General features: G+C 32.0%; 1 protein-coding gene across 6 annotated transcripts; it reads right to left on the minus strand.

The window, feature by feature from the left end:
* Nucleotides 1–5,967: 5,967 nt before the first annotated feature.
* On the minus strand, nucleotides 5,968–96,469 carry LOC118191421 (uncharacterized). 6 transcript variants are annotated; one of them, XM_035362220.2, is made up of 9 exons: nucleotides 96,177–96,469; nucleotides 78,625–78,867; nucleotides 67,091–67,253; nucleotides 51,099–52,818; nucleotides 45,107–45,319; nucleotides 36,374–36,474; nucleotides 28,150–28,462; nucleotides 20,145–20,245; nucleotides 5,968–15,165 (listed from the first exon to the last, which is right to left on the minus strand). In XM_035362220.2, the coding sequence occupies exons 1-9, from the start codon at nucleotides 96,337–96,339 to the stop codon at nucleotides 15,042–15,044; spliced, it is 3,141 nt and encodes a 1,046-aa protein (XP_035218111.1). In that variant the 5' UTR covers nucleotides 96,340–96,469; the 3' UTR covers nucleotides 5,968–15,041. The 6 variants fall into 6 exon arrangements, with proteins under 6 accessions (XP_035218111.1, XP_035218110.1, XP_035218109.1 ...); XM_035362219.2 differs by having other exon boundaries at nucleotides 28,150–28,465; XM_035362218.2 differs by having other exon boundaries at nucleotides 28,150–28,507.
* Between the last annotated feature and the right edge of the window lie 30,642 nt (nucleotides 96,470–127,111).

Raw genomic sequence — 127,111 nt, forward strand, 5'->3', positions numbered from 1 at the left:
TTCATTGCAATAATTTTTTTGTGTAACATTAAGTTCTTGTTTTATGTTTCCTAATAAATTTTTTAGTTACTACTTAATTGAGATTTACTAATGTAAGTACAGTTTTCTTTTTTCTATTTGTATGAATTGTTATTTTTTTAATATCAAAGCATGATATTAATTCTTCGTGTTCTTCTGAATTTTGGAGAAATCTTCTGAATTTTTATCTTTAGAGGTTGGCAGGTATGTGTTAATAAAAGTTTTATTTTTCCTTTTTTTTTTTTTTTTTTAATTTTTATTTTACTGTGCTTAACTTTTGGAAGGCAGTGTATATAAAGTTCTTGATCCTTGTGCAAGCACTTTAGGGTTGCAATCAGTAATAACTTTCTGCTTTACATATCTGTCAGGGTTGACAATGCATCTTTACGTTTCCATATGCATCTCCAAAAAGTTGTAATTCAGTTTTTTATTAGCTTCAAAATTATTTTAAAACTAAACTCGGTGACACAAACAGCCCTTAGAGAGCCATCGCCAGTAGTGCCCCAATATCTGCTTTCTAGTCTATGGGCTCCGGGGTGCTTGTGTATCTTAAGCCTAAACAAGTGGTCAGTTTGTCGGAGAGTCTGGTGTTTAGTCCCCAAGCGTACTTGCTACTTATTTTATCGACTCATTCAAAGGATGAAAGGCTGAGTCAACCTTGCCCAGCTCAAGGATCGAATCACGGACCTGTAGTGCTGCTGCACGACACAATAACCACTGCACTTCCGGGCTCAAAATTATTCAAGTTACATTAAGTTTTTATAGTTACTCCTTTAATTTTCTCCCACTAGCGTATTTCAGCTAAGCAGAAAATGACTGAAATATGTACATGGAATTCAAGAACTGTCCATTAATAGGGAAATGGAGGTTCGTTTGTATATAAAATAATACATTAATCCTGATATACTTTTAAATTCATATGAACACTTTCAGTTTATTGACTTGAATTCTATACTTTACTAATATTATAGCGATCAATATTTTTATAACTAAATCCTAACAATCCATGAAAATTTAGAACTAGACCCCCACCGCAAAAAAATAAACACCCTTACATTAACAGATATTTTTTAATACAAATTTCGAGGGTGATCACACCTAATTCACTTTTCTTGAGAAGCAAAATATTTTCCTACTTGCTATCCTCTGCTTGAGAAATTATATCACTCTATAAGTAAAGAGTGACATCAGTTGCCCTTGATACACAGTTTTCTTCCATAGTTATCAATAAAGCTTTCATAAAAGACATTCCATTACTAGAAATAATCATAACAATCTCATAGTCACCTCATTTCATCCTTCTGTCAGTTACAAAATTGCTCAGATTCTCCACAAGCAGATTTCAGGTTAATTTTCTCAACTATCAGCAAAATTCACTGTATGATTTTTAAAGATTCCAGATGATTTTAATTATTGGAGAACTAACAGCATAACATGTGGCTAGACAAATATCGAATTAAAATAGCATCACCTGCAAATGCTAACTAGTCACTTAACCTCAATTTCACCTTCAGTTTTGAGGAAATTATCCACACAGTTTCTTCAGATGGTGAACTGGATTTCACATTCACAAAAAGTTGTCATCAAATCCAATTCAATTCTTCAAATTTCTAATATCTTAGCTTTTCATGTTTCATTAAGGCTCGTTTCCACTACTGCGTACGAACGCGTTGCGTCAATTGAAGACACGCCTACGGCATCCGTACAAGCGTTTCCACTGCTGCGTATCCGTAAAATATTTTCATTTTCCGCCGCTAGGTGTCACTGTAATATTTTGGCGCCAAACAAGCAGTTTGCAAGTTACGATGCTGAACATCCGAATTTTTCCCGCTTAAGCGAGTATTGTTTGTTTTGGATTTGATATGGATCCTGACGTAAAACGCAGAAAAGTTTTGTTTACTAAATTCCATGTTATTGGAAATTTTTATTTCTGCTTATGAATTGTGAAAGTAAAGTACTCTAGCAATTTTTACATAAGTAAGGTTATAATGCATATTATGAACATCACTAATTCCATAGAAGCTTAAGTAAATTAAAAAAAAAAAAATGTGTTTGTAGAAGCCTTAAATATTATGAAATAATATATATATTATTAAAACTAAAATGTACTGTTAGTGAAAAAGTAAACAAATAAAAAAATAAAATAAAAAAGTTAAAGGAAAAGTACAGAGCAACCGTAAAGAAAGGTTCACAATATTTACGCAAAATTTGCTATGCTTGTATACCGCTGACTTCAGGGTCATAGCTGGATAATTTATTAGAAATCTCATTTGTTTTAAAATGCACTATGGGCAGTTATATTTTATGCATAATCCATAAAATATTATTTTTAATTTAAACATTTTTAATTCATATCTCTTTTTACAGAAGTTATAAAAATAAGATTTTTCTCTTTATATATACACACATTAGGTAAAGAAAATGGAAATATTTAATTAATTAATTCCTGCGCTTCTGCTGGAGAGGACTGAATTTAAAAGCAATTATTATAGTAATTTTTTGTTAAAAAAATGTTTAGGGCATTAATACTGTCTCATGTTAATTGGAATGAAAGTTTAGAGTCGTAAACATCCCAAAATCTGAGCACATGTATATACATTCACATAAAAGTGAAACGAATATATATATATATATCTGCAGGGTTTCAAAATAAATTAAATTTAAATAATTCTCTTGTGCCATTGCTGCAAGGAATGAAATTTGAATTTAACAAAAATTTTCTATTCGTAAAAAGCAAATTAAAAGTTAATTAAATTTTAATGAAATTTAATGCAAACAAATAAAGGATTAATTATTGCTGCGAACTAATATACAATATCATTTAAATTCTGAGAGCATATGTAAATCAAGTGCAAGTATCGAAATCCATAAATAAATATATAATTCCAAAAATTTATTTATCCTATTATTCACTTATGCATTTTTATTTAGGATTAAATCTATCCTATTATTCATCTATGCATTTTTATAAATTTTTTAGGATTAATAATCTATCCCATTATTTACTTACGCATTTTTATAAATTTTTGGAATTATATATTTATTCATGGATTTTGATACTTGCATTTAATTTACATATGCTCTCAGAATTTAAATGATATTGTAGATTAGTTCTCAGCAATAATTAATCATTTATTTCATCTATATTTAATTAACTTTAAATTTGCTTTTTGCGAATAGAGAATGTTTGTTAAATTCAAATATATATATACAGGGTATGCTTTAAATTAGTATTATATAATTTTCAAACTTTTTTGCTGGGGTGAAATTTAAATAAATAAGAGCATAAATAAAACAATATATTTAACGCATATAATAATAGAAATAAATTATAAAACACGAATATAGATCAAATTGGAACAAAAAGCTGAGAAAGTTGCAAACAGGGTGCAAAAAGCGTATGGGATTCAAACTCACGACCCCCCAAAAGTAAACATTATTACTGTCAGCTTTACCACTAAGCTAGCAGCACACAGGAGTTGCATGCATATTTTGGCTTATATACATCATCAAGTAAATCAATTCTTAAAACTAAATTTTTTGGTCCTATTTTAGTGTGATATGGCCTGAAAAATTCACCAGAGTTTGTTCTTCAGCTTCTAGTACATTTTTTACAAAAAACATTATCTTTTAAAGTGGCATTCCGATTGAAGTTACACGGGCTGTTAAAAATATATTTCATGTGCTTACAAATATATGTTAGCCAAAAAGATATACAGTCAAAAGTCGTTAATCCGGACTCGTCGGGACTTCGGCGATTCCGGATTATCGATTTTTCCGAATTATAGATCATCAGTTTAAATCTCGTAAGATGGCATGCAGAAATTCTAAAATTAAAAATATGAAACCGTAATTTATGAAATAAAGAACAATTATAATCTAAAGGGTATCAAAATTTACAAAAAAAAAAAAAAAAAAAAAGGAGCTTAATATTTATTTGTTTACTTTATTAAACATTTCTTTCAATGTAAGTTGTTTAAGTTGCTTCGTTTTATGCGATAATACTTTCTCTTTAATTCTATAAACATACATAATTTCTTGTTCAGTTACGAAGTTCCGCTGTTCAAGTCCCGTTAATTGCTGTGCCAAGAATACCGAATAACTTTTCAATCGAAATTTTTTCGTTTTCATTAACCTCTCTGTCACATTCTTCATGTCTTTATCCATTTTTTGCAACAATTCCACTTTTTGTTTGATGGACATCGAAACATACTTTCGTTTTGCACAATCCTTTGGGAGCTCCAGAATCGGAAATTCTATTTGACATAATCGAAAGTTCAAGTTTACTTTTATAATATTGCTCTTACAGTCTGCAAAAAATAATAAGCCGAATCCAATTCGAAAATTAATGAACAACGCAATCATCAACATTAACTGAAATAGATAATTAGATAATTTTAGCTTATACCGTCCGTTATACATAAAACGCGCACGTGAAAACGTATTCTGTGCTTGTGCACACGCATATGCGCAGTCGTAAAAGGTCATACGCGCACGCGTAAACACCTATGCGCATGTGTCAACGCGAAAGTTTTTAGCTTTGAGGTCCGGATTATGGGTGTCCGAATTAACGACTTTTGACTGTATTTATAAAGGGAAATACAAATTTAACATACTCTTTAATGCAGTGGAATATTTAAAAGGCTATCAAATTTAATTTATAATTAACTTTTTAGTTTTTACCTATTTCAAAAGAAAAAAATAACAAATCTTTTAATCATATCTAATTTGCTATAGCAGTTTGATATAGTCAGACATTCATTTTCATTAAAGGTAAATGAATATGCAGAACTAGGAAATAATTGTCAGGACAAATTTTGCTATTTCATGGACTTGGAATTATAATTTTTGCTGCTGATTTTCTTGAACGCCTGATTTTATCTGCGAACAAGTACTGTAGTTGCAGCTATCTTATTTTTCTTATCTTTTTTTAACTAAATTCAGCTGATTGCTGTCTTTTTCAGCACGCAGATTTCTCGCTATAATGTTAATTCAGAAATAAGTATTTTTTAGCAAAACATTCTTTCCCTATTAGCGAGCGTTCATCGCTACTTCTGCTGCCATTAATTTTTAGTGACTGCACCTGATTGCTCCTTTTTTACCACGTGACCCCAACGCATCCGCAGACATACGGATAGAAGTTGAACATTGTTGAACTCCATCCGTATGTCATCCGTCACCGCACACCGACCGGATTGCAGATGTCAAGTGAATTTGCTCGCTGATTGGAGAAATGCATAGGCAGCAGTGGAAACGGGCATTTATACTTTTTATTGACAAATGAAGCTATGTTCAGTTTTGCTTTACTCATCCATTGATTTTCTCATAAAATGTTTTTCACTCCTCCCACCCCTTTAAGAAATGTTTGGTCTCAACAAAGTGGCATGTGTGCCTTCAAAATCAATAGAATTGTATTCAAACTCTACATAGGGTAGCTTTTGATCATTTTAAAATTTTATATTAGAATATTTCTCCTTCAAATAGCCTATGAAAATTTAATTTAACAGTGAGATTGAAAATATTTATTTTATGAATCTTTGTATATTTAAGTGTTATTTTCGAAGTCACCACTTAATATGCATTTGGGTAATTTGTGCAACAAAGAGAAGCAAAATAAAAATTGATGAGGGAGATCAAGAAAATATACTTAACCCTCCCATTCAATGATTTAAATTGCACTATTGTGTCAACTTTATGATTTTTCGTAAATACTAAAAATAATTCTTCAGAAAGGTAGCAAATATGAATTTAAAGTATTGGCTTTAATACTGTTTGGATTTAAAATCATTAGAAGTTCTCTTAATTTTCTCTCCCTTTCAAATGATGTTCAGATACTAAGCATTTATTAAGACTATTAAAAATGTGAAATTATAAAAAGAAAAAACTATAACTGAAAGTAACAGAGGCAAGCAATGAATATACAATAACAAAGGAATAGTGCTACAGATGCAAATTTAGAAATCAACAAGCATTTTATTACTGTTTTATTGCCAGGCAATGACACACAAAATGGCTTCTGATCCTACACACTAATGTAAAAAAAATGTACAATGACAGGATAAAAAAATTTATACATTAAAATTTATGATACATAATTTCTTTCTAGTTACTTTCAACATATTTTTATTCATCAAACCTAGCACACTTTCTAGATCAATATATTACTATCAGAATAATGTTAAAATATATATCGATAAAAAATGAGTTGCACACAGTTATTTCCAATATATTACATTGCATCCGTTTTTCAAAGAACCAGAATACAGACCTTTACAACAATCTTTGATAAAGAAAAGAACAAACATTTTTGGTCCTATAATTTGCATAGAAATTGAGATATTTCAGTATAGATGTGACAATGAGATGTGTTTTTGTCAACTCACTGTATCGTGCATTTTGACCATTACTGCACACTTTTTTCACTGAATGAAGCAATAATATAAGCTTATATAATTATACACAATTTTCATCATATTTCCATTTCCTTCAAGTAACTTTTAGGGTATCAGCTTAATAATATTAAAAGAAACACACTAAAATAATTATACATAATACAATTCACAAATATGATTAATATATTAAACACAAAATGTTAAACTATTAGTTTAACAAGCAAAAGAAAAACAATATATTAATTATATACATTTAAATAAAATGAATGAAACATTTAATGGAAAATATGATTAAAAAGATGCTCATTAATTTCAATAAAGCTTCAATTATAGAAAACATATAGACATGTGTAGAACGCTAGACTACAAATCCTCTATACAGGCCAGGTACTCGAACAAGCATATTATCAAATTAGTCTGCTTTTAACCAATTTAAATCAATTAAAACCTCAATGGAAATACCTTGAAATTACTAAAATTTTTACCAAAATTTATGCAAAGGACAGTATGATGATAAAGTAATTATGAGGTTGTTTTAGTAATAATTTCTCAAATATAAATTAATATGTAGATAGTGCCATTTGTAAATATGTTTTAAAATTTTAAATATGAGCATATAAGTATTTTTGATAAAAACAGTTATCAATTAAGTCATCTTTTATCAACTGAGTGCCCATCAAAATAGATGGAAAATTAACTAATACATAATAAAATTTAAGATTAAGCTAGATAATAAGAAATGTATGATCATGAGATAGCACCCAAATATTTCTGCACATAAATAAAAACATTATGTTAAATCATTTTCATTCAAAACAATAATTTTATTTAAAATACATGCACACCTTCTAAATTATATATTATTATGCCTATATTCAATCCTCTCTGTTCATCAATGAAGCTTTTCATTGCTGTCATTCATGGTAAAAATTATAATGCAACAAAAATAGGTTTAACATAGTGCAAAAACATTGGAGCAGTTTGACAATATTTTACAGAAGGAAAAGAATAATGACTTGTAAATGCAAAAAGTGTTTATTATGCACATATTATTATATACATATTTTACATTTTAATGAGCATTTATTCTGAAAATTAATCAATTAAGCCTACTTTATTAGCCAGCTTTTTTTTTTTTTTTTTCTGGTCAAAATTTCATAGCAATTACTTAATTGAATTAATGAACTGAATGGATTTTAAAGTAAATTTTATGACAAAATACTGTATTCCTGAAAAATTATTGCAGTTTCTTCCATTACAGGCAAATCCTGAAGACACATAATTTAAAATTGAATTAACAACAAAAAATACCCCATTTTGTCTACAAATATATTTGGAGCTCGAATACAACAAAAAGAATGCATATGAAAATGCTGATATTGCTTGTTTAAAATGATGAATTATTATTGTGCCTGAGGATCTTTGAACTTAATTAAATGAATAATTTCTTTTGTAACTGTACAAACCACAAAATAAACATTTTTACCTGAAGTAATGCTCTAAATTTAAATTTGCTTTTTGAATGGAAAATAATAATTTAAAAGAAAAAAAAAATATAGACAAAAAAGAACTGGGTTTTAAAAATTTACTCATTTAACAAATATTTATGTTGTTTAAATCATGATAATCATGCAAGTGAATTTAGATTATTAATTTATGTCTTGAATACAAATATATAACTTAGAATAGTCTATTTCATGACTTCAATCCTTATAAAAAAATAAATAAACAGTTTCTTAATATATGCTTATGAAATTTTTCTTTAAAATAGGCTAGGCAAAGTGGGGAGGGAAAAAAAAAAAAAAAAAAAACACCACTATAAAAGTTTATGACATAATGAGACTACTTGCAAAGCACTGCAGAAAGAAGATAGATATAGCAGAATATAGAAATAATGTTTAAACACCATCTATAAAGTCCACTAATGTTATGAAACAAGCAATAATAAGAACCTTTTTGAAAAATAACAAGATTACACATTTCTACAGGAAAGTAAGTACCTTTACCAACTTCAAAATCTGAGGAACATTTCTGCTATATCACACAGCAGCATCAATTTTTTCTACCTTTCTTAAAAAACTTTGCGTTAATCTCTACTATAACTTTTGCTTTCATTATCTAACATCCCCACAAATATTCTTTATTAATTACACATTGACTGCAGCTTCATAATGCTTTAAAAAACATATGACTTAAGGAACATCTGAGTGCAGAACGGACATAAAAAAATAAAAAACTACTATTAATTGCATATTATGGCTTAATTATAAACACTTTTATTTTTTTACACAAAAAATATAAATATTAAATATACTGATACAAAGAACTGCTTATTGTAAGAAATTAGATATTTATCTATACAGTGTTTCAACAAAATAAAAAATTATACTTCAACAGTAAATTCCTAAGAAATACATTAAAAATACAATCTTTTGCATCCTGTTCAGTGACGATGCTGATTATATTTTGAACACTGACCTTGGCTGTAAAAGCCAAGTGTCCCAAATGTACAATTTACAGAATATCAATAATAAGTCCAATATTATCAATAAACTGTTTATATTTTTCACAAAGAATATCAAAAATATTCCCTTAATCAAAAGAGCTCAAAATTATGTAAAATATATTTTATGGAGCACATATACATCAAATACACTTATTGAAACTTATTCATTCCATTGTATTGCAGGGAAAATAACATTATTAAGAATAAAAATTCACTGAACTATTGAAATACAAGAAAAATATTTCATGTTAAATATGTACATCTGAGTAATATTTTGCATATATATGTAAAGCGGAAAATTAGGTTTTTCAACCTAAGGCAATCAGTGTATATTGTAAATACCTCTTTCTGATATTCATATATTCATCTGAATGAAATAATTAAGCTATTGAAACCTTACATTATTATTAACTAAGCCTTTAAAACAGAGACAAAAACATAATCAAACAATTTTAGTGCATCTTTAGAAATAATTATGCACTTTTTAGAACATTATATATGAAAATAAAACTTTACAGCTTCCAACCTTTAGGGTAAAATATGGAAACACCAAATTTTTCATATCCTTTATCAGGCTCCTGATAAAATCCGAAACTTTCAGGTTTTTAATTTATGTGAATTCAAATCAACTTTTTCAAATGTAGTTTTAAAAGAAATATTTTATCATTAAATATCAAAAGAAATGCTACAAAGAAAACTTTGATGACAAGTTCACACACAAAACAAAGGCCGTGCATGATCTTGCTATATCTCTCATTGCAGCTTAAAGCTGAACAAGTTTCCCCCTTTTTTTAAAGAAAATGTTATTTAAAGAATATTTTCTATTTAATCTGATGTTTTAACCCATTTTAGAGAACAACCTTTTATAAAAATTTAACTAATATTTGATGAATAAGTATTAATATTTTCTTTTTGCTTTAAATCTTTATATAGTATATTAGTACATTTATTCACAGAATTAAATTCACATTAATTGAACATTTCAAGTAAAGTACAAAATGATATAAAGTTAAGCAAAAATTATACAATTAGAACAATGAATAAAATAGTAAGTTAAAATTTTTTGCCTCACAGCCATGTTTTAAAAGCCTTTTATTCTGAGTAATATATTATAAAGAGATCTTAATACAAAGTTGTAAATTTGAAGTCCTTAAATTTGAAGTTGTAAATTTGAAGTTATAATACCACATAACAGCCTTTTGTTTTCATATTTCAAAGTTGGCAAAAATATGCATACCTTAAATGCAAAAGCAACAAATTCCACATATTTCTCATTTAAAATACTAATTATTCATAATCTGTCAAACACAGTAGCAAACTTCCAAATTATACACAATCATTTCAAGGTCTTACAAATGCATATTTCCTTAAGCACAGAATAGAAAGAAATCAACAGAATATAATTCAGAAGTATACAGATAGGCTTCACACTGCACAGGAAATTCTTGTGGTGGCCATCTCCCTAAGACACATACCCCTGAAAGCAGCCAATATTTCCAAGAACACAAATTAATAACAACACTGAATATGAACACCACTTCTTTAAAACGGCCATCCCCAATATATATATATAAACTGGAATTGTGAGAATCACTTCAAAAAGATTCACTATATTCCATATTTAACACGCAACCATATAAAAGCCAATCAATTTTATAACTTTGAAATCATCTTAGAGAGATGAAATTCTACATATGGGAGAGGAAATATATTCAGAGGTCTTTTATTACAATGAGTCACATTTTTAATGATATGCAGTAAAAGTGACTGAATAAAAAGTTATTTGGGTATTAATCATTCAATCTTAAAAATCACAGTAAATGGCAATTTAAATTCACATATTATGCAGAAAATGTTAAATAGAATTTGAACTAAATATGCTCATTTTTATTTAATGATTCATTTTGAAAGGTAATCTAACATATCAAACATCATCACAATGCAAAACATTATGTATTTCTACTCCACAAGATTTCATTATGATTTGCTTTAATAACATCTCTCACATAGCTTCCATACTTCAATTTATGCCATATTATTAATGAAATTTTTTATGCGAATTAGAATGGTCTTAATACTTTTATTATAATATAAGGGGAAATATTTTAGTAAAACTAATAGCAATTGCTCTGAATATAATTTATAAAATTTTATAATAACTTATATCTACCATTACAGTTTATTATAAAACCAATAATTAATTATTCCGCAGAAAACAGAGATTTGAATGAACTCTTGTAAGTGAGAGTTTGAGAATTAAAAATATTCAAATATGGGGGGGGGGAATATTTTTTACCTGATATCCTGTTGTATCTTACATCTTTCAATAAGGCTTTAAGAAACAGCACAAAAATAATTTCATTTCTGAGTCTTTCTACTATAATGAGGGAAATTTTGGAACAGGTAATGGTTACTGGGGCATTAAAAATGATAAATATACCATCAATATGCTACAGTGATGATGCATCTAAATGTAGGAAATTTCACTGAAAGGTAGCATACTTTGTTAGCTTACACTAAAATGTAATATGTAACTTGCACTGGGAAAAAAGTAAACATAAATGATGATCAAATTCTCACCAAACAAATTGATTCAAGGATTTACGCATAGGTTAGACCTCCAGATGTTGATTCTCACATTATATAAGAGAGAAAAACTGAACTATTATTATGTAAAAACCCTGTTTGGTAATTGGTAATTTATTTTAAAATAAATAAATTCTCCATCTCTGATCTATACATTATATGCTATTCTGTCTCATTTATTTTGTTCTTTCCAAAACAGAGTATATCAATTAATAGGGGGGATTCTAATTCTATTTTATTAACCAGGGTAATGCTGGGAACAAAGGCTATACAACAGTATGCTGGGAACAGCCGACAACAATTCACAAATAAACCACATTATACTTAACATGAAAATATTATTAACCATTTACCTGCATTTTTAAGCAATTTAAAGAGGAGATTAGATTTGATTATGTGAACTAAATCAGCATTCAAAAGTAGAATACAGTTCAAAACAGAAAGAACAATGTTTTTATTTAAACCGCCTTTATTTTGATAGGAGTCAATGGGAAACACAAATTTATTAGTCGTACATTTTAATTTTTTTTTTTTTTTATTTGCAATTTATATTTAACAGAACATTTAACAATGTTTACATATTACCTAGAATTAATTAAATTATGTACTGTTGTTGATAAAAACAATTCTAAAATACTGCTACCATTGTCATCCTATTATCCCACGTACTTTCTTCTCTTTTTTGTATTTTCCCACAGAAATTTTGTCTTATTCTGATGGTATGTCATACGATTTTTTTCCCATCATTAAGCAATTAAAAAATTTACCTCTTTTATATGAGGCCTGGCTAACTGTACTGAAATATTCTTCACTCAAATGAAAAGGTTTTTATAACATAAAACAAATACTTCTTTCTTTTCAGTTTCTAAGTACTCATATTATAATCAGTTGTTAATTATCACCAGAGAGAAATATTTTTAAAAACTAGAAGAAAATGTTCTACCTGAAAAAGGACTAATCAGCACTTTTTATAAAAATTTAAAATCTGTATATCATGAATGGATTGGTCAATGGCAAGAGTATACAAAGGTTGTCTACCTAAGGGATGCTTCGATGAAGGTCTTAACCTCCCCCCCAAAAAAGACTGGTTTGCATTAATATTATACACCTGAAAATGGCTGTGTAGTCAGCCCATTTGCCAGGATTTTGACCCAGGAAACTATCATGTATTTGGTGATACCACTTGGCCATTAGTGGGACATTGTATATTGCAGGAACATATTTTTCTGAATACACAGTGAGAGGAACAAGAATTTTTTAATCTTAATACATAAACACACTGATTAAAAATGCAAAATATTTGCCAAATTCCTTAAATATTTTTTTCAATTCAAATACAACTTCGCTAATTTTAAAACAGCATAAATACATAATTGTGATTCTTGGAAAATTAAGCACACGCTCTTGAATATTTCTGAATTCTAACATGTGGCTCCCATTGACATAAGTTTGGCCAACCCTATCATACATGTAAACAACATGAAGACAGACAAAGAAATAAAGCAGTAATTCAAGAATAACTACAAATTTTGAGCTGTTATGAAAGCAATTTATCTACAAATAAAACACAGATGTATATAAAATAGAAAATAAAAGTATAATTTAGCAATGCACTCGGACAGATTATTTTAAATTTTGCTTTTCTGGGTTTTCACATCTCACTTTTTCACTTGATTATTTTATCATTTGCTTCGCATTTCAAAATTGATTTTAATGTTTTTTTTAACTCTAATGCCACCAATATTAAAAATAAACACATGATAACAATTAAAGAAGTTTAAAACTTCCCCAAATTTAGATTAATAAATAATTTATAAATATTGCAGTTAAAAGAATAATTATGTTTTACACATATTAATCGGCAGTGTGATTTACGTATAATATAATTTCATTATAACAACCAAGAAAAAAAATTTACTAAAATAGCTATTAGAATTTTCATACATTTCAGACCTGCATAAAATATCTTAAATTATAAGCTTATTTCTGCCAAGTGACAAAAATCTCATGATGAGGTATATCCAGTTATGCTGCTCAGAAGGTTAAAAAGCTATACTGCATTCAAAACAGAACAAAAATAAAAAGATTTTTATGACAATTCTTTAAAATGCTAACATTATCTCACAGTAAGAATTTGGTAATAAGGGGAAAAAATCACACTTAATGAGGAAAAACATTTATTTATTTATTTTTTATAAATGATCGACTACTATAGTACATCTTAATTAAAATTCATACAGAATTAATTAACTACATTTCGCCTTTATTTTGCATTACTATACATTACAATCACACAATTTCTATTTCTATACACTGCAAATAGCATCTCTACTAAGAAGAGAATAACATGAAAAGCAAATTTAGATGCTAAAAAGTTTTATTATACCTTTCAAATATCAATTAAGAACTCATTAGTGACATGACCTCTAGTGCATGATAATAAACTTACGATGCACAGCCGAATTTTACTGCATTATAAAATTAAATTGTTCTGAAAATTTCACTAAGTATTTTTGGAATAATGAAGTTAGAATTTTAAAACACATAAATTTTCATTACCAAAGTAATTATTTGTATATTAAAAATAAATGAATTAAAATAAGCACTTTGTTAAAATTGATTAATTTACAGAATTTTTAATGTATCCTTTTTGTGCTATACATATTTTAATCCCCAAAAATGTCTAAATATGGAAAAAAGATGAAATAATGGTATTTCCTATTTTTTTCTTCCTTTAAGAGAATGGTAACTAATCGGATGTTTTCATCTACATAAGGTAATATTTCTTCTTTCTTTGATTTTGATTTCAGCAAGCAAAACATTTTGCTACAAACCAGGAAGTTTACCTTTTATTGATTTTAATTATAGCAAATTTATACCTATCTTATTTACAAATGAATCATGTCAGTGTCATATGTGATAATTTTAAATATATCTGTAAATGCTGATTGTCTTAGACCCATTTGCAAGATGAAATTGTTTTAAAAAGTAAACAAGAATGTATAAGTTGAACAAATGCAGGCATGTATTCATTTTTTGTTATATAGAAAAGTATTATACTCATTTTTAACTTAAGATCCCTTAAAAAGATGCATATTTATTAAAAAAAACGTGGTATCTGAAAAGATGCCAATTATTATGTTTACAGAATCATGACATTTTAGGGTACAAATACAACTCCTCCAAAATATGTTTCAGGTTGAGATGGAAAAAAGCCTTCTATATATTTTTTGAAAGTCATCTTCCTTATTGCTATTCTAAACAGCTTTGTTTCTGGTCCCACTTTTCTGCATCTTGTAAATATCCAATACCCACTGTTTACATTTTGAAGCAAGCTTCAAGTATTCCTTTCAACTTATGGTCAAAGAATGGGCTTACCACCTACTATTCTAAAGCGCCAATTGATAGTATAAATTAATTTTACACTAGTAAACAAAATCAGTAGATGGCAAACGATGAAGATGAATATCTCATTTCTAAAAGTCTGTCATTTGACTTTTATACGATAGCTGAAACACATGAAATAAATTCACATAATTTCATTTTTCTTTCTTGTATTTCTTTTTGCGGCGCTTGGCATTAGGCCCTTGACGTTTGGCAATGCAACGGACACAAAACCAGTTCTCTTCTTCCTTAGGAGGAACCACAATTCCAACACATACCCTATGAGGATACAATAGACTTAATTATTTACAAATATTTATGATGTGGTTGCTGAAAATATTCTTTAAAAACTTTAGTTAGTAATTATTAGCAAATCTTTTAATCAGATTTTTTAAAATTAAAATGTAAATCAAAAACAAATACAATCAAAAGAAGAAATGTCAAAGTTTTTAATAAGACAGTGTCAAAATGTAGAGAATTTTCAATAAACTGAAATTTTGATTATTGCAAACTTTGTTTATGCTCTCTTCCATTTTGCTCATCAAACTGAGAGTAATTTATTTTTCAAATAAGAAAAATATTATGCAAAGAATGACAAAGTTTTTTTTTAATACCTCAGTACAAATTTAAGATATTTATTTTTTTGTTTTTATTATAATTATTAATCATTAATCAACGTTTTTGTATTCATTGCATAAATTTACAAATGTGCTTATAAATGTAATAAAAGTAACACAATTTAACATCAGTTTCATTTTGCTAAATTTGTGACTAATTTATACATAATATTAACCCTCTGTTTAATTAAATAATCACTTAATTATCTATTTATGTACATTTCAAAATTTAACATTTTAATACCAGAGATGTCATTCTTTGAAGATGGCTATCAGTAATCATATTTATGATTATGACAAGCTTCCCCAAATTGGAAGGAATCAACAACATAAATTGGATGTTTCACCGCATAAAAGAAATACAGTCAAAAGTCGTTAATTCGGACACCCATAATCCGGACCTCAAAGCTACAAACTTTCTGCACATGCGTCGCGTTGACAGATGCGCATAGGCATTTACGTGCGCGCGTAAGACCTTTATGGCTGCGAATATGCTTGTGCGCATGCTCATAAAACGTTTACGCATGCACGTTTAATGTATAACGGACGATGTAAGCTAAGCTAAAATTATCTAATTCAGTTAATGTTGCAGATTGCGTTGTTCCTTAATCTTCGAATTGGATCCGGATTATTATTTTTCGCAGACTGTTAGAGCAATTTTATAAAAGTAAGCTTACACTTTCGATTATATCAAATAGAATTTCCGATATATACTTGTTAATATGTAAAGGATCTAAAGCAAAAGTATGTTTCGAAATCCGAAATCTGTTTATCAATTTCACGCTGCTCGGCGGGAGGGGGGGGGGCGCCGCGGCGCGCAATGAATTGGAAGTTGATCTGTCAGCACTATCCTTATCTTCAGGGCAGATGTTTTTATTTTATTTGGCTTATAATTCCTTACCAAATGTAGTATTTCATTTCGATGTAGTCTGTCTTTGATATAATTTAAAACAAGTTCCTCGTCATTATAATTCGCTTCCGCTAGTGAAGAAAGTGACAGAGGTTATTGAAAACGAAAAAATTTCGATTGACAAATTAGTCGGTATTCTCGACACAGCAATTATAGGACTTGAACATAAATTGGATGTTTCACCGCATAAAAGGAATACAGTCAAAAGTCGTTAATTCGGACACCCATAATCCGGAAGGAACAGAGCAGCGGAACTTTGTAACTAAACAAGAAATTATGTAGTATTATCATATGAAAAAAGCAACTTAAAAAGAAATGTTTAATAAAGTAAACAAATAAATATTAAGCCTTTTCTTTTTGTAAATTTTGATACCCTTTAGATCATAACTGTTCTTTATTTCATAAATTATGATTTCATATTTTTAATTTTGTAATTTCTGCATGCCATCTTACCAGATTTAAACTGATGATCTATAATCCGGAAAAATCGATAATCCGGAATCGGCGAAGTCCGGACGAGTCCGGATTAACGACTTTTGACTGTATTACTTACAATGCTGCAGAAGAAATAAGAGATTTAAGCAAAAATGAAGACATCATTTCCTAATGTTACTGTCCTGGACTCTATAAAGTCAACTTTGTTGTACATTTTGTTGCAGCCAACTCCTTATTTTAACTTATTGTAACTATATAAACTTTGTATGAGTGTGCAATGTCTTTCTGGTACAAGAAGTGCATTCAGTTTGTCAGTCAATAAATTGGGTCCAAATGCACTTGTATTGCAATCAGGATTAGCATCATTAGTTAATGCAAATAGCATATTTTGTAATACTCAAAATCGGGAAACATTGAACAAATGAACCAAAAAAAAAGGGGGGGAGAAGAAGAAGAAATCCTATGACCAGTACAAGTAACACGAATAATGAGTTCCACCAGAAATGATATGAATAAAAGCTTAGCATCCATAACATAATTGTTGTCATTTTTTACAAAAACAGATTATCCTGCCTTCAAAGACGATTTTATTTTCACGCAGTTCTGGTGTTTATTAGATTTTACATGCCATTTGCAATCATCATGACTTTCAAGAGCAACTGAAAAGTCCCAATTACACATAGAACATAACCCATGCTTTTCTGAAAAATATGAAGCAATTAAAGATCTCCAGTTTTCACTTTGGTTTTGTACTTTTGAAGGACTTTTTGCCTCTGTGAAAATGACATGATAAATAAATATAAATACTTACACATTATACCAACAACCAGCGGCGGCTCGTGGCTAAAATTAGTGGGGGTACTGTTCCAAAAAAATTTAACCTTTGTTTTAAAATTGTGTAAAAGGAATATAAAAAGAAAATTTATTTTGAAACTTCATGAAATCTTACAAGAAAAAAATTAAACAATTCTTAATTACTTTAACCAAAATTGTTACAGTTTAATCTTTGTCTATTCATTTAAAAATGAAATCCATTCCCCTTGTTTTAATTTGTGCGAAAATATTAATAATTTTCTCCTTGATCTCTGGATGACAGCTGAGGAAATTTTTCTTTAAGCAATGCATGTGCATTTAGTCTTTCCGAATTCCTAGTGCTTCTTAGAAAAGTTTTCCTTCTTTTCAATGTTGAAAAGCAGCGTTCTACCTCTGATGTAATCATGGGAACTCTCAAGAGAATTTCGATCAGTTTCGTAATTTCACTAAGAACATCATCTAGATTATTTTGGAAGATAAATTTTAGTAGCTCAATTAATTTTTAGTATTTATGGATATCAGACCTACAATATAATACTTTTAGTTCAGTTTCAAGCTTTTCTTTGTCAATCATTGTATATGCTTCAGTGGACAGTAATATTTCTTGTGTAGAATGTTCATTCCCAAAACTAAGCATTTCTTGTTAAACAATTTAGCAGCTGCTAACTGTTTAGTGGAAGAATATCTGTGCACTATATCAATACATAGTATAAAGTCACATATTTCCTTAGCTTCTGCCATCAGTGTCTTTGAAAAATTCTCACAGTACTTTGAGTTTCTTAAATCTAAAATAGCAGTTTTGAAATTTATATATTCATTAACTTTAAACACACTAATTTCTCTGGATTGCATTTAATTGTATATTATTTCAACATGAGGCATCTGATAAGAAAAGCTCTAACTAAAACTTGAAATTATCATCATTTAGATATTTTAAAATTCCTGTTGCTTTTGCAATAGTTTGATCTGCATTTGATGTTGAGTGAATTTCAGTAAGGCAATTTTTTAAAAGTTGCAAATTTTCATGAACTCTGTTTATGGTCCGTATGACGAACTTCCATCTTGTGGAAGAATACCACACGCGCGGAGTAAAAGAAATCACATTTTCAACAACATGCCAGAATTTCGGCACTGCCAAAGCGACAGTGCTCTTCTCTCTACCTGGCTCACGTGCTGTTTTCTGTGTGTGCATGTGCAGAACAGCCAAACACCGCGTCGCTGGACCTGTGAAGCGTGCTGTTCCAAACAAAGACTTTTGTACCTTTTTCACAAAATGGTGGATGGCTATTGACATTAAGTTTAAGGATTATGTATTGTAAAAGTAAAAAGAAAGAATTAAAGACTAAAGGGCACACTATATTAAATATTGAAAATAATAATAAGTGGAAATAGGAGGTGCTGCAGTTCCACAGTGCTTATTACAAGCCGCCACTGCCAACAACCATAAAAGTTGGCAAACATCGGACAATGAAAGTTAGTGAAAGTCCTGCCAATGCTGCATCAATTGTTCCTGTGAAATTCACAGATGAGCTGCACTTTCATCTGCAACTCTTCCAATAAAACATCCATCAGTCTTCTTATACAAACCAGCAAATAGCATTGCTGCAGAAATAGGTGCACCCACTTTATTTCTGAACTTCACAAAAAAATGTTTTCTTATTAGGCTCTGTGATTTTACCAGAAGCTCTGTTTAGAAAGCTAAGAGTGCAAAATTCCTGCAGGTGGCTGTTCCAATTTATAACTATTTTGTCGGCTAGCTGCTTTTTACCCCATTCAAGAGATTTAAATTCCCTGAACCAGCTGGAAATCTACTGAACTGTAGTTACAAATGTGATTCTATAGACCTTGAACATTTTTTTTTTTTTTTCCAAAATGCAAGAAAAAGATGCAACAAGAACAGTTAATCCCTATTCATAAAAACAAAAGGTTGCTTATCAGAATGAATTGGGTTAGATCAAACAAAATAGCAGATGTTATGAATGTGCAGTGAAATCACACTTATTACTGACATTAAATTGCACTGCCTAGCAACAATTTCACGGTCAATACATAAGTACCAAAATATATTTATTATAACAGTTTTTAATAAAAAATATATACACATGCTTATGGCTTGGAAAAGTAACATACTAAATCCTCTCATAGTTCAATAACACACATGTGAAGTCTACAAAATGATTTGAGTTTATCTGAATATTGATTATGATGTCAGTGCAACAGTTAAGAGAGTTGACAATATATATTGATTGCAACATCAGCATAAGCATGTATTTTGTTCATTCTTTTTCATATCAGTACAAAGCAATCATGTGATTCAATCATGATATTTTTCACAGCAATTTTTTTTTTTTTACATCCATGATAGAAGACAGAAAGCAGTAATAATGACAAAAAAATCCATAATAGTTGGCATCTCTGTAATACATAAAACAATTTTCCATTAACATAATTTAAATAATAGTATTTTCATTATTATTACATACCAGTGATACCAATCATCACATTCATCACAACCAATCATAGGACTTCCATCATCAGCACCAGAGCAGGCAGGACAAATCCAAATCTTATTACCACTTTCATCCTAAAGAAAAGCATATCCTATAAATAATGTTCTGAAGACATTGGAAAATGCACTGTTTTACAAATAATTTCAAAATTTAAAATACTTTAAAAAATGATTAATTTTTATTTAAAGTACATTACACTTAAGCAATTTAAAAATTCCACATTTCTGTTGCCTTATACATAAAAAGTTTAAACAGAAACTATACAGTTTTCTGATACAGACTTTTATTTACAGTTATATAAAAACTGGCTTCCATTTACATTGCATATGGAAAAAATCACAGTATATCAAACACAGAAATTTCTGAGACTGTTGTTTTAAGATTATGCTAAATTAATTCATAAGTGAACATAACAAAAGGTAAGGAAAAATTTATTTCTTTGCTAAAATAACAGAAACAATCATTCTCAAACTAAAAAAATTAAGAAACCATTTTCTTAAAACAATAAATGGCTATATTTTACAGAACCTTTAGAATAAATATTGCTATTTTTTACTCGACCTAAATAATAAGTGAGGCTCCAAGACACATTCATTTAGGGAGATATTACGCACACTGTTTTTCTTTTGTTGTTATAGCAGCAGGGAAGGAAAAAAGAATTAGATTCTGAGGAACTTCAGTTAACATAGCAGATTCCCTCTAGCCAAACTTTCTGATTTGAAGCAGCTTATTATTTTGTTTTGTCTATTATTATTAATCTTATCAAAACAACAGTTTTAATAAAATTACACTTTTATTAAAACTATGTAATTACACATTTTTAAAAAATTACAGTTTTAATAAATGATTATGTCTCCATTTTATTCTTGTCTTGAAACTGTACATTTGTCAATCAGCCAACAGATAAGGGAATTTTGCATGCAGTGAAAGGCAGATATAAAGCAGCTTTCTAAAAACTGAATCCAAGAATTATTATAAGAATAATCCAAGAAGAAATATTTTAATATAAAATCTGATGTGTGGAGCATTCTAAGATTATAAGAGGGTATGCCTGCAGATATTTTTAAAAATGCTTGGCAGCAGCAGGAAATTTGGCTGAAAGTCATGACTGAAGATTATCAGATATCACAAGTAAATTTCAGATTCTGGACAGGCACCCCATCCATCTAGCCAAAGCACAGTTCCAATACGCCAGACAGAGCTAACCTCTGGTTGTCTGCTGCATCTGTTCTCAGAAAAGTGGTGAGATGGCAGGCCTTAGCCTGAGAATCCCATCCATTTGTGTCCGCCACTATACAAAATTGTGTCTTATACACTTGCCAGGAGGTCTTACCATCACATGTGGACAGCTTTAGAGAGGGACGAGAATGCATGGATAAAAATTTAAAACCATCAAAATTGTTTCCTGCTGTCACTATGCATATCATTAAGGTATCAGCTTCTTTGGCGACCAGAGAAACTCTTTCTTGAAGTTCGTCAACTTTATCTACAACTGTGTCCATTCTGCCTTCCATTGCCTCAAATTTGTTCTCAATTATGGCAGTAATTTCTCTTTTCATTTCCTCTTGACTTGGATTCATCTCTTCTTTAACACATTCGTGGCCAGCTTTCCTCTTCTTTAACATAGTTAATGACTTCTTTCATCTCCTCTTAAACCACTTTCATATCTTCTTGGCCTGATTACATCTCTTCTTTGAATGCAGGAAAGGCTGCCACAGCTGCCTTAATTTTTCCTCCACTGCTTCTCTCACAGGAATTCAATCCCACTTCTGACACCAAAAATTGTTGCGTGCATACGGGTTTATGATAGACTGACTGCACACACATCTAATGAATACACTGATTAAAAGACATAACTTTATTGAACTAAATAACAAAGTTTTATAATTTATGCTCTTTAAATATATATATATATGTCAATGTGAAATTTGTGTTTGTAATTCATCTGCTAATTTATTATATTTGACAATATAATTTGAGTTGCATGCTCTTAAACAATCATCTAAGTGGGAATAAATAAGTTTTGAATGATACTTTGACTTCAAATACGTCATATTTGAAAACAACATCTAAATTACAGGTACTTAGCAATAAGAATTCACCTTTACCAGATAAACAGAATGCTGATTTCTGTTTACCAAGTTCCAAAATATCTTATTAGTTTCATAAGATTTATAAATAACATCATTTTGCAAGTATACTATTTTTAAGTGTTCTATACTTTAAGACAAAAATAGTTAAAAACTGTTGTAGCTGTGTTTCCTTCATCAGTGAAGTGAAGGGGTTTATAAAGAATTTTAAAATAGGCTCTAAATTTTCAAAGTCAACAAATCTAGAATCAAATTCAGTTTGCAATGCAGACATAATTTGAAGATAGAGTCTGTATCAATATTTGGCTCATTCAGGTTTTCTGCCCCCCTTTTTTTATTGGCAAAATGCATTAATGATTTTCTTAAGGAATGAGACCTATACAATTCTAATACTGACTTGCAGCTATTGATAGTGCCGATCATATCCAGCAATGTGACAACTCCTGCCCTATAATTTCAAATTTAGCACATTAATTTTCAATGTTAAATCAGTCAAAAAAGCCAAATTTGTTAACCAGTTTTATCTTCCAGTTGTTTCTAGTTTTCCCTTGGGATGTTAGAAACTCTTTTATTTGTGGTAATAAAATGACAAATCGCTCAAAAATGTTTCTCTTATTCAGCCAACAAACCTCAGTGTGCAAAAGAAGATCGATCAATTGCATATCTTCACCATTTTCCAAAAGCAATTTAAATAATCTATGTTGAACTCCATTTGTCTTCATTACTGAATTGATTATTTTTGCAGCAACAGCGATTACATCCTGGAATTCAATGCTTTTGCACACAGTCATTGCTGGTGTATAAATGCAGTGATATGCAACAAAGTTTGGAAAAAAAAGGATCTTGTTGGCATAAAGCAATGAATCCAATATTCTTCCCTGTCATAGCTTGTGCACTGTAATTTATAGGTATTTTAGCATCAAAAACGTTTTTATTGCACACAATAAATCCTTCCCCATGTGTGCTTTTAAGCGGTAGAGTTTTTAGAAACTCTTCTTTTATGGTAAAATTATCAATGGTCATCTTGACACTTACTGCCAATTGTGCTGTTTCTGTCATAGCTTTTGATTCATCCAGTTGTAAGGTAAGAAAAGCACATCTGTTTATATTGTTTATCAATTGGGTTTCTGAGTGGGCAGTGACTGTTTCCGTTCTCTAGCTGATAACAGCATGGCATTTATGGCCGAAACAATTTCTTTTTTATCTTTTAAATTTGCAAAAAATACGTCTGCAGATTTCTGTTTCTTTTATTATTACTCTATCCACATATGGCCTTTTCTTTTCAGCAAGTATATGCGAGACTTTAATCGATGTGGTAGTTGCTGCCATTGGTATTTATAACAGTTTGGTAAAAGTAGATTGTTGCTTTGAAATCAATGGCTTAAATGATCAAATTTTATTTCTTCAAAGTTTGGGATACTTCGAGTCGAACTTCAGATACACCATTTTAAAATATCTTTCAAGGTTACTTTTCTTTGGAATTGCTATGCTTATATTGCATAATAAGCATATACAGGGTGTTTATAAAGTCCCTATACTAATTCAGAAGTCAAACAAAAAAAAATCAGCGTTATATTTTCAAATTTTCAGTGTCCAAAAGCAATTTAAATAATCTATATGCCATTATTAAAAATCTGATAAATTTTTAATGTGAAAATTTGAAAAATAACACTGTGAAAATTTGAAAATATAATGCTGATTTTTGTTGTTTCACTTCTGAATTAGTATTTGTTCGGCATGTTATTGTGACTTAATTAAAGTCTCTACATTTTTGCTTAAACAGGCTTTATTCTAAATGTAAGTTATTTACATGAAAATGCAACATAATAGATCACTAAATTAGTACAATTTAATTTTTCCTATTTACTTGGTTTCCCTCAGTGTCTAGGCATAATTGCCACCATTCCACCACACTCTGGAACACCTTATATAAAATTATTAGAGTAATTTTTGCTGCTGCAGCCATAATTCACTGTTTAAATTGTTCAATGCTGCCAGGCTTCACTCGGTATACTTTGAACTTGACAAAAGCCCATCTGAAAAAGTCTATGGTAATTAAGTCTGGTGATTGTGGAGCCCAAAGCCGCTGAGAGCTACAACCAATCCACCTATCAGGAAAAGTTTCATTAAGATAATTATGTACAATAATGGCAAAATGGGGAGGTGCTGCTCCATCCTGTTGGTACACAACAGTGTCAATAATGCCATCTGATGTTAGCTGTGACTCAAGATATTGTTGCAACATATCGAGATAAATTTCTCCAGTGATGGTCCTTTCTGCAAACGTGAAAAGTCCAAAGAGATTAGACTTAGTTATTCCAATCCATACATTAATTTTAAGTGTGTCTGCCTGAGATTCATAAACATATTTGGTTGCTCATCAGTCCTCATTCAGCAATTATGCCTATTAACATGGCCGTTGAGATGAAATGTGGCTTTGTGACTAAAGAGAACATTCTCCATCAAGTTCTCATTATATCCACAGCTTCCAATAAATCATAATACATAGCTTGCCGAGTTGCGTAGTCCTCGGCTTCAAGCTTATGCACAGTTTGAATGTGATAGGCAGTATAGAGTTAAATGACTTGTTTAAATGACAGTGTAGAGTTTTTCTAAACAGTAGTATGTGAAATACCTAGTTCTCAACGGAGTCTTCGTTAAATGCCTGGGGGCTATGCACAATTGCTTCTTGTACGCTTTGCTCAACTTATGGCGTTATCAAAGGTCTCCCAGAATGGTCTTTAACACTACCAGTTCACTTGAATTTGTTTACCAAGGTTTTAATAGCTGCTCTGGTAGGGGCTTGTTTTCTGAATTTGCAGGCAAAGTCCTCCTACACTTGTTGATACACTAATCCATGTGCACGGGCACAAACAATGGCTATTCTTTCTCTGTTGACAGCATTCTTTCAGAATTTTGAAATTACAAAAATATTGAAATTACAACATATTTCTCAAAAATGTATAGAGACTTTATAAACACCTTGTATATTTGTCTTTCCTATTTACAAAGCAAAACTGGTGCTCCCATTCTTCATTAAAATTATAAATGCATGCTCGCTTAGCTTTCCCATTGTGGGTTAGTCATCAGTTTGTAAGCAAATCTCTGTAAGAAAAGATTCTGGATGATTAAAAAGTACATAAATGAATCTAACAAGAAAGAAATAATACAGCACACAAAGGATATCATAATTATTGATTTTGCTGCCTGTCTAAAAGTTGGAAATTCGGACTACATTTAGGAAATAATCAAAACTGTCACAGACAGACAAAATAGACAGATGTCTTACCTTGCACCCACTAAGTCTTTATGCCCCCATACTAGAGATAGAATCAGAGAGGTTACAGTTGAATGCATCAATGAATGCAACAGTTGAATACATGCCACATCATGCTTCAGGTCAGTCGAACTTTAAGTTGGCTCTGTTCAACAACGAAATGTTTCGAGCAGTGGCAATGCAAAAAAAGACTGATGATAAATGTAAAAAATGTATAATTTTAAAAAATTAAAAAACAAAAAAATCTGAAAGCTTTCAGATTTTACATTACGCCCAAAGGGGTCCCCTTTTTTAACATTTTGTGTGTTACCTTTATTTATTAAATATAATTTTCTTCGCAATAAAACCACTAAATTCAATTCAACAGCAATATTGGAAAATAATTTTAAAATGAACATATCTTTAGAATTTCCGATACACAATCTCACACACTGGAGATAAAAATCCCCCCCCACCGTACAGTTTTGCCATTGCTCGCTTTGAAATCATCGAGTTTCTTAATCAAAAATTCATTATAATGTTACAAAATATGAAATCGATAATAAAACAAATTCCAAATTAGGTCTTCTAGATGCTCATATTCGGCGGAGGATTACGTTATTCAAAATTTGATGGCTCTACGTACTGTTGTTTTATCACAATGTGAGAAACATACATTTATGAAGAATCATTATTTAATTTCTTTAAATATAACACAGCCGATAAAATTTGGTGGCAACAATTTGAAAAGTTTCCAACACAAAATGCCAAAACAAAATTAATAGCCCTTCTGGGCTAAAGCCCTTTGGTATAACATAAACCCAAAACTGCACAAAAAGCAAAATAATTTGTGTGGGTGCATGGGAGGATATTACTAAATTTGATATTTAAAAATATCTTTCTAAATTTTTCTACTAGAATTTTCCATTAAAAAAATTATTAAAAGCATTGTTCATCTGGGGATTATCATAGAAAAATATCTATAGTTCCCTACATATGGAAATAGTCACAGACCACTATATATTAAAAAATTGGCCACACTTCATGTATAGTTAAAAAGATTGATTTCATCAAAGCCTAGTTATTAAGAGTATTCTTTTTCTTTAAACAAAAGCTTTACTTGATACTAGAAACATTGATTCACGCACAAACTGTAGATTAAAATATACTGTACAGTAAAAAATCCGTGTACCTAAAAACCTATTACACAATCTACTCTCTAGTTGGAAATATACAAGGTGGTTTAAATATTACCAGGACTGATTATTATTATAATTTTGCAAACCTTTCATACACTTAAACATATCACCCTCCAATGCACTTCCCTCCAGAGTTGAGAGTTGATACATTTTTGCCAATGTGTTTAGAAGCCCTTTTTTCTGTTTCATGAAATTTTTCAGCTAGTTATAAATCTTTTCCTGAACACTAATGATGATGGCATCATTATCCCCAAACTGCATTCCTTCCAAGTGGGATTTCTGCCAAGGACTTTGAATTTAAAGTAGTGGACCAATATTTCATTAACAGTCACTATGCACTTCCAAAATGCATCCTCTTTATCTTTAGACTGCCAAAGGAGAGAAATGGTAGTTTACATGTGCATCATTTTGTTCTTGTCTGTCAACAGGCTTGGAATCTACTGGTCCACCTTGCCAAAATGCAAATGTTTTTTCACAATAGTTTGTACACTCCCAACACTAACTGAAAGCATCGATAAAAGTTTTTTGAAAGTGATGCACCTATTCTTATGAATAACCACATACAGATGATGAAACTTTCTTGACACAACAAATGTTTGCCATACACTCTCATCTCTCAGTAAAGCACTTGTGCCACTCAAACACATAGATCCTAGAGAAGATCTCTTTCACACATAGTCTCTGTCAAATTTTAGATGACTGGACTTTTTTTTTAATGAGAAATCTGATCATGATGCATTGTTCCAAGCTTCGAGGTAGCAACTGTTTGCTCATCCATCTCACAATTTCAAAACACAATGGAGCAAGTTCTAATCTGCAAGAAGGTAAGGGCAGGGGTAGTGGCGTTACTTACCCGAGGACACACAGCACTGTACATGAGTAGTGAGCAGCAGTCCCAATCATATCTGAATCTCCTTGTAAAAGAAAGACCACAAAGCATGTGTACAGTACTTAGGGATCCACATACTGGAAAAAAAGCATATAAAGCACACATTGGCTTCTGTCTCAAATTCGAATATTTATGTGAAAAAATATATATCATTTATAGCAGGAAAAGAGAATTCTCCAAAGACTGATTCAGTAACCAAGTTTGATAAAGGCTGCATCATCATCTTTAATAAGTAGGCAGGTCAATCATTTTAATAGATAGCCCAACACACAGAAGACTAGAACAGCGATACAGCCAAATGATGGTCTTATCGGTGGTTCCAAAACAGGATCATAATCATCATTAACAAACTTCAAAATTTCTCTACAGAACTGTTATCTGCTATTCAGAATTGCTTATTCTGATCCTTTAGACTGTAAAACATTATTGCAAGAAAGCTGGCAGAAAATTAATCTGGAACTGTGGATGGTCATCATAAAAAGGGTTCACTGTAGTTACTTATATATATCAGGAATATAGAACATCCCAAATTATAGTAACTTACAACTATAGTTCCAAGTGTTTCAGTGATAACTGTTCGTGCAGGTGGAACAGCAGCTTGTACTGCAGCTTTCTTCCCTCGGCCGCGGCCCCTGGAATGTGTAGTTTTGGTGGTGACAGGTGGTGGTGGAACTGGTGGAGGACTTGGCTCTTTAATTTCTTTAACAGGTGGAGGTGAAGGTACAGGAGGTGGCGGAGTTGGTAACCGAGGTGGTGGCGGAGGTGTTGGGACACGTGGTGGCGAAGGAGTTGGAACATGAGCCACTGGCGATGGCGATGGAACATTCTCATCCTCCATAACATTTGATGGTGAGGAGCTGCTAGATAATGGTGTGGAAGTTTTTGAATTAGGTTTAACAAAGCTAGAAGGGGAGAATAAAAATGGAAAATTAAACACAAAAAGCATGCAGAAAAAATAATGCACCATGCAAAGAGAGATTAAGTCTCCCTCAAAGAAAACAAGAACATGCTTTCTGCCCCCAATAAAAAAAAAGGCCATCACCATATTAATTTCAGTACTAAGAAAGAATAAACAAAAACAAAAATAATTACAGGAAATGCTTATTTCACACTTTTTTAACAAATAAAAATTCATTAAATATCATAATGCTTCAAAATAGATGAAACAATAAATAAAAGATTACAATACTTTCAAGGACATGCATTTTTTAAGATATCACAAATTAAAACAGAACATAAATTATATTCAACTCCCATAAAAAAAGAGGAGGGGGGGAAGAAGAAGAAGAAAAAGAAGGATGGAAAAACATGTCACAAATTTCACATTATTATAAATATCATTTAGATGATCAACAACTTCTAATTATAAAACTATTACTGAGGATTAATATTTCTTGAAAGAGTTAATAAAAGAATTAGGGAAGTAAATATTAAAAATAAGGAAACACATTCAAAAAGCTATAATATATGAAATATAAAATGGCTCCCTATTTTAATCTTGTAAAATTTCTAATTTTTCAAAAGAAAGATGAATGAAAGTAAATAAATTAAACAATGATAAACTACAACAAAAGCAGAGAGCTAAATAAAAAATAAAAAATAAAAAAAAAAAAAAAAATTAAGGATAAACAGTTAAATATCAAATTAAAATATAAAACCCCAACTAATATTAAATTCAGCTGAAATTATTATTGCAGTTACAAACCAAGAATTAACCTGGCTCCAGCACATTTCAGTTATGAATTTAAGCTGTACCTTTGCAGTTTGCATTCAAAAACTGTTTAAATTATATTCACTTAGTTAAAAGACCGAAATACCCATTTCTTGACACGCCAACAGTTCTAAAACGCATATCTTTATTTCCATACACAACCATCAGAATTCAAAGCTTTTGATTCAAAGCAAATAAAATAACTCAAATAAAATGCTAAAATATATCCAGCAAATACTTTTTCAACAGTCTGCTTTGTTTTGCTTATTAACAATAATATATATGGCAATTAAAATTATGCAAAAAATTCAGGGAATTCATATAAATTTTCAAATTTTAATGTTTACAGACTTATTAGATTTACTATTGTTTAAATTCATATTAAACATTATAGGAGATTTACAATTATTATTTCACTGATATGTATAATGGCTCAATGAAATGCATGCAACAGACCTTCAAATTTTAGTCATTTATTTTAATCTTTTAATTGAAGTCTTCACTTTAAATCTAGGCTGCAATGCTAATAGTGCATTATAAAATCATTGGAAAAGAACTAAATAATTTGATTATACCATATGGGGATGGTTTTGAAGATAAATCAGAGCTTATTTTTGATAACAGGAGGTACAAATGATAGCAAAGAAAATAATGGATAATTAATTTTGGTAAAGCACTCCTAGAAAAAGCTACTCAAAACAAAGCAATGGTATAAAAAAGTATTATTAGAAATATACTTCTAAAGGATAAATGGACTTTATTTCCAGTAATGTTGTAAGTTACTTTACTATTTTCATTATTTGGAAGAACCCAAAGCAATAATAAATGGGAATCCCCCTTAAATATCAGATTTAATACATATATAATTTAATAAGAACTTTCATAACTGTACTCTTAACGGAAATTAAAAACAAAACATTCATGCTGAACATGAGAGAGACAGAAAATTCTCAATCTCCGGGGACATGAAAATCTTACTGCTGACAATTCTCTACTGAGCAAAATGCTCCAAGAAAACTGCTTTCTATTCTTCAGGTTGGTTCATAGGTTGGGTGTGATTGATTATTTTAATGCTTTTTTTAGAAACAGAGGAAGTATGTAAGAGTTACTGGCAATTTGCATTTTCACCAAATATGCTAAAATGAGGGCTCTGTTCCTATCGGTAATCAAATTATTGACATGTATATTGTGTCATTTATAAATAAAGATTTAGAGGTGAAATATTCTTGCTCTATGCTCCCTTTAATGATCAGTCTTTTTACTTCAGCAATATTTATAATTCATTGTTCCATTTCTAAACTAAAAATGGCAGAAATGCTAGACCTATATTGTCTGATGGATGCACATGCTTTCTAGGATATCCAGTATTCTCAGCTTATGTTAAGCATTAGTTTAATAAGTTATAAGAAATTTAATAGTATACATTGTTTATTCAAAACTAAATGTCCTAGATGATCTTGCATATCTGAGGAACATACTGAACATGTTCTCATGCCTTTCAACAACCCCTTCCCCAAAAAAGTCAACAGTTAAAGGTGAGTCTTAAACTTTCATACAGCCTGCAGATCGGAAAATTTTGTGAAAGGTAGGTAAAATGCATTCTGTACAAATTGCAAATGTTAGAACGCCTAAATAAGCATGATAAAAAAAATATGTCTTCCCTACTTATGGCTATTTTGTCAATTGAATAATGTAACACACAATGATTGTATACATCACCAAACAGAATACTATGAAAAACACTTCATTTTTGCACGCATATATTTCTTCAAGTTTCATCTGCAGTATCCTTTACTGCATTTTCCTTTTACATGTTATTGAAAACTAAACCATCTTTGTAATAGTTCTGTATTTTATGAAATAAACTAACACATCAAAAAGAGAAAAACTATGTTCAGTTTATTTTTAATAACAAATACTTTTTCACTGAATTTTTTACCATTATGTTTTCTTTTATTTTACGCATTATTATTGATCTATAAATAGCTTTTGTTCCAATGAATTATACATTAAAACTACTGATCTTGAAAATTAAAATTTACTAAATACCTGATAGCTAACTCCAATTTAATATCAACATTAAATGGCCACTTTTCTGATTAACAAACTAGAACATCTCTTAGTACTTTCTGATTATATCCAATCCCAGTTTCAGGGGTGATTAATACCCCATTTAAAAAATGCTGGAAAATACTGTGCAGAAAAATCAAACTAATTTCAGATCATTCAGAATATTCACATATGCAACATACATAATGCAGACATACATATTTTGAAACTATTTCACTAGCAAAGCAAAGAGTGTATTTTTCCCCAATTCATTGAAAATTAATTATGTTTCACTACATTTAATCACAATTTTTTAACATTAAAAAATATAAGAAGTTAAACTTTTTAATTTTTTTTCTTCTGGGATGAGGGTCCAGCCCTTTAAATATTAGATTAGAACTTTTACTATAAGCATATTAACAGGTACTGGATATAAGGAATTGACAGAAAGAATAGTCCATGGAATATGAAGAATTTGGATAAACTGTCCAGTTATGCAATAAATTTCCTTAAAACCTTTATCATAATCATCAGATAATATCAGTCTGTGTTGCATCTAAGCCATTATTGTATACAGATGTTCCTCATTCTGACATAATTATTAAATGCAATTAAATTAACTTAAAAACTGGTCCACGGAAACAAGTTGAAACAGATTTGCTCAATTCTTATCAATTTCTGTTTTCCTATCTTCTTTCAATCTGAATACCTTAGCCCCAAACTTCTTGATATCAATCCCCCCCCATTCTGTATAAGACAAACTTATTTTGCTCGCATGACACGTTTAACCTCTCAATGAACTTTATACAGTCTACAAGTTTCACATTTATGTAATCTCTGAATAATTTGTTCTAAAACAAAGTTTCAAAAAAAGTTTAGATTTTAAAGATTACTACAGTCAACATTTCCCAAATCCAGAAATTCCACATGTGAGAAAATAAAACATCTGGAATTTCAGCTATATCTGGACCACAGTCACCCCTGAATATTTAATAAAACTTTCATTTTTCTGGTGCCATTTTTGAATATACACACATCAACAGCCAATTCAATAATGCACATAACATAAACTTTTTTGAGTACATTTGGATTTATATTCTTGCATTATTTACAGGTTTCGTGGATTTGGAGAGATTAACGACAACATTTGATGAAGAATCAGACACAATTTATTTAGCCAATGTTACTCATGACAGTTCCAAAATCACATTTACAGTTGTCGAAAAACTACTATAAACATGCTGAAACAATCAGCAACACAGCCTTCAGGCTATCAAGCTATAATGGTGAAGACAGCTTCACAGCAAAGCACCAGAGAACAATTCCCGACTGTTCAGTCGTTCTTGGAACTAGACATACTCTCGAGACTCTCCCCGCTGTAACTCGCGATGCACTTGACAATACACTTGATAGACTCAATGATGTACTTGCTAGACTCATGATACTCTTGACGACCATCTCGACACTAAACTGACGATCAACTTGCTAGAAGAGGCACTGACTACTACTCCACCTGCAGCCACGGTTTATATAGGTTTTTGGCCCCCTTTGAGAATATTCTGATCCAAACTGTTAAGAATTCCTTCTAAAAAGTTCTCCTTCCGTCTGTGGCATATTGCCAATTTTGTCGCCAAATGGGCGAGTTATCGCCAAATATGGCTAAGCAGTATAAATGCAAATATTGGCCATATAGGTTTTCATCCCTTCTTATAAAATCTTTTTTAAAATATAATTGTTTTTATTATTATTTATGAATGGAACTGAACTTAAGAGATATAAACAAGCTAAACAAATACTTTCACCAATTCACAAAGTTGGCAATATTACTTTTTTCTGGGAGTTCAGTTAATCAGAAAGTACCCATCTTTCCTACAACCACCAGCAAGTAATATCAATGAGAAAATGAATGACGCTTTATTCCTGAAACTAATTTTAATAAAGAATTTAAGAAAGTCATTGCATAACAAACCTTGCAATGTTAAAAAATGGAATGAAATAATTCACTTAGTTGTAGTTTTCACACTTTTGCTCTATATCATGGAATATCCCAGGGATATTCTATTTTCATTCCATATTTTTCTATAGCATTGTTGGAACACTGTCAAATGGTTTGGAATATTCCAGTGTATCTCATCGGATTATTTTATGATTTTCAAAAAAATATTCTTAAGAGTATTCCAAGCACTTTCCAGTTTGAAATATTCTTGTATATCATAAAAAGTATTTTGTATATTCTTAAGGAGTATACCAAGTCTTAAAAAACTGTAAGTTGTACTGGATTCTTGTACACAAGGACAACAAAAAAAATTTTGATATTGGAAAGATATGCTTTGGTCATAGATTAAATTTCTGTAACATTCGCAGACGATGTTAAGAATATTGTTTAGATATATCAGATAAAATTTCTGGTATATGAAAATAGGTGGATATTGGGCTATTTCATGGCATGGATGTGGTTGGAAGATTATAAGATTTTCCTGTTCTCATAATCCTCCTGATATAACTCAGGGATACAACTGCAGTGTATGGGAACATCACATCTAAACCTCAAAGTAATGGATCATTCAGCATCATCTGTTATCTGAAGCATCAGAAGTATGGGCACATTCTTTTAGCTATTTAGGAACAAGATGATTTTGTACTATGAGCTCCTTCTCCTCATGTATGTATCCAAGTATTATTATTATGTCTGTTCTATTTATCAGTGCAGCAGCAATGGTAGTGACAGTATTGGCAGTTGCAAAAAAATAACACTTGAGATAAATCAAGGGAAACATAAAGATATATAAAATTGCTAGTTTTTTTTTTTTTTTTTTTCCGACATCTAAAATTTTCAACATAGCTGTAGTAGAATCATGAATGCCAACTGAATACTGGGTATTTTGACTAAATAAATTAGTGCTAACTGCTTTTATGTTTTTCACAATTAGTGGAATTAAGATATTGAATGAATCCACCAGGAAATAATATTTAATCAACTAGTAAAAGGGGAAGCCCCCATGGCAACTTAAAGTGAGAGACTACCTCTGAGGCTAATACAATGCCTTACGAAGCTACAAATATTATATGATTGTATATTTGTATTAGTAATTTAGCATGTGAAGCTTAATCTGTATTGACTTTGCAGAAATAAAATGTTTTTTCTTCACCCTCCCCTAAAAAATTCTCCAGTTAAATTTCATAATACAGAGGCTGTTTGCACATTTTTTTAGACGATTTTGGTAATCGGTAATAAAAAAATCGTTTGCTGCAAAAGAAGTAATTCCAATTAAGTCAAAATTATCGTCTGTGGCTTGAAAGTTTTGTTTTTATTCAAAATGGCGAATTTAACACAGCAGTGGTTCGAAGGCTACATTTATGCTCTTTCCGAAGAGAAACATGCATACTCCGTAATCCCAAAACGATGTGAGAGTCATGGTTTTGTGATATCTAAAGCATCGATAGGTAATATCATCAACAAGAAAGGAAAAAAGCATCAAATTGGAGCCTCAAGTGGGACAAAAATTCTAAACAAGTATCCAAGGAAAAAACGGACATCTTCGACTATTGCAAAGGTGTGCTGTTTAATGTTAAAAGAAAATCCCCCTAGTCAAAAGACAGTTGCAAAATCATTAAAATGCTCGATGTCCACTGTAAACAAAATGATAAACGTTGATTTAAATATTAAGAAAGCGAAAAAATGCAATGTGCATCGTCTTCTTCCAAAGCATATCGCTCAACGCAGGACACGCTGCAGAATTCTATATGAGAAACACTTATCCAAAGAAAAATGGAAAACAATTGTCACAATAGATGAAGCATGGGTGTATTTAAATGACTGTAACAAAAAAAGAGCCATTTATTATCATAAAAGGAGAGAAAAAATTTAAGTACATGGTTCAAAGAATCGAAAGAAAGTTTTTCTAAGGGATTCATGATTGCTGCTGGTTTTTCTTATAATGGCAAGTTAAAAATAAAGAGAGTGCAAAAAAAATGTCATGATTAGCTCCAAATACTATCAGGAACATATTTTATCGCCAATTTTTCTGAATGAAATACCATCGCTTTACTCACAGTGCCATCAATCTGTGAGACTCCACCAGGACAAAGCTAGCAGTCACACATCAAAATCCACTCTAAATTTCCTAAAAGAAATGGAACAAAAAACTGGTATCAAGGCCATACTCTTCACTGATATCCCTACTAAATCTCCCAATGTCTCACCTATGGATTTTTGTGCTTTCGGACTTTTAAAAACTGCATTATCCAAATGTTGTCCCAAAACCCTAACAGGACTCTGGAAAGCTGTTCGGGAGGGATGGGATAGAATACCTCCTCTGCCACTTCAAAAGGCATTATCCTGAAAATTGCGGTGTCGAAAGATATTTCAGAATAAGGGATGTCAAATAGAACATTTAAAACACAAGAATTTTACGTAATTTAGTTTTGTGAATACAATATACATCATCTAAAAAATGTGTGAACAGCCTCTGTTCTATTATAATGAATAAATCTCTGTACATATTATAATGAAATATTATTAGGAGGAAAGGAAATATCATATATATATTTAATATTTTAAACAACGATAATATGTCTCCCCATATTAGTTGAAATATCCCTTTCTGAAGATAACGATCATTATAATTGCTACAATTACTTCAATATTATTAAGAGCTGTTTTATTTAAAGGTATAATGATTTGAATTATCTGTATTACTATTTTTATTATTATATTCTTCTAAAATTGAGGATAAATATATTTTGAAATCTAGATGCAAATCAAAAGCACATTACCAAAGTATTATACATAACATAAAAATGTAGGTTAAAATCTGCCTTAATTTAAAATAGACATGCACTCACTCAGACACAAAAAAAGGAGGGGGGCTATTTAACACTATTTTCATGTTAAATTTATGTTTAATACACATTTACATAAAATATATATAAAGGAAGATTTTTCTGAAAGGATGACTAACTAATGAAGATAGAAAAAGCTGCTCACAAACTTTAAATAAGAACTTACATTTTTGCAGAACCTGAACCACCTGAAAGTTTTAATGTCATTGAACCTGTACCACCTGAAACTTTTAATGTCATTTTTGGCACAGTGCTATCCTCTTTCACCTGTAACAAAATTTTACATAAATGAACAAGTAATTAAGCAGTAAAACAAAAAATAAATTATTATTATTATTATTATTACTATTACCATTCTATAATAATAATATGGAATACATCATGCATATGCCCTCCTCCTCCATGTAAGAAGAAGCAATTAAAAAAGGAAGAATTTTGTCCAATGTTTAGCCTTTTTTGAGATTATGGATAGAATGTGGGAGTATGTTGTATAGTGGTGGTATCAGCCTATATGCTGCACTGCAAATCATGGGTTACCCAAGCAATGGATGTATACTCTCAGAAGAAAGGGCAATCGATCAAAAGAGTGATCAGAAAGTCTTTAGAAAGACGTTACAAATTTTAATGTTTAAAGGAAAAGAACATAACCTAAAATTTCACTTATATTTGTAGCTGAAATACATATTTCTTAGTTTAATATATCTCTTAAATTATATTACCTAAATTAGTTGAATTTCAAATATTTTATAAATTTTCAATAACTGAATAATGAAGAAAATAAAAATATTAGTGAAGATGATTTAAAGATATTTGTTACTCATTTTTAAGAAGTAAACCACGGTTTCAGGAAGAGATTTGAAGATCTGCAAAATACACAAATTCTTGATTCATTGCAGCTGTTTTTCACTTTTATCTAAATATAAATACCAAATTTTTTATGAACTTATAAAACATGCATGTTATATCAAATCAGAAGCATTACTCAAAAATAAATTAATTATTTTGAAGACATGGTATAACTACTCTAAAGTTTGTATAACAGTACTATTTTTTATTTATTTATTTAACATTCTTCTGCTTCTGTGGTTGAAGCTGAATTTAACCAATAAAGCACTTTAAATTAATGTAATCTGATGAATTTATGAGAAGCAAGATAACTTACAATTGAAGCTTATAAGCCATGAGTCCAATGTATTATATAAAAAAATTTACATTACAAGTATATTTTACTTTGATACAAATATGTTATGACGCCTGATAACTGTAAATGCTTTATAAAATATAGATTATAAAAATTATTACTGTAATATTACTGTATATTGACTGTATATTTACTCTATACTGTAATATTACTGTATATGTAATATGAAAATATTACTGTAATTGTTACTATTCAAAAATATTTCATATTAGTATCAAGATTTCAATAGGAAGTATGTTTTTATGGCACTAACAAAGTGGCCACTCAGATAAATTTAGTAATTATTGTGTTAAATGGTTTAAAACACAGAAGCAAAATGGGAAGCCAAAGCCAATTAAGGATATGTGTAGGGAACTTCCAATTGATATCCCAGTCGACGAAATTGAGGAGGCATTTAATACTTTATGATTTCAGGTTAAGAAATTTGTGCAGATGCATAAGACAAAAGCTCCATTACCACTATATCAAATCCAACTCAAAAGAGTTCCAGGTGAAATTAAACATATTATGTATTTTAATGTTTCTGTAGTTCCCTATAAAATAAAGGAAGGTGCTGTACAATGCCACATTTGTCAGCACTCAATCACTCTTCCAAAGTATGTCGCCTCAAACCCCAATGTGTGAAGTGCACAGTAGGGTGGAATGCAAAAACTTTTTTTTTTTTTAAATTCATATTGCTTGAGTCATTATATAGTTCCAAATGCGGGGGAAAAAAAAAATTCAAATTTCAGCCTAAAATACTGACATCTTGAAGTTCCGCACCTCAGGTGAATATCCGTACTGACTTTTTTAATGGTTTTATATTTTTTCATGAATTGCTTTATCAAAAACTGATTATTATTAGTGAGAGAAATAGCTTCCCACACCAAAATACCAAAATATCCTAAAATATCATCATGATGGCAGAATTGATGTTTCTGAAAGCCGAAAATTGGACAACAAAGAAAGGAAAATCAGGAATTTAAAGCAATGGCATATAAAGATAAGAAAATGCACGTTTGTCTCTGATGATTACAGACTCAAGCCAATGCCATCTTAGAGTCTGATTCAGAAGACATCCCCTGCAGATGACGACAATGATTATGTTAGTCAAGAAGCCAAACATCTGAAAGCAACTGATTTTCAAATTCCTTCAACCTCCAAGACAGGGATTCTGGATCCAGTGCAGATATTACGCAAAGCGTCACCGACATTGTTATACAGAAAGGGATTGAATTTTCCTAGTTGCTGTGTCATCACTGGGAAGAAAAATACTGCAATTAAATGACTTAAGAAATGTTGTTGGTCATAAGCTGCATTGGTTTGTATGCTTGTTGCACACCAATGAACTACCTCTCTGTCAACTTTCCCAGATGACTGATAGAAATACATCTGGAATCCCTGAAAACATATGAAACTCTTCACGTAACAGGTTATGCCCCTATTCTAATTTATATATCCGAAATTGACAAAAAAAAAAAAAAAAAAAAAAAAAAAAAAACTCAGTGCTGCCCCAAAATACTTCCTTCATATTTCAAAGGCAGTATCCTCGGGGGAGTAATGGGAAGATGGCCTCCTCAAGATGTGAAACCTTTCCCAGCCAACAGAATTCTTCACCTTTATGTTTCAACCGCCGAACCAACAGATGACTTGAAGCTACTAGCCGAATATGTTATAAAAGTTTATGCGCCACCCTAATTTGAAATAAAGAAAATCCGGAGAGCACCAAATGAAGCATGAACTGTTCAGGGAATGATCAGAAAAGTTCACCCTTGCTATAAAATTTTAAGGCAATCATTCACAAAGTTATTCAGCTGCCAAAGTGCAACTATTGCGCTATTCAATAAACAAAGGAAAGAATCTGACAGTAATTCTCAACAAGTAAATGCTGTCACTAGAGCTCAAAAGAAAAGATAAATAGCTAAATGCAATGAAGAGGAAACCTTCATTAGGAAACTTCATAAGTTAAATTATTGTCATTAAATAAGGAAGATGAAGCTTTCATTAAATTAATAAACACTGACTCAAAAGAAGTTGCACATCTTCAAAACACTGATATGTAACTGCCTAAAAATGATCTAAACTTTAAATAAAATAAAATTTACTTAAGTTTAAATAAAATTTAAATTAATCTAAAGATACATGCAAAAATGAGAATTATTGTCTGATAGAAAAGACATTTTCGCTAAAAATATAATGGATAAAATGAGCTACAAAAGGCAACTTTTGGTTATACCTGAACTCAACTGATAAAGATGTGCCACGAAGGAATATTTGGACGTTTGATATCAAAAAGACTCAAGGGCAGGCTGTTCAGAAATTTTTATTGAAAGAGTTGTTACAAAGAAACCAAACAGTCTGTAAAAATCTGTGATGCTTCTTTGAATGGCGAGAAAGGAAATAATGAAAAAGTCTCCAATGATGTTAGTACCAATAATTTCTGAAATAGTTACTAAAATAAATTTTGATAATGTTGGTCCACTACCTACTTCAAGGACTGTAAAAAGTATATGTACGTCTTCCAAATATCCAGATGCCATAGCAGTGACAAAAATTTCTTCGGCATTTGTGACCAGGGTTCATAGCCACATTTTAGTTAAAAAAATAAGCACCTATAAGCACTTTTCAAGCACATTTTAAGAAAAAAAATAAGTACCTGCCTAATTACATCATACACAACTGCATAACCTTAAAAATTAGACTTCTAATTTAAAAATATGAGAAATGAAGTACTTATTAAGAGAGAATAAGCATTACCTAAACCATGGAAAATAATTACTTTTTTTGTTTTTAAATTTAAATAATAGTTCAATTTACAGAGCTAGTTTACAATGAGAGAAAAAAAAACTATGAAGAACTAAACTATATTACAAGATTTAATGATGAAATTTCAGTTCAAAATAGAGAAAATAAATAATAATAAGGCAATATTTATTGTATTCGCTTGGAACTTAATTATAAATACAATTTATTTTTCCACTCCTATTGATGTTTAAATAATTTAAATCTAAATTCTGAACATTTTCTAAATTTTCACTGTATAACAGTTTTCTCTTAACAGATATTACAAGCAAAGTAATTTAAGTAAAAAAGAGGTACATTTCTGAAATCAGAAGACAGAAATTTGCTTCATGCAATCATCTTTAACAGTAAAATCTTAACTAACCCGCATACTTGGAAATTGGCGAATATTCGGACAGTCGAGCATAACTTGAAGGAGCGGAGGGGGGGTAGACTGTGGCCGATTTTTAGATTTTTCCGCTAAATAAATGCTTTTGACATTTCAATATGTGCATCATATAAAAATAAACCTAACGGAACTAAGAAATGTTCCGCTTAGCAAGCACAGTAAAACTCTTTTAAGTGCTCATAAACAAATCTCGGACTGAACATCAAAATTAATTATCTCTTCAAAATATCGCAAACGTTATTGCGCAATACGTGCACCGTAATTCTTCCCTACGTGATATTACGCGATTGGACTCAACAACTGTTGGTATTGGGAGAAAAAAAGAACTAAATAACTGGAGTGTTTTTCATTCTAATTTTCAACAGACGGCGTTAAATTTCCGGAATAGAATCATTCTTCGCTTGGGTTGGGAGACCGCAGAACTTTTAGTCCTATTCAATCCAGATTGGAAAGTGACCCCCCCAAAAAAAAGGTCCGTTGCTTGTTTTGCAGCGAACTGCAACAGTTTCAATATTCAAGATTTTGCGGAGAAAGGGGAGACCTCCCAACCTTCGTACTGTATAATGTATTGGCCAAAAAAATGAAACTATTTTGACTATTCGATTACTTTCCCTTTATTTAAGCCATTCCGAATATTATTCCTTAGAAAGCTAATCTGTATTAAAACACAATCATTTTTGGAAGTTTACTATACTTCAGCAGTTAATGCAACTATGTTATTATAAACATTCATACATATGCTCATAATATAAGCATAACAATCATAATAAACACGAATATGAACTGACCAAGCAGAACGAGAATGCAAATCTTTTTAAGATCTTGATAGAAATTCAAACGTGTGTAGTATTTGGGTGGGAGGAAAGGAATGCCGAATGTAGCGGATTTTTCTACTGCTTTCGCAATTCTTTGACCAATAGAACGACGGGCACCTGTCTACTCTTTGTGCACACCAAAGGTTATGTTAATGCAGAGAAAGGGGGAAAAGCTATTTCCGGGAGTATGACTCACCATCTGACATTCCATATTAGGAAGAAAAGTTGTTTATTTAGTTTCGGCTTTGATACGGGGAAAAATAGCGCCTTCATTAAAAAAAAAGCACTAAAAGCAAAAAATAAGCACTAAAAACAAAAAATAAGGGCTTTAAAGAAAAAGTAAGCACCTATAAGGGACTTTATATTTTATTTTCAAATATAAGGACTTATAAGCACTTGTAAGGACCGCTACGAACCCTGTGTGACTGATGCTTTTTTACAGATCTTCAGTCACATGGGTTTTCGCAAAGGTGATGAAAATAATTCAGGGTATCTCCTTTGTGAGTGGAATTTATGGAGCATTTTGGCATTAAATATGTAAGAAGCTCTGCTTATTATCTGCAGAGTAATACCATTGAATGAGTTCACAGAACACTGAAAAGAATATTAAGACCTGTATGTACAGAAGTGGCTTCTGATTGGAAGAAATAGTATCTACTAGTTGCTCTTTTTACCCCCAGAACAGTCACACTCAAAAGTACTGGTTTCATTCCAGCAAAACTAGTTTATGGGGGGGGAACCTATGAATGCCAATCACTTTACATTATTAACAGTAGGTGGAACTGACCAAAGGAATAATATTGCCAGTTACATGTTTGAACTTATTAATCGAATAAAGAAATGTCAAGACCTGGCCACTGTGCACATGAAAGGCGATCAGCACAAAAAAATATAAATAAATAAATAAAATAATACAATTGAAACACAGTAAAAAGAGAATTTGCTAGAGGAGGTTTAGTTCTAGTTTTAATTACAAATCATGAAAAAAAAAAAAAAAAAAAAACACAGAATTGCAATGAAAGAGCCCTGGGAAAATACAGCAGAAAATTTCAAAAATTAATTATGTTCTAACTTTCGGGGGATAAAATGAGCCAAACTGAGTATATCACATTAACATGCTTAAACCATATTTAAAAAGGCCAGAAATGATTAATGTGATAACTGAAGTAGAAGGACCCTTCAGAAATGGTGTTGTGTTGTGTATTTAATTATGGCAAAGCACACTAGGGCTATCTGCCTAAGGGGAGGGATGCCTTCGTGGAGGACTTTCTAAGGGAAACTGGCTCGTATACACGTTACACATGGGGAAAACCACGAAAACACCCATGCAGTCAGCCCGTTCGCGGGATTCGAACCTCAGACCGAACTACCAGTGTTCAGCGACTTTACCGACTTCAGAAATGGACATCCCTCATTTGCCTTCCAATCCAAGTATATTAAAGAAATCATAGTGGAGAATGAGCTCAAGAAAAGATTGCTACCTGAACAAATAGAAGACTTATGAAAGATTTTATGGAAATATTTTGATTGTTTTACAAATAATACCGGAAGGACTAATTTAGTCAGCCATGATACTGAGCTTTTAAATATTGAACCAATATGAATAAAGCCATACCAACTGTCACCCCACAGACTGAAATTCTGAAAAAGGAAATTCAGAAAAATTTCAGTCTCAAAATTATACAGACTAGGAAATCAGACTGTATCTCTCCCATGATTTTAATGAACTTCATCAAAGGATCTTCATCTTTTATCATATCGTAAACTAAATGCTGTTACCAGACCAGAATACTATTTACCTAATACTGAAGAATGCACCAAAATAGTAGTTAACACAAAACATATTTTGCTGCTAGACTGATCTACAGGCTACTGGTGAATTTCACTAACAAAAAAAGCCCAAAGATATGTAACATTTGTAGCTAGTTTTGGAAGCTTTAGACCTCTATGTCTGCTCTTTGGATTAAAGAATGCCCTATATTTTTTTTAGCAAAGTTAAGACTACGGCTCTGGCTGGAGGCAAAGAACTTGTTGTACATATCTGGCTGACAGTGCTATTTACTCATAAAACTGAAAAGAGCACCTTTAAAAACTTAGCCTCTCTCCTACACAGAATACAGAAAGCAAATTTATGACTAAAACTATCAAAATCTAAATTTGCACAAGATCAAGTGGTCTAGGCAATATTTTAGGACAAGGATGAAGAACTCTAGATGTAATAAAAATCTTGACTGTAATGGATTATCTTACATGTAAGACCAAAACAGAAACATGTGCTTTTTTAGGACCAATAGGATATTATAGCAATACATGAAGAGGTTTTCTGAAATTGCTTCACTCCTCACCAATACTTTGGTAACAAAAAAGGGAAAAACAGAATAGTCTGAAAAATGTAACACCAAGCTTTTAAAAATTTAAGAGTTGCTATGCAAAAACACATTCTTTATGCTCTTGGAAAAAAAAAAAAAAAATGCTATGAAAAGCTATGAAAAAAAAAATATTATACAAAGAGATGCCTCTGACAATAGTATGAGTATAATACTACCTCAACTAGACAGTGATCAAAATGAGCATCTTATCTTAATTTACTAAATTTGGGAAAAAAAATATTGTACTACCCCCCAAAAAAGTGTGTAGCTATAATTAATATTATAAAAAAGTTGCAGTTTTAATACAGTTTCATACTTGGTAACTGAGGAAGCCAAATCATTTGTTTAAAATTAATATTTTTAAGAAACAAGGTGATCAAAGTTGCAAAGTTAGGCTTTTTAAAGAAAATCACCAACTATACTTTCATATGGTTTGAAATTAATCAATAACTTCAAAACCATATCTCTGAACATTTAAAATTTTACAAAAAGCCATACTGAACTCTCTTATGGCTATTACATTCCTATGATGAATACTTCCAAAAACAACTAGAATTTCTGAAAGTATAAACAAATACCTATAATGTACATCCATCTTTTTCAAAGATATAAACACCTCTGCAGCTATTTCTTTTCAAAATATGGCCCAACTGTATTTAGTTCTTCTGGTGCAATTAGTGTGTTAGTCAACGAACAAAATGGTCTTTCATTCCCATTGATTGCAAGAGACGTGCCTGTCACGACTAATTTAAATGGATTGTTTTTTGTGATTATGTAAAAGAACAATAGCAATAGACCTTGTATATTCTAAATATGAAGTCATTTTTCACAATACCAGCAGACATTTTTCCATCTATTGATGAGACCATATTGTATTCCTTTATCACATTAAAAAAGCTACAAAATGCTATTCAAAACAGACTGTAATATACATAAACTGGCAAGCTTCACTTCCAACTAATATGAAATGGTTAAAAGATTCTTCCATGATATACCCCACAATACTTTTTAATCAAAGTTGAAATATCTATTAGCATTTATTAGAAGAAAATTGCACCTTTCCAAGCATGTTTATCTTGTTTACAGAGTAAATCGCAAATTTAAGTTATGGATTTTTTATTTAAAATGCAACACTTTTTTTTTTCAATAAACAATAGGTAAGAACTTTATATTTTTAAATACTGAGGAAAATTACATTTGTTTTTTAACTTTAGGAAGGAAACAGACAAACTGTTTTACATTTTTAATTACATTATAAAAAAATTACATTATTAAATGAATTTATTTGAAACTTCAATATTTTAAAGTATTCATAAAATTATTTCATTAGTTACAAATTACTCACCTTTTCCTCTTTGTCCTTGATTTTCTTTTTCTCTGGTTTTGATTTTCTTTTGTCAACTTTTACACTTTTCTCTGCCTTTTCCTTTGCCTTTGGCTTTTCTTTGGGTTTAGTTTTTTCTTTTTCTTTAACTTCTTCCTTCTTATCTTTAGTCTTATCCACTTCTTTTCGCCCTCTCTTCTTCATTTTTTCTTTTTTGTGATCTTTTGTTTTCATCTTAAAAAGAATTGCTCATTAACTTTTGGAAAACATAGGCATTTAAATTTTTGTATTTTAATTCCTCAGATTTGTTTCACTCAAAACAAGTCTAACAAAATTTAAATGCATTTAAACACATTATAAAACAGAAAATATAGTGAACCCTTTTGTGGAGGCAGTCCTGTTACATAAAGTCATCTCTGAATATTTCTGTCAGTGTAAATAAACATCAGTATAGAACATGCCCTCTCTATGGTGACTACCTCCACAGAAGATTAAAATTATCTGGAAATCCATAGAGACATGTTACAGAGATATTGCTATAATTTTAAATCCCTTTGAATTTCATTAAGAAATTAAAAAATCATCATAAAAGATAATTAAAAAAGGGAGAGTCTTGCTTTCCCCCACCTTGGATACTTGCATTCAGAAAAATAAAAACTAATGTAGTTATAGTTTACATCTTTACTAGCTCGCTTTTAATTTTCCACAACAAAAGCTCTATTATATGCCATATATTTTAAATCACTGAAAAAAATTATTATCTTGCAAAAACTTACAGTGTGCCTTACAGTCTCAGCAGCAATAATGTAGTACTACATCAACTCATATTTTACAATTATTGTTTTATTACAAATTATTAATGTAAACTTAACCTGATATTTTAGAAAAATCAGGAATATAACATTGCAATTAGAGAAATTTCTTTAATTTTGAGTACAATAGAAAAAGACATATTGCACACATATTAAGAGAAAAATGTTACATATTATCTATCTACTTTTTATGACTAACAATACATTTTTTTCATATCATGTCATAAATAAAATGTCTCAAGGCCCATAACAGATTGATTGCAAAATTTTTAACTCTCTATGTGTATATGTTACTGACAAAGTATGAAATCCAGCATTCTATAGAATGCCGAGAATTGGCCGGCAATGTATGAAATGGTTACACATTTCCCTCATTGACTAGGCGTTCAACGGAATGTCAAATAACAAACTGGTAAAATATGAAAAACATTTGGAATTCTTTGCAATTAACCAAAACTGCTTACCAAAGGTTAATAAATTATGTAAAAAATGCCAGAGTGACTACTAGGAAGGAGCCATGGGACTATTGATGTTTATGGAAAACAAAAGTAAACTCATGCTGTTAAAGAAGGCTTCAGTACTATACAGTATTATGTCACTGACACTAAGTTATTTCATGTATTTCTCAAATTCGTTTGTCTTTTGAACACTGAGAATGTGACAGAATATTAAATTACTTTCAGCCAAACACAAAAAAAATTACACATGATGATATTGAACTGTACATCCACCTTTGCAAGCCCTGACAGAAACAAACAAAAAAGTATTAAAAAATGGAAAATTGAATTATTTTAATTTAGTTATTAACCGATTCCTAAAGTAAGCTGGAACTAACGTTAAATATCCCAAATTTTGAAATGAAATATCTCAGTTAATTTTCATCAAACTTTCCGTGTTTCATTTGGCATACAAAGCCTAAAATTTTTCTAAATATAAGCATATAAAACAGAAAACTACATAAAAAGTTAGATTTTGTAATTTTTATTACTTTTTTTCTTTTCTTTTCTTTTTTTTCTTTTTTTTTTTTTTTTTAATTTTAAAAATACCAAATCAAGAATATCTTTGTCAATTAAAACATTTTATAAAGTATACTGCGCAAAAAAAGGGGGGGACAGTTCTGCATCTACCATTCTAATGGGCTGGTTGACAAAATTCAACTCGCGTTTTTCATGTCTTGAAAGAGCGACTTAGGTTATGTATTAGATTTATATATAGCATTGTTCTAACATAGGTATTTTGACACAAAATCAGACTTTTTATGAAATGACATGCCAAATTGTTTTTCATATTTCGATTCTACGACTCAAATTATGCCAAACTACTAAGTTTTGTAAAAATTCACGCGAGTAGTTTTTAAAAAATTACTTCTCAAAATTTTAGCTCCTCAATGTTAATTCAATTTGGCATGAATTCATTCATACCTCTTTTTTTATTGCACTTATTTGATCCCTTCTTTCACAGTTGGAAATTTAGGTTCATTCCAAATAAAAATTCCCCCATTTTTACTCTTTATTTTTGAAATTTGTATTTTTAAATAATTTTTTGAAATTTTTCAAAAAAAAAATTTGGATTATAACCTATAAAATTTTTACAATCATCTTAAGGTACATTAATTTCTAAGCATACCTGCAAAAAATTAGAGCTTTTTATTCAAAATTTCCGAAGATATATGTGAATCTATATATTGGCACATTTTAAAATTTGGCATATTTGTTGAAAGCGATAATAACGAAAATGTGGTTTACATACTTTGTTAAAATTATTTGAAAGTAGAAGCGATGTGACTTTTTTCTACTTATCTGCAATGTAAAAAGATAGGAAAGAGGTGCCTTTTTTTCCATTTTGGCAAACTGAAAAAATTATGCCAATATAAATTGTTGAATTTCTCCGTAAATTTCATACCAAATTATACAAAATTTAATATTTAGGCATAATTTGAGTCGTAGAATCAAAATACGGAAAAAAAAATTGGCATGTTACTTCAGAAAAGTCTCATTCTGTATCCAAATACCTATGTTAGAACAATGCTATATATAAATCTAATATATATCCTAAGTAACGCTTTTGAGACATGAAAAACACAATTTGAATTTTGTCAATCAGCCCAACAGAACGGGAGATATAGAACTGTCTCCCCCCCTTCCCCCGGTGCTGTGTACATGTCTATGACCAACGGCTACTGAAATGTAGTTCAGGCAGAGAATTTTGTAGATATAGTGTAAAACTGTATTTCTTTCAACATGAATTTTGATATATTTAAAACCTTTTATCATTTCTTTTTTATACTTACTTTATAAATACATGTTTTTAAAGTGTTGTAAAGTAAAGAAGGATAGCATTTTTTATATTTCATGCACACACAAAATAATGATCTAATTATTTTTACATCGCTTCTTCCCTCAATCAATAATCAATATTCAGTAATACTTGTAGGTAAACAGATAGATAAGAATGATTATTAAGCTATAAGCAAACAGCAGAAGTGAAAGTATTATAAAATTTTTACTTATCAGAAAGAATAAAATAAATTCCAAGATGTTTAACATGAATTAAATCTTCAAAGTTGAACATGATTTTAACAAGAAATTGTGGATGGTATTTGAAATTTAAAAAAAAAAAAAAAAAAAAAAAAAAAGGAGTACAGAATGAGATATTTGTATGACAGCACAGAAATGCAAAATTTTTCTGGTTATTGATAATTTGCCAGCTCACTCTCCAGTTATCAAACATAAATTAAAACATAAAACTATTTTTTCTTCTGAGATGGACAGATTTATTCCTGTGGGATTAGATTCAATAGAAGACCCACAATCTATACCCATAATTCAAAAACCAACAATCAGTAGTTTAAAGGGTGATGAGATTGATGATGCAATAACTTCTCTGAAAAGAATAATAACATAAATGCAGACCAATGAATTTGAATTTTCAAATGTAAGAAATATGGCCAATGAAACATTTTAATCTATTTTCATAAAATAATAATACATAATAATAGCATGAAAACAGTATAGGCAAATTAGCAATAATGAGAAAATAATAATTTTCTATTTTTAGATGACTTCAGAGACTTCAAAAAGTCTTGAGTAATATGATTTTTAGACAGCATTAAAAATCACAGCAAAATAGCAAGGGATGATGATAAAGATAAGGATGCAGATGAAACCAAATGTACACTTTAGTACTAAACAACAACATTTGTCTAAGAGAATAAAAGTCCATCAAAATCAGAGACATCTGGTACTATTAATCTTAAAAGAGATTCATTACATACTGTTGCTTAAATAAATATTATATTTTATTATAAAGTTTAATTTTGCTTTCACATGCCTCTCATGCTTAATGGGAAAACTGAAGTATGTGACTAAAAAAAGTTAATCATAAAATTTTATGTTTATAAGTAAAATTCGCTGATCCACACAACATTTGTCCAGTGGTGTGCAGATTATACGAACTTCACTATAATATGCAATAAAATTTAATACTAGTACTAAGGTTTCTAGGATAATTTTGCTCTTATGTTAAACCTTGCCTTTTTGCTAAACAAAGAGAAATGGTTTCTTTGTATTTTGTGCTTTTAATATTTTTGGATAATGCATTCTTACTGAGGACTACAATTATATGAAAGTTACCGCTTTCAATAATTTTGCAATGAAAGAATACCTGCTTTCAAATTTTTTTAAAAGCAGGTATTCTTTAATTGCAGATAACATTCCTTTACATATGAATATAACAGCACTGTAGTATCTGGCGACTGTTTGGCGATCAACAAAGCATGCTTGGCACGTGTAGCCTCTTCTCCAAAGGTGGTTACTGTGTTTTTTTAGAGTTGCATCTTAGCCTCGGAAGATGAAGGTTCTCGACTTTTGCTATGTTGTAGGAGCGACGAACTGCTCTGAGTTTACTATTATGCTTTGAATATTATTTTTAATAAACGTGTGTTTCGTCTTGTTAAACGGTGCCTTATTCATCCACAAAGCCATCACAAGCACTAAGAAATTCAGCATTTAAGAATAGGTTTCGTATGTTTAGGAAGGATGAAATTAATAAATATCCCCCTGTTAAAAAATACTGGTCTCTTGCCAACTCTCCTAATTCTTCCCTACTACCAGCATATTTTAAAGGTGGGGGAGAAAAAAAATCTTTTAGTTTGTGAATTAAATCTCAATAGAACCCTCCACATTCATTAAAACTGATTAACTTAAAATTAATACTTTTTTCAATCATATAACTTCCAAAAATATCTAAAAGTTATTTTTTAAAATTTTGCTCAAGAGACAGTCCAATGGTTTCACGCTGAGGAAATTTGGAACAGTAAAATGTAATGGCTTTTCCACCTTGAAGCCATACAGATCTTTGACAGCATTACATTATTTCGAACTTTCAAGAATTAGTGCCAGATTTAAAGCTGAATTTTGTTTACTTTATAGCATATATTTTAAAATTATTACGATTTTTGTCAGATTCAAGTTCTTCTATATCTATCATATTTAAAAACTGAAATAAACCAAATATTTTTCAGTTTTTTGAAGATTTTTGTTAACCTAAAGAATACCATAATAACCTACCTTAACAATGTCATATTTGCACTCCAAGCAGAAAGCATTTTTGGCACTCTTTAACAGTCTATGTGCATACATATACACACATGCACAGAAGTACAGGTTGAAATAAGGAAGGCACATTGTTCATTCCCCAAAGCATATTAGGCCTAGGTCTTGCTCACAGTCAAGTTCCATCCCATTTTGATGGAGAACATCATTGCGGGTCCAAGGGGTCTCCCCCCCCCAATCACTTGAGAAGACTTTTGGCTCACCATATATTTTGAGTGCTTCCTTGTAGCAGAAACATTATACGTTTAACACACCCATGTCTTTGAGATTTGAACTTGGGCCCATCAGTACGGCAGTTAGTGCCACTAACCTCTAAACACTCTCAGTGGCACAGTCACACACACAACAGCAACAAAAAGCCTACTTAAATTCATATTTTGACACATTTGATGTGCATTAAGCTAATGGCCCATCCTTTAATTTGGAACTGTTAATAAGTTTTTCATACATATGCAATATTTTACACATTTTATGCAAAAATACTTTTAGATTTATAATATTAAAGCACAGTTTTAACAGAAATCTGAATTACAGTCATTTATAAAATTGACACTAATATAAAAAACTGTAACAGAAAAAGACACAAACCTTATCAAGAATATTTGCTGCCTTCTTTATTATGTCTGAGCTTTCTGGCTTCAAGGATGACTGAGATATTAAACCTGATTCAAATGTTTTTTCTGGGGAGCCTTTGGAAGAAGGACCAGGTTTAGCCAAGTTCAAGGGTTGAATATTCTGAAATGTAGGACTATTTTCAGACTTAGATGGAGTAACAAATAATGGTGGAGTTGGAAAATGAGGATTTGTTTGCATGTGACAAGGTAAAGGACGCATTGATGAAAATGGACTCTGGGGATAACCAGAGCCAGACACTGGCATTGGCATAAATGGTGAAATCATTGATGGTATTTGTGAAAGTAAAGGAGGAGGATGGATATGACTTTGAACTTGCGGCGTATGATCAAAAAATGTGTTATGCTGAGGTGATGGACTTGGCGTTGAACCTTCACTACTCAGCAAATCATCTTTCAATGGTATTGGAGATGGAGTTCTGTCATCAACTTTTAACATGAAAGAAGATTTTTGATTTTTGGGTGATGCATAAGGAGTAGGAGATTTAGCTTTAGAATCACGGCCCCCTTTCTTTTTCTGTTTGTCTTTACCTTTTGTCCTTTTAGGGCTACCTGAAGACTTTTTAGACTCAGCATTCTTTTTCTCTTTTTTTACTGGCACATGGATAGGAGAATGTGGTATTAAGTCACAAGAGGATAATGAAGAGCTATCAGATGTGTCCGTAAAATCATAAATATCTTTGGGTTCCAGCTTTTTTACAGCTGGACCACGAACTACAGCATTAATAGTTTCATCCATAGCCTTGTGCGTTTTCTCAACTTCAACTTCTGACTGCCGTATAACAGATTCGATGCATTCATCAATAACTTCCAAGCGAGACTCTCTTTCTTGTCTCGCTTGTGTTTCAATAGAATCATCAATCACTAACCTTGGTTCAGGAGATTCTTCCCTAAACGAAAGTTCTTCAGTTTCAATAAATTCTGTTTTCACTTCTTTTTCAACTTTAAGTTCAGTGATAGAAGGCTTAAGTTCAACCGGAAGTTCGTTAGGAATTACAGTTGTAGGAAGAGAAGGCGCTGGTTGAGAAACAATAAGTTTGGCATTTTCTTTTTTAAGGTTCTTTACAGCTTTGGGTACTCTGGCTGACTTAAATTTTTTCGAGCTCGCTAATTTCGATGACTTCATAGTGGATGAAGAAGAAGCCCCAGAATGTTTTAGTTTAGCCTTTATTTTACTTAGTTTAAAACTATCCTTCATTTTGTGCATTTCATCCTTACGGGATTTTAACTTAACTTTATCACTTTTGCTTTTCTGCCGAACTGAGTCTTCAGACTTTATACTTTTATCTGATTTCCCAGATTTGTGTGAACTACTTGTGTGTTCTTTTTTAGAACTCGATGATGAAGTCAGAGCCTTATCGTGTTTGCCAACAGCATTTTCTTTATTTTCTTTTTCCTTCTTCGAGGCTTTTAACTTTTTAAGGTCTTTTTTATTTATATCCTTCTCTTTCTTAGGTTTTGAAGACTTCTCTTTCCGAATGTCTTTGAATTTGACATCTTTCTTTGATGAGGAAGAATGTGATGGAAGTTCAGGTGTAGGTGGTGGAGAGTCAACTAAACATGGTAAAGATGAATCAGCTGATTTCCCTTCATGAACTGGTGAAATAAAACCAGAAGGTGTCATGAATACACTAGTTACCTCCCTCATAGGTCTACCCTCTTCTTCACTGTAATACCTAGAAATATATATCACAGTTTAAGTACACAACAGTTTATTGATCATAAATATAACAACATTTTATTTTATTCTTTAAAGTGAGAGTACGAGTGAGGTTATTGGCACAAAACCAAAGATGATTATAACACACCAAACATGAGGTAGTATGATCTCAAGCGATGAAAACAAATTAATTTATTAGTAAATAAAAACAGGTGAACAAATGTATCAAATCCAGAGGATGAAGTCATATAAAAACAAGGTAAAAGCACATATTAAAATTCAAGACACAGTCTTCAAAACAAATTACATTAGGTAATAAAAGTCAATATCTTTTAAATAATAAAATAAATTATGATTGACCTCTCTTCCTATTAAATGGTTGAGAGGTAAGTCGCAGCTATTAAAACATTTCTTACGAAGCTATTAAAACATGGACACTCAATTAAAATATGATGGACTGATAGACAAACATTACAATTCAAACAAACAGGCTCATTCTCAGCCTTCAAAAGGTAGTTATATGTCACTCTAGTGTGACCAATTCTGAGGTGAGTCAAAAGAACTTCCTCCTTACGATTTCCAGCAAAATCCCAATGATCAATTCTAGGCTTTGCATTTCTCAACTTGTTGTGAAGCTGAATGTCCCAAATTTGCTGCCATTTTTTTTTTCGGATCTTCCCTTTGATGACACAGCAGATGTCTCTAAAAGGGATGAGGTGACTCGACAGTTCAACAGCAGATTTTGCTGTGATTACTGCAAGCTTATTTCCCTTTATTCCCGCATGCCCAGGAACCCAGCAGTACAAGATTTCATATCCTCGAATCGTTAAGTTTGTATGAATCTTGAAAACATCCACTGCCACAGGATTCTGAGTGTTGGGAAAAGCTTCCAATGATTTAAGAGCACTATACGAGTTTTACCAATTATGAACTTTTTCTGGCAGAGCTTTGAGATGTACAAAAAACCATTATTGCAGTTAGTTCAGATGATAGAACTCAGAAAGAATGGTGCAAGCATCTGTCCTCTATGTGATCTTCAATTACAAATGCCATCCCGACATGATCATTTGACTTGGATCCATCTGTATACAGTGGAGTGGTGACCAAAACTGTGGACACTTTTGGAAATTTTTATGTTTTTGAACTTTGTATGCTTATAGAAAATATTACGTTTCGCAAAATGCAAACTTGTATATATCATTTTAAAGAGAATTTATTACTGAACTCAATACAAAACACAAAATTCAATTATTTGCAATACAAAAAAGTTATATGTACTTTAATATAAATAAATAAATAAATAAATAAATAAATAAATAAATAAAAAAAACAGTTATGAAGTGGTTTGTAATGTCTAGCTTTTCTGGCCAATCACTGTTCTTGTTCTGAGAACCAATCAAATGTTAGTAACTGCCAGTAGAAGCTGACATCATGTTTACACTTGAAACAATTCATTATTTTGCTTTGTTCTGTAGAAGGAGGACCTGTTTCTTATACACTGCAATTACAAGTAGGAATTTTTGTAAAAATTTTTAATATTTAGTCAAGAAGTAATGACATCAAATAAAAGAGTAGATTGGACACCTAGAAAGAGATGTAGTATTATTGTGTTACGAGAAAGTGGTCTTTCCTATGCTGAAATTGCAAGACAGGTGCGTGGTTCAGTGACTACACCTGGAGTCCGAAAGTTTTGTCTACGATATCAGGAGACAAATTCAATAAAAAACAAAGAAGGAAAAGGTCCAAAAAGGTGCACCACATCTATTGATGACAGAAGAATAAAAAGACTATGTCTCCAAGTTAGAAAAATGTCATCAACGGCCATCAGAAGTGATCTGAATGATGCTGGTGTTTCTGTTAGTTCAAGAACAATCAGGAGAAGATTAACAGATGTTGGACTGAGAGGTAGATTTCCATGAAAAAAGCCCTATCTTAATTTTCAGCAACGAAAAAAAAGACTACAGTGGGCAAAGGAACACATTAATTGGACAGATGATCAGTGGTCACAAGTTATATGGAGTGATGAAACTAAGATATCGTTATTCGGTAGTATGGGCGAAAATATGTAAGACGTAGAATAGGAGAAGAGCTACATCCTGACTGCATTCAAGCAACTGTGAAGAACCCAGTTAGTGTTATGATTTGGTCATGCATGTCAGCAGATGGTATTGGTCGCCTTCATGTCATCGATGGAAATGCCAGAAAATATGAATGCCAGAAAATACATTGACACTATTCTAGAACCAAAACTTCTACCTTCCATCAGAGATCTCTTTCCCAACAATGCTTCGTTTATTTTTCAGCAGGATTCTGCTCCTTGCCACACGGCCAAAATATCGAAAGAGTGATTTCGTACAAGGAGCATTAAATTGTTGTCATGGCCAGGAAACAGTCCTGACCTCAATCCTATCGAAAATTTGTGGCACCGTTTGAAAACTCTTGTCTGAATGAGGCACCCATCAAATAAAAGGAAACTAATTGAGGCTATAATTATTTCCTGGCATCATGTAATAACGAAAGAAGAGCTTAAAACTCTTGTCAGCTCAATGAAACGTCGATGTGAAGTTGTAATAAAAAATAAAGGGTACCCTACTAAGTACTGATAATTCACTGCAATCATCACTATCTAACGTATATCGATAACTATTATCGTTTAACTTTTTTTGTATTGCAAATAATTGAATTTTGTGTTTTGTATTGAATTCAGTAATAAATTCTCTTTAAAATGATATATACAAGTTTGCATTTTGTGAAACATAACGTTTTCTATAAGCATACAAAGTTCAAAAACATAAAAATTTCCGAAAGTGTCCACAATTTTGGCCACCACTGTATATTGGATGATAACTGCTATATTTGTGCCTGTGCTCAGCGAAGAGTTGTCTGTAAATGATCTTGTTAGTGCTTCCCTTCAAGTGATGGTTGAAAACATCAAGAAGCTGGATTTGTGCACTTTCCCAAGGTGGGATTTCAAAATTCTGCACTGCTTGGAAACACATATCAGAAAGAGAGAAAACCTTAAATGGCAGGTCAAAGTCTTAAGGAAAAGAAGGCACGCAGAATGGACGTGCTGCAAATAAAGTGTTACACATATTATTAAGTAAGCACAGCTTATTAGGATGTTCAGGTTGTGACAAAACATTAAAATACTACAAAAGGGACAACTGCTCATGCCTCAGATGAAGTGGTGGTTCATTAGAGTCAACATAAAGGCTCTGCACAGGAGATGTCCAGAAGGCTCCAGAACAAATCCACAGAGCTTGATGATGAACAGGATCTAGTTTTTGCAACACTGAAGACCGAGTGGATTCGTAAATAACTGAGCCATAGTCTAGTGCTCTGTAACTGAGCCATACTCTAGCGCTATGCAAAGCATAGAGCAATGCTCTGCATCCCAGGAGGTGTTCGCCAATACTTTTAAAATATTTAGTGTTTTTAAACACTTCTTTCTCAGATTTAAGATATGAGAAAGAAAAGTCAATTTTCGGTCGAACATCACTCCTAAAAATTTTACTTCAGGTGCAACTGGAATCATTGACCCACTGAGATATAATTTAGGCTCAGGATGGAGACCTCGTTTTCTAAAAAAGTGCATGCACACAGTCTCCTGCTTTGAAAACATAAATCCTTGTCTGTTTGCCCATTCCTGGATCTTGTTCAAAGCAATCTGGAGTGCCTCTCTACATGTCTCATATCTGCTCCTCGATAGCTAATTTGTAGGTCATCTATCTACATACAAAGATCCTGAAATTGTGGGACGAAGTTCTTTTAACACACAGAATTTAAATTTTAGGCTGAACAGGGTTACACTAAGCATGCAACCTTGAGCACACCCTCTTCCTGTTCGAAAACATCCGACAAAACAGAGCCAATCCTTACTTGAAAAGTTCTAGGATTCAAGAAATTCTGATTTTTTTTTTTTTTTTTTAAATACAAATGGCGGGGATTTGCCTATAATGGCAGTGGCCACTACCAAGGCCAGAAGCGATGACCATTTTATTACGGAAGCACCTAATAGGCAGCCACCGTTACCTCCTATGAAGGGATAGACAATTTTACATCTATGCCTTCTCTGGGATTCAAACCCAGGTCCGCTGGTATTGCAGTCAGGCTCCCCTAAACACTATGCCGTTCTGAATGAAAATTGGTAAGCTGCCGCACAAGCCACTGACATGAAGATCTCGAAGTATACCGTATCTCCATGCCTTATCATAAGCTTTCTCAATGTCAAAGAATATTGAGAGAAGGTGATTCTTTATTCTTTAAAAATTCTCAACTTCACATTTCTGTTTAATATAATATAATTACAAATTCACACAATGGAAACATTTTTGGATATATCCATGGGATACTGGAGATGCTTCCATTTGCTAACCTGATAAATTCATTCTGCTTTTAAGAAATTGCTATTGGTACTGAGTTATTTTGCTTATTAGACCAAATTAAGATTATTCTAAAAAAAAAAAAAAAAATACCTGTCTACTACATAAAAAAACCAATGCACTCCTCCTATACATTACCCTTTTTCTACTGTTCAAAGGAGTTGTAAATTTAAATCTGAAAGATTAAAAATCTGGTGTTATTAAATAGTCTAAGTGATATCAAGACAAAAACAGCAAAACTATTTGATTAGTTTTAAGCACATTTTTTCCTCTTATTAAAATAAATATGGTACATGCTATGTAGAATACACTGCAGTTGCCTATGAACATCACTGGTTGTGTCAACCAGTTTACACATAACATAATAGACATCTTTAGAACCTTTCAGACCTGTTCTACCTTTATAATAAAAAAATCTTTACATTTTAGACAATTTTAATATTGTCTGATATTTGGTGTTTATGAGACAAATCTTGGCATTTTTGAACTTTTGGCAAAATTCGGATTTTTTCATATTGCCATTTCACGAAAGCAATGTGATTACAAAAACTTATGATAATGGCTTTGCAATAGAGACTCTAGATTAACATGACCAGCATCAGCTGGCAATAAACGTTTCATACAAAACAGGGAATAACACTGACTCAATTAATACCAGAATTCAATTCAGGAGCTTGTATAAACATAAACGTGCTGACACACTGCAATAAAACCTGATAAATCCCAATGCAGCATCATGCAGTTTACCTAAGGGCAGCAATTCATATACTGGTCCTTTGATGACCGCAAACAAACAGCCTGGCCTAACCAGTTACATTTTTAACTGCTTCAAAGAGATGCAAGGACTTGTGTGCAGAGAAAACCCCATGAAGCCATTCAATGGGAAATGGTACAAGCCGGGGAGAAGGGAAGACCTCCGTAAAAATATCTATTTAGTTGGCATTCAATAAAACACCTGGTACATCAACATCTCCTAGTTATACAACAATGTGTACATCAGAAGAGTGTGGTCTCTTCTAACAAGAAGAAACTTCCTTTGACGGCATGCAGCCCATGAAGTAATTTTATGCTACCTGCAAATACATTTCCAGTAAACTCATTAACATTATTATGGCAAGAATTTGAAGTCTAAGATTTCAATGGTTTGGAGTACAGTTTTACATTTAAATTCATTACCAAAAACAAACGTAACTCTTTGGAAAATCTAGAAATACAGCTAATCAATTTATACTGTGATATAAATCTTGTTTAAAGATTTTAAGATACAAATTTGATTAATTTTATTAGTACTTGTCAAAAGATAAAATATCTTAAGTTACGAATGTTTGCAATAAGAATATTCGCTTTGTTTTTGAGAGAGAAACATGAGAAGTTTTTTTTTTCGTAGATGAAAATTAATAAGTCTATGAAAAGAACCAGACTGCCGGTGAGTACCTACAATTTGTGATGATACATTTTAGTAATTTCCCTCCAAGATTACAAACTTCAGGAAAATCGAAATGTCATGAGGTGGTGTAGCTGAAAGGTGTAGTAAAAAACTAAGATGTTTACAATAATTTACATAAAATATTATATTTTCTGTTTTGTATCACACAAAAATCTAATAAATAAAACAAAGAGACTAGTTTGTCATTATTTATTCTCAAGTTTTGTCCCTCTTAGGAAGCTTCAGTATATTTCTTTTTAATAAATTAAAAGTAAGTTACTTAATAGTTCAATATATTACTATTAGTTGAACAAATGCCATTCTGAAAAATTTAATATTTAGCTATCTGTTTGAATTCCAAATTATAACCAAAAGAAATACCAATTTTTAGATTTCAGGCAAAATATAAATTTGATATTTTTCTTTGCACTATTTTTATTCATATGTTTTTACAAATATCTAGTAAAACGTTTTAAATTTAATTAACAAATTTTGTTTTGTTAAAAAAAATAAACCCTGCCACCCTCCCATAATTGCTGCCTATCAGCTACTATCTAACTGTGCACTGGCCCATGTGCAATGTAAGTTTGAGGCCACAGCTGTAAAGCATTGTTTATGAAATATGTCTTTTTGCATTGTATCAAAGTGCCATAAAATTCATGGAAATGAGAAAGATAGTAATATATTATTTCCTATTTTTCTAAAGGACAATTTGCTTTTAATGAAGAAAATGGATACACGTGTCGAAGCCAGGATCTATTAATGTAAAGAATGCAAGAATTTGCAGGAAACATTTTCGATGCAGTGATTGTGAAGATGACATAAAAAATTGCTTGTTTGGATTGCCACAAAAGAAATAGTTAAAATCTAATACCATTTTGAGAAAAGAAAACTAATGCTGCGTGCTTCTGAAAAACAACACAAATTACATTTGAGGAAAATTCATTTTTATGCCAATTATGAAAATGATGATAGGAATAATAAATCAAATATGAATGGTTTTAATACAGAATTCTGAAATGGTGATGCAAATATTACTAAATCCCCTAACTGTAAAAATAGATAAGAACACATTGATAATTTGTAAAAAACAAAGTAAGCTCACCATTTTGTCTAATTTACAATTATCTAAAATGTCAAAGTAATTTCACATAAAAAAGATATTCCTCCTTTGCCCCTCTTTTTAAAAGACTAAGTAATTCTCTTTAGATACTATGAGCAAAGTTATTTTGTCAAAATTAAGACAACAATCTTGTATTTATTTAAATGTAATGTATGTGCATTAATATCACCGTATTTTTTATTTTTGGTATTTATTACAGAGCAATACTATGGCAGTGTCATAATTTATCGTTCACGTGATTTTGTTTTGTTTTTTTGTGAATGACGGCTTTTTCAACCGGAAGTGAAAGGGAAGCTTTTGGTGTTGTGCCATTTGATGGCATTAATAACTTTGCTGTTTGGCGTCAAAGAGTTCAAGTAGTATTTACTGCAAAGGAATTGGATGCATTTTTAGAAACAGAAGCAAGTGCGGACAGAACTGCAGATGTTTTGAATTCAAAAAAGGCTTACGCCTTAATTCTTGGGCTTTTAAGTGATAATATTATTGTTTCTTTTCAACGTGAAGACATGGCATGTAAAATATGGAAGAAACTCCAAGCTATGTATAGTGCTAAAGGAGCAGTGAGTCAAATTTTAACACATAAACGTTTAGCTACCATAAGAAAATCCAAAGATGTGTCAATGAGACAACATATCGACTACATAATGAATTTGGTTAGTAATCTATGCGTCTCTCGATCTGAAATAAGTGATTCTGATGTTATTATTTACATTTTAATGTCTTTGCCAAAGGAATATGAAAATGTTAAGGCATCACTAGAAAATCAACCAAGTGATAATTTGAGTTTGGATTTTGTTACAAGCAGACTTATTGACTGTGAATCTCTTATGCTTGATTATAAAAGTGAAAATAAGTATTCTAAACCAAATATGGACAACTCTGTTTTTATTAGTGCTTGCAAAGAACTGTTTTTACTTATTGTAAAAGAAAAAGGACATTCTGTTAAATTCTGTAGAAAAAAGAACTGTGTCTGTCATAGCTGTGGGAAAACTGGTGATTTCAAAAGTGAATGTTTTGATAATTCTAAAAAGCAGGCAAATTCAAATAGTAATACGTATTCATTATCTGCAATATCTTTTATGGCTGGAAATCTTGTGCATGATCAATTTATTATTGATTCTGGTGCAACTTCTCACAAGGAATGGTTTACCTCAGTTAAACCTAAGACTGGAACTGTTAAATGCGTGTCTAAATCGGCAGTTTTAGAAGTGAAAGGAATTGGTAACATTTGCGGCAAAACTAAGAATGATGCTAAAATAATGTTGAAAGATGTTCTTTATGTTCCAAAATTAAACAGACAATTAATTTCTGTCAAAAATATTGCAGCAGCAGGTTTGAGCATAATTTTTAAAAATGAAATAGTTTACATTGAAAACAAAAACAAGCATTTTAGATTTGGATATTTGGACAAATGCAGGCGATATTTTAGTGATTTTTCACCAAACCTATTTACATCTTTAGCAGTAAAGAATGATGATTTATGGCACAGAAGATAAGGACACTGCTGTGATCAAAAATTAAAACTAATGAATCTTCCGGCAAAAGAAACTTTTTGTGTAGTATGTGTTCCTGCCAAACAAAGTGCTTTGCCTATAGGAAAAGTTCTTTGCATAAAAGAATCCAAACCGCTTTTAACTAAACACTCTGATATAAGTGGTCCAACAGAACCTCAAACACTCCATGGGGAAATATATTTCATGACTATAGTTGATGACTACTAGCGATTTATGGAAATAAGACTACTCAAAAGAAAAAGTCATTGTTTGATGAACTTAAAACTATTCTTTAAATTGAATCCAACTGTTACAAAACTGTGCTGTGACAATGTCAAAGAATATGTCAGTGGAGAATTTTATGATGTTGCTAAAAGAGCAGGTGTAAAAATAGATTCTGCACCTTCCTATACACCTTTTCTAAATGGTGTTGCTGAAAGAACAAATAGAACTGTACTGGAAAAAGCTAGAGCAATGATACTTGAGGCAAATTTACCAAAATTCCTTTGGGGTGAAGCAGTACTTACGGCTGCTTTTATAAATAATCAACTCCCAAATAGTTTGATTGACAATCATGTTTCTTATTCTTTGAAGTATGGTGAAAATCCTGATTTGACAGACATGCGTGTATTTGGCTGTGATGCTTATACTCTTGTGCCACCATCGCAAAGAGAGAAACTAGATGAAAAATCTGTCAGAATGATATTTGTAGGTTATTCCACAATGGGACACCGCTTAATGATTCCAGAAACAAGATGCATCATTGTTTCCAGAAATGTTAAATTTAATGAAGAAAAGAAGAAAGTAGAAAATCAAAAACATATTTCCGATAGTTCTGATTTGAGTGAAAATGACAATGATGACATTAAAAATGAAGACAAATCAATTTCAGACACTGACAAAGACGATTTAAATGCAAATAAGAAGGAGGAAGAAAGGAAATTTTCAAGAGAAAAGAAATAACCAGTTAGGTAGCCTAATCCTGAGACTTAACTAGTAATGTTTGCACAACAAAATACTCTGACATTTGAAGATATTGTAAATCTACCACAAGTAGAACAAGTACTGTGGAAAAGAGCTATGGATGAGGAAATGAAATCTATGGAAGATAACGATGTCTGGTATCTACAAAGTTTACCCCTTGATAAAAGAGCCATTTCCTGCAAATGGGTTAGCATATGTTACAAGGCCAGATATTTTATCTGCAGTAAATTGCTAAAGCCAACTGCAGGAGTATCCTACTGATGTTGCCTGGTGTGTTCTAAGAGAATTCTTAGGTACTTGAAAAACACCTTAAATTTAAAATTGATATACAAAAAAGGGTGATTTGGAAAGGGCAAACATATGTTTGTATGTAAATGCAGATTGGGTGGGGGGGGGGAGATACTCAAGATACGAAATCAATTACTGGTTACTTTATAATGTTTTCAAACTGTCCTATTATGTGGTGCTGCAACAAGCAAAAGTATATTGCACTTTCATTAACAGAAGCTGAAATAATTGCTTTATGCAAAGGTATTCAAGATGTTTTATGGATAAAAAATGTAGTAAATGAAATTTCCAGTGTTAAAAATTTTTATATTTTTGAAGATAACCAGCCATGCATTAAAAGTATTGTTAATGAAAACTTTTTAGGTAGGTTGAAACATAGCGATATAAAATTAAAGTTCACTCATAAGACTGTTAAAGAAAATAATATTAAAATTGAATATGTACAATCAGGTTTACAAACTGAAGATTTGTTCACTAAGGCTCTGTCCGAAACAAAATTCTATGAACTGTTATCATCGAGCTGTTTAAAAATTGTGTAATTCTTTTATATTTTCTATAATGGGGAGTGTTGAGATATTTGTAATTGCATTCTTACTGGTTAAAAGGAAGTATAGCTTTCTGTCACGTCCGATACATTCATTAACTTTCGGTCAGGTCCGAATTATTCTGAAACTTAATCCCATTCTTTATGTTACTTTTGATTGGTTATTTATTGTGTCTTGTTTACGATTTGTTAAACCATGATCTGTTGTAAAGTTATATATATAACTTCTGTAAACGTTTTAACTCTCTGCTTGTAAATCTGCATGTAACTTTGCTTGTGTTTCTGCGTATTGTTCTGTAATAAATATTTGTTTTCAAACCATGGCATTTTTTAAATGTTCTACAAAAAAATAATAACAAAAAACTGGACCATGACAATTTGGGTTAGATTAATCTAATGCCTCAAAAAATTATTTTTAAATTTAAAAAAATTTCCTCTTTCTTTCTCTCCTTTTTAAAAATTTGTATTTAAATCTTTATATGAAAATTTCACACACAGGTCCAAATTTATCAATACATAGCCAGAAATAATGATATTCAATGAAATATTCAATCAATGTAATCCATTTTTGCAAGGATATGCAAAAGACGATTCTAGCATTATACAAATAAAAACGATTAAACGGTTTCAGATTTACAAATGAAGGCGTTATGTCATATGACAGTGAATCAAGCACTTTGCACAAAATGAATATTTGAGTGAAATTCTGTGATAAAGCAGTCTTTTATGGCTCTGAAGTTTCATTGTAAGGATCTGGGAAGTGGTGAATTATCAGCCATTTAGAAGCAAAGTTGACAACCATGGAAGCAGTGAGATGTATGAATAATTCAAGAGTGTTTTTACACTATGGAATTGCTGCAAAAAGACATGAACTGTTGGACAAGGTTGTAAGAAAATAGCAGCTGATTCTTAAGATTGATATCTGGTATAACAGCACATCAGAACAGAAAGTCTATTGTTTGGCAGTTAAGTTCAGAGCTTGCAAACACCACTGAAACTGTTGTATCATGGCAAATGGGATACAGAAAGCTCAGTGAAATAGGCTTTTATACCAGAAAGCCAAGCTTTTACTGTCTTCACCAGACAAGAGGGATCACTTTAAATAATATAAACATCATCAGAACTGGAGTGAATATTAGTGGTCCCATGTTCTCTTTACTAATGTGCTGAGATTTAGTTTAACAAATGATTCTATATGTGTTTATATCTGGATAGAGTCGGGAACACAAAATATTTCTTCTAGTATTTTCGAATATTACTGTTTCAGTAATGCAAGTGTGATGATATAGGGATGGATTAATGATCAACGGATGTATGCCCCTATATGTATTCAACAGCAGATCTGTGACCAACCAGAAATATCACGATAAGGTCTTAGAATCTTATGCATAGTTGTCAATTTTGAAATTTTAAAAAACCAAAAGATTTTTATGAGAAAAACAGGAGAAACTGGGAGGTTTTCATGTCACATGGCAATATTATTTCAAAGGAACTCCAAATTGCCTTTAATTCAGTTTATAATGCACAGCTCAGCATCAGCATTTCATTGGATATTCTACATATTATGTTCTTTGGTTGATTTCCTTTTAAAATTTTCTTAAATTTTTACTTTGAGAAAATGCCAAGCACTGGAGATAACATTTTATTTATCGAAGTACTTTTAAATATGATGAAAATAACATTTGTAATTAATGTACATAGCATTTCTGTGGATAAACTTAGTAATGTACTACACACTGAAGAGCCACTACACTATGACCACCCTCCATCTATAACAATGGGTTCACCCAGGAACAAAACCACTGTGCGTGCATGGCTGATGTTGGAATGTATAAAGTGGTTATGTATTGTCTTTCAAAACATAGTGCGATTAGCAACATAAGGAAAAAGCAGCTGATTTATCAGACTTTGACAAAGGTCAAGGCTTGGTGACTGGGAACATCAATATCAGAAGTGACATGTTTAGTGGGATGTTCACGTTCAGTTCGTGCTGCCATGCTACCTCTCCACAATTGCGCATTATTTTGCTTTTAAAAAAGATTAGTAGCAGTATATTTCCCAGTTACATATTAAAAGTGGTGTATGGATGGTGAAACGACAAGACGCAAGCCAGCAGTGTGTCGTCGACGGCACATTGATTCCAGAGGACAGCGGAGATTGCTACCCCATGACCAAAGAGCTACAACAGTGGAAACCCAGATAGTGTTTCTCAACACATTATGCAGCGTATATTGCTGCATGTGGGCCTACGCATGCAGACCGTAGCAGGTTCCTGCATTGGTGACACGTGATCGCCAGCTACATCTGCAATAGGCCATGGAACATCGGAATTAGACATTAGAAGAATGGAAGAAAGTTGCATGGATGACAAAGTCATCACCAGCTGCATCTGCAGTGGGCCATGAAACATCGGAATTAGACATTAGAAGAATAGAAGAAAGTTGCATGGTAGGCAAATCATGTCTTCTGTTCCGTCACATCGATGCAAGTGTGCTAATATGTCGATTTCCAAATGAAACACTGGTTCCCCAGATGCACAATTGGATGGGGACAAGCCAGTGGCAGGTTATTATGGTGTGGGCAATTTTTTTCATAGAGCCCATTAGGACTTATAATCCCCCATAGAACAATCCCCAACATCTGTGTGCTACGTCAACATTGTTACAAACCAGGTTCACCCATTCACAACAATAGTATTTCCGGCAGGGGATGGTGTTTACCAACACAATAATGCATCGTGTCATAAGGGTTGAATCATCAGGGAGTGGTTCGAGGAACATTCCAATGACTTTCAAGTCATGTCTTAGACTCCAAATTCACCTGACATTAATCCAATAGAGCATTTGTGGTCCCACCCAGAAAACCACATTCGTGTTGCCATGCTACCCCTCTAAAACTGTGCATCATTTTGCTTTTACGAAAGATTAGTAGCAGCATATTTCCCAGTTTAAGAAAGAAATCTAAAGAAACTTTACATCTTCATGAAGAAAAGCAAAAATATTTTCGAATACTTGTTTAGCACAACGACTGAAAAAAAAAATTATAAAATTGCTGGTTTAGGTAGTTTTGCAAGTTGAATATACACAAAGAACTATATGACTGAATAAAAGGATTAAACACATATTTTAAGCCTTTGACAGCAAGTAAGAAGCTTTGATGTGCAACAATGAGGCAAGCAAACCCAGAAGTTTAGGCACAGAAACCTTTTTTTTCTCCTTTTTTGGGGGGGAGGGGGTGAGACAACACACACAATGATATCCATAAAAAGGAAAGACACCCGGTGGCAGACTTTTAAGGGAATTGGCCTACGCATGGAGAAAACCATGAAAATGCCCATGCAGACCATTTGTTCTGAACTAAAAGAGTTCATTGACTTTATCATTTAGCTACTGATGGGCTCATCTTCAGAGATTCAAACTACTTAAAATGATAATAAAAAGTTCTTTTTCTTATATCCTAATCTCCTTATCTCTCATGACAAATTCCCATTGGTGGTTGAGTAGTAAAACTACTCCCCACTGGTAATTCAAACTAGATTTAAATACCAACAAATAGACTTGTTGCATAGAAGTTTTTGGTGTTTTGCTCATGTGTAACATGAATCAAGCTTGTTTTACTTAAAAAGTCCTCCATGAAAGCATCCCTCTACTTAGGCACATAGCTGTCAAGCTAAGTTAACAAAATTTCATATCAAATACCCAGATTGTTCTCTTTAAATCAGTATCGTCACTGCCAGCCTTTCTCAGCGAATCGTCGAAAATATTCCTCCAAAAAGCATTAATCACACTCAAAATAGCAGTTGTAAAAACAGACAGAAATTTCAGATTATTAAAATTAACGAAATTAAGGACATATTAAGGACCATATGAACCCTGATGGATGCATCCAAAAAACTCACTAGTTACTCAGTTATGACAACATTCATGAAAGCATCTACCTGTCTGAGATAAGACATGTAAACAGCTATATTTTATAATGTTTAAGGTTTTAAGGGAATTAAATAAGATACATTATCTCCATCACTTTAAATTTACACAAATGCTTGTACCTTGACTTCTTATTTGTAGCATCAGGAGGCCAATCCCCTGAACGTTTTGAACAATGACGAGGACTGTTAAAAGGTGAAGGAGAATCTCCCCCTGCATTAGTATCCAGAATATTTTTCTTTGCACCATCAACTACAGACTGTTGGGCAAATACAGCATCTTCTTCTGAAAGTGGGAACACAAAATTTGTAAGTTGCTCATAAACCGATTATAAATGCAGATTAATAACTTAAATCTTAATAAAGTTTCTACGAATTGTACTAGCAAAAATATATAAAATATTACAAGTATAATAATTTAATATAATTCAATGCTAATGGCTATTTAATTTTCTTCCATACAATTTATTTACATAAAATATTAACTCCTTAAGGTATAGAAGAATTATTCTTTTTTTCTTGGATATCAATGCGTTTATTTAAAACAAATCCTCCCCTGATCATATGCATTTCCACTAAAAAGTTACAAAAGTTACCAATCAATGATTCCGCAGCTCCTCTGATATCATTTTTAAAGGAATCAAAGTAATGCATGAGAAAATCTAAAACTAAAAAGAGCATGACTAATTCAGTCTGCAAAGAGTACCAAACGCAGCAAATAAAACAGAACACAAACGCATATTAAACAAAAATTCTCAACTAGAGAGACCCTTGCACTAGCAAGATCTTCACAGTTAAACAGACTTAAGAAAACAGACAGTTTCTGACAGTTAAACAGACTTCAGGGAAAAAAAAAAAAAATAGAATTGCTTTGCTTTTAAAATATTGATTATTATTTTATTGTTGATACTGTTAGTAGCGTTATTTTGATGGCATGATATTAAGCCATCTGAGATTTATAATACATAAGTTTGAGTTCAATGTTGCAGTTATACATGCAAACAGATTTATAGCAAATAAGTCTGCATTTAACATTGCAGCTGTACATTCAAACAAACTACCAGTTGCCCGAAATGCAATAGCCCCATCATCTGTCATGAAGCTTTCAGAAATAAATATGGTGTCATACAAAACAGCTACATTATTATATGAACAGAAATCTCTTGATATAACTTGTAACAGGTCTTCCAACTCATCCAGGGTCAATAGATAGGAAATTATTTTTTGTCACAGGGAGATCTATATGTACCACAACATTTTGCAAGAATGATCCTATATAATTAATTACAGGCATTTTAAAAAGCTGAAATGCTACACTTGCTCTGCACAGTCCACATTTTATATTATCAGAGAATCAGTTCTTATGACTCACTTCTGTGAAGGATATAGAAAATAACATTAGAGAGTTTTTATTATTTAAATTTATGAATTAGATACAAGGTCATGCTTCTAGTGGAGTACTTTGAAAGAAATGAAAAGAGAAAAGATCTTTACTTTGCAGAGTAAGATGTGCTTTCCCGATCAGTTTAACGATCAGCATTGCAAGATCCCATATTGTTGAGTCAAAGTTCAAATTCTGGAGAGGGCACAGAAGTTCATAAATGTATAGCATTCTTTGTAACTTGCAGATACTTACGGTGTCATTGAGTTTCTCTTTTTCCTGCCACTTATCTCTAAAATAATAAGTGGTAGAGGGAAAACGAGTAGGAGAACCATGGATTTATCAAAACTGAGACTGAGCTGGGCAAATTCCTAGTGTCCCATTTAAAGTGCAGGGCATACCATTATCCTTTCTCTCTTAATTACAAAAATTAATGGACCTGATTCAGATTTTTGATTCAATATCAGGTCAATAAAAAACAACAGAATTTGGTACATACCTGTATATTACATTTTGGCCTTTAAATTGAAAATGGAATGAACTTGTAACTCACCCAGTTCTTTCAAATATTGCAATATATAAGAGATTTACATCTAGCAGTTAAACATACTGTAGGAATTTTAATATCTCCCCCCCCATTTAAAAAATACAGACATATTTTGAGAGTAATACACACAAAGACCGAAAAGTCACGTACATCAACAAAACATCTTATCATATATTGAACTTCAGTTGTGATAATTTTATCATCTGTTTCTAGATGAATCTGAAGGAATACAAACATGTATCACATGGAACCTCTTGTATGTATTAGAGCTCTGTTTGTGCACTAATCAAATATACCATTTTCCTAAAAGTAACAAATGTTCATTGTTGAACAGTGTCAGACTATAGTGAAAAGTACTAAATACACAAGATTTTGTTACACAGTTTACTGTACACCTTGAAGTTAATGAACATTAGTGTTGGTTCCAGCAAGATGGTGCAACCTGTCATATATCCAATGAAACTAATATGAGTGTGCTGACCATTACCTCACAATGATATGCTAAGAAGGCAGGAGAAATATCTTCTATTTTCCCCCTTCTAAAGGGCGACTGAGGATTAGGGGACCCAATTGCAAAATCCTGGTGGTGGAGAATCATCATCCACCACCTTTTTTAGTTTGGGCACCACTGTGGAGACATTAGATTATTTTGAAGCAGGAGATGCGAAAAATGTGCAGTGCCCACGCCGGGACTTGAACCTCGGACCTCTTGAATATGCACCGAGTGTGCTGACCACAAAGACATGCTAAGAAGGTGGGAGAAATATCTTATAACCTAAGTAAGTAAAAGTTTTAGTTGAGGAAGCACTGGCATCAGTTAAAAAGTAATAAAAGAAGGTATATGTAACAATAGTACAATGTATTAAAATACATACAGTGAATTAAAACATTATAGTTTCAAAATGTGGAGTTATTTCAAACAGCATACTTCATACTAATTCAGAAGTCAAACAACAAAAATCAGCATTATATTTTCAAAATTTTTACAGGACTGTTTCGCAAACCACCATCCTCAGCTGCAAAACCGGGGATTCCCCCCCCCCAGTTTTGCAGCTGAGGATGGTGGTTCAGTAAAACCATCGAAACTAGTCCTGTAAAAATTTTGAAAATATTACGCTGATTTTTGTTGTTTGACTTCTGAATTAGTATTTATTCGGCATGTTATTGTGTCTTAAGCATACTTCATATTTTTTACAGCCACCAGAAAAGGCACTGGGAAGAATTCTAATGGTTTAATTGCAAGCTTTGCTTGATGATTTGTTGGATTTTGTGGAAAGCAAAGGTAGAATTTGCTTTGATGCTTTGTTTGATATTTGAATTATTTGTAAGATGTTAAGAGTATCTAAATTGAGAAAGTAACATAGTGCAGTTAGGTGTACTTTAACTAAGTTAATTAATCAAGTTGAAGCCTTTATTATTGAAGATTTGAGAGAAATAGATGCAACAAGTAGATACCTGAAAGAAGTTTTGAGCAAAAATAACAGATAAAGAAACTAATTTAAAATGCTTAAATGATGAAGTCAAGTCCTTGCGAAGTTGACACTATAGAAGACATATTAACTGTGTCAGAGGAATACTCAGAAAAAAATTATCCCCTGCCAACAGAAAATATATAATTGATAGATTATTGAAAAATGAAATCAAAACTATTAAAATATCTTTTTCTTTTCCAACAACTGCTCAAGTTATACAGAGAATCAAATCTTTAGAGAACTCAAAAGAGTTAAACTTTCCTAAATTAATAATAAATAAATATTATGGCAATCCTGTGCTTTGGCTAGAATATTACAATCAGTTTGAAAGTGCTATTCATAATAACAGTAATCCTATAAAAATAGATATATTTAACTATTTCAAGTCATATTTAAGAGGTGAAGCATCTAATTTCAGGTCATATTTAAGAAGTAGAGCATCTAACTGTACAAGTTTTGTGTTAACAGAACAACATTACAACACTGCTTTGGATACAATAAAAAGTAGATTTGGGAACAAGAATACTTTTATACAAGCCCATCTGAATGAGTTACTTAAAATTCCTGTTGTTAAAAAAATAAAGGATTTAAATGGATTGAGAAAGTTGTTTAATAAAGCAGATACTCAAATTAGAAGTTTAGAGCCATTCGGGATTGAAACAAGATCTTTCATTACAGAGGGCGTTGTACTGAAATGTGAACATTTAGCTTCCAGATCTGATCAAAAACAAGAGATACAGAGAATAATTACACATTTTTAGAATGATTTTCACAAAGAATTTTAAAAAAAAAAAATGTTTTGAAAAAAGACTTTTGGCAACAGTTTATTATTTGAAATGAGAAATACTGTGTGCAACTTTTCAATTTATCCTTCTTTCAAAATGTCACACACAAACAAGCCATGGATAGAAGAATATGTTTTGCACTTTCTGAAAAGAAATATTCCTTTTCGATAATTCAAAAACATTGCAAAATGCTTGGGATAAAAATTTTGAATTGCAAAATAAACAACATTAATAATCATAAATGAAAAAAGCATCAATCATTATTTCTATATGCAAAGAAGACTCCAGATAAATACTCAAAAAAGGTAAATACCGTTTTTAACATTTCGATACTTTTCCATTTTGCCGGTGCAGGCGATAAAGTCGCCAATAATGGTAAAACCGATGCCAAATGGAACATCCTCACTGCTAACCTTTTACGCCTCATTTTCAAAACAAATCGCAGCCATTTTTTATCACATTGATTGTTTCTTTCAATACAATTACCTAGAATTTTTACCAGATAGTTCAATTTTATGTCAAGGCCATTCGAGGTAATTAAATCAATTAGGATGCAATCACTACGCTCACCTGAAGACGAAAATATGAAAAAGGCAAAGTCAAGGGTTAAATTCATCAATTCTAATGAGAATGCACTAGCGAAGTAAAGCGTTGCAGTTTTACATAATTTCTGAGCAAGCTATTCGTACGAATTGAAATAATTCTTGCATTTAAACTTGTATTCCAAATTATGATTTAACTTGAAATTAATGTAGATAATTACTGAATTAGTAAATTCTTAAATCAATGTCTTTTTACAAAATTTTAAACGATATGAAAATGTTGATGCCTTCAAAATAAAAATTCTTAGAACTAACATTTGTTAACATTTTTTATGTGTACACAGTATGTTGTCACCAAAAAAGTCTGCATGGCGATATTTGTGCCGGCGAAACAGAAAAGTATCAATATTTCTAAATAGCTGGTAATAATAGAAAATCTGGTGACACAGAAATCAAATGCAAAGTCTTTAAGTATATATATAGCAAAATAATAAATCAAGATTTACAACTAAAAAAGCTAATGTCCACCAAATTTTGCCAAAGTATGTGACAAATGCAGAACAATTTGTAGAACTTTAATGAAAGCTATTTAGCAGGATATAAATGGAAATACATTGTGACCCTTAATGAAGCATGGGTTTACGTACATGACTTTAAAAAAAAAAAAAAAAAAAGAGGTCTATTTATTTTCAAAAATGAAGTGGAAAAAAAGTATACAAACCTGGTTCTGTTAATGCAAATAAAGTTTCAGTAAGGGGTTTATGGCAAGATTCCCTCAAAATGGAAAATTAAAAATAAGACTATAAAAAAAAATGTTAAAAATTAATCGTACTATCAAAAGAAAGTTTTATGTCTAATACGTTTTTACGTTCCTGGGGACGCAAAAGAATATTCCATGCCACACAGGGCAGTTGTGAAAACTGATAAAGCTACTACTAAAGTTCGCATGGTTTTCGACTATAATTTCAAAATAAAACTAAATCTTTCTTTAAATGATTAGTTAGAGACTGGTCTAAATTTAAATCCTAATGTCATGGAATGATTTTATATTTCAGGAAATTCTAAACTGCATTTTGCACTGATATAGAGAAAGCATTTTTGATGACTGGAATTTCTAAAGAGATTTCAGTTTTGGTTTATTGGATTATGGCAAAGCATACTAGATCTATCTGATTAAGGGAAGAGGAGCAGAAGGACAACTTTCTAAGGGAGACTGGTTCGTATACACATAACACATGGGGAAAACCACAAAAATGGCAATGCAACTAGCCAATTTGTCTGGAATTGAACCCAAGTCAGAAATACCAGTTTTCAGTAACTTTACCACTTGGTCACTGGTGAGCTCTTTCTGAAGAGGATAGGACATTTTTAAAGTCTTATCAGAAAATGCACATCAAACTACAAAATATGTTCAAGATGCATTTGTCATTTTTTTGTAAGTCGCTGCCATTTAAGTGCAGCAATAAAAATGTCACTTAAAGCAGAACAGGAAAATTTAACTTGAATCTGTTGAAATGCTGAACCCTTCACTATATGTGGATGACATAAATTTTGGTCGAAATTGTGCTGAGCAGGCTTTTAAGCTGTCTTTTGAAGCTAAGTTGATTTTAAAGTCTGCAGGCACAATTTTGCAGAAATTAAAATTTAATTCTGAGAAAATGAAGTTATTGTGAATGCAGAAAGGAATTAGCGAAGATACTCATATTTTTTATAATTAGCTGAAAGTCTTAGGACTAAAGTGGAATCCAGTGGATAATAAATTTTCTTCAGATGTAACAGGATGAATGGACATTTTAAAGTATATGAAGAGCACAAAATGCTACGTATTACATATTGCAGCACTAGTTTTTGATCTGGTCAGTTCTGTAGCTCTATTTGTAGGTAGGATTAAGTGTTTGCTATAGGAAAAAGTGGCAGTGGTTAGGGTAATAAATTGCTGAATGACATTAAAATCAAGTGAACTAAATGGTGTTTTTAGGTTAGATGGGTGAAGGGTATCTCTGTTCCAAGAAATGTATTTGTATATTGAGCAAATTTAAATTGAAAATTGGAAATACACATATTTTACAATGCTTCTCTTCTAGCTTATGGTGCTGTCACATGTTATTGTGATTTAATTGATAAGGGTGGCATTTCAGTTTGTCTGTCATGTTGAAAAGCAGAGCAAGCATGTTGAACAAATCGGTGTTGCCAGGATTGGAAACAGTGGTTATAGAAGCTAGAACAGGAAAGTATCTGGGAGAGGTTTTTAAGGATTTTATTGATAAACCTATATATTGGACAGATTCCTTAATTGTTCTGTAATGAAGAAAGGGTTCTGTGGAACAATGGTAACAGACTGTTTCCATTGGAACAGAGTGGATGAAATGCACGAAAAATCAGATCTCAGATCTTGGAATCAATGTAGTGGAAAGGCTAATCCCGTTGATTAGTAAAGATATGCCAGCTCAGTATTTATTGGAAGATGAGCATTGGTGGTATGGTCCACACTGACTGAAAAGAAATTAATAGTTTTTTTACTAAGCATCTAGTGAAGGATATACCATAAGAAATAACAGAAACTGAGTGAAAAGGAACTAAGGTGCATACTGCTGTGATTAAGAATTATGTGATAGACAAAGTGCTTCATAAATATTCTTCTTGGACAAAACTTTTACAAGTTACAACTTGATATCTTAGATTTATTGCCAATCTTAAACAGTCATCAATGATAAGGATAAAATCAAGTTTCCTCCCTATTAGAGGCTTGTTGTAGATCATTCTTAGATAATAAACTCTGTGCAAATGCAAGAATTTAGTAAAGAAATCAATCATTTGAAAAAGAAAAAAAATAATAATAAGTCCCCACAGTAAACTCAGCATCTTATACCCATTCTTAGATGATGAGGGTATTCTCATATTGTAAGGAAGACTTAGAAATGCTAACAAATAGCACAGAATGTAAAATATCAAGTCATTCTGCCTAAATTTTCCTGAGCTATATTCCCAAACTGATAATAGAACATTATAAGTATCTACACAGAGGGACACGGAAGCTAAATTTAGGAATCACACAGAAATACTCGATTAATAATACACGAGCATTTATTACCTTGTTTATTTTTCAGAATCAAAATCTTTTTAAGTCACCAAAATGGAAAGTAACATCAGTTTAAAATTCAAAGGGTAAAATAAAAATGCATTATTTTATTGTTATTTCTTAAACATAATTTTAATGTATTATCATTATTTTAATGATAGTTATCAATGTTATGATGTTTGTAAAAGAAATCCTGGAAAACTTCGCAAATCAAATAAAAAATTTAGTGTTCAAACTGATTTTTGACATTGCCAAAATGTTAAAAAGTCACCAACTTTAGCACCACATAATTAAAGGAAGTCATATCCCCAAACGAGAAAAGTTGTTTTTGATATAATAAATTATGAACTTTTCATTTACGAAAAAAAAAAAAAGCAAAAAATATCTTTCCCAAATTTTAATTCACACTCAAAATAGCAGTTGTAAAAAACAGACAGAAATGTCAGATGAGCAAAACTGTCTTTTGAACATGCCGGCCAAAATTAAGAATTTTTAAAGAACAAAAATCATTTTAAAAAAATCTTAGGACTTTTAAGTACTTTTAAGGATTCTAAAAACCCTGTATTCAGATGCTGATTCGGAACAAAGTAGTATTAAAAACAGAAAATCCGCATCACGAAGTGTAATCTTATAAAACAGCAACTGCATTTCATGGTTTTCAAGAAAGCAAACAAATGTCTCTTTATCCTAAGCACAAGCTAAATATGTTGCACATTCATAACCTATGCAAGTTAATGTGGCTACTAAAACTAACAGAAGATTTTATTCTACCTTAAAAATCTACTGATAAAAATTTTTGAAGATAATCAATCAACAATGAAACTTGTTGAATCTAAAAAGTACAGTTCACGTACAAAATGCATTGACACCAAATTTCATTATATACAGAATTTTCAAAATAAGAATATTACAAACATATCTTATCTTTCAACAGATCAAATGATTACTGATATCATGGATAAACCAATTCCTATAGTAACAGTTCAATTTTGCAACAGGACAAACTGTGATCCATTCTATTATTCTGTTTCTTTATGCAAATGTTCCTGTAGCAAGCACACAGCCTAAAATGTATGTCAAATATGTAGGAACTGAATTTTATGTGTCTTTTGAATACTATTTAGCTTATTAACTCACTTTAAATGTTAATTTAAAATGAGTTAATAAGCTAAATATCTTCTTTCAACAGATCAAATGATTACTGATATCATGGATAAACCAATTCCTATAGTAACAGTTCAATTTTGCAACAGGACTAACTGTGATCCATTCTATTATTCTGTTTCTTTATGCAAATGTTCCTGTAGCAAGCACACAGCCTAAAATGTATGTCAAATATGTAGGAACTGAATTTTATGTGTCTTTTGAATACTATTTAGCTTATTAACTCATTTTAAATGTTTGTGAAGGTTTCAACTTATGATTTTGTTCTGCTGAAATTGAGTAATATTTCTTTCTTCTTAAATAAAGAATTTATATTTATTATAACTTTTGATTCTTTATAACTTTGCTAAAAACTACTTACTCAGTGCCTTAGCAATGTATTTAAAGTACACACAGATCAAAAACAAATTATATCGTAGAAATTTTGAATGAAGTAGAGGCTTACTATAGCTTAAGCACAGTCAAGTGGTGGTTATAGACAAGAAAGTGTCAGAAGCTGCTGACTCCTAAAAAGAGTTACCATATATTTTTATGGAAGGAAATTTTACATCTGAACAATACAATCTTCATAATTTTTTACTTATGCATCTAAGCCAGTGATTCTCAACCACTGTGCTGAGTGCCGCCAAATTTTAGAAATGTATATAGTAAAAATTTATAATGGGTTTAATCGTAGTATATGGTACATGTGAGAATAGGCGAAATTTGGTTTTTAAGACATTAATAAGTGCGTCAATTATAGTATCCAAGCTGATTTTGGTGTCCAAATTAACTTTGGAAGAAGTGGAAGAATTAATTTTGCTTTATAATAATCAAGATTTAATTTTAAAATATTCAGAAGACTCAATTAATTCATTTTGGATTAACTTTAGATGCAATTATCCCATGATGGCCAAAAAAGCTTTAAAAATATTATTACTGTTTTCTACATCTTATTTGTGTGAATTTGGATTTTCAATATTAACCAACATAAAAACTAGAGACTGTTAAATGTAGAAGATGATATGAAAGTAGCATTGCCATTTTTACGATCAAATATAAATGAATTATCAAAGACATCAAGCTCAAATTTCTCATTAAAAGTATTCTTATTATTAACTTGTAATTAATCACTTAGTAAACGTACTGCTGTTTTTGTAGAACATATTATTTTATTTTGCATTCAAAATTATTATCATAACTATTTTACACAGTGTATTTATAAATAAGTAAACAGCTTTAAAACTTGTAGGGTTTATATTTATTTTAACTAATATTTATTTTAAGTTTAAACTATCTTTCCTGTCAAGCCTTACTTTCCCCTGGAACTGCCAATGCCAGAGTATGTAAATTTTAGTAGAACGCGCAAGGATTCAAATTATGAGCGGAAGTATTGTGAGTTAAATAGAAAGGAAACGAGTTCGAGGTGTGCTGTTCTTACTTCACGAGCGCGGAGGTAGTTATCCAGAAATTGAAGAACCCCGCGTTTCGGTCTGTGTGCTTGCCTCGGAGAATGGTTAATCGTTCAACGTGATATTCAAAGTTTGCTGAATTAGCAGCGGTATTGTAAAATGCGGTGAGGTTAGTTACTTTTAGAGAGCCTCGTAGTTAGAGTCTTGTTATTATTTCTTTTCAGGTTCTTATTTTTATTTTACCGCCGGGTCAGCGTAGTTTGTGAGCGTCAAGAGCACACAATTGTAATGTCTTAAGTTGAATAAAAAGGGACTTAAACCCTTAGCAAGACTGTCTATTTTCCAGTTTCAACAGTCACCTCTTGGTTGCGTGCAGGTTGGAGGCAAGCAACTCTACAAACTTATCTTTTTCTTGCTGCCCAATTTTGAAATCGTTTAAAGTGTGCCACAACAAAAAAAGATTGAGAATCGCTGATCTAAGCCTTCAGGAATGAATTATGTTTGTCAACACAGCTTTTGCTGTGTGACAGTATTCCTGAGAAACCGAGACACAAGGTTAGTAATAAAACTAACTTAATTTAAAATCATTCATACATGGTTTTTTACTACAGCAATATTATTTATGTAGATGGTCTTGAAGATAATAATGGTATTTTGTGTTATGCTATATTTGATAAAATACTCACCTGTGAACTGAGAGGTTATTATGAGAGGACTTCGATTATTTCTATTTTGAAAATGAGGAAAAAAATATCTACTAAATAAAAAATAAATTTAAAAAAAATCAGAAAATTTAATTAAGCCTTTCAGTACAGAATAAAGGCAAAATGTGCCCTACTCTCAACTAAAGGTATTAAATGTCCTCAAGCCCCTGATGAACGAACAGAAATTAAGAAGAAATTAAATAAAAGTACTCACCTGAGGACAAAATAATCGAAGTTCAATTCCTGATTGAGAAAGATAGCAACATCCAATCAAAAAAAAAAAAAAAACTTAATAATTAAAATGACATGTTTATTTTTAGAGCATGGCACATAGGCTAAATGTGCAAGAATCACCCAGACCACTATATATAAATAAATAGAAATAGATAAAAAAAAACAGAAATTATATACATAACTTCAAGACACAGCACTTAACTATCAGGTGAAAGATTCGGTGATCCCCAAATAAGTTAAAAGAATTAAAAAGCAATAAGATATTTTGCATGGGTGAATGAACACAATGAAACTTGACAGTACAAATTCTAAATAAACAAGAATGAAAAGTATGCATAAACTTCACATGAATTTATACCTTCAAGATCTGGGTGCATAAGGGGTAAGTAGTCCGGAATATGCTCCGGCCTCACCAGAAGCTCACGACTTTCTGGCTTTGGATGCTGCAAATTTGGAGGATGTTTTATGGGAAATGAAGGAACCTTATGAGGAAATGGCACAGCTTCAACATTGCTAATGTATTCTTCAATCTGGTGAAGAGGAATTCCAAAGTCTTTAAATGTTAACCCCAGATCATCAAGATTGGGTTCTGTTCTGTTATCTAAAGAGAAAGCATGCTTTAATATAGGTTAGAGAAAGGATCTTTGTTTGTCCCTACAAATATTAAGAGCATAGTGAATTTCTTTTTGTAATAAATTTTAAATTTAATAGTATGTTTTATAAAATATAAAAGAATTTAATCACATAGGTATGAGATGTTTCAAACACTAAGATACTTTAATTTTTTAAAAAAAGAAAATTAAGGATTTTTAAATTAAGGATTAATAAGCTCAATACAATCAAACCACATTAACTTATCAGATTCCAATAATTCAGAAAGCAACAATTCAAACCAAATATTCAATTTGTGAACAAATGAAACCATAACAAATCTTAAAATTCTTGCTGAATCTGACATTTAAAGCACAAGGGGGAAAAAGTTTAGATTTAGAATATAATATTAAATAGAAGGTACAAGTGTACTTTCATTTTATATATATTGATATGATAAATGAAATATGTTTCTTAAATGTACATTTAATGCTATCAAAAAGGGGATATGGATATAAATTAACTTGAGAATAACAGCAGTTTGTAATTATTAACCAAACAGGATAACAAAGAGCAATCGCTTATATCTCAGCACTTAAATGAAAAAGAATAAAAATTCCTTTCAGAACATGACCTCAATCTAAAATAAAAAGCTCTGACAAAATTCACTTAAAACAAAAAAAAAAAAAAAAAAAAAGAAAGAAAGCTAAAATAACATAAGAAAAAGTCTAAGATGCAGCATTTGAAAATAGAAAACAAAGGTTGAATATTTAGATAATTATGCCTAAGCCTGCACATGTGTGAAATGTGCCAAAATGGAAGTTCTGAAAACTGGCTTTGTTTGGGAACACCACAGAAACTACAGACAGTCAGTCATTTTGGCTGTTAGGAACTAAGCCGAGCATCAACAATCACACACAGTTTTATTTTCTGATGGACCAAGAATGCAAGAAAAGTAATTTGAAATTTTGATATTAAAAATAATATAATATGGAATGAAATAAATATAAAACAAAGAAAAGGAATTTAATAAATTTAATGGGTTAGTCTATAATTTAGGGTGCCCCTTGGATTATCACCAAGTTGTTTCATTTATCGCCAAACTGTTGTCTCATTTATAGTAACCCAAGTAGTTGAATGTTATGGAAACCCTATTATGACATGATTGGTTGAGTGACTGCAGTGAATTTTATTGATGGGAAAATATTTGTAAGGCATTGGTTGTCAGTTTGGAAGTACATTGCTTATTTTGTGCTGTACACACTAAATGGTTATATATGGTGAGGTTCCTTTACGATTTAGAACAATTAATTGACTGATGTGTAAATGAAGGTTTACGTAGTAGTCATTATAAGTGTCCTGTTCGTACGAAGGAAATGCGTATGGTTGAACATAAAGATCATTCAGATGGCTTTGAATGGGTTTGTCGCAAGAAATGCCACCAACAGTCCAGCACTACGGAGGATATTTTTTACTCTTATTTTTGGTGACAGCAGTATGCATATTCCAGTTCAGATAATTTTAGAAAGTTTTTAGATGCTGTTAAGGAATTTTATGTGCCACAGACTGAAGACACAGAAATTTTTAAATATGGTAAGATGATACTTCCTTTTTGTAATGTGTATACGCGATAGCGTATATTTCCTGTTTCATTTTATTTCATCATGTGATTTAAAATGGAGTTTACTGAGCTTTGATAAGCTACAAATTTTGTTCAATTTTGGTGATGAGTAACTTTGTTCTAACATTATATGACATCATCATTCTCCTGATTTTTTTAAGTGAAAATAGATTGATGTGTACATGGACTCCAAGTTTATGCAATTCTTCGAAACCTTAAAGCAGCACCCTTAAATATCATATATTTTTACCATTTAATGCATTGAAATAAGGATTGTAGAGGACTTCTTTCGTGCAAAACACTATCATAATATATTCCATAGGAAATATAAAATTATTGAACAAAAATTTAACATCCCTCCAAATAACAATTTCCCCATAACTTTCAAACTTCCAGAATAAAGAATTTGTCAAAATTAAAGTTCAGTTTCAAATCATATTAAGATAATATATCGAAATTATTGTTTTTAAGATTTTGTAAGGTTTATGACTTTTTAAATAATGGGAAAAGTCTTTTAGGAAATTTAAAAAAAGAAAATTCAAGCTATGTCTGGATTATAATTTAAACGAGGGGTGATCCAAAAAAAGTGTACAAGGCAAATGAAAAAGTATTTATTAACAATAGAAACGAGATACAAATGAGAATCAAGAGACACATCTGGCCTTCACTTTTCCACATAGTCTCCAAACCTGATTAGGCATTTGTCAGAACGTTTGACCAACTTGTTTATCCCGTCTAGATATTAATCAGGCCCTGCTCATTGAACCATTTCTCAGCAGCTGTTTTCACTGCATCGTTTGAGGTGAACCGTGTTCCGGATAAGTATCGCCTCAACGCCGGACAATTGAAATAGTCACTTGGAGCCAAATCGGAGCTGTATAGGAGGTGATTCCAGACCTCCCACTTGAACCTTTGCAGCAAATTCCTGAGTCTGGCGAGCTGTATGGGGCCTGGCATTGTCATGCAGAAGAATGATGCCTTTGCTCAGTAATCCAGGCCGTTTGTGTCCGATGGCTTTACGCAATTTCGTTAAGGTGGCACAGTAACGATCAGCCTTAATGGTATGGCCATGCTCCAAATACTCGTTTAGGATAACGCCAGTCGTATCCCAGAAAATGGTCGCCATCACTTTACCGGCAGAGGGTGTGACCTTAAACTTCTTCCTCGTCGGTGATCCAGTGTGTTTCCACTCCATCGTGGCTCTTTTGGATGTGGGGGTGAAGTGATGAAGCCATGTTTTCCTCACCGGTAACGATGGGATCAATGAAGTGTTGGCCGTCTGAATGGTATCGCTGAAGAAATGTGAGGCTGCACATCATTCGAGTGGCCTTATGCTCTGCGGACAACGCACGTGGAACCCAGCAGGCACAAACTTTGGAATAACGCAACTCATCGGTTACGATACACTGAACGTTACCATAACTCAGGTCCAACTCTGAGGCAATCTCACGCACGGTTACTCGTCGATCACTTTGGATGATTTCTTCAACACGTGCCGTGCTGATATCCGTCCTTGAAGAACTTGGATGGCCGCTCGCTTCCATATTGCGATTTTCCACATGCTCCCTGCCCGCTTGATAAGAATGACACCATTTCGCTACCTGTTGTCTACTCATTGCTTTGTCCCCGTATACCTCAACGACCTATCTGTGAATTTCGGATGCGGCCACATTCTTGGCCCATAAGAATCGAATTACGGCTCGCACCTCTATGCAAGACCACTTTTCTAGACGTCGTGCCATTACTGTCGCTCTTAAGTGATTGCGCACTGATGCTACTTACTCGTAGAACCGCTGTAGGACAACTAGTGCCATCTGTCAACCACCCTGAGTGGAAATATTCGCTCCACAATTATGACGTTTCAAATGCTTCTGCTTGCAAACTTTTTTTTTTGATCAACCTACGTAATAAAGACCAACACAAAATACTAACGTGCATCTCCATATAAAAGCATTGAACCCTTCAAAACTTAACCGCTTAACAGTTTTACTTGTATGTCATACGGACAGTAATTTTTTGCACAGCCTTATTTGCCGAGCATCAAATTTCCAAAATTTTAGTTTTTGATTATCCTATATTATTTATTTTAGCTTGCTTTTTCCATTTCTAGATGATGTCACATGACCATAAGAACAACTTTGCAAGGGTTATTACTATTTATTATTATTATTTTTCTTTTTGCTACTGAATTCCCAGCAAAACATCTGCTTTCTAACAGAACACCTAAATCAGGTATTTATAACTTGAATCTACCCGTTCAATACATTTCTGGTCTCTGCTAATAAAAACACTCCCACTGTGACTGTCCTTCTAAAAACGGTTGTAATGAATGTTCATAATATACAGAAATTTATACCATAAAACATAAATCATATACTGCAAAGTATGCTTCAACTGAAAAGGAATTTCAAAGTTATCAACTGCCCAAAAAAAAAAAAAAAAAAAAAAATGTCATTGCATCACCAGCTATTCAACTACAGTACAAATAGGGACAGCCAATAAACAAGAATATTATCTGGACCTCCTAGAACACTTTTTTTTTTCTCAGATACTCAAGAAAATGTATGTGCTCAGACTTTTCTGATTAGCTGAGAAATTCTCATCAAATATTACAAGCAATATTCCGCAAACTGCGCATCACAAGTTTAAAAAAAAAATTCTGATTTAATGGAAAAATACTATGTGAAGAATGCTACATAAAAAGGGATGATTCCAGGGAAAAAATTCTACTGAGATTTTTTTTTTTTTTTTTTTTTTTTTTTTGTAAAAGTTTACAATGTGGTGCCCCTTGTTTTTTTGGTGATTCTTTTTTGAAGCCAAGCTCGGCGGCAGGAAGGCACATTTTCAAGATGGCTGCTACATAAAACCAAAATAAGAAGTAAAAAAAATCCACAAACTCAGTGTCCAGGTACACATCAATCTAGTTCCACATAAAAAATATCATGAAGCTAAAACCAAGTTAAAACTATCATGGGTACCATCTTGATAACCAGAAACAAGGTTTCATCACCAGAATTGAATAAATTTTGTCGTTAATCGAAGGGGCACCCAATTTTACACTAGAGCCACATTTTTAACCTGTAAAAGTAACAATAATGTTTATACCTGAAACTGAAACAAAGGTCAAAACAACTATTCTGTTGATAAAATAATTTCTTGCTAGTAAACCGACATTTTCTTCATAAATTTTCATTCTAATGGTTAGTGATAAAATACATACAGATGAAAAATTTTCCCAAACAAGTGTGAGCATGAAATTACCATGTTTACTTGCATAATAGTCAAACTTTTTTTGTTAATTTTTCATTGTGAAAGTCTAGGTGCGACTACTGTGCGGAAAAATCTATTACACAATATATTACACTTTTGACGATTTTTTCTGCTTCAAAATGGGGGTTTATTATGGGAAAAAATACGGTTATGTCATAAATCACATTTTTTACTAACTGGCATTTTGCTTCTTGAATTAGATACTTCCATGTTACTGTGGATTTTACTATTAAAGGTTACCAGAATTATCAAACTGATAGTCAGGCGGATGAAAGCAAAATATAATGATTCATGTCAGGTTGGCATCAGCGTTGAAGTGAAATTAAAAATTGGGACTCTCCATGTGTTTTATTATAAAAATTATGAAATATGAAAACAAAAAGCATTTCTTAAAATTGAAAAAAAAAAAAAAAAAAAAAAAAAAAAAAAAAAAATACAGACTGTTGCTGATTCCAGGGTTCGTACACATTTCCTTACATGAAAATTAAGGACCATCAAAGAAAAAATTAAGGACCTATCAGCAAACAAAAAAAATGAATAGAATAAAGCAATTATCCATACAACCGACTTCATGCTTGTAATTTCACTTTAAGAAACTAACAGAAGTGTGTATTATGCACTATTATTAAATTCAATTTAATACTTACCATAAAACAATTTTGAAAATTAAACTAACTCCCTACAAGTTATGAAGTGGATAACATTAAATTAGGAACATAATTTCTTTAAAAACATGTATAAGTATATTTTACACTAATAACAGTCACTATTTTAGAGATTTACATGATTATTATTTAACTTATTTGATATTTATTTAAACACAGTCAACTACTATTATAATCACAATGTAAGAATATTTTGCAGATTAAAATAACTGATTTGTAAACATACAATTTATTTCCTTGGTTTTTTTGAAAGATACTAGAATAATAAACTGTACAATAAAAGATACAAAACATTTGTGCTTTTTTTAAATCTGAAATCTTTTCAGCTATTTTAACATCTAATTTATGTCTATTTTCTTTTCTTTAACTATTCTTCTAAGTTCATTTGCTTTGATAAACAAATCAATGTTCATGCTGGTCTCAGCTTCATCTGCTAAAGCATCTACTTCTTCATTAATATCTTTAATGTCCCTTTGAAGAAATTTTTTCTTCTGCTTCATATAATCAATTTCTTCCTCAATAATATTTCTTTTCCTCTTTGAATTTTCAGATTTAGTTAAAGATTTTTGTTCTTCTAAATAACGAATTCCACTTCTTGCAGAAGCTGCTGCTGATCTCCTTTCTTTATTAATTTTGATATTAAGAACACCTCCAGAAAATTTTATGTAATCAAATACTGTGTGTTGAAAAATGTATGATGAGTCACTTAAAATTTCAATTGCTTTATTTACAAAGCAGCCCCTTTCCACAGAGGCCTGTTCATGTGACAAGATAAGAATACTTGTCACAGTGAATACTTGAATAGTGAAAATATACATTTTTTACTATATATATATATAATTTATTTCCTAAACAATATTGATTAATTGATTATATTATCTCCTAAGTTTAATTAAAGTAGAATTATTTTAAAAGAGTGAATCCATACTGGTAAGTTATATTTTGAAAGATATATATATATATATATATATATATACAGTACAAAGTCCGAGATCCGGACATCCAATATCTAGAATGATCTAAAATCCGGACCTCAAAGCCACCGCCAACCAATTTTTTTTAGGGCTTTTTTGAAGGGAAGGGGTATGCTTTATGCACGCGCATTAGATTTTTTTTTTCCTCATCATAAAAAAACATGTCGGAAATCCCGATTCTTAACCTCAGTTTGGCGCTAAATAAAATATCTCATTATTGAAGAAATAATTATTTTAGCATAAATTTGTGTGATTAGTAATTTGACTCCATTGCTGCGTAATTTGACTCCATGCTTGGCATAATCTCAAACCGAAACATTTGTTAATTTTACACCAACTAATATTTTATATCCTTGATGCCGAAATCGCGAATCATTATTTATTGTATTTTGCTTTCATCACCGCATGTTTATCAACGGATGACAACTTGAGTGATGAATTATGCAGCGACGCCAAATAACAGAGTATTATCCGATTACAGATTTAAGTTTAATGCGCTAAAATGTTGACAAGGGGAGATTTAGCAGAAATTTCTTTCCTTATGCTAAAAATAGATTTTGTTAAAGATACTCATAGAACAAACGATTATATTTAGTGCTATTTGAATTAAGAATAACTGATTTGTTATTCACTTAAAGCCAGAACCAGCGCCAGAGCTCGCATGGCCGCACCACGCGGCAGAATTTAGTTAAACAGAAGTTTTTCATTGCGATGACAATGCCCAATCATCAATCAATTAACAGATGGCGAAATCTGTAGTATGGTTCTAAATCCAGAAAATACAGCTACCGATAGTGAAGAAAGTAACAGACAGGTAGGTTACTGAACGAGAAAAAATTTTGATTGACAAGTTATTCGGAATTCTCGACACAGCAATTACAGGACTTGAACAATGGAACTTAATAACTGAACAAGAAATTATATGTCTATAGTATTAGTCTAAAGTATTAGCAGAGAAATCAAATCAAACAACTCACATTGAAAGAATGTTTAATAAAGTAAACATATAAATATTAAGCTCTTTTCTTTTGTAAATTTTGATACCCTTTAAATCATAAATGCTTCATTATTTCATAAATCACGATTTCATATTTTCAATTTTATAATTTCTACGTGCCATCTTAGTAGATTTAAAATGATCTAATATTCGAAAAAATCTCAAATCTGGGATCGCCGAAGTCCCGACGAGTCCAGACCTCGGACTTTGTACTGTATAAATATATATAATACGAAATGTATATTTTCAGTTAAACTTCTACCCAATAACTTTAGTAATTCATGAAAGTTAATTTTGCGTCTAGTTAATTCAGGAAAATTAGTTTCAATTAGTTGTTTTCAGCTTTAAAAGTATTTAAAAAATTTTAATTAGTTATTTTCAATTAATAATTGTATCGCCATTAGCAAAAATTATGCATTACTATCAACAACATAGGTTTAAACCAAATACTTAATTGTCTATTGAAGCTTCAAAACGTATTTCCGAACTTCACTTTTTCTCGGCTAGCGTTACCGAATTTGCCCTTGGCGACCTAAAATCGAAATGGAGTCAACAGATTTCCCGCGAAATCGATAACAGACCCTCTGCAGAAATAAACTCATAATCCCGATATCCCATACATATAGTATGTGCAAAAGAGAATAAACTCCGTAGAAGGTGATAAAAAATTAATTTATGGCTTAATTGAAACAAACACAGAAATTAAGCTAAGCAAAACCGTGTAAAAACAAATTGAAACAATAAAACGAAACTTAATTTTCATGTGAATTTTCAGCGCTGACTCTCCCATTCTAGAAATTTCAATTTGTTTCAGACAAAGACCACATTTAAGGATTGCCATCCATCAATATCCAGTCTTTGTAGTCAGCTTGATGAAGCCACAGTTTATTGAAAATGCACTTTCCAGGCATCTCGTTCCTATTGGCGTCGGAAGATTGGCTTTCCACGTTGGGATTGCTCTAATTTTGGCAAATATTTTCAGAATCCCCCCCCCCTTTTTTTTTTCTCGAGCACCTTCATCATCACTTTCGCCTCTTAAAGAACTTCCGGCTTCACGCTTTCGTCACAATCTGCCTAAATTTATGGATAACACCTGTTTCGAAAGATTGGGTGAATAGCCAATCAGACACCGATACTTTCGTTCGGGTAGCTAATTTTTTTTTTATTATTATTATTATTATTATTATTATTATTATTATTATTATTTTATGGTTTGCAACGCAAATCCGCCAACAGATTGGTTAAGAGCCGTGTAATTTTAATTCCATATTCATGAGAAATCGTAATTCACACTTAGAATGGCAATCATTAGAAATGTCAAATGAGCAAAATTAAGGACCGTTTATTAATTTTGGCCAAAATTAAGGACTTTTAAGGACCAAAAATGATTTTTGAAAAAATTAAGGACTTTTAAGGACCGTACGAACCCTGGATCCAGACATCTAAAATTTAGATCATTTCGGATATTGTACAACCAGATTTTGGACTTTGGTACAGACAAATTTGAGCATAATGCATAGTAAAGCCATACATCAATAGCTGACTCCACCAGAGTACATATAAAGTGATAGACATCTGAGGACTCTAAAAATGTTTCTGCACTGGAAATGGTAAATTTATAATTTTAGAGACTTCAATTGCAGTTCAATAGTTTGAGCTGGTGAGAGGTGTTGTCATATTTCAGAGGTAAAGTCTGAATTTTCATACATGACAATTTCAAAAAATACACAATGAACACAAGAATTTCAGCAAAATTTTTAATTTAGAGCAGGGTATCAGAATTTCACCACTGGTAATATAGGAATAGTCTCACTATACTTCACCCTCAATATTGATGGAGAACATTCCAGGGTAACAATCTGAGGGTCTTCCATTCCTCTTCCCCTAATGTGACACTAGAGAGGACTTTCAACTCACCAATACTTGAAGTGCTCTCAAGTCACTGAGACTATATCCCAGGCATGACCAAACTTCAAGACGATAGGAGCAACATGACAGATTTTATGAACGTTGGAGAGTCGCAAGTCCAAATTTATATAGTTTCAAAAATAATGAAACAGGTTTTGAATATGAAGAAAGTTTTCAAAAAAATCAATGGATATGTTATTAACATGATTACATATAAAGATGAATAAATACATCTTATATCTACTGCTTTGTGTGTAAAAACGTTGGTTTTATGAACGTCCGAGAGCCGCAAGTCCAAATTTATATCGTTTCAAAAATAATGAGACAGGTTTTAAATATGAAGAAACTTTTGAAGAAAATTAATGAATATGTTATTAACATGATTACATATAAATATGAATAAATGGATCTTATATCTACTGTTTTGTGTTTAGAAAAGTTAAGTCCCAAGAAAATTCAAATTTGTAATGCTTGCACTGAGCAACTGAGGGTTTTTTTTTTTTTTTTTTTTTTTTTTTTTTTTTTTCAGGTAGAGAAACCTAATATTTTCTTCTGGTTTCCTTTATATGTCTCCATTTATAATTATTGTTGTTTTATTTTAGTAGAAGTAAAATGAATTGGAAGCATATTCATTGGTCTACAATTACATAAAAAGATTATTTGAGTACATTACAAATCATTATTTAAAAGAAAATTGAGGTATATATTTTTTTAACTAATGAGCCGTCTTTCAGAAAGGATAAATTAAATGGTATACGTCAACTGTTATTTGAGAAAAAAATATTTATTCAAAAATAAGCTATTAACTTTTTTAGGCTTTTGCTTAAAAAGTAATTTTGTTTCTCCACACAATTAATATAAGGACAAACATGCTGAACAACTACTTTTACTGATGCCCCATATAGAATTTACCAAAAAAAAGAATATGCTTATATTTGAATAATCAGTATCTTTCATGACGGCCCTGACTGATACAATATTTCAGCGTGGCATACTGCTACAATTTTTTTAGTAATCAGTACACTTCACAACACTGAAAATTCTCGAAACTATATCCCAAATTGTCCTGATAATTTTAGGCATATACAGTCAAAAGTCGTTAATTCGGACACCCATAATCCGGACCTCAAAGCTACAAACTTTCTGCGCATGTGTCGCGTTGACGCATACGCGTAAGACCTTTACGGCTGCGAATATGCGTGTGTGCAAAATACACTTACGAATGCGCGTTTAATGTATAACGGACAGTATAAGCTAAGCTAAAATTATCTAATTCAGTTAATGTTGCAGATTGTGTTGTTCCTTAATCTTCGTATTGGATTCGGCTTATTATTTTTTGCAGATTGTTAGAGCAATTTTATAAAAGTAAGCTTGAACTTTCGATTATGTCAAATAGAATTTCCGATATATATTTACTAATATGTAAAGGATCTACAAAGCGAAAGTATGTTTCGAAGTCCATTAAACAAAAAGTGGAATTGCTGCAAAAATTGGATACAGGCGTATCCTTTGTTTATCTAAATTTTAACGTTTGTTTATCTAAACTTAATTTTATCTTTAACGCCGCGGCGCGCAATGAATTGGAAGTTGATCTGTAAGCACTATCCTTATCTTCAGGGCAGATGTTTTTATTTTATTTGGCTTATAATTCCTTACTAAATGTAGTATTTCATCTCGATGTACTCCGTCTTCGATATGATTTAAATCAAATTCCTCGTCATTATAATTCGCTTCCGATAGCGAAGAAAGTGACACATAGCTTATAGAAAACAAAAAAATTTCGATTGACAAATTAGTTCGTATTCTCGACACAGCAATTATAGGACTTGAACAGCGGAACTTTGTAACCGAACAAGAAATTATGTCTGTTTATAGAATTAAAGTGAATGTATTATCACATAAAAAAACGAAGCAACTTAAATTGAAAGAAATGTTTAATAAAGTAAACAAATAAATATTAAGATTTTTTTTTTGTAAATTTTGATACCCTTTAGATCATAATTGTTCTTTATTTCATAAATTACGGTTTCATATTTTTAATTTTAGAATTTCTGCATGCCATCTTACGCGATTTAAACTGATGATCTATAATCCGGAAAAATTTATAATCCGGAATCGCCAAAGTCCCGACGAGTCCGGATTAACGACTTTTGACTGTATAATGAAGTTCATGCGCATCATTAAAAATTCTCAAAACTACCTCTTGAATCGTTACGATAATTCTGGACATACATATCCTATTGCTAATAAATCTAGTAGTTCATGTCGGGCTATATAAATGCTTCGTCAAGTACATATTCCATCCATCTACCAGCCAAACTATTCAACCTAGCTGTTCAAATTTGAGCTTTCTTTCAAATACATGGCAAATCAAAACTAATGTTACAGAAAGAAACTATACCTGTCACTACTATAATGAATTTATTTCACAAATGTAGATATAACATGAACACGCGACTCTTCATATTTTTATGGGCATGCACAGATGTTCAATGTAGAGGCCTTTTAATAACACAGCAGACATCTGCATAATAATTTAGTTCCTAAGCTTTAGCCAAATAGGTGTATGGATCCACCATGTTCTAAGTGTTGGACCCGTAAAGACAGTCAAATGACTTATCATCTCGTCTTGAATTTCCAAGTAAAATAAGTTTATAAGTAATAGTTTAAAATAAATTGTCAACCTAACAGTTACATAGTACAACTTTTCATTGGGTTATTTAACTTGCATACAGAAAATAAATCTCAAATGGAGTTTGAAATGGAGTCTGTAGGCAGAGGATACTTTAGAAAATAAAAGATCTTTAAAAATAAATGTTTACAGGATAAAGACTAAAAATAAATGTTTACAGGGGCAAAATTTCACATTATTGCCTGAAATTTGGATTGAACAAGCAGTAGATTGTACAACTTTCTGTTTGGCTACCAAGCTTTTTTGAAGGACAAGTCAGACGTAGATGTTGATCGAAAATTAGGAAGACAAAAAATATAAACAGATTAAAGAATTGGAATACTGGCATGGCAATCAGAGCTGTGGCAACCGGTGCAGCTGCAGAACGTTAATACTAAGGGGTAAGCATTTTAGATATGCCGAGCAGCAAAATGCCTTTAGTGCGATATTTACCAGCAACTCTAACCTAGTGCGTGAAAATGTAAGGTAGAAAGAAAGAAGTTTGTCAAAAAAGAAATCGAAAAATACGAGAAAATATCACAAGCTAAAGAGATTTGACCAATATCAATATGTCGATTTTGACAGAAACTTTGGAGAAGACAGACGTCTGTGTTCTGTTGATCCCTCATAGCTGGATGCAAAATTATTCATATGAAGATTTGAAGATCGATATGAAGTTGAAACATCTCTATCTGGAATAACAGCATCTGATAAAATTGGAATTAAGCATTTTGACTAAAATTTAAATTGTTGTCAAACCAGTGATTCTTTTCCACGATTCCAAATATTTCAGTATGTACAACCATTGGTGAAATAAATTATGATGTCTGCCTAGGAAGGAATTATTACGAAAGATAAGAGTAATTATTAGGTACAGATTTTGCAACCATTCATAATAATATAGAGTGTTATGCATATTATTATGAATGGCTGCAAAATCTGTGAAGCAACTGCATAAAAATGCCTGACTTGCTTAGGGATAGGAAGTGAATTTTGAAGGAGTTCCGTAGAAAATTGAGACAAGTCACCTAACCAAGTAAAGAGGCTGAAAGTTCACTCCACCAAAAATAAAATCCTCATAAAATTCTTCCTCATTAAAAGAGCTCTATATAGATTGCAAGGCGAAACAGGTTTCTTCAGCAGTTTCTTACACCATTCAAGGACTGAATAAAAGTTGTATGCTACAATGAATGTGGATCACAACTGATGTGAACAATGGGATCATGCAGGAACGTAAGCAGATACTGCCTGAAGTAAAATTAACTTCAGAGAAATATATTAGGGAGAATAATAAAATAAAAATTTAAGCATTGCATTTTAGATTAACTTCATATTAGTGTATTCCGATGACCATTACCTATTCAAGAAGTAACAAAACCAGAATAGTAGTTATCAGACATGGAATTATTCATAATTTTACGTATTTGTCGCTCTAACGATAAGCCGGCAGTGAACAGTTTGAAATCTATAAAGTTTTTGCATACATAATATCAGAAATTAAATCGAAGATTAATAAAGAAGCATGACACTGCATGATTTCTGTTTCAGATTCCATTTGTTTTAAAAAATTAAACTATATTTATTCAAAACAAGTCGCATTTCAGATGGCAAAAGATTGCAAGTAGCTCGCGAGCTGCAGTTAAGGTGTCGGAAGCTGCAGTTTGGCCATGTCTGCTATATACAGTTACAGTCTCCGAGATTCAAACTCAGGCCCAATGATATGGCAGCCAGCATCATTAACTACTAAACTGATTAGAGTGATTGAATTTAGGTCAACAGCCTTCATTATAAGCCTGGATGAACATGACCAAAATCTAACGGCAGAATATCTCATGGAATTGGCATAAAACACCAACTCAACATTGTAGTTTAATACCGAGCACTCTGAAAACATTAGTGTCAGATTTGCAGAACATTACTTTCACTACATACATTTTAAATGCAGATACCTAGTCAGACTACCCTAAAGAATGCACAACACAAAACTTCACATCAGCTTGACAATTTAGATAGTGGACACTTTATAACCAAAAATTAGCAACATGATTTGACCGGTCACATTTCAAACTGTTCCAGATACTTGGAAGGTTCTGCATATGCAGGGAACCCCATGAAGTCATATATTCCACATGTCAACAAGTTATTGTGCAAGGGTAACATCTCCATAGTGGAATGGAATTTATGTAAATGATATTCAGTAGGATTCTTGTTATATTTATAAACATATCTGATACGTGAACACTACACATACATCCTTTCCAACACATAACATCCATTCATGTTGTATATTCCTACTGATGAGTTTGACCTATTTATAACAATGTGCTCTCATACATGGTTCAAGATGTGAAATTATAAGAATATGCAGCTAATTTTGGAATCTTGCAATAGGTGCTTAAATCTCCAGACCTCATTGCTATCAAAAACATTGACACCATGGAATAATCTATGGGGCTCAAGTGCAGAATCTCTGATTTTTTTTCAAGTGAAAATAGGTCGATGTGTACATGGATACCAAGTTTGTGCAATTCTTTGACTTGTTATTTTCCAGCTGGCAATTTTGTGAAATACACAAAGCAGTAAGTGATTCTGCCCTTTCCCCAACTATGGAATGAAGAAACCTTACATCCCTTAGGTAAAAATATATTTACAGGTGCCCTAGGGCGAAAAATGGTGATTTTTGGCAGTACACTGATATCGAGTTTGTACAATTCTTTGACTTGTTATTTTGGCTTGTGTAGCCGCAATTTTTTAACCAAAAATCTGTGCTACACAAAGACAAAGAATTGCACAAACTCGGTATCCATATACACATCGACATATTTTCACTTAAAAAAACATCAGAGACTTGCACAAACATGGCATTGCGCACTCCCTTGACTTTATCCATGTACACATCCATCTGTTTTCACTTACAAAAAATCAGAAAATTGCACAAACTAGGCATTGTACGTTCCTTTGACTTTGTCCATGTACACATCAAACTATATTTACTTAAAAAGTCAAAGGAGCAGCCAACAAAAAATATATAATTGCAATAAACTACATTTTAAATCAAGCAATGAAATAACATAAAAAAGGAAATTAATCTTTGCACTGCACAAAGGAAATATCCACTTATTTAAGAATTAACGCGTCTTCAATCAAACAAAATTCCTTAAAAGCATCCAAAAACTTCCTAAAATTATCTGAACTAGAATCTGTATACAATCGTCACATCAAATTCACAAAATAAGAGTAAAAAATATTGTTCGACATTCAACCATACGCATTTCCTTCCTACAAACAAGATACTTAATAATGGCTACTAAGTAAACCATCATTTATGAACCAGTCAATTAATGCTCTTTTCCCCTTTCTTTCCAAATCATACAGAAACTTCAAATTAATCTTACCACATTCAGCAATTTTACCATTTAAACCACAAAACAAGCAATATACTTCCTAACCAACACACACCACAAGCCTTTACAAATCTTTTCCAATAATTCAAAATTTACAGCAATCATGCAACCGATTATGTCATAATAGAGTTTCCATAACATTCAACTATTCAGGTTACCATAAATGAAACAACAACTTTGCAATAATACAAGGGACACCCTTCAATCTACTCTAACCCATCTCTCTCTTAGACCATCCTACCAAACATTTAATATTCATACTGGAGACTACTCCCCGATATTCACCGAGTCCATGCTGCTGCAGTTTTACACTCCCTTGTGGGATCTACTAAATACTAGACAAGTTTAGTAGTTTTTATTTTTCGGGGCACTTCAGTGTAAATATGCATACAAGTAAACAATTAAATAATTTCACTTCAAAATTATATAAATAATATTCAAAGCAACTTTTAAATTTTTTGCTGCTTTGGTTTTAAAGTACATATCCGGATGTTTCTTAACTATTTATACCAATTTTAGTTACGAACTGCAGCTCACATGATTTACCTTGTTTATTAAATATCTTTCATTGTAAATAAAAATGAATTGTTTTTCGAATCAAAACAGAGCACGATCATATACTCTATTTTAAACAGAAATGTACCATTTTATTGTGTGCGGATCTAGTGTAGAATTGGATGCCCCTTCGATTAGCGACATTTTTTTTAAATTTTGGCAATGAAACCTCACTTCTGATTACCATGATAGTTTTAACTTTGTTTTAGCTTCCTGATTTTATTTAAATGAAAACAGCTTGATGTGTACATGGACAAATTTAAGGCAGTGTGCAATGCCTAGTTTGTGCAATTCTAGGATGTTTTTTTAAGTGAAAGCAGATTGATGTATACATGGACACAGAGTTTGTACAATTCTTTGACTTCTTATTTTGGTTTTGTGTAGCAGCCATCTAGAAATGGTGCCTTCCTGGTGTTGATCTTGGCGTCAACAAAGAATCGCCAAAAAACAAGGGGCACCAAATATTAAATTTTTGTGCTATCATTTTCATAAAAAATAACAAATTAACATAAAGGATCATCCTTTTTTAAATTACTTTAAATAAATCACAGACCACAAGTAATTCTGTGTCAAAAGTAATAATAATTAAGCTTTTATACTTTTTCAAACTTTAGTAATGAATGAAAAACAATTGAATTCTGCAGCAATTGTGAAGATATTAAAATTTTAATCATTTCAAAAGAAACTACATATTATTGAAAATACAAACTACAATACTGGCTCTTTTAGATACACTATCACTTAACGTTTATTTTAATATATTTAACCTCATTTCCAATACTTTATTAAAATCAAATTTTCAAATCATACTCCTTCAGAAATTTTCTGTTTTTCCCCTTTTAAAATTTTTTCAAGACTTAATATAAAACACTTGCAAAAATTATTAAGCCTTCCAGTTTATTATTAACATATGTTTAACACAAAAATGCACAAAGGTAAACATGAACAAATTCAATAAATGGACAACCACCAAACACTTACATGTTGTATACAAACTATCTTCAACATTTCATGAAGTTTTTACTCCATACATTTATGTCAGTATTATGATAATTAATTATTCTTTATATTTAACAGAAAAGTACTGCGATCACTACAGGCGACTTAACTATGAAGTCTACCTTAACATAAAGTATTCATTATGACACTGAAAACATTTGCAAACTTATACTTACTAAAATCTCATATTTTAATTATAAGGATAATAACGTATCGCGGCATAAAATAAGAATGCATATCATTAGACTTACGTACACTGAACACTGTACTGATGAACAGATTTCGAGATTTCTAACAAATATCTTTGTAAGACATCAACAAGAATATCCATTGGTGAAGCTTGAACAGCATGCCAACCTATGTTTTGACAGATTTGTGCTACACATATTTTTAATGCTTCTTTAACATAACTTGCCATTGTTTACATATTTATAATTGTGAGAAAAATTTCACATCCGCTACATTTTAACACTGAAATAAACTAGCCTCAGGAGCCGCACAAATTAATAACCTGCGTTACCCTCAATCAACTAGACTACGGTTAAAGACAGTTTCACTTATTCACCTGTAATCTAGATACCAGAGGGCGTGTCCATCAATAGCGATGTAAGTCAGCGAATTTCAAATAGTTGCTACTTAGTTTTAGCATTCAGGTGTTTTCTTTTTCGCAACGAATCGTAATTTACGTAAGACAAAACGGAACGAGGAAATATGAGGTTGCAAGTTGAATTCCTTAAGTTTGGAGTCGATTAATGAAAGCATTAAGACCATAATCTGGTGCGATTTATCTCTTTCACTCAATTACCTAGAGTTTCAGATAATTTCATTCTAGTATGGGATGTCGTCATCTCAGACAGCTGATACTTAATATCGACAATTATCTATATTTTCTGAAATACTGATTATTCGGTCGACTATTAGAGGTAGACAGTTATTATTGATTATTTGGTGTATTAGTAAAGATCAACTAGTTCTTCTACGGATCTTGGGTCTAGGAGTGGTCCACTAATAGAGGTTCATGGAACCAGAACGCAGGAGGTGTAAATATTGTGTATGATACCAGAGAATATTTTGTAAACTCTGACAAAAGAACACGGTTAGATGAACTTAGAGTTCCTTGTAAATAATCTCATTCCAAAATTTACACAACTTTAACAGATATTTGATTAACATGACAGTTTCAGCGTCAACAAAGTTAGTGATTGACATTTCAGATGCTTACGATGCACTTATCTCATAAAGCTCTTCACAGTTTCAACACTTCGATTCTTCACTTAGCGACACTAAATGTTTATAGTTTCCCTGCTTGGAAGATTGAATTCACTATTTGGAAAACAAACACTTCAAAATAAATTTCAAATTAGACAAAAAAAAAGCAACCTTAGTTTGATATAGATTTTGAACAGAACTCCCCGTGGTCGATAGAGTCAACACCGACTCTACGGTACAGTCGGTGTTGACTCTGTCGACTTCGGGAGAAATTAGACACAGATCAAATTGTTTCAGAAGCAAAAGACCAGCGTCTGATCGTCCCAGAAAATCTATGGTTACTGATTTGCCATAAGTCAAAGGTTACTTCTTTGCTAAATTTTAAAACTCATCAAGTATGAATAACATGCCTTTTTTTTAAATTATTTCTTCCTCTTCATGGATTGTTTTATCAATTTGACTATATATTTTACAGGCGACAAAGAGGAAGAGACCTTGTACACTTTAATCGAGAATTCCTAAGCCTACAAATAAAATGAATTATCAGTTAGTGGCTTGTAGGTAATGTAGGTGGATTATACATACGGTCTTTGAATACGATCTTTGAATCTTTTTAGCTCAAAGGGGCAATTTGCCCAGAAAGGCAATAAATATTCTTTTTGGCATTTTGGGTTGTTTCACGGAGTGTTACTTTTTAAATTGTTGCCACCAAATATTAGAGCCCTGTATTATATTTAAAGAAATTAAATAATGAATAATCTATATTAAATGTATGTATGTTACGTCTCCACCCGAATATGGGCGTCTGGAAGCCCAAATTTTGAATTTTTTTTATTATCTATTTCATATTTTGTAAAGCATTTATGAGTTTTTGATTCACGATTTGAAAGCCAGCAATGGCAACACTGTCCGAAAAAAAATTTGGATATTTTTTTTCGGACAGTGCCAAATTGAGAACTGCCTTGATTGCGCCGAATTGGCTTCTTTAACGGTATGAGCGACATTTCATTAATGCCAACGGAAGTAAATATCATGTGAGTAATTGGAGCTAGGGAGAAAAGGAAAATATATGAGGAAAAGCGGGATTAAGATGTGTTTGTGTCTGTTTGGTAACTGATTGCTAATTTGGTTCTGTTATATTGCTAAATTAGCATTAAATGTCGAGTAATGTGTGTTTATGACAATTTTTTCTGCTTTGAAAACCCAAGTGTTGAAACATTATGCGTATGCTTGTGAAAATATTGTTTCAGATATTCTCATATAACTAACTATACTATAATTTCGTATTATTCAGTTCTCATATAACCACGATAGAAATACTATGCTTACAAACGTAGTATGTACGTAGTATTTATTATGTACGTAGTTACAAACGTAGTATTATTTACTTACAAACGTAGTATTTGATAGCCTGGCACATAGTAGACTTTCTAGAATTAGTTTTGTAATGTTATATAATGTTCATTAAATTGTCTTTTGCATTATTTTGCCTAACTATTCATTTTCATAAAGAATATATAATCAATGTAGAGAATGTGAGTTCAATATATTTTAAAGATAGAGATAATGAACAAAAGATAAAAGGGAGACTACGCATGCAACCAGATAAAAGTGACCATATTTCTAAAGAAAGTTAATAAACTCAAAAATATGCTCTTTTAAATATTTTGTGATATTCCTGTTGAATTGAATTTTATGGTTTAAGTGTGAAGAACATGATATTTTATAAATAAAGGTAACACACAAAACGTTAAAAAAACGGCCCTTTGGGTGTAATATAAAAGCTGAAAGCTTTCAGATTTTTTTTTGGGGGGGGGGATATTTCTTCGATGTCCCGAAGTCTGCGAAAAATTGTTAATTTTGTCTCTTTTTTTTTTTTTTTTTTTTTTTTTTTTTTTGATACAGGCTAAGTGCGCTTGCGTAACAGATTACAATTTCAATAAATGAATGAATGTTTATAAACGGTGTCTTGAGTTACGAACTCAGTAAGCAACATGTAATTTTTAAAACTGTTTTGATGTGACCAGTGCCCATAATTAATATATAGGGACCTTTCGAAATAACATTTTAGTTTTTTTCATTGTTTAATCCCTTAACAAAGCCTGGAAGCTGGCGACTAAGGTAATGAATTAGTTGTGGATGAAATTATGATCAGACTGGATTGAGATTTTGAGCATTTTGACGTTTAGGACGTGTTTTGTTATTTAGGATACTCTGTATCAAGACAATACCATAGGCTAAGGATTTAACAATTGAAGACGCGGAGAAGTTACTAGAGAACCATAAAAATGACAACCAGGAAAAATGTTCGACTTCAGAAGCGCCAAGAAAAAGCGATACTGGAAGACGTCTTCAGAAGAAGGAAAAAAAAATGTGATCCTATTATTCTAATCTACGAAATTTGTGCAAAATCTGGTAAAATGATATGCTCATTGATGATACTCTCGAATTATTTTTTCTCTCGCTCTCTCTCTATATATATATGTAATTTTTAATTCAAAGAAATAGAATGGTTTCTTGCTCTGCTATTGGATGTACAGAAAGTTGCCACAGGCACGTCGATTTTATAAATAAAGTAATTTATATTTTTCTTTTCATTCACATTATTTCTTATTGCTCTTTTGTGTTAGAATTCCCTAGACGTGGTCGTGTTTGTATTGAAAGTACTGTTTATGGTTTACGTTAGAAATAAGTTGATGCTGAATATAATGAATGTACTGTTACTGAAATGTTGTTTCTTGACTTTTTCATGGAAATTATACGCAAAATAATACCTTATAGCATTGGAGATTTGTGACTATTGATCCCACCAGCGACCGAGTGGTAAAAAGGCTGAGCACAGGTAGTTCGATCCGGGTTCGAATCTCGGCGAACTAGCTGGCTACATGGGCGTTTTCGTGGTTTTCCCCCCCGTGTAACGTGTAAACGAGCGAATTTTCATTCCAAAGTTCTCAACGAAAGCATCCCTTCCCTTAGGTGAGATGACCCTCATGTGCTTTGCCGTAATCAACTAAAGTATTCATTATGATTTTTTGAAGGATTCTTTTGAAAATTGAACTCTGAGCGATTTTATTTTAAATTACTTAAAATTAATATTATGCAAAATTATTTAAAACTAATATTTTTGTAAGTTTGTAAAATCATAATGTTTTTGTAATATGCTAATCACTAGTTGCTAGTCGTCTTAAAATGTACTGGTAAGATGATCACATATGATTTGGAGCTCAATAATTAGTCCTTTTTAATTCTTTTGCTCTTATTTCTTACGCTAGAATGAATTTCAAAAAATTTAATTTTTAATAATTTATTGAAATACTTTTCAAGATTATATAAAAAAGCTCTTTTCTTCTTATATTTTCTGCATAAGAAATTAGCTAAATGGTATTTGGGGAAGTCAGTATCATGTGATTTATGTTTATTATACAAGTCCAACACATTATGAGGGCCTAAATGAAAGAAAATCTCTGAGGATCAGAAATATTTCTGGTGTAAAAAGTTAAATAAAACAAAAGATACATATTTTATAAATTAGTCCTGCTTAAAAATTTATGTTTATTAATCAAATTGTAAGGTTATTATAATTTTACATAATCAGTTATTTTATGATTTAGATCTTTATTGTCACTTCTGCCTTCCGTTTCCCTACCAGAATGCATATTTAATTTCAGAGTATTGAAGCTGATGTCATTCGGATTCTAATTCAGAGCTTATATCGGCCTCTTCAGGCCACGTTACTAGGTTTCGCTAGCTCAGATAATATTGTAGTCTTCGGTTTTGCATTATATTTGTTGACACTTAAATTGTTACGCAGGTGAGAAGTTTTAAGCCAACTTCTCGTTAAATCAATTTGTGTAATTCTTGGCTACAAGACCTAGTTTTAAATTGGAAACTCACTCACCACAAGTGGTTGGCTGACCGTATTAAGTACGAGACGTGCATTTATGTTCACAATTCTGACTTAATAAAAAAGATTTGTTAAACCTCCTCGAGACTATATAGTTCTGTCTAGATATAGCGATAACCGCTTAATGTCTGTTAGGAGTTTGATATTAGTTTATGCTACTAAAGAGCCTTTATAAAATATAATCACGCTTTCAATAATATTTCAGAAAGAATTTTAATAGCAAAAATAAGTAATGGAAGATCTATCATAGGAATGATTTGATTTTGTTAATATTTTAAATAATGTTTTAAATTTTTTTATTTCTTTTAATTTTTATCTTAATTATTTAATTAATTAATTTGGGTTATTTGATTCCTTTTTAATCAATCTGAAGGTGAAATATTTCGGTTAACTTAAAAAAAAAAAAAAACTATGCATATATACTGCAAGTAATATAAATAAAATCTACGAATACAATAATTATTATAAATAAATGCTTAAATTATAACAGAAGATAAGTCTTCTGTTTCCTCAGAATTATATACGCACATTTATGTATATCACGTGTATCACAAAGGCGATAATGAAAGAAGATATTTACATTATATAACCTTGTAACAGAACTATTTAAGAGTAATTGAACTATTTTATTCAAAGCCATGAATTCATGAACTGTAACCGAACTATTTTATTTAAACGCCATCTAGTGGCGAAGTGAAAAAACATCATTCGACCTCCAGCCGCCATGATGATAGTTTACTATGTTTCTGTTATTCTAATGTTTGATGCTCCATCTGGTATATGTTTCCTTTTTATGTATATTTCTTTTGCTTGTAACCGTTCCTGTGTGCTCTGTCAATAAATCCTTTTAAAGCTAGCCGGCATTAGTGTATATTGAGGAACGGCTACATTACAACCTACATAGTGATCTACTCTTTCCCTTAAAATTTCAGGATGCAAAATTCTGCTCATTGATATAAAAAACAATTTTGTATTTTTTGTGTAATAAATTTCGTAGTTTTCATCAAGTTTTTATTAATATGGATAAGTTATGATGAGATAAAAGTTCAAATTCAGGAGGAATAAAAGACTGCACAGCTTAGACTGTCTTCATGGAACTTCGGTTTCTTTTCTTTCTTTCTCTTTTTTTTTTTTTTAAAGTTTTAATTAATGCCTCTCTGATGTAAACAGCCGAACAAGCGATTTTTCATCGCGTTAACTTTCCGATTCACTTCTACTCACAAAATGGCTAAGGCAGCAGAGCTGGACAAGACAGTAGTACTATGGTCAGCTTCCCTGCCAAAATTCTCTCTGTCTAAACTTTCAAGAATTTTGTTTGAAGTACTCCTATCTCATTTGCATTCTGGTGAAAGCTAACGAAAAGAAGAAATGGCAGTGCAGTTCCAAATCATAACAGAATGGGTTCATTATCATAAATCTTATAAGTGGTATTGCCCTTTTACGTAAAGCTGCAGAAGCCAGATATAGCAAAAGCATATTCATTGACAATGCTACTTATCACTTTCAGTGGCGTACCCTGGAGGCATGCGAAGGACCATATACATCCCGTTTTTGTCCTTGCATTTGAGTATTTCGTAGCGATTTTACTACCTGGAAACACTTTTCTAAAAAAGCTGCAGTGCGATCCGATGCATTCAGTGGCAAGCTGTACTGCAGTAAAAAGGCAGATAATACGCATTTTGTATTAATAACTTTTTGGTTCTTTGCTTCCACAGAAAAATTATTTTTTTTTTTCCAGTACATCTCACGTTGTCCTTGCGTACGCATACGTTTAAGAACATCGGCCGTTCCACCGTGCGAAATGACAAAATCGCAATGGCAATACATATTACTCTTCTTTGACGGAATAATAGAAGGAAAGACATCTGTGTACGATTTTTGAAAAGTAAATGAGTATTTTATTTTTCGAAGGCATAACTAAAACAAAAGATCGCAGTTTCTTAAACTGTTTCTGGAAAGCAAGTGTAACTTATGCTGCTTACTGGCGAGGCGAACAAAATAAATATTTTCGATCTTGCTTGTACTTATTGGCTAATATATGCCAGATAATCCATAGCGGCACTTGATTCTCATTGAAGAAGTGCAATACGACGTTTTCGGACTCTATACACCCCGTTCTCGCAAGTGTGAACGGAATTCCCGTATTTTATGCCCTTATGCCTACGCCTATATACCCTTTACGCCGCCATCTGAACGCAGCCTTAAGGGCCGTTCCCACTGGGGTTTATCTGAGCTAACGGAGTCTGTTCCATGTGTCAACTAGCTCCACTATGCCTGCAGTTCAGATGTTTCAACTTGCTTCCCTATGGTAAAAAACTAGTTTTGGAGATGAGTCGACTGCGTTAGTTGTCCCCGTTAGCTCAGATAAACCCCAGTGGAAATGGCCCTTTACACATAAAGCAGAAACGCGCTATATCTCACCGACGAAACGACTTCTGTTTTCTTTTATATGTATCTAGACAGAAAAACAAGCGCTTTTAGATGTCAAAAATCACTCTTTGGGATGCAAGTAATGAAGTATTAAGCCAAACTAAATAAAAATCGTGAGCAATTTTAAAAATAAGAGAAAGTCGGGACAAATATTTTGCAAATCGGGTTGGCGGGAGTGGGGTAGGTAATCGGGAGTCTCCCGCCTAAACTGGGAGATTTGGCAAATCTGTGCATGCAATAGTTGTAGAATTATCAGCATATCCATGTCAGCTGTCGTAGCAGCAATTATGATCTTCCAAAATTATAGAAAAGGAAGGAACACAATTTCGGTCCTTTGGTACAATCTCTTAAATGGGAATCACATGGTGTTCGATGCAGACTTCTTAAGGAACACTGGCAGTCGAGCGGTAAAGTCGCTAGAACCGGTAGTTCAACCCGGTTTCAAATTTCAGCAAGCGGATAGGATGCATGTTTTTTTTTTTTTTTTTTTTTTTTTTTTTTTTTTTTTTTTTTTTTTTATTTTATTTTCTCTTACATATAACGTGATTATAAGTCACCTTTGTTGAGAAAATCCTCTGTGATGCTAACCCTCTCCTCAGATAGATAGCTCTCGAGTGCTTCGTCGCAGTAAAAAAAGCAAATCTAACCTTGGAGCCAACATGCTACAGCTTTGTGTTGCTGTGTTGCTGGGCACAGTATCTTCTGGAATTTAAAAAAAGAAAACGAAAAGGAATCTTCATTACGTGTTGTTGACTTACGGACTGCTCCGATAAGTCTCACCAACATGATTCTTTTTTTTTTTTTTTTTTTTTCCTGATACGAAATACTTTTTCTCAAGAAATTTCTCCTTGCGCGGGCTATGGGCCAAAAACATTTTACTTTCAAACATTTTCTACGTGATTAACAGTCATGCTTTTCAACGGTCATCAAGAATGCTTGCGTGATGTTGATGGGGTGAAGGAAACGAAAGGAGAAAATCGTAAACGCGAAGATTTCTTCTGCAAAAACGATATTACATGAATCTTGGGGGAAAAAAAACCCTCTCTGTTTATAAACATTTAATCTATCTAATTAAGTCAATTCTGCATTTCTCTATTTTAATAGAAGCCAAATTTGCTCGTGTAATATATTTCATCTTAAAAGAATATCTCGTTTAAGAAATTCGCATTAATCTCTTAAGGAACCTTTCTTTCTTTCCGAAAACGAATACATTTAATTTTAGCTTTTTAAAAAAATTCTTATTTAATGCACTAAGTTCTTCAATTTGAATTAGGAGGTGGAATTTTTTCAAAATACTAATATCAACAAACTAACGAAAATTTTTCTCAAAGCGAAATTGAAGATGAACTTAGATCTGTTCCTACTTTTTAATGTTCTAAGCTGTTAGGAAACATACTATTATTAGAAAGATAAGGAAATGTGTGTGCGTGCGATTATGGCAAAGCTTCGAGGGCTATCTGCCTAAGGGGAGGGATGCCTTCGTGGAGGACTTTCTAAGGGAAATGGCTCGTATACACGTTATACATGGGGAAAACCACGAAAATGCCCATGCAGCCAGCCCGTTCGCAGGATTCGAACCTCGGACCGATCTACCAGTGTTCAGCGACTTTATTGCTCGGCCGCTGGTGAGCTGATAATGAAACGTTCCAAGAAAATTTTAGCAACAATAGTTTGAAAGCATGAGTTGAAGTTTATTGAAAAGAAAAATAAACAGTCTTCATATCTTACATATCTTCTTCTCAAAATTAAATAATTAATCAGAGTTCTAGTTAATGAAAGATTTGGAAAAACATAATAAAAATCTTTTAGAAAGTCACAATAATTAATTGCATTTTATTTTGCGTATTTAAATAACATTTAAGGAACTAAAATCTAAAATAATAAGTTGAAATTTAAATTAAAAAATTCAATTCTTAAAACGGTAATTAAATAAAAAAAAGGTGAAGTTTAATATGAGTAATGTAATTTCAAATTAAAAATAAAGATAAATCAATTAACTTCAATACGAGTACAATTGATAAATGTTACGTATTAGTAACATTATCAATTGTATTGGATTATATTGTTAGTAAGCCCTTTTTTGAATCATTATAATTTTGAAAAATAATTTCCTGTTAAATAGTTTTTTTTCTATTTCATTCTCTTGGAAAATTTCTTAAGAGGGTTTCTCTTTATTTTAGCAACTGATTTTTAGGAAACTGATCCTGATGACTTTTAACTTAATAATTTCCTTCTCTGAATCACATAACGCAATTCTCTCGAAGAAATAGAAAAAAAGTATATTCTGAGTTTTGATGTTTTGCAGTTATTGCAATTACAGATAGAATTCACCCCTCGTAATAAAAAAAAATTACTAATACTAAAGCGTTTTATTTTGGAAGGAAGATGTTTTTATCCGGGAGCTGACGAAAGGTAAACTTTTGATGGAAAATTTTTATGTAATTAATTTTAAAGTACAAAATTCCCAATAAAAATTTCAAATGAATTTATCTGAAGGAAGAATGGAGACCAAGGCTTGTAAAATTGGACTTTAAAAATAAATTTGGTAATCTTGTAAGATATTTGAGAAATTTAAAAGCAAATATTTTTTACTTCGTAGGTAGACAGGTAAGAAGTCAGTTCTAGATTCAGGTAAGAATATAATCTTGTTTTTAATAAAATATATCATATCATTTCTTCAGTTTTCAAATAGTTTTATTGTTGGCGAAGTATTTTGTAGCACATTATTCTATTTTCATTTCTTTTCTGCGTAAGCATTTAATTTTAAAACTTAACAATAATTACTTTCAGAACCAAACGATGGCGCCACTATTTCTTAAACCAAATTACCTGAAAAGGTAACGCATTCTCAGTCCTCCCTAAAACCGTGCATTAAAAAATCTATAATGAGTATTCTGATCTGATAAAAAATAAGCTAAAGATTTAAAAATCCATATTTAATTGGCGAATTCCGATAGAAACGAAAATGTTACTCTTTGGCCCTCCTTTTTCCCTTTATAATTTAGTAGCCTACATTTTGGTTTCCTTTTTCTCTAGAAAATGTATTAATTTTAATATAATTCGTTTGTGAGAGCTAAGAAAACTTCAGTGTGATATTTTTTAAGATTCTACTAAGCTTTTTAGTTAGGAAGAATTAAGAAATTATCAGTAATAATTGAGAGCTGTTAAAAACAAACCATACCGCTCAGAGAAACGGGTCAAAATCCATCCTCATGATTGGATATGACATCATTCCTCCTGTTCTAGACATCCCGTTGATGCCTTTTGAACTGGAGAGAATACCTTCATACTCTCTGTTTACTTTCTGCGTTCGGTGTTGGATTACAATTTCAACTATAAAAAGATTATAATGGCGTTTATAATGTGTATTCTTACTATATTGCAATTCTTACTACACTGCCATGAGGTAACTTTAAACGATTTTGGAAGGGAATAGTTTATGCAGCGATTTTAGAAGCGAATAATTACAATGACTATATGTATTTATAGTATTTTATACTTAGTATTTAGTTTTAATTAATACCATAAATGTGTCAGCGAAATGAAATTGAGGAAAATATCGCATTCAAATATCGCTCATATTACTTAACTCCGAAACATCATTTGCGTTATAACCAATCACGAGGAGGGATTTTCCCTATGTTTGTGGCACTGAATGATTTGCTTAAATGTTGAGGGAAAACAACGAAACGCCATAACGAATACGGACAAAAGCGCAAAATGTTCAACAAGTTTAAAATTGTCACTGAAAAAAAAAGGGGAAAGTAATTTCTAGTGGGTTTCCTACACAGCGATTTCTGATTAAAATGTGTAATCAAGTAATATATAATTAATTGTAATTAATTCCTCTCATGCAGTTATATTTATTGATGGATACCTTAAGCAAAGTTGGTAAGCAATGTTGTAATAGATTGTAATGTAAAATCTTATCTATAATCACAGAGCTTCTCTACTACGGAAAATTGTCGTTGAGGGAGAATTTCATAATTTATGGGGGAATGCAATCAGACTTTTATTTATCTGTTAAGAATTTAAGAGGACTCATACGCCTTAAAACCCATAAGATCTTCGAATAGGTGACTGTTGCAAGAATTGGGATAACTTATTTATTTCAAAAGTAATTACTTCCAACTTTTTACAGCTGACTACATAATATAGCTGCTTTCTGAAATAGTCATCAGAAAGTTTGTGTTGCCACAAATATTTGTATAATTTAATCCGCTTTGTGACAACATTTCTCGTCATGTTTCCACCTTGCGCGCACAGTTTAAAATATTCTGTTGCATAATTTAATTCCATATTTAATATATAGCTTTTATAACACTTGGAAACTACTGTGAACCTAAAATTCTAAAAATTTCATGTTAAATTCTTATTTTATTTGGAGTTGAGTTTATAAAATATATTTTATTAAAAAATTTGTAATGTTTTCGTCCATAAAAGTTTTCAGTTTAAAATATTTATCATATTTTTGGTTCAGTTAGAAAATAGTGCCCATATAAAGAATTCCATCTAATTTCAAGTATGTACCATTAGCCATTTTTAAAATATCATGCGCGCAAGGTGGAAACATGGCGAAATATTTTGTCACAAAGAGGATTAAATTACAAAAATATTTGTGGCAACACAAACTTTCTGGTTACTAGTTTCCAAAGCAGCTATATTATGTAGTCAGCTGTAAAAGGTTGGAAGTAATTGCTTTTAAAATAAATAAAATATCCCAATTCTTGCAACAGTCACATATTCGAAGATCATGAGGGGTTTAAGGTGTATGAGCCCCCTTAATTTTAGTTTATGAATATTAAAAAAACTACCTATATTAAAGTTTTGGCATTATTATTATTATTTATTATACACTTTTTTTGTTTAATTTATAAACACATTAAAAATAATCTAAATTTAAATCCGTGTATATATATTTTTTGAGTTTGAGAAAGAGGGATTTTCGTCTAGCAATGGTAAAAGAGATGCCTAGGGCAAAAAAGGGGAATAATCTCTGTATTATCAGCTAAATTGGTAATAAAATTGCAGTTGAAAAGTCTTGCAACAATAACTTTCCATATCGCTAAAAGCGTGAAAAAATAAAAAAAACCATGCAATAGCTGAAACTCTGGCAGCTCATCAAGATGCTGTTCAATGCATAATTTGGAGAAGAATATGTTCAAACAATTAACAGCATTTTCTTCTCCGGAAATGCAATTTTTCGGAGAATCAAGGACTTTTATGAGGATATTAAATTGGCAGTAACTAAGGGAATGATTTTTTTTTTTTTGGTATATAGGCTGCGAGAGCACCAGTGTAGTGAAATTTTAAGGTCTTGCCATTTATTTCAAGGAATATTGCAGAGATTTATATTTATTTTCTAACCAGTTAAAGTTTAAGTTATATTTTCTTTCCCATAAGCCTTTATTCCCCTAATTATCATTGCCAAAATATTTAAATTTGGTAGCGCGCGTGAAGTAATGCAAATTCTACCTTGACGAGAAAAGGTTTAAATACTGAGTTCTAGAAGTTAGAGAGTGTGGACAAGCGCTGTACCTCTGTAGCGTGAGCTTCTGTTTCTACATTTAATGCTGGTTAACGTGACGTAAACGCTATTACTTTGCTGTCACTAGAAGTCTACGCGGGTTTAGGTAACAGAATTATCTGAACCCTGTACAGTAATTCTACTGCTTGTTAATATCTTCGAATTTTTAGGTTAGCTCTTGTTACTTGATTATAGCCTGAGTGAGGCGTAGTGTGTTAGCGTCAAGTAGACGCATTATGGATTTTAAAGAGTTAATAAAGTATTTTTTAACCCTTCTCCTGTGTGGTTTCTGCACGCACTTCAGCTGTCACTTCAGGAGATAAACAAGCAGATATTACAATATAAATAGCAAAATGTTTGCAAAATCTTAGTTATTTTATAAAACTCTTACTGTGCTATTTTCTCTAGAAATATATACAGAAAAGGAAATGCTTAGTGACTCTGACTGGGCAAACTACTGCAGTGTTTGTGCAGATGGGGAAAAACCTCTGTTATAATGTTATCTATGTAACAAGTTTGCTACGATAGAATAAGGAAGTCAACTTTATTTAAAACCTTTTTTTTTTGTCCTTTTATTATTAAAGTTTTTTATGTTTATTTTATTTATTAAGTATCACGATTTCGCGACATAAAATTCGATTCAACAGAAAAATCCTAAAATATTTAAAAACAACATATCTATAGAATTTCCGATAGAGAGAATCGCCCGCTGGAGATAAAAATGTTTTTTTTCCATATAATATTGGCATCGCTCGCTTTGAAATCATGGAGTTTGTTAATCAAAAATTCGTTAAAGTTTTGCAAAATCTCAAATAGATTCTAAAACAAATTCGAAATTCAAAATTCGGACTCTCAAGTGCCCTTGTCTGGATGGAGGACTACGTTAATTCAAAATTTATTAGCTCTAGGTACTGTTCTTTTCTGACAATGCGAGAATCATACACACTTAATGCAGATTTTTCATTATTTAATTTATTTAAATATAATAAGCGCGATAATATTTGTTGGCAACAATTTGATAAGTGATACAACACATTTAAGTGTTTCGACCCAAACTGCCGTTTCGAGACTAATATCCCATTCGGGACTAACTTTTCTTTTGGGCAAAAAATTCGGACAAATATTTGAGACACTTACCAATTTCTTATCGAAAAATGAGCTTAAATTAATAGACGGGGCCAATAGAACCCAATAACTTACTTAAAAGTATTCTACAGGTCCTCTAGAAACTGTATTCCTCAACGAAGAGAGGAGGAAACTGGATTTCAGATTCTTTCAATAAAGATTTCTTAAAAGCAGTTTCAAAATTGCCATTCTCTCATCGACGTTTCGACTGATTTCACCTTGAAGGCCATTTTTTTAAAAAGTCCACATTACTTCCTTTTGGATTTCAGCAATAGAAGACTGTTAAAAAAATTTTCATATCCATTAAAGTATTTGTTGCCTTTTACAAACATTGAACTTTGGTAAAGCCCATTCCCATCTTGAACGTTATATTGAAAACACTTATCTTAACAAACTTATGCTACTTCGGATTTAAGATTTTTTTCTTGAAATTTAGTCTGTCTTCAAAACTTTTAGCTGGTCAAGGTTGAAGTAACAGCTCAAAAACTATTTTAATAATATTTTTGGATTTTTTATTAGTTTTTCGACATGCAGTATGATGTTGTGTTAATCATTTCGAGTTTAAGGGTTGTAAACTTTTCCTCTCAGAGAGAATTCCTTACAGAGATTTGTCTAAGTTTAGTATAATCGAATTTATATTAATGTATTCTAAACGCATTGCGAACTTAAATTTCGCATAACACGGTTTCAAAAACGCTTGTGTTTTTTAATACGGACCTAGACTTCAGCAGTAATTAATAAATACGTCAATTCATTCCTTTTCTCAATTCCTTTTTACAAAAACTGATATTTAGAATACTTGCAATACATTAGTGATACTACATTTAGTTTAAAATATGTTTATTTGAATTAATTAATATCATAATGTCTTAGTTTGATTATATTTCTCCGACTACAAGGTTTATTCATTTTATCGAAAAAAATGCAATGGATATATTGCAGAAATATTGAAAGGCGATGAGGTGTCTCAAGGGTCTGAAAAGAAAGATTGCAAATACTCTGCAACAGCAAAGAGTTATTAAAATGGTTGGAAACTATCGATGACGGCAAGTCTAAATACGAACTTTGTAAAGTTGGTTTTCTTGTTATATAACTGTTCATGCAAGAAAAGCACATATACAGTTTAAATGTCTACTTATTGAAAGCAAATTCAAGCCACGGCCAACTGGATATAGCATCGCCTGGTTAGCCACATGGACATTATAAGAGATAGATTAACCCAGTGGGCGGGGCGCGCGTCACCGACATGTCGGCAAGAAAGAGTACGGATGATCTGATTTACTTTTACACTGAAACCTATGGCGTTTGTATCACATAACTCTTTTTAATTATTAAATGTGGTACGTTGTATAGTGATGAGATTATGAAAGCCACAATTTTCTCCAAAGAGCATTTAATATATCTCATTAAAGCCCTTTTTACTGCATTTCGCGCATTTTTTTTCACTCGTTATTCTTGTGCAAACATCTATACTTTGCTAAAACGATAAAAACTCTAAGCACAAAATTTATGAACTTAATTTTGCGTACAAATAACGTAAAATTAAATAAGATTGATAGTAAAGTACTTTGAAATAAATAAGGTAAAATTAAACAAGATCTGATTTAATTTAATAATTGCCATTTTCAGGCAGTGATTTTCAAAACTATAATAACATTACAAAACAATCATTTATTTGATTATATCATCATTAACTTAACATTAAAGTGGAATATTTATTTTAGTAATTTATAAAATTCGGAGCATAAAATTTTCTCTGAGTGTAATGAAGGGGGGAAAAAGGTAAAATGAAATCTTAAAGCACTCAGATTTTATATTACGCCCAAAAGGAACATTTTTTAACGTTTTGTGTGTTACCTATATTTATTGAATATCATATTTTTCGCCCGTAAACCACATAAATTTGAAAACAGCATATCTTTAGCATTTCTGCACTGGAGATAAAACTCTTATTTTCCGTACAGTGCTCGCTCTGAACTCATTGAGTTTGTTAATCAAAAATTCGTTAGAGTTTTACAAAATATGAAATAGATTAAAACAAATTCGAAATTCGGACGTCCAGATGCCCATGTTCGGGGGGAGGATTACATTATTCAAAATTTGATGGCTCTAGATACTGTCGTTTTTGTTACGGTGCGAGAAACATACATGTATTCATGCAGATTCTTCATTATTTAATTTCTTTAAATATAATACAGGGCGATAATATTTGGTAACAACAATTTGCAAGGAGACACGGACATTTACAGTAAAACAGTGCAAAATGCCGCTTCGAAACTAACAGCCTTTCTAGGCTACCGTCCCTCTGGGCTAATAAATTAAATTAAGAGTAAATAAAAAAAATCTTACGCAGAACTAAAAATAAATTTAAAAAATAATCACTTTAAAATACAAGCAAAATTAATTATTACGGTTAAATACAATATTAATATTAGAATTAAATGTATAAAAATTTTTAAGGAGTCAAAAGTGTTTATCACTATGATGTATTATGAAATATAATTAAAATAAAATTCCTTTACAGAAATTGTGCTATAATACTCATCTATAATTTTAAAAAAGCAGCACAATTTAGAATTTTAAACAAAACTTTCAAAAATTCGTTTTTAAATATTTTAGTATTTTTTAAATAAGTAAAAAATACTAAAAACATTTTATTTACACCAATGAAAAGCATAAAAATTGCAAGAGAAAATTGCTTGTTTGAAATTTTCTATTAGTTCAGATTTAAAATATTATTTTCTAAAAGAAGTAGTTACAAATTTCCTTACAGCATAGGAAAAGCTAACAAAATATCCAGTCCTGAAAGCATGCAATAGCTTTATAATTATTTGGAACGTTAATTATGCTTGATAAATATGCTAGATTTTTTTAATCCATCTCAATTTCAAAAATAAAAATATGTAGAAATTCTAATTTGTGAAATGAGGTGCTACAACCAGCTTTTTCTTGACAATTATACACGTTGCAATAGGCAACCAATGTTAAAATTCTGCAAGTCGTCCCTACTCCTCCGGATGTGATCAAGGTGACAGCCGGAAACGCCTCAGACGAGGGAGAAAACCCGTTTGGGTTAGTCTATTTCTTATAAGGTCCATGGTTAGCCACGCGTGACGTCACTAAAAGCGTCCGATCCTTCCGTGACTTTCTTTGCTTCAGATTTGAAAGCGAGCGTTTCGTTCTATGTTTAGAGTGTTTTGTTTTCAATAATGCATAATAATTAAACTTCCAGAGACTTTCCGGGAAAACGTATATAAATGTCGTATATTCATTTGCAGTTAAGATTAATAACTTAATAAATATTATTTTTTAAGAAATATTCATGAAATTTCCTATGCCCTATTTTACGTTATCTTGTGCAACTTTTTTTACACTGTATTGTAATAACTCGTTAGAATATATTCAAAAAAGAAAGTTTTGAAATAAGTAAATAAAAAAGGCTGTTATTTATTAACATACATATGTCTTTAGAGTTTTTGAGAAGGAGAGGAATGAAAGAATGAAAAGATTTAGAAGTAAAGTCTTTATTAATTCACTAATAAAAAGTTAATATAATTTAGAAAATTAAAAGACATAAAAAATTATTTTTCTTTAAAGCTATAAATATTTAAGAGCTTCCGAACATTAAGCCACAGAAAAAATTAAAAGCTCTAAACTTTGTAAATTAAATAAATTACCATTTTGCTGCATCATTACAATAAACGAATAATTTTCACATATTTATATGTTATCTATAGCAATAATTATAATAATATTTACATCATTTAATAATATTTACATTATTACTTATATGAAGATGTATAATAAATAATATATTTACAAATAAAAGCCATCCATATAATGTTTCAGGAAAGCGTAAAATCAATAAATTTGCCAACGAAAACCTCAAAACAACTATACATAGAACAAACCATCATTTCTGTCTAATTAGCAAATACTGTGCAAGTTGTACTAGTATACTGAAGCAATAATTAATCGTAATTGATAATTTATTAAAAAAATTATGGAGTATTATCAGATAATAAGGAAACAGCAGAAGGATTAATACATTTAAATGTAAAAGATACATTATTGAACATATATCTGAACTGTATCATATTTAGTACACTATTTTTAAAAAATAAAACAAAGTCACTCAACATATCACTCATATCTATCTCTTCATCAAGTATTCTTGACTTTTTCAAGCTTCCTTTCATCGGTTTTTGAATGCATATTATTTTGAAGAACTTTAGTATAATTGTTTAATCAAATATTTGAAATAATTCTCATTATTTTTTGAAATCTACTAGAAAAGGGAATTAGACACATTAAACAAGTTTCATGAACATCAAACATGTTAATGTTTTGTACATACAGTAAGACCCCGCTTAACGCGGGGGATACGTTCCATCAAAGTAGAGCGTAATGCGAAACAGCGCTATACGAGGCTATCTTTACATGTTGTAGGGATGAGTTTTACTGGCGTTTATTTTATTTTGAATCTTTACTATCACTTCTTATTTTCTACTTCCGGCCAGAATTATAAGCGTGAAGGATTTTATGCAGGGTTTGTCTGGCGAGCGCCAAGTACTTAAGTGTGGCCTTTTTGCCAGGCGAGAGAGAGGAAGCAGTGAGTCAACGCAGGCCGCTTATCTTAGAAGTTACGCAGTTGCTGTTTGCCTTCCAGGCCAGAGGTTTTAATCCTCTTGATAAATTAAACGTATTGTAGTGTTCACAGTCTCTGTGCTACATACGCTTCCTGTTATTATAAGGCCAATCTTCCACGTGTATTATTCTAAAGTTAAATTAGAGTTTAGTTTTATTTTTATACTTTTACGTTAGACCCCGAGTGGCGGATCATTGTATTCCGAAGTACGGAAGTTATTGTATATAGAGAAAAATAAAGGGTTTTGTATACCCTTCGTCTGTATCCTGTCTACTAACCACAATTAGTGAACATAGCTTTAGTAAGCTCTCTGTTCCGAGTCAGGTCCTTGTATGTTCCCGAAGAAGGTTAGAAGGAACATTGAACCTGATAGTGGCGCCCAACGAAGAAGAATAACCATGGCCGAGTTTCAAGAAGAACCTGTGCTGCCTGCAGAAACGGCTCAGAATCCAGAAATGCCAGCTGCCGGCCTGGAAGGATTCGGTTACATCGTCCAGACCATGCGCGCTTCGATGAAACCAGAAGCAACGTTTAACGGAAACTCACCGGTAACCAGTTTTTTGGAAAAATTGGATGACCACTTCATGCTCTACCCCGTGCACGAGTTTCAAAAGGTTACCTTAGCTACCAGCGCTTTGAGGGGCCAAGCGCTTAACTGGTTCAAATGTATCGGCAGAAGTCTCTTGGGTCAAGCAGGAAGTCCCACCTATACTTACGAAAATTTCAAGACTGCCCTACTAAAAGCCTTCCCTGTTGTAAGGGATCGTGCGAAATTAGAAACGGAACTTTTTAGTATATATCAACAAAGAATCGAAAACCTCTCGAGCTTTATTTTAAGAAAAATTCACGTTTTCAAGCTCTTGTATGGAAACCGTCCGGATCCTGAAATAATTCAAGTGATTTTGCCGAGGTTACTGCCCCAAGTGCAAGACTTTATTGAATTAAGAAATCCGACTACACTGGAAAAGTTATTTGAGCTAGCAATCCAGTTTGAAAGTAGAAGAACGGCGGACGTCGAAAGAAGACGCCAATATCAACAGCGAAACCAATTTGGTACGCCAAGACTACAACAAACTCAAGCACATGGCTACGGAGAAAAAGCGAATCAGTGGGCAAGGAAACCCGAGCATTCAAATACAGCCGGCGAACGTCGACAGTTCAATAGCAACCCAGGAAAAAAGTCTCAAGGCCAGTGGAAAAAGAAGGAAAGCACGGAAAGGAAAAATAATTTAAACTAAAACGGATTTCTGCGGACGAGAGGGTGCGGAAATCCGAAGGCCACGAAAACCCCTCTTCCTACAAGTTAAATACAGTAATGGTGAAAAATTTGACTCTTCCGAAGATTGAAGCCTTGGTGAATAATATCCCGGCCACCGCACTCCTGGATACCGGCGCGCAGTGTTCCTGTGTGGCAGAAGTCTTTTTTAGAAAGTATTTTCGCAAATACCGCATATATAATGCGGATAATACGACAGTATTAGCGGCGCAAGGAAAAGAATGTAAGTGCGTAGGTAAAGTACCTTTATATATCCGTATCAAGGACGAACAAGTAAAGGTGATGTTTTTTATAGTAAAGAATTTGCAAGCACATTTAATCCTAGGAATAGACTTTCTTTCAGACGCACAAGCTACACTGGATTTTAAAGAAGCGTCCCTTAGGCTGACAATGAAACCAGTGCGTGTAGAAAAGGTTGAACCGCCAAGGTTAAATCTTGACCACCTGCCTAATGACGAGCAAGATAGAATCCGACAAGTGGTAAGTGAATTTGCTTCCTTATTTAGTGATATTCCAGGATTTACTCAGGTTACTAACCATAGTATTGACACCGGAGATGCATTGCCGGTTCGTCAAAAACCATACCGGTATGATAAGAATAAGGAAAAAATTATAGAATGGCATATTACCGATATGCTACGTAAAAAGATCATAACGCCCATCTCAAGTAGTTATGCTAGCCCGGTGGTTTTATGTAAGAAAAATAATGATTATCCTTTGGAGCATCCAAAAAGGTGGAGATTCGCTATTGATTACCGTAAATTAAATTACATAACGAAATATCCGGTATATCCGTTACCGATCATAGAAGAAATTTTAAGGAACATAAAATCAACCAAATTTATGACGACTTTAGACTTAACGAATGGTTATTTTCAAATAGGGGTCAGGCCTGAGGACGTGCCTAAGACTGCTTTTATAACCAAGTCTGGCACTTATGCATTTTTGCGTATGCCGTTTGGCCTTTCTGGGGCCCCAGCAACATTTCAGCGATGCATGGACATTGTGTTAAGACCTGTTCTTGGAAAGTCCACATTTATCTATTTAGACGATATCATTATTACTAGTGATAATCTCGACCAACATATACAGGATTTAAGACAGGTGTTTTCTTTATTAAATGAGGCCGGTCTAAAAGTTAATGTCGAAAAGCGCAAATTTGCAGCCCCTGAATTAAAATATTTAGGTTACAAAATATCTCAAAAAGGGATCGAGACAGATGAATCAAAAATAATCGCTGTACAAAAGTATCCGACTCCAAACACGGCAAAGAAGCTCTCTTCTTTTCTAGGACTTTGTTCATATTATAGGTCCTTTATAAAAGATTTTGCGGCTATCGCTGAGCCATTGTTAAAATTAAAAAGGAAAAAGTCAAGATTCTCGTGGACGGCCGAAGCCAATAGTGCTTTCGAAAAATTAAAACAAGCATTAACGCAAGCCCCTGTGTTGAAATTTCCTGAAAAGGATGAAAATTTAGAAATTTCAGCGGATGCTTCGGATTATGCGGTAGGAGCGGTACTTTCGCAAAATCAGCAGCCCGTGGCATTTTTTAGCCGAACTTTAAATCAAACACAAAGAAACTATTCCGCGACCGAGAGAGAGGCACTTGCAGTTCTGTTAGCAGTGCAAAAGTTCCGAGTCTATTTTGGAAAGGCGCCGATAACAGTGTACTCTGATCATGCGGCGGTAACTAGATTGTACTCAGGGAAAAATTTATCCCCAAGGTTAATAAGATGGGCACTCAAGCTGCAAGAATATAATCTGGTAATCAAGCATACCCCTGGGAAGAAAAATATCGTAGCAGATGCCCTATCAAGGATTAAAATAGACGAACAAGGCAATACCGTAAAGATGGCAATGCTTACAGCGTGTACAATAAATTCCCGAGAAACTGTAATAACCGAACTGGGTAAGGATCCTGAGTTTGGAAGTATTTATGAGTATTTGAAGGATCCTGAAAATTTTAGCCACCAAGATATTGTGGCGATAAGAAATAGGGCGGCCCATTACGAACTAATAGATGGTCTATTATTTTATACAAAAACTACGAATTCCAACAACGAATTTCGACCTGTTATCCCAGCTAGTCTTAGATTAAATATCCTGCAGGAGCTCCATGACAGCCCTTTAGCTTCTCATGCTGGTATTCGAAAAACTATCCAACGCGTACGCGAGGCAGTCTACTTTCCTGAACTGCAAAAGTTAACAAGGGCGTATGTCCAGTCCTGCCCAACATGTCAAGCAGTTAATTATATTAATTTCCGCCCGGCCGGGTTTCTAAATAGTATTAAATCCGAATTTCCAAATGAAATAATTGGCATCGATTTATTGGGCCCTTTCCCAAAAAGACAGTTAAATAAAAGTCGCTATCTCCTTGTTATGGTTGATCATTTTAGTAAATGGACCGAAATTGTTCCCTTAAAACGAGCCTCCGCGAAATTAGTTACTGATTCTATTTTAAATAAATATATTTTAAAATACGGGGCGCCCCTAAAAGTTATATCGGATAATGGTCCTCAATTTGTAAGTAATATATTTGAAGACATGTGCCAAAAACTGGGCATACGTCATTTAAAAATGGTCCCGTATCGGCCGCAATCAAATATAGCGGAACGGGTCAATAGAAATATAGTGAAAATTATCCGTAGTTATGTTAAAAATTTTCATAAAAGCTGGGATAACTATGTCAATGAATTTGCTTTCGCCCTTAGGACCGCAAAACATGATACAACGGGCAAAACTCCTGCTGAGTTATTTCTAGGCAGAAAGATTATAACACCGTTAGATAAATTATTTTATGTGCAACAAAGAGCCCCAGAATTTAAAATGGGTGATATAGAAAAACTAATAAAAGAAGCAAAAAAGAATACGGAAGTAGCACAAAGAAAACAGAAGCTATATTATGATTTGAAACGACGGGGAGTAACTTATAAAGTAGGGGATGAAGTTTTAAAAATTAAGCATTCACTTTCTTTAGCACCAGAAGATAAAACTGCCAAATTTTTTCCACGATTTGAAGGACCATATGTTATAGAAAAAATAACTCACGCTGTTGTAGTGTTAAAAGCCAGAAATGGTGAAACCTGTTCCGCAAACATTGATCAAATCAAACCCTACTTCGATCGTAATAAAATGCAAATCTTTTCAGATCTTTTGCAGGATCCGTCACGGCAGACACTGCAGGTACAAGTTCCAGAGGTGGAAAAACGACAAGTACAAGGGCAAGCCAATGAGAGACAGAAGCAAGTGAAAAGAAAATTGCCCCGCGAAAAAATTGAAGGTAACAAAAAAAAGAAGCCGTTCCACCGTCCAGAAAACAGAGTTCACGAACACCCCCAGAATGAAGAAGGGAGAAGGACGACGTATGTGAAGAGGACCAGGAGAAATGACGGCAACTATAACCCGGCTTTAAAACGGAAGATCTACTCATCCGATAGAACTCTCCGCAGCAAAAGTCGCCGAACTGCGGAAGGGCCATCAGCGGCGGAGGAAAAAGTACAAGAAAAATTTGAACGGCCAACAACGAGGTCCAAGCAGGATCACGACAGAAGTTTCCCGGTTCCGCCAAGACCAGCTGCCTTCAAACGGCCAAGACCACAAGCAGAGGAGAAAAGGAAGGTGTTCAAGAGTGGCCGAACTGGTGAAAAACGGAAGCTTCCAGAGGAAAGCACTGAAGGGCGAGCCCGTACAAGAAGGAGGATAAATTAAACTACTATCTGCAGTACCTTTAAAGACTGGGCCCAGAAAAGGATGTCCGAATATTACAAAGATAAGTAAAATTTTATGTTACTTTGCAAACTTAAGTTAATCTTTCATTCTTACTGCAAGTGGCAGATTTCAAGAAGTTTTACCTCATGCGAGGTCTACCTTTATCGCCAAAAGGGCGAGAAATGAGTTGTGACCGATTTTCGTATTATGTTTTTCAATTACTCGTGCGTAAAACTAAAGTTGATGTATAATAGCGTTGTGTAAAAACTTAAATATTGTAAAAAGTTATTGTATAAATTTTATTTAAAACATTCTAGCAAGAGAGAAGTTTTAGTCTGAAAGACGTTTTTTGAAATGTAGTATTTCAATGTAGAAAGAATTGGCACTTGCTTTGAAAAGAATAGAAGTTAACAATGTACTACTAATGTATGTTTTCAAATCTGTAAAATTAACGGCATGTTGATATGTTCTGTTATTTTAAATGTTAAGAAATACCGTGATATGGTAAAAGTGAAAGTAATGTTAAAAATTTGTTATTCGTGTGACTGTAAAGACTAAATCATAGCGAATATGTGTTAAAGGTTGAATGATGTAGTTAGGCTCTCTGACGCTACACTTTAGAGTTAGCCACTTTTAGAATAGTACATCAGGGTTTAGAGTTGAAATTAGGGTGTGTTAAGAGGTCTCGTTATGTTGAATTTTAACACGTTAGTGTTTTGATTGTAGGAGGAAGTGTGGCACACGTAGACAGAAACACACTCGTGTTTGGTGTTCTTTTACAACACATGTCAGAGAGCACGGGGAGAGATAATTAAAATAGTCATGAATGAAATAAGAATGTTAAAGAGCAGTATAATTGTATATGTTACTTGCCATGTCATTGTGTAACATTTCATTAAACTAGTTTTCCTTCCAGATCTCTGGAAGGAACCAGAATTGAATAAAAGCTCCTGTTTAGATGCAGTACAGATGAAAAAAAAAAGATTGTTGTATATCCTGGGAGCTGCTATTGTAACAAATTTCTTTCTTTTAAATTTCTAGTTTCTAGCGAAGTTACGTTGTAAAAGATTGGCCTCGCGTTAGATTCTAGAGCTAAAAGTTTTCAACAAGGTCGTTTTGGACCTCAGTTTCAAACTGGTTAACTCTGGCGGGAGGTATGTAGGGATCTTGAGTTTTACTGGCGTTTATTTTATTTTGAATCTTTACTATCACTTCTTATTTTCTACTTCCGGCCAGAATTATAAGCGTGAAGGATTTTATGCAGGGTTTGTCTGGCGAGCGCCAAGTACTTAAGTGTGGCCTTTTTGCCAGGCGAGAGAGAGGAAGCAGTGAGTCAACGCAGGCCGCTTACCTTAGAAGTTACGCAGTTGCTGTTTGCCTTCCAGGCCAGAGGTTTTAATCCTCTTGATAAATTAAACGTATTGTAGTGTTCACAGTCTCTGTGCTACATACGCTTCCTGTTATTATAAGACCAATCTTCCACGTGTATTATTCTAAAGTTAAATTAGAGTTTAGTTTTATTTTTATACTTTTACGTTAGACCCCGAGTGGCGGGTCATTGTATTCCGAAGTACGGAAGTTATTGTATATAGAGAAAAATAAAGGGTTTTGTATACCCTTCGTCTGTATCCTGTCTACTTACCACAATTAGTGAACATAGCTTTAGTAAGCTCTCTGTTCCGAGTCAGGTCCTTGTATGTTCCCGAAGAAGGTTAGAAGGAACATTGAACCTGATAATGTAAATATTGGGGTTAGGGGAAGATGGCTAGGAAATTGGTTAGGTATTAAATTTAAAAAGTATGTTTTTTAATAAAAATAAAACCAAACATTTATTTCTTAAAGCCCAAATTAATACCACATTATTATTTCTTGCAAAAATAAAAATAAAATATAAATAATATATTTGTAAATATAATAAATAATATATTTACAAATAAAAGCCATCCATATAATGTTTCAGGAAAGCGTAAAATCAATAAATTTGCCAACGAAAACCTCAAAACAACTATACATAGAACAAACCATCATTTCTGTCTAATTACCAAATATTGTGCAAGTTGTACTAGTATACTGAAGCAATAATTAATCGTAATTGATAATTTATTAAAAACATTATGGAGTATTATCAGATAATAAGGAAACAGCAGAAGGATTAATACATTTAAATGTAAAAGATACATTATTGAACATATATCTGAACTGTATCATATTTAGTACACTATTTTTAAAAAATAAAACAAAGTCACTCAACATATCACTCATATCTATCTCTTCATCAAGTATTCTTGACTTTTTCAAGCTTCCTTTCATCGGTTTTTGAATGCATATTATTTTGAAGAACTTTAGTATAATTGTTTAATCAAATATTTGAAATAATTCTCATTATTTTTTGAAATCTACTAGAAAAGGGAATTAGACACATTAAACAAGTTTCATGAACATCAAACATGTTAATGTTTTGTACATACAATAAGACCCCGCTTAACGCGGGGGATACGTTCCATCAAAGTAGAGCGTAATGCGAAACAGCGCTATACGAGGCTATCTTTACATGTAAATATTGGGGTTAGGGGAAGATGGCTAGGAAATTGGTTAGGTATTAAATTTAAAAAGTATGTTTTTTAATAAAAATAAAACCAAACATTTATTTCTTAAAGCCCAAATTAATACCACATTATTATTTCTTGCAAAAATAAAAATAAAATATAAATAACAAAACGAATATTCTTAAAAAAAACAAATAAAATTCTAAGTCAGTCATATTTAGTTAGCCTTCCGCGTTTTCAGTGTTCTGCCTTTTTGTGACAAAAGCATCATTGTGACTAATGTTGTTTGCCTTTTTCTTTTGCGTTGTTCTCTTAAAAGTTCTTCATAAACGGATAGAGCATCTCTAACACCACGCCTTACTTTTGAGCTCCTGTCGAAATTCGGATCATTTTCAATGAACTGATCCATTATTTCAGTTATGGTAGACAAACTCCTTTTTACAAACGTCATCGAAAGTTCTTTTTGCTCTTCTTCTGAATCACTGCTGTCAACATTTTTGTTTTCTTCTTGTTCAGTTAATTCCTTGAGCTCATCATTAGAAAGACTAGCCGCTGCTTCTTGAATTATTTCTTCGACATCTTCCACATTTACCCCTTCAAAATATGTCTGTACAATACCGCACCAAACAAGAAATACAAGTACACGCTTTCGGATATGTATTTGAAACCTATCGCTGCATAATATTTCGGGGAATCCCCGTATGCTGCGAGCGATTTTGTAGAATCCCCGGGTTGAAATAAAAGAGCGCTAAACCGAAACAGCGTTAAGCGGAGTTTTACTGTATATCTCTGTAAGTTTGACCAGTAAAGAATGTTGTTTGTTTATAATTTAGAAATAAAATTTCGTAATCAGGAGATAAAAGTTTCTGAAATATTAAGAAGCACGCTGTCTCAACAAATACAATATTTGAAGACGGAAGTTTTAAAACACCTCGATTAATAAGGTTTAAACAGTTTCTGTATATCACTTGGTTGCTATCTGCGTGAATTTCATGATTTTCATTATCGCAAATCAAACTATTATCAGTAAAATATAATGATTTACATGACCGTCAATTTTCTATTTAAATACACAGTAGCCAGGTACATATGTTAGGACTTCAGCTTCATTATTATTCACTGAATTAATATCAATATCATTTAGTATTCTTATAAATGGAGAACAGTCAATTTCTTCAAGAGGTTTTACTGCACAGACATCAGATATCAACATTTTTAACTGAATTTTTCCATATCTATTGGAATGTAAATGAAGAATATATTTTATTCGAAATTTTCTCTCGGATTTAAGAATTTCTTGTACAGACACAAGATAAGATCCTCCCGACATTTACCGATATGAAAAAAACCTAGATTCTAGATTATCTGTCTGAAATTTGGCTGTAAGTATACATTTTGTGCCTCTGAACAAAAGATGTTTGATTATGAGAACCATTGTGAATGTTCTGTGAGTTAAAGCGAAGAAAGTTTCTTCACTTAAGCTACCACATCTGGGTTTTTGATTCAGTTTTTTCCCTTCTTTCAACCAGTTCGAGAATGTTTCCATGAAAGTTAATCTTTCGTCATTTACTGATAGAAATGGTTCGCAGTTGGGATTTGAGTCTAAATCCATTCTTCGAGTGATTTACGTTCATTATGTCCCACCATTTCTTTATTAGTTTGTAATGTTGCGCGGCCCCAACCTGCACGCAACAATAGTGGTGACTGCTATGACCTGGAAAGTACACAAAGTCTTGAGAAGGGTTTAAATCCCTTTTTATTCAACTTTAGAAATTACAGATGCGTGCTCTTGACGCTCACAAACTACGCCGACCCGGCGGTAAAATAAAAATGAATAATAACAAGTTACTACCTACGAGGCTCTCTAAACGTAACTAACCTAACCGCGTTCTAAGATACCGCTGATATTTCAGCAAACTTCTGAATATTAAGTTGAAAGATTCAACTATCTGCCGAGGCAAGCACACAGGCCGAAACGCGTGGTTCTTCAATTTCTACCTAGCCACCTCCACGCTCGTGAAGCAAGAAAGCACACTTTCGAACTCGTTTCCCTTCTATTTAACTCAAATTACTTCCGCTGACAATTTGAATACTTTGCGCGTTCTACTAAAATTTACATACTCTGGCATTGGCAATTCCAGGGGAAAGTAAGGCTTGACAGGAAAGATAGTTTAAACTGAAAATAAATGTTAGTTAAAATAAATATAAACCCTACAAGTTTTAAAAATGATCCTGTGTCGTCCCTGTTAAGAAAAGAAGAATACTGACTGGCACACATCTGCAGAAGTACTTTCATTAAAGCTGCAGAAGTACTTTTATGAAAAATGTTCAGAGCAAGTTGTACATTTTGACGATCGAAGTTTGAGGGATATAATGTTTTAAAATTTAATCGATGGGCGTATCTTATAATGAAATCTTTTTCAATGCTAACCATTTTCCTCAAGAATGAAAATTTAGGAGAAACTTTCTTGTAAAAATCATTAAAGTGGGGACACACAAAAGTTTTCTCATCATCTCTCAGTTTGGTTTATCCAATTATTTCTGATCGACATTAATAAATGCACAGAATCAAAAAGAAGAAATAAATCCTTTGATTCATTGACTGGATTTTTTATATGTCCAGATGAGAATCTTTTGCTAAGTTTCTGAAACATACTGCGATTTATTCGTTATTATCTGATATAATGCACAAAACAGTAAATCCTGCATCTTCTAATAACTGCAGAACTTTCAAAATGAAACTATGAAGATCCACTGCAGTCATTTTACTCACTGGTACCAATGCAATGATGTCCTTGTAATCTGATAATAAGGAAGAAATCATGAAGGATTGAACATACATTTTCAGCAAAACCAATTAATGCTTTTCCTTTATATGTCACCTTTTTTTCACATGAACTTCATCAACCAATAGATTCACCAGTTTTTCATGTTCCAGTAGTGTTTTAGCTTTACCTTTTACATATCTGCTATTAGCTTCACTACTTGTCTATCCATAAGCTTTAGCAGGCCAAGGAGTTTCCGAAGAGGATAAATGGATGGAAGGCAGGTTAGCTGATTGTCATAAAGGCAACGATAACAAGCAGCTGATTTGATAATATAATGAGTATGCAAATACGAAAATGACACTACTATACCTCCTAGCCATTTTAATTTTATTGGACATCATCATTTGTTCTAAAATAAAATGTTCTGTTCCGTAACTAAGATTCTCAGGTGATTTTTCTTCTATATGTGCTTCCCAGTTATATACTGATAAGTCATAGTTCGGTTTTTTAATGTCTTTAACTACCATCCCTTTGGCATAATTATAAATGCTTTCAAATTCAATCCATAAAGTAAGTTTATTATTTTCATTTAATACATTTTTAAATATTTCCATTCCAACAACTTCATCTCCTGGATAAACTGGTATATCCATATGAAGCAAGCGATACAAAGATTCTTCCATTCCAACAACTTCATCTCCTAGATAAACTGCTATATCCATATGAAGCAAGCGATACAAAGATACTAAGATACTTTTCTCACTTTTAGGATGTGAATGAAAACTGAGCAATAAAATATCAATACCAGCAACAGATTTGTGTTAAATAATATCTGAAGTACTTGAAATATTTAATTTATTCGGTACTATAGAAGAAAAATCCTCAAATGACGCTATTTTGTCCTTCCTCAAAAATTAATTAAAAATATGCTTTTCCATTTTAGTTCTTTTTTCCTCCCTGCTCATCCTCTGATGAGTTGGACGTTCAGATAAATATTTTGAACAACCATAAAAAAGTCTTTCACGCACAACGCTGCGATCACTTGGAATAAAAGTTTTCCTTGGAATTTTTTTGATCCATAAACCCCGTTTTACTGTATCGGTTGGAAATTTGAATACTGATCCATTCATTGGGGCCATCGCAATTGGATTTGCATGCTGGAACTCAATATCGTGCAGGCATGATGAAGACTTAGCTCTACATAGAACTCGATCGTTATTCTTGTTAACAAATAAGTTAACTAGTAATCTCAACTTGAAAATATCCTTAACAACCTTACTTAAATTTAGCAATAAAAAAGACACGAATAATAAAAAACACAGCACGCAATCTAACGTAATAAGAATTCTTCGCTTGCAGTGTCCACACAATGCAGCGCGAAGGGTGAAAGTTCAGACGCCTTACGTGACGTCAAATCACGTGATTCTGCAGCTGACCAGGCCATCTAAATTCTCGAAGGCCACGTTCAAGCTATTTATAAACATTTATAATAGCAATTTCAGAAGAGGAAACGAGCAATATTTGAGCATTCCTCTTTCCGCCTCATGGCAGCCGTCGCGCCATGGAGAGAGGGACTCACCGCTTATGCGACATTGATCGTTGTCTATGATTTGCTAACTCCCAGTCACTCGGGCTGCCCGTCGCAGAGGGACATTACCAGCGTACCTGGGACGTTACCCCCCCGGGCTACTAGAGCAACTCCACTCTAGAACCAACCAGGCCCATGTGCCGGCAATAAATGACCTTTCCTGGGCCTTCAAAGCCACCAGGTTCCAAGAATGTGTACACCCGCGTGGGCAAGACTGCCTAGATACAAATCCTAGTCAGTAGCTTCGCAGAGTTCTCTACATCGACTCCCGGGGTTGTCAGAAGGGGGAAAAGTAGACCGACAATTAAATATCACACAGTGTGGTAAATACAATAGCTACACTGCAAGTTTTTACTTCTGAAACTTCTACTGTTTGCACTTCACTATACTATGACAGGGCCTTGTTAAGAAAATATACAGGGATTTGATACTGGAACTGAAACATTCACATTTAAAGAAAA

This window comes from Stegodyphus dumicola, chromosome 5 (genome assembly GCF_044657685.1).
Source record: "Stegodyphus dumicola isolate Sdum_Otavi_A_Nest chromosome 5, ASM4465768v1".
Classification (NCBI taxonomy): domain Eukaryota; kingdom Metazoa; phylum Arthropoda; class Arachnida; order Araneae; family Eresidae; genus Stegodyphus; species Stegodyphus dumicola.

Excerpts from the sequence above, each read along its gene's own strand:
- LOC118191421 (XM_035362218.2), bottom strand. The coding sequence starts at position 96,339 with ATGGCAAGTTATGTTAAAGAAGCATTAAAAATATGTGTAGCACAAATC. Across the intron at positions 52,819-67,090 it reads GCTACAAATAAGAAGTCAAG|GTATTACAGTGAAGAAGAGG; the intron begins GTACAAGCATTT and ends ATATATTTCTAG. Across the intron at positions 28,508-36,373 it reads GGTTCAGGTTCTGCAAAAAT|CTTTGTTAAACCTAATTCAA; the intron begins GTAAGTTCTTAT and ends CTCCCCTTCTAG.